We start from the raw sequence: 144,179 nt of genomic DNA, 5'->3' as shown, positions 1-144,179 counted from the left end.
AAATGTTAATCTTCTTTGTTTCCCACTGTGAAATTTCATGGAATACTCTTGTGTTTAAGCACCTTTCATTGATCATCATGCGGTGGCAAAGTGGCAGCGTGGTTGGTGCTACTGCCTTGCAGATTTAGGACTTGTGTGTTTGAATCCGGTCCAAGCAGGGTCTGTGAGGAGGTTATATATTTTACTTGTTTTTGAAGGAGAAATTTGCCAAGTAGTCCAGTTGTCCTACAACATCGCAAGTGCATACATGCTTGGTGAAGAAGTGACTTTTTAGGCTACCCGCTCAGGTTTAAACCCTGCTAACGTGGCTAGCGAGGGGCACCTTAACAATGATAAACAGAAAAATGGGCCACTTTCACTAATCCAGGTTGTGTACTGTGTAAAAACCTAACTGGACTGAAAGAGGAGTAGTCTTTATAACATTCAAAACAGTTCGGGCTAACTTGAGCCACTGATGTGAAACAGCAATGTAAGTGTTACTAAGATGACATCTCAGCACAGTAATAAATTCTATAATCTAAATAAAAGGTTTTTTTAGGTCATGTACAACCCCAGTCCTAAGAAAGTTGTGACTCTGTGTAAATTGTAAATAAAAACAGAATGCAATGATTTGCAAATCTCATAAACCCATATTTTATTCACAATAGAACATAGGAAACATATCAAATATTGAAAGCGAGACATTTTACTATTTCATAAATAAATATTAGCTCATTTTGAATTTGATGGGAGCAACACATCACAAAAAAGTAGGGATAGAGGCAACAAAAGGCTGAAAAAGTTAAGTGCTACTAACAAGAAACAGCCATATTAAGTTAATTGGCAACAGGTCAGTAACATGATCTGTATAAAGAGCATCTTAGAGAGGCAGATTCTCTCAGAAGTAAAGATGGGCAGAGGTTCACCAATCTGCAAAAAACTACAACTACTAATTGTGGATACAATTTCAGAATAATGTTCCTCAACATTAAAATTGCGAAGTGATGCACAAGATTACAAGAATCTGGAGAAATCCCTGTGCGCAAGGTACAAGGCCGAAAATCAATATTGGATGCCTTTGATCTTCGGGCACTTGGGTGGCACTGCATTAAAAAACAGACATAAATCTGTCATGCAAATCACTACATGGGCTCAGGAACACTTCCAGAAATCAATGTCTATGAAAACAAATTTGTCATGCCATCCACAAATGCAGGTTAAAGCTCGGTCGTGCAAAGAAGAAACCAAAGTAAACATGATACAAGAATGCCATCGTCTTCTCTGGGCCAAGGCTCATTTAAAGTGGACTGAGGCAAAGTGGAAAACTGTTCTGTGGATTGACAAATGGACATTTCACATTGTTTTTTAGAAAAAATGGACACCTTGTCCCCCAGAGTAAAGAAGACTTATCAACTTTTAGTTTAAAACCCTGCAGCTCTGATGGCTTGGGGATGCATTAGTGCCTATGGAACTGGCAGCTTGCACATCTGGAAAGGCACCATCAATGCTGAAAGGTATACACAGGTTTTAGAACAACATATGCTCCCATCCAGGTAACGTCTTTTTCAGCAAAAGCCTTGCATATTTCAGCAAGACAATGCTTAACTGCATACTGCATCTATTAGAACAGCATGGCTTCATAGTAGAAGAGTCCAGGTGCTGAACTGGCCTGCCTGCAGTCCAGAACTTTCACCAATTAAAAACATTTGGCGCATCATGCAACAAAAATACAACAAAGACAACCCAGGGCTGTTGGGCAGCTAGAATCCTAAATCAAACAAGAATGGGAAAATATTCATCTCCCAAAAATCCAGCAATTGGTCACCTCAGTTCCCAAACATTTATGGACTGATGTTAAAGAAGACGGGATGCTACACAGAGGTAAGCATGACCCTGTCCCAACTTTTTTGAGAAGTGTTGCTGCCGTCAAATTCAAATTATTTTCTTAAAGTGGTACATTGTCTCAGTTCAAACATTTTTTTTTCCCATGCACTATTATGAAAAAAAAATGGTTTATGAGATTTGGAAATCATTGCATCCTGCTTTTATTTACATTTTACATAGCATCCAAACCTATTTGGAATTGGGGTTGTAGTTTTGTTTCAAAATAGCCAAACAGTTACAGATGGTAGAACTTCAATAGTATTATCATATTTAGCAGATGTCTTTATCCAAGATGACTTACTGGAACACTGGCAAGTTAAGCAACTTTCTCAGAGTCACACAGCAAGACCGCTCAGTTTGAAGTCAGGTGCTAAACCACACTGCCTGCTTAAAAAACTTGCAGCAGACATCTTTGGGAAAAGTGCTGGCAAAAAAGTGCAGGAATGTAACAACCCAGAATGGTAGGGGGTGGGAACATGTCTTTCAATGACAGAAATTAAATGCTATGAATAACAATCTGAATTATTCCCAGAATTACAGTACACACATAAATAACATTCAAATTTACTTGAATAGTTCTGATAATAGATCTCTACAAAATGCAGACAACAACAGGATTAACTCATAGCTTGCATAGTCTTTTAAGTGCTACCTCTGGGTGGCTAAATGTAAGCCATCCTAAGTTCACTGCTTCATTTGATGGCTATCACACTGCTAAGCTGACTCAGGGCCATATTAAAATAAGAGTATGCAAAGAATTCAGAAAACTGAACACAAAACAGATTTTTAATGCTTCCAGTTAAAAACACACAAGCACAGTCAAAACAAATTCCAGCTTTTCTCTTACCCTGTACCCTGAAACTGCTTTTAGGTTGTCTGCAGAAACAAACCACCTTTAAAACAATTCTTTTCAATCAACATCTACTAGTCAAAACAGGAACTATATTAAATGAAATGCTAAAACGAAAAGAGGTACTGCGCTTTAAAAAGACAAACCAAACAAAACGGAAAGTTGCAAGTGGAAACACCAGGAGAGTAGAACACAATTTGATTTCACCCTTACACAGTTAAGTGCTTTACTTGGCAACACCTTACTTGTGTCTCTTATTAAGGTGTGCTGCACTAACTACATTGTAATCAGGCATTATTTACAATTATTAAATCAGGTATGGAATAACAAGGAGTGGACACTATGACGACTCAAATGCACAGTAGTCACGTTGTAACAATGCCTAACTGCACTGTAGTTACACACTAATGAGGAATTACAGTGCAAGGACATATAGAGGCAAACGATGTGTTGGATTTATTTTTGGTCAGTGAGAAGTATGGCAGTAAACCGCTGAATGATAGGCTTGTTGAAGCTGTAAAAGCTTTACACAAGATCTTGAATATTGGGTATGTGATGCTGAATGCAGAAACAGTAGTATCTGGCACTGGGAGTCAGTGAAGTACCCTTAAACCAGAGCTGGCCTGGAAGAGGACTGGGTCAAAGGCAGCCACTTTACAAAAAGCATTAAGACACAGGAGATCTTTTATATACAACCAGCAAAGGGTGCGGAAGAGTCAACGGCCCAGGAAAGAGACATAACACAGTACTATAGACCTCCGATGCTGATTTAAATGCAACAAGCCAGCAGCTTGGAAAGGAGACCGTCGAAAGCCTATGCTATTTTTTGAATATGGGGTTCAAGCAGAGTTAGTAAAGGCGACAGATGAACACACAAAGTGAACATTAGAGAACTGAACAACAACACAACAGAACAGTGACACCACAATCTCTTAAAATACACAATAGCCCAGCTGTGGATGGAATGGCGAATTTGACAGTAACAGCTCAAGACCCATGACCGAAGCTTAAAAAGATAAATGACAGAAAACAAAGGGAGAACAACAAAAACCAATAGAATTGAATCGACACAATACCAGAGTGCGCTGCAAACACAACCACTAACCATTTTAATGGAATACCAACTCCCAGCACTACAGTGTAAGCTGGTTTTCTAGTTTGTAACCACAAAGGCAGAAGACAAGTGATGCGTTAAAAACACAACAGTCATCAGAAACGAAACGGCACTGCATACAGGATTATGTTTTAAATCATTAGAATCTTAAATCTGTGCCAATTATCAACCAGACTTTCCCAAGTCTTTTGATGCTGGCACCATGACAGATGAGCCAAGTACAAGCAGCGAGTGCTACATTGCCTCAAAGCATGCTGGAGATTACAGCTGTAGGATTTTCAAATGCACAAGTATAGTTTAACCTTATCTTCAAAGGTCTGAATACAATCATCTAAAACTTCTGTGATTTACAACAATCTGATTAAAAAGCGGGGCGGCATGGTGGCGCAGTGGGTAGCACTGCTGCCTCGCAGTTGGGACACCTGGGGGACCTGGGTTCGCTTCCCGGGTCCTCCCTGTGTGGAGTTTGCATGTTCTCTCCCGTGTCTGCGTGGGTTTCCTCCGGGCGCTCCGGTTTCCTCCCACAGTCCAAAGACATGCAGGTTAGGTGGATTGGCGATTCTACATTGGCCCTAGTGTGTGCTTGGTGTGTGGGTGTGTTTGTGTGTGTCCTGCCTTGTGCCCTGTGTTGGCTGGGATTGGCTCCGGCAGACCCCCCGTGACCCTGTGTTCGGATTCAGCGGGTTGGAAAATGGATGGATGGATGATTAAAAAGCAATATACCAAAAAAGGTTCTAAATTAAACTACTTAACCTTACTCTGAAACCAAACTTTCTAGCCAAATTGTAATCAATTGCCATTAAGACAACAAGACAGCAATGCCAGGACAAGTGTTTTCCTTAGTACTTGTCAAATAAAAACACTAACATTCTGCTGCCAAAATGTTGATATACTACATTGCACATGCTCTCCCAAGAAGTTGCTTGCTCTGTGTGGAGAAGTAAAAGTACCTTCTGCACATCTCCATGCTGTTCCCAAAGAGAACCCCATTGCCTTTTCATCAACTTTCTATGCATTTTCAGTTTTCTTGATACACATTTGAAAAGCTTCTATTGTATTTTTTTTTATTTTATTTTAGCAGGGGAGGCTGGACTGGGACCACAGACTCCTTTACAAGGAGGGGAGGCCCTGCACATGGCAACAAAAAATTAAAATGACAAGAATAAACAATGAAAAGCACTTATAATCATATAACACATATCTAATCTTCAAGTCTGCCCAGTTATCACCTAACTGATGTTTAAATGATAGATGCATTAAAATACAGAATTCTGAAGCAGCAAAGGGTGTATTCGAATATAACCCTGTGACTTTGTAGAGTAAGTCAAAGATCAGAATGGAGACCTTCCAGATACAATAATACACTCCCCTTCTTAGTCAATATAAATTAACTCTGCAGCTTTCGCAAAAAACAAAAAAGCTCTTTGATTTTTCAGCCTATTTTTGTGAAACTAAGGGCCAAGCAGGACATAACAGTGATGTAGCATTCCCCTGAGACCATGCTCAGTTCCAGGCTGGGCCACTATGGGTACAGAATTTTCCAGTGTCTCTATGGTTTTCTGGCCATCCCATAGATGTGCTTGCTAGTTTAATGGGTACACAGTTTTTGCTTCTGTCATGTGATGGGCTGCCGTTTTATTCAGGCTCATTGGCTTCCCACCAATGTTAGTGACTTAAAACAACACGAATATATAGTTTCTATTTTTTTTTTTTTTTTAATATGTAAAATCTACAGAACACTAGATTAGGTGCCTACTACATTCCCTAAGGGTTAAAGCATGCTACATTCATTTGTAATAATTCATGCCACACCTTCCTGAAAAAGGTTAAAAAAATAAAAAGGAAGAACAATGTACTATAGTTGTGATTTGTTAAAACTCAATATACAAGGTTCTGACACCTTCAAAAACCCTCATTTTTATTTATTTATTTTTAATAGCAAGCTCAACAATGTTATATCCTTCCCTTTGCCAACTCCATAGCAATAAAATACAGAAATAAGATCAAACGGAGTGTGGTGGGGCATTCAGCTTATTATTTAAAGCACAGGTGAGGGGCTGGAGGCAAGTCTTTCCATAGGTTTACGCATACTTGGGAATATTTTAAAAACGTAGTAGTTTCAAGCAAGCTAAAGAAAACATTATTTGCCATTGGGAATGACACTATATAAACAAAATGTTCTATTTCTATTGGAGTGCTTTGAAAATTAGGAAATGAAATCAACCCACCATATGGAGTCACCTAATGAGAACAGGGTTACTGTACTTACAAAAGGCAAACAAACTTACAACAGCAACCCAATATTCCAACTGTAACGAGGTCTACTGAGAATGACGCTATATAAGAATGATCAGGAATAAAACTTTTAAGAAAAAGGACATTTGGGATGCATCACTCAAACGGCAGTTTTCGCTTTTTTGATACAAAACTAAATATGAACCAGCTTAACACGATCGGCAAAGACTGATGGCACAAAAGCTCCTGCTGCCAAACTTACTTTACTGCGTAAATGATTGCAAATAAATACCAAATTTTAATCCTCGTAATAGCAGTGCGATTGAAATGAATGTAAAGTAAGTATTTTTGTTCAATAATATACAGGTCTCATTCTCTAAATGTAGCGGGGTACTAACTTTTATATTCTCACTTCTTGTCCTATGACGAGAACACACATTACACTTTCCGTATCTTCGCTGCCTTACACACCCGTAAGTGTGAGTGGGACTTTGTGCCTTAAAGAGCTGAAGGCGACATTCGCCTCCACCCACAAAAACTGAACGGCCTTTCATTCACTATGAAAGAAACTAAATTTAAAAAGGCCAATTCACTCTCCTGATGTCCTCGGTAGTCGCACCTGCCTAATACAACTTCCATGCCTCCCTACGATAAATCGGGATACCGCACACACAATCATTATTTCCCTTTTTCTATCCCCCCCCAACAAGTGTTAATTGTGGAGATTCGTCTCAGCCCTTCCTGTTTCTGAGCGAACATAATCACTAAACAGTTCCTTGCTTTCTGAGCACGGCTTTCAATACTCAGTGGGTTCAACAGAATGCGTTTCAAAACCGAGTAACATACATTTTCCAGGAACACCAAGTCAAACATTATTGGGCCTTTTCTTCCTTTCAGTCTTTCTAATCGGGCCCACCTAAAAACGGCTGCAGCTGAAACCAAAATCTTTGTATTTCTAGCTATGTTATGCACACATTCGACCGCGGGTCAGTTTTATATACATATATTTTCTTTCCAGATTCCTCACCGTAAGTCCGGTTCCCAAAACGATTACATCGTACTCCTCATTCATTTTTGCTGTATTTTCCCTCCCTTCACTTGCAGGGTATGAACAGAAAATGGAGATCAGCGGAGCTGTAAGTGGAAGAAGGGCCACCTCGACGTCAAACTAGGTCGCGAGGAGGAGAGGTGGGGCCGGCGCTGCCAGCCAGCAATCAGGGGCGGGCTTTCGTCTGTGATGTCACGATATCTGAGCGCATGCGTGCTTGCTTGGTGTTTCCCTCACCACTCCCACTAATCCATAGTGCAACGCGGGAACGATTCGCGTTCTGTTTCAGTGATATCGTTTATGTTAATCGTAGTCTACTTCTTCTTTCGGCTGCTTTCGTTAGGGGTTGCCACAACGGATTATCTTCCTCCATATCTTTCTGTCCTGTGCATCTTGCTCTGTTACACCCATCACGTACATGTCCTCTCTCACCACATCCATAAATCTTTGCTTAGGCCTTCCTCTTTTCCTCTTCCCTGGCAGCTCTATCCTTAGCACCCTTCTCCCAATATACCCAGCGTCTGTCCTCTGCACATGTCCAAACCAACGCAATCTCGCCTCTCTGACTTTGTCTCCCAACCGTCCAACTTGAGCTGACCCGCTAATGTACTCATTTCTAATCCTATCCATCCTCGTCACACCCAGTGCAAATCTTAGCATCTTTAACTCTGCCACCTTCAGCTCTGTCTCCTGCTTTATGGTCAGTGCCACCGTCTCCAACCCATATAACATAGTTAGTCTCACTACCATCCTGTAGACCTTTCTTTTCACTCTTGCTGATACCCGTCTGTCACAAATTACTCCTGACACTCTTCTCCACCCATTCCACCCTGCCTGCACTCTCTTTTTCACATCTCTTCCACAATCCCCATTACTCTGTACTGTTGATCCCAAGTATTTAAACTCATCCACCTTCGCCAACTCTACTCCCTGCATCCTCACCATTCCACTGACCTCCCTCTCATTCACACACATGTATTCTGTCTTGTTCCTACTGACCTTGATTCCTTTCCTCTCTAGAGCAAATCTCCACCTCTCCAGGGTCTCCTCAACCTGCTCCCTGCTATCGCTACAGATCACAATGTCATCAGCAAACATCATAGTTCACGGGGATTCCTGTCTAATCTCCTCTGTCAACCTGTCCATCACCATTGCAAATAAGAAAGGGCTCAGAGCCGATCCCTGATGTAATCCCATCTCCAACTTGAATGCGTCCGTCACTCCTACCGCAGACCTCACCACTGTCATACTTCCCTCGTACATGTCCTGTACAACTCTTATGTATTTCTCTGCCACTCCCAACGTCCTCATACAAATACCACAGCTCCTCTCGAGGCACCCTGTCATATGCTTTCTCCAGTTCCACAAAGATGCAATACAACTCCTTCTGGCCTTCTCTAAACTTCTCCATCAACATCCTCAGAGCAAACATTGCATCTGTGGTGCTCTTTCTTGGCATGAAACCATACTGCTGCTCACTAATCATCACCTCACTTCTTAACCTAGCTTCCACTACTCTTTCCCATAACTTCATGCTGTGGCTCATCAATTTTATTCCCCTGTAGTTACTGTAGTCCTGCACATCACCCTTACTCTTAAATATTGGCACCAGTATGCTTTTTCTCCACTCCTCAGGCATCCTCTCACTTTCCAAGATTCCATTAAACAATCTGGTTAAAAACTCCACTGCCATCTCTCCTAAACACCTCCATGCTTCCATAGGTATGTCATCTGGACCAACAGCCTTTCCATTTTTCATCCTCTTCATAGCTGTCCTTACTTCTCCTAGCTAATCCATTGCAGTTCCTGATTCACTATCTCCACATTATCCAACCTTCTCTCTCTTATTCTCTTCATTCATCAGCCTCTCAAAGTACTCTTTCCATCTGCTCAACACACTCTTCTCACTTGTGAGTACGTTTCCATCTTTATCCTTTATCACCCTAACCTGCTGCACATCTTACGCAGCTCAGTCCCTCTGTCTAGCCAATCGGTACAGGTCCTTATCTCCCTCCTTAGTGTCCAACCTCTCATACAACTCATCATATGCCTTTTCTTTAGCCTTCGCCACCTCTCTCTTCACCTTGCGCCTCATCTCCTTGTACTCTTGTCTACTTTCTGCATCTCTCTGACTATCCCACTTCTTCTTTGCCATCCTCTTCCTCTGTATACTCTCCTGTATTTCCTCATTCCACCACCAGGTTTCCTTTTCCTCCTTCCTCTTTCCAGATGTCACGCCAAGCACACTTCTTGCTGTCACCCTTACCACATCTGCTGTAGTTTCCCATCTGTCTGGTAACTCTTCACTGCCACCCAGTGCCTGTCTCACCTCCTCCCTAAACTCAACCTTGCAGTCTTCCCTTTTCAAATTCCACCATTTGATCCTTGGCTCTGCCCTCACTCTCTTCCTCTTCTTGATCTTCAACGTCATCCTACAGACCACCATCTTATGCAGCTTAACTACATTTTCCCCTGCCACCACTTTGCAGTCTTCAATCTCCTTCACATCAACTATTCTGCATAGGATGTAATCTACCTGTGTGCATCTTCCTCCACTCTTGTACATAACCCTGTGTTCCTCCCTCTTCTTAAAATACGTATTCACCACAGCCATGTCCATCCTTTTGGCAAAATCCACTATCCTCTGACCTTCTTCATTCCTCTCCTTGACACCATACCTACCCATCGCCTCCTCATCTCCTCTGTTCCCTTCACCAACATGCCCATTGAAATGCGCTCCAATAACCACTTTCTGTCCCTTGGGTACACTGTTCATCACTTCATCCAACTCACTCCAAAATCTTCTTTCTCACCTATTGCACACCCAACTTGCGGTGCATATGCACAAACAACATTCATCACACCTCCAATTTCCAGCTTCATAATCATTACTCTGCCTGACACTCTTTTCACCTCCAAAACACTCTTGACATACTGTTCCTTCAGAATAACTCCTACCCCATTTCTTCACCCATCCACACCATGATAGAACAATTTGAATCTACCTCCAATCTACCTGGCCTTACTACCTTTCCCATTAGTTTCTTGTACGCACAATATATCAACCTTCCTTCTCTCCATCATATCTGCTAACTCTCTCCCCTTACCAGTCATACTGCCAACATTCAAAGTTCCTACCCTCAGTTCCACTGTATTTACTTTCCTCCTCTCCTCCTGCCTCCGGACATGTCTCCCCCCTCTTCTTCTCCTCCTTCTTCTTCTTCGGCCAACAGTAGCCCAATTTCCGGCAGCACCCTGTTGGCTAACAGTACAGGTGGCGGTCGTTGTTAACCCGGGGCTAGATCGATCCACCGATCCGGTATGGAAATTTGTATTGTTGTCCGCATATTGATTTGGCAAAATTTTACACCGGATGCCTGACGTAACCCTCCCCATTTATCCGGGCTTGGGACCGGCATGAAGAAACACACTGGTTTGTGCATTCCCTGTGGCTGGGTTGTTAGTTGTAGTCGACGAATTGGTGAAAAACTGCGTTCGAAAGGGAACTAACACTAACAACACAAATGTGGGTGCATGTTCTCAGCTTTGGAGTTTCTTGAAGTTTATTATATTTGCCAATAAATGTGGGACCACCAGGTAATGATCAGTGATAACACGCTTGAACTGAAAGTAGTGAAGCCTCCACCAAGAAGTAAGGTAATAAAGGTTTTATACTTTCAAGGTCAAATCTGTGTTTTTTTTCTTGACATGATTTTGATTAAAAAAAAATAGTTTTGCTTCATAGTACATTCACGTTTTAAACAGAGTGTCACAGGCAGCTGCAGTTTATCATGGCATCACTGGATACAAGGCAGAAACAACCCCAGGGTGGGATGAAAGTTTAGTTTAGGACTAGAATTTCCAGTTAATGTTTAAAAGAAAACCCGAGTCTTAAGAAAACCCACACTCTTGCCAGTAGTACATGTCAAGGCCACCTATACAGTGATCGGCAGAGAACTGTGAACCAAGACAGTTGACCAGTGCCAGTGCTCAAAGTTTTATATTAAACTCTGTCATAGCCCTACCACAACAAATCTAACAAACAATAGGAGACCCTTCAGTCCATCAAGCTTGTTTGTTTACCTGATTGGTAAGCTGCCCAATATCTCATCCAGATATTTCTTAAAAGTTGTCAAAATATCTGCTTCAACTACTGTACATGTCTCAATAGTTTGTTCCAGATTCCCACAACTCTTTGCATAAAGAAGTGCTTCCTGGCTTCAGTCCTAATGCAGCATTCCATTTTAACTGGGAAGTTGGAATTTTCAACTGGAACGGCCCCACAAGTTGGATTCCCTACTACAAAACATGAGTCTGGTCTGTAAAGTCCGAGTTTGTCCAACTTCAGATTATGATGTCAGTCCAAAATGGGCGATGTTACACCGCAAACATTAGTGAAAGCTGTAGTATTATACTGTCTAATAGCACTTCTGTCTATTGGTGTCTCATTAAGTCAGTCATACATGCAGTACTGTCCAACCTCTCTATCTGTGGACATGTTGCTACAGTGTTTGGATGAGCAAGATATTGTCTAAGGCATTGTTTAGTAGTTTTCTGTATTTTGAAAGATAACATTAGTTTTCCAAATGTTTTACTGAAACCTGGTCAGCTTGGGTGTGAGGTCATTTCACAGCATCGACTTCTGAGGTAAATGAAATGCAGCACGTCCTCTTAATTTCAACTGCTGTCCTTGTACATGATTCTCCTTTGAGTCGAAAAAATTCAGCTGCATCTGCTTTATCATGCCTTTGAGGATTTTGAAAACCTGGATCAGGTCAGCACACAGCCTCCTCTACAGTGACTGAGACTAAACAGGATTAATTCTGTCAGATTACAGAGACAGGTTTTAGTCTGTCAGAGTATGACATGTCCTTAAGCCTTGGAATGTATCTTGTCTTTCTTGTAGCGCGGTGGCCAGATTTCACATAGTACTCCAGATGTGGTCTCACTACTGCATTATATAGTCTGAGCATAACGTCCCCCGATTTATATTCAACAGTTTTTAGAATATATCCTAACATTTTACTTGCTTTTTTTATTGGTTCTGTGTATTGCTCAGATGAGAAAAATATTGTATCTCTCACATTTATTTTACAATATGGGTGAACATTACCAAGGACCGTGTCTGCGTGGGTTTCCTCCCACAGTCCAAAGACATGCAGGTTAGGTGGATTGGCGATTCTAAATTGGCCCTAGTGTGTGCTTGGTGTGTTTGTGTGTGTCCTGCGGTGGGTTGGCACCCTGCCCGGGATTGGTTCTCTGCTTTGTGCCCTGTGTTGGCCGGGATTAGCTCCAGCAGACCCCCGTGACCCTGTGTTCGGATTCAGCGGGTTGGAAAATGGATGGATGGATGGATTACCAAAGAGAGTATTATTTCGTGAAATTGTATAAAGAAACTAATGAGATAACAAAACAAAAATGCAATATAAAATTAATTACAGACCATAAAGCAAGGTTGAGTGAATCTGGTCTGTGGGGGATTAATCTCACACCTTAGCTCTTTGTTTAATTTAATTAGGTTAACTGCATAATATGGTGGCATGCAGTGATTATTAACCCAGTTCATTTCCACTTTGTTCTCAGTACTGCCAGATTTGGCACCAGTAACTATAACCATGAACTGGATACATGGTTTAGTGGGTGGATAAATGCTTAATTAATGTAATAAAAATCATGCACTATTTTAATTTTTCCCCAGCATTTGTGATGATATGGGTGAGTTCTGCCTCTGTAGGTTTCAGCGGATTCCTGGCTGTAACTGTCAAGGGAGCAGTCGGCAGTCTTTTTTAATGCTGAATGGCAGGTGAGTGTGATGATACAGCTCTGTCCCAGGATGAGTACTATTGCTGACATTTGTACAATTTCATTGTTATCATTTGGGTTTAGAAAGAAAACAGATGGACATGTGATTGTAGCTCTGGAATTGAAATATTAGAAAGTAGTTCTTAATGAGACTAATAGATTTCAAAAAGGCTAGATACTCTGACCAAGGAGCTGTTACATTACTGAACTAGTCCTCCTAGACGAACTGCCTCATGTAATTCACAGTCACAGTAATAGGCACAGGATTGCTTAGCACCATCAAGGGTGATATCCTAAAATTGTCTTTCTGATTGTAAAAATCTCCACTCTACATTGTATGCAAGTTTTAGATTTTACATTAAATGGTAACCTTGTCTGAACTTTTGTAGTATTTATATTGAATGCAAATTATTGTGGCACAGTGGTTATTGTGTTGTGGGTTCAAATCCTACTACTGACACTCTGTGACCATTAAGAAGTCACTTCACCTGCTTGTACTTTATTTGTCAGTCAGTCAGTCATTATCCAGCCCACTATATCCTTTTTTTTTTTTTAAATTTTATTGTAATCATTCATACAAATCGATCAATTTTTACAAAAAAAGAGGATTGAAAAACAAGTCGACCCTAACCCCTGAGAGAGAGAGCATGGCCAACGGGGTAAAACTTAAGGCTTGTAAACATACCTAAATTGATGAGGTTAATAGGCCAGTAGAGATGAATGGAGAAGAAAAAGAAATACAGAGATAATTGCTTCCTCGGTGCTTTAAGAGCTTATTCTAAAATTTTATTGATTAGATCCTGACAGGTTTTAAAAAAATTCTGCACATATCCTCTTACTGAATATTTGATTTTTTCCAATTTCAAATAGTATAAAACATCAGTTACCCACTGACTTAAAAGAGGAGAGTTAGGATTCTTCCAGTTTAGCAAAATAAGTCTGTGTGCCAATAGTGTAGTGAAGGCAATCACAGTTTGTTTGTCCTTCTCTAATTTAAACCCATCTGGAAGAACACCAAACACAGCTGTTAGTGGGCTAGGAGGGATTGTGACATGAAGACTGTCTGAAAGACATTTAAAGATTTTGGTCCAAAATGATGTTAATTTAGCGCAGGCCCAAAACATGTGACCCAGTGAGGATGGGACTTGATTGCAGCGTTCACAGGTTGGACCTTGCCCTGTAAACATTTTGGACAATTTTAAGCGAGACAGATGTGCACGATAAAAAAATTTCAGTTGAATAATTGTATGCTTTGCACATATGGAGCGTGAGTGAATTATCTGCATTGCTACCTTCCACTCCTTTTCTGATATGTTGAGTGAGAGATCTTTTTCCTATTGTCCTCTTGGATCTTTGAAAGGGAGGGACTGTAAAATAATTTTATATATTGCAGAGATGGTGTCTGAGTCCTTGAAATTGAGCAATATTTTTTCCAGCATGGAGGAGGGTGCAAGATGAGGAAAATCGGGCAGGTTCTGTTTAACAAAGTTCCTAATTTGAAGATAGTGAAAGAAATGTGTAGCTGGAAAGTTAAATTTGGAATGTAATTGTTCATAGGATGCAAAGATGTTGTCTATATAAAGATCTCTGAGCATTTTAATCCCAATTTTTTTCAAGATATTAAAAACTGCATATGTTTGCGAGGGTTGAAAGAGGTGGTTCTCTTGCAGAGGTGCCACAGATAAAAGATTCTCCATCTTAAAATGCTTTCTACATTGGTTCCATATTCTGAGTGAGTGAAGCACAATTGGGTTATTAGTATATTTTATTAGCTTTCTCTCCGTGTTCATAGTAATGATGTCTGGATTTATAAATGAGTTGTTCAGTTTCTTTAGTTGTCAAGAGGTTGAGTTCTGAATGCAGAGCCTGCCTTTTCCTATGCAGAGCCTTGCTTGGACACCCGTCATGTTCTTCATCTATTCTAGTAATTTCGCTTTTTAGTTCTGATACTTTCTTGGTTTCTGATTTATTCCTGTGGGAAAGATATGAAATAATCTGTCCTTTTAAAAAGGCCTTTAGAGTTTCCCAGAGTATTCCTGCAGAAACCTCTGAGGATGTATTTGTCTCTTGGAAGAAACTGATTTGTTTGGATATAAATTCTGTACAGTTCTCGTCTGCTAATGGAAGTGGGCTAAGACGCCATCTGCGAGGTGAGTGTGTGTGGGGCATAATGACTTTAGCTCCAAGATCAGAGGTGCATGTTCGGAAATAACAATAGCATCGTACTTGCAAGATTTAATCGTAGGCAAGAAATTATTATCTATAAAGAAATAATCTATTCTTGAGTAGCAATGATGTACTGGTGAGTAGAAAGAATATGTTCTTGAGTTTGGGTTTAGACACCTCCAGGGGTCTGATAAGTTGTGGTCAGTTACAATCTGTGTAATTGTCTTTGCAGTGTTAGATGTCGTCCCCCCTGTGACAGGAGTCCTATCTAAGAGTGGATTTAAAACACAATTAAAGTCCCTAGCCATTATAATTTTATGAGTATTCACATTGGGAATGGATGCAAATACATTTTGCATGAATTCCTTATCATCGACATTGGGTTCATAAACATTTATCAAAATCATTTTACAGTTAAATAAGTTGCCCATGACCATCACATATCTCCCTTCAGGATCAGATACTACATCTGATGCTACAAATGAGACTGTTCTGTGTATGAGAATTCCCAAACCTCTAGTTTTCCTTGTAAAGCTGGAATGGAACATTTGGCCAGTCCAGTCTTTTTGCAGCCAGAACTGATCCTTGCTTAGTAAGTGGATCTCCTGTAAAAATACTATTTTAGCGTTTAAACCTGTTAGGTGAGAGAATACTTTCTTTCTCTTTAATTCGTGATTCAGGCCTTTAACATTCCAGCTCACAGAGTTAACTGTCTCATCATGGAGACATTGATTCTGAATTTTGGATGCCATTTTATAGTCTTAACTGGAAATGAGACAGCTTTAACATTAATTTCCAATTTCTGCATGAGTTATTACCATGCAGCCTATTATTACGTTGGTAGTTATAAGGATGAAAAGGATAGATTAGATGTAGCCTGCTCTCTTTCTCTCCCCCCCCTTATCCCCCCACCCCCCATTTAGCCTCCCCACGTGAGGCTGGACCCCACTTCACAAAGTCTCGGTCCTCTGACATTCCTAGAGACAGAGCACGTCAAAAACAAAACAAGTCCCCACGCAGCGGCGTTTTAGGAAAAAGTAGAGATATCTATTACCAATAAAGTCTAAATACTATATGCCTAAAATATAATCATTAACAAACTATAAGCATGAAATATATAATATAGCCTTCAGCAAACTTAAAGTAAAAAGATAATAAACCCAGGGGATGGTGTTAGAAAGTGGTCCAGGATAAGCATAGTAAATCCTAATGTAATAATATCAATAACAATAAACCAAGGGTATGATGTTAACAGTCTCCTTTAGGGTAGTAAGAAAAAAAAGAGTTAATTTCTTCCACACACACGTCTATAACTGTAATTAGAACAGAAACAGTAAGCGTCCGAGTAATGAAAAGGATGTATAATTATGGTACCCGTATCATTACAAGTGGATCAGACAGCAGGTGATATCTCCTTGCCATACCATGACAGGATGCGACTCACTATTGTGTTTCAGAATAGTGTCGGGATCAGCTTTCTTAATTCCTTTTCTGCTTCATGCTTGCTGGAAAAGACGTAGTATTGGCCTTGCACATCCACTTTCAGTTTGGCAAGATACAAGAGGCTGTATTTGATATCGGCTTGCCGTAACCGCTGTTTAATGTTGTAGAAGGCTGCATGTTTAGCAGCTGTTGCGGGAGAGAAGTCAGGGAAAATACGAATATGGTTATTTTCAAATATAATGTCTTGCTTGCGTCTGAGGAGTGCCATCACATCTAGCTTACATAGCAACCTCTTGAAGCGGACAATAAAAAACCTAGGTCTAAAGGTATTTGATCCGCGTATGCGATAAGCTGCTATCTCGGTATCTGATTTAAAGTCCTCTCCAATTATTTTAGCTGCGAATTTCACTGGGTTTGGACCTTCATGATTCTCAGGTAGACCTTCGATTCTAATATTATTCCTTCTGCTTCCATCTTCCAGAGCAGCAAGTCTGTCTCCGAGCTTTTCCATCAGCGGTGGATGCTAGATTTTCAGCTATTTCAATTCGAGTCGTGAATGCTTGCTTAACATCCTTCAGCTGATTGGCAAATGTGCTCAGTTTAGACGCGTTTTCCTGAATGTGCTCCTCAATTTTATCCAGCATACCATTAAAGGCCGCCTCAAAGTGGATATATACGCATTTCTCTGAGTCTTTGTTATTCTGCCGCAGCGCTTGCAGCTCCCGTCGCAGCTTCTAACGTGCCTTCTTGCTTTTCTTTATATCATTCTTTATCTCTTGCTTGAGCTCAGCGATCCTCACCTTCAGTTCGGACAGATCATTTCTGCTTGCGAGCACCGTACGTGAAGCAGTGCAGCCCGCTATATCCTAACTACAGAGTCATGGGGGTCTGCTGGAGCCAATTCCAGCCAAAACAGGGCGCAAGGCAGGAACAAATCCCCAGGCAGGGCAACAGCCCACCACAGTTGCACTTTATTTGGAAAAACAAAAAGAAATGTAACCAATTGAATCTCATTGTTATAAGTCACCTTGGATAAAGGTATCAGACAAATAATAATAATAATTGTGAAAATTGCCATGTTTAGACCAAACACACCAGAACAAATTTCTGGTGTGTATGCATAATTAATGGAATAAAGTTGGTTCTAATTCCAGTTAGGCACAGAGTTCAGTCATGGTTGTGAATTAGCTACTTATTCAGAATCTGGTAGCAATTAAATTGTGCAGCCATTGTTTCTGAGTCTTTGCTAAAAGGCACATTTACAGAATGCTTCCATTTTACAGAGCTTTGACTCTTACAGAATTTGTTTTGTTTCCTATAGTCAAAACCTTTAAAGTCACATGTAGCATCTCACCCAACATTAGGTCTTACAGAGCTAGCTGAAATTAAAATCAGATATTAAATGCCAGCCAGATGAGGAAACACTCACACCACCTACTGACTGATGGGTTGCTACAGCATTACCTGTTAACATGTAGTGGCTTTAGAATATACTGAATGCTGCAGATTTTTTTAAAATGTTGTTTTTGAAAAGTCAGTTCACACGAGGTCTTGTGTTATCTACAAAAATGACTAGAAAATTAAAGCAGAATCAGAATCCAAGATTGTCTGACATTGATGTAAAATATATTGCCCCTTCCTAATATCCTCTGGTTTTCTATATTAAACACAATGAATGCAAAAAGCAGTATTAGAAAAAGGGAATCGGACTGAACATACAGTATAGTTTTTAAATTATTACTTTATTTAAGGAACAAGTTATCCAGCATCACTATCACCTACAGTATGTGAACAGGTCAGGTCAGGAAGCATGCACTGGTACAGCGTGTTGCTGTGCCTACCACACGATGAAACTGCTCAGCATCTTGGTTCACAACCTACCAGGCAGACACATGGTCCAGTCCAACCCTCCGGAAATGACTATATGCCGCAGCCAGGTGTTATGTGGCATCCCTTTGGCCTGGTCCAGCCACTCGGGTCTTCAACAATGAGGATCCTGCAAGTTGGTTCACCCTCAGGAAATCATACCACATGGCTATAGTGCTGTAACTGATGCTCCCTGACAATGCAGGTAATGTGCCTCATTCAGGACTCTATGAGCAAACGCTCATTCAACACAAAGTCAAAGCAACAGTACCCAAGGATTCTCCAAAAAGACATGGTACCAAAGGAGTCCAGTCGTTATTTTAGGTCACTAGATAGTGTCCATGTCTCACAACCATATAGCAAAACAAGAAGCACCAGAACTCTAATGACTTGAACCTTTGTCCTTTTGCAAAAATATTGGGAGCACCACACATCTCTTTCCAGATACCACATAAACCCACCCTCCATGCTCTCCCAGTTCATCTACTGACTTTATAGGATGTGTCACCAGAGACATTAATGTTGCTGCCAAGGTAAGTAAACCTCTTGACAAGGTCGACACGGTCTCCACAGATAGACACACCGTTGATGGCTATGCCCAAGAGGTCATTAAAGGCCTGGATCTTAGTTTTTATCTAGGACACTCAAACTCCTCGCTCAAGTCTCTCGAAAGCCCAAATCAGAGCCTCCTTTGACTCTGTGAACATCACAGCATCGTCTGCAAAGTTGAGATCAGTGAATCTCTCTTCACTAGCTGTTGCCACACAGATGCTGGACTCCACAACCCTGCCTAACAGCCAGTCAATGCAAGCATTAAACAGAGTAGGAGCAAGTATAAAGCCCTGACGAGTCCCAGAATGAACTGAAAAAAAAATGCAGAGGTTCTGTCTCCACTCTACACAGCACTCACAGTACCAGTGTACAAGCCGGCCATGATATCCAACAACTTTGAAGGGATCCTGCGAAGTCTCAGAAATGTCTCACGGGGCAGCTTGATTAACTGAATTGTACGTTTTCCAAAAATCTACAAAGGCTGCAAAGAAACTCTTTTGATATTCATGTTTGGGCTCCATGATAACCCTCATGACGATGCGGTTGCTGGTAGACTTCTTAAGCATAAAGCAAGACTGCTCTGGTCACTGGTAGGTGAGCAAGTGATCACATATCCTGTTGAAGATGACCCTAGGAAGGCCTTTACCTGGCACCATGAGCAGTGTTATACCCCTGTAGTTGTCTCAATTCAGCCGATCACCCTTCCCTTTCCAGATAGGAATGACAAGTACAATTTTCTAGTTAATTGGGATGATGCCCGTCTCCCAAATGGAAGCAAAGATTGCTTGCAATGTCAGAAGGAAAGCCTTACCACCAGCCTGGAGAAGTTCACCCTGGATATCACAGATCCCTGCAACCTTCCCTACCCTTTAGCTGGTTCACCATATGTGCAATCTCAATGAGATTGGGTGGTGCACAGCTAATTGGAGAGTCAGCCTCAAGAGCCAGTGACCCAGAGATATCTAACGTCCTAGCCAGAGGATCAGCTTTAAACAGCTGCTCAAAGTAGCCAGCCCAGTGGGTCACAACTGCAGTGTCAACCATGAGAACCGTTCCATCAGCCACCCGAGGAACAGAGTTGGATGTGTGTCATGCTTTGATTCCTCTGTAAGCAGGGTGTGGGTCACTAGACCATAGATGTTGTGTTACCTGTTCACAGATTCCTCTAACATATACCACCTTATCTGCCCTCAGAGCCCTTGCAGCTGTCCTTCTCAGTTCCCAGCATAGCCTGGAGTTGCCATCAAGCCGTGCGCTGCAACTCCTCTCGAAGATATCCAGGGAACACTTGTAACACCAACACATCCCTCACCAACCTTCAGCGTCTTGTCATGCAAGGTCTCCCACATTATATTTGGATCAGTAGTCGCACCCAAGTCTGTAAGTTCCTCACACAAACTATGTGCAAACTCATTAGAAACAGCCTGATCTTGGAGTCAGGCCAGGTCCATCCTCATTTTCCTAGTAGGTGGTAGCCTGCTGGACCTAAGCTGGATCTTCAGAATAGCAACAACAAGTCTGGGGTCAGAATTCACAAACTGGGCACTTCTGTTGACCCCTGCAGTTTTGTAAGAGTTAGGTACCAAAGAATTCATTATCATTAGTCGCCCCATAGTTTCAAAACTTGGTTGCAGAAATTTCAGCAGCAATAGTCATAACGAAATGTTTTCTATAATTTGATCTCTCTTTCACATTGCTTTTGAGGAATTGCAGCCCACTACTTCCACAGAATTGCTTTAATTCAGACAGATTTGGAAGTGTGAACTTCAAGTTTCAGGTCCTATCACAGCATCTCAGTCATTCATTTGCAGAGTTGTTTTTGTGTTTTGAGTCATTGTTCAGCTGCCTATTCTAATTACGCTTCAGCTATAGGCCATAAACAGTCAACCAGACATTCTCTTTAAGAATATTCTGGTAAAGTACAAAATTAATGGTTTCTTCAATAACAATTAGTGCCCTCTAAAGAGTTCTACTTTTGATTTATTGGTCTATAGACTATAATTCCAAAAGATATGGGGATCATCAAGGAGTTTCTTTGCAAATGTGATATGAACACTGATGCTACTTTTGGATTTCAGAAATCCCTGCCTTGGTACTCCAAAATTAGTCCCGAATAGTGACCTGAGCCGAGACAGTAATGCCTGCAGCTCTTTGGTTGTTCAACTCTGTGATTTCTCGAATGAGTCATTGTTGTGCCCTTGGAGTAATTTTGGGAGGATGGCCTTTCCAGGGAAGATTCACCTCTGTCCCAAAGTTTCTGTCTTTGGAGATAATGACTGTCACTATGGTACGGTGGGGTCCCAGAGGTTTAGAAATTACTTTATACCCATTTCCCCGAGAACAATTATAGCAACTTTTTTGTCCTCATTTCTTTTTGAATTACCTTTGATTGAGGCATAGTGTGAAAATGCCAGCCAAATCTAAAATCTGCATTCCAAATTGAAAATAGGCAGAAACATATTTAGTTTGCTGAAATAAATCAAAGTAAATTCCCTCAGGACCATGCCTTCCACCTCAGCCACTCATCCTCCTTGACACTATAGCAGTGCTGCTTAAATTAAGATTATGTAGCTGTGTTCTCTGACACCATACCGAATGAGAATTTCTTTGGCCCAGTGGCCTATTGGATTGCTAACTATGAAGGTCCCCTTGCACAACTGCAAACTCCCTTCATGGCAGCCCCACCCACCAAGGTTATAGTAAATTCAAGGATAAAACACAGGCTATATAGGAGTCCAAATTAATAAGAGCTCTCAGCCTTGAGACTATATACACCATAGCTGGCAGGGATTTTATCATAGTACTCCTTGTTCTTATTCAGGTGTAACTGGAGTCATGTAACCAAACAAGCTGCTCATCTATCCAACAATAGAGCTTATGAAGATCATCCAGTTGCTTTTTGCAAAAGTAATATTTGTCTCAGTAAGAAATGACATCTGGCTTGACATTGTCTCATGGATTCCATTTTTCCCCCTCCCTAAAGCTTAAATAATGAATGCTGACTTCAGCAAAAGGAAGTCTTTAAAACCCTGGAGGTTTTACTGGGATTCTTCATGACTTCTTGGATGACTAAATGATTTGCTCATCAAGCCATTTCAGCACAGAGGAGTATTTTCTACTGCCCAAAATTTCCTCCATATTTGATACTACTTTTCTTATAAATCTTTGATTTCAGAATGCGGTACAATTCCCTTTGCTAGAAAATGATCAATAATATGAAAATAAAATAAGGACTTGCAACTGTTTTGTTCAAAATGATGGGTATAGGTAAAACTGTAAATGTGCATAACTAGAATGTAAGAATTGCACTTTACATCAACTTGCTTTCAATAATTCCAATACTTTAAATTTATGGCCATTAGTATTTAGGTAAGATATATTAATACTCAAACTATACTGGAGTGCAGCTTTTGAGATCTCTACATTGTAACAGGTAAACAACTAAACAATAATACAGGAGTTAAATAAGATCAATATTGAAACTAATCTAATAGAGGTTCATTTGGACATATCCTAATTTTCTAATGGCAGATGTAGTAAGTCTCAATCTCTTCTGCATTCTTCACTCAGGGACACCATTTATTTTGTTAAAGTCTTATTTGGCTTTGCCAATTATACATGAAAAATTATACCTGGACTACAGTTCACTTTAAAAGATGTGTCAAATCTTTCTAATTTTGCAAATTTGTAACATAGTATACTTTACTGACAGTCTGCTTGTTACCACTCCCCACTGTTAATTAAAAAGCTGTATTATCAACAGCAGTCAGATGAACTTTGTCCACAAAAGCAGTTGCCACTGACACTTTTAACATCTGCAAATATGGGAAATGCAAAAGTGTAAAGAATATGTACACACACCTCCTTTCCAGTGGAAATTCATTATTTCAAGAAATTTATATTAAATATAGTAAATTATAAATCATACTCAAATGTTTTGGAAGTTAAACATACTGTCCACTCACAAAGTCAGTCCTTTTCTAACCCGCTTAACCCTGAACAGGGTCGCAGGGGGGTGCTGGTGCCTATCCCAGCTAGCATAGGGTGTAAAATAGAAGCAAACCCTGGGCAGGGTGCCAGTCCATCACAGGGCGAACACATATACCCACACACACCTCAACCATACACTAGGGGCAATTTGGTATCTCCAATCCACCTATCCACAGTTTTTGGACTGCGTGAGTCAACTCGAGTACCCTGAGGAAGACGCAGACACGGGGAGAACATGCAAATTCCATGCTGGGAAGACCTGGCATGCAAACCCTGGTCTCCTTACTGCATGGCAGCGTCACTACCACTGCATCACCATGCCACCCAACTCACAAAATGATTATTATATTATAGTCTATGCCAAGTAAAAGCTGGAAGCATAATATTATTGAATCTTGTCTTTTAAACGCAATCCATGTTTTTCTTTTGATTGCTTCAGAAAAAAAGTAACTTTAAACTGGAGAAATTTACTGATGTACTGTGTATTTATCGAAAAATGTAAGTAGTTCTTGTTTTTTAGCTAAATGTTTTGCTAGAATTCCCATATTATCTTCACAGTCTTGAAGGCCAGCCTCTAGCAGGATGTTCACACAGTCCACATGTTGCCCTGCACAAGCCATGTGTAGTGCTGTGAAAGAAAACCACAGGTAAGTTTTTGCTAGGATTTACTTTAAAACAACAATAATGCAAAAAATAATATAACTAACTGGGTAACAGTTACAATTACTAGAGATTTTTTTGGAAAAATGACATTTTTTCATCTCTGAAAGCACTCTTGAAATCTGCCTGCTCAATCAATCCCTCAGTTATGGCTCTTTTGTTATTTTTAATCAGTCTCTTTATACTTCATAAAAGATCTCTTTCAGTATTTTCCCACACCACATAAAACATAATTCCCTCTTTTATTTTCTATATCAATGGTACCTTGCAAAACTATTTTGAAGGCTACAACTCTAATATTTAGTCTTTTGCTATATCACAATAAACAAGTGAGGTGCTAGACCTTAAAGGATTTAATTGAAGTATCTGTACATTAAATCTTGACCACCATTCTTAGTATAAGCATAACAGAAAATTTCAGAATAAGGCTATTATCGTCTAACTATCTGAACAGTTTTTCTGTTAAAAACAGTAATATATTACACTGCACACTTTGTAACATTTTATAATTTTATGATCAAAAAAAGTGTTTAACACTGAGTTATAGGTAGTTGTTGACTCTGAAATTCAGGAAAACTAAACAAACACAACAGAAATGTGTTTATTCTGTATGCCTTGTGTTAACAATCTGTGAAAGTTTATCAGCAGTAAATCAGAGTAAATTTCGATATGAATACAAATTGAACAAATGTCTCACATTAACTTTATGCACCATTACCTCATTATACAGTATGTAACAAAACCAATATATAATGTAAAGAAAATGCAGACTTCTATAATTACATTGAGACATTTAATACCGTTGATTAAAAGAAATAAAATATAAGCAGTAGGATTCTCACATAAATCAGAATAAATATGTTAACTGTGTCAAACTAGGATCTAATATGCAGGCACCTAAAATGCTTACAAGTCTATGTTGCTGTGGGTCCGTTTACTTTGCTTTCTGTGTAGTGAGCACAGTTTGGCCAATTATATACTGTGCGATAGTGTGTTCCTGTTATCTTCATCACTGGAAGGCTGTGAATGTGCAAGGGACTTTCAAGCCCTGTTTTTTTTATTATTTACAAAGTAATGGGTATCAAAAATCTGTCAGAAACCTTTATTTATACAGATTCTAAAGGGGGGTACACAATTTTTATATAAGATTTGCTATATATTATAGGTCATAAATTTTATATCATCTTTATTTGTTTGAAGTTAAATTATATCATCATCTGCAAAAATCTTTTAGTCTACCATAATTAAAATATCTGAGTCCATTCTATTTACATAATCTTTACAGCACTGACACAAATTAATTTGATGCATCTCAACAATCTCCACAGTGAGACGGTGAACACATGGTACACAACACCCACATTGGTAAATCATCTGTATTTAGCACCAGGGTGATGCATTGTGAAATGAGTTCTTATGTGAAATACGGCTGTTAACCACAAATTAAGATGAGGGTGTTTCATATTTAAAATATTTATTAATCTGAATATGTTCAAAAGTGAGTGTAAAATTCTGGGGTCTAAGTTACAATTTAAGGTACTTGTCACTACAAATAGGTAACATATTGTTTTTACAGTACAGTAAATTATTTATTAAATGTTCATGAACAATCATATAAACCGGCTAAAGTATACAAAAATATGTCTTCCAAGAGATATTAGTAAATTAAACTGGAAAAACAATTCTATATACTGTACGTACATCATAACTGGGAGACTGGGGAGCCATTTTAGAATGAGCATACACTATACAAACTACAGAGAACAAATGTTTTTGCTTCTCTGCTTTCCTTATATTTGGAGATTGTATACTGGTTGTACTACTGAAACACACATAAATACATGTGCAAAGCAAAACTTTGAACCTTTTACATAAATATTCTTAAAATGATTAATAGTGCTTACCTGTTCGCCCCTTAACATCTTTCAGTTGTACATCTGCTCCCAAAGAAAGCAGTGTTTGTATTGTATCCACATGACCTTCCTGTTTAAATAAAAAAATCTTTTACTTAAATTGTTAATATTACTACCACAATACTTAAATGTGAGCATTACTGTCAGCATTACACAGTATTGTAATAGTATTTAATGTTACCCTTAGAAATTGGCTGTTACTCATTAATTGCTCGACAATGTAACTTGTTATGATGAAGATTTTAAAACAAATCTAAAAGAAAATATTGCATTAAATATATTATTTCAACAACTCATTTATATAAATAATTTAATATGAAATAAGTTAGTCTAATATAAAGAATGTCAAAAAGATAAAATAAAATGTAAAAAACACAATTAACAGGAGAGGCCAAAATGTGTTGCCACACAATACTGGCCCACTGAAAGCTCATACATTGTTGGCCAAATGCTTCTTATATAGCGGGAAGAGAAAACAAAGGAGGATAGTACACCAAGGTAATTAATGGGCATTGACACTAAAGCCGGTGATAACAACAAAACATCACTGACTTATTGTTTGATTTTGTGTTCCAGATCTGAAATAAATGTACATAAATTCTGTACATAATTTACATAAATGTCAATATTGCCCTTTTTCTTTACATAAATAACTTATTTTGTACAACTTCTAACTTATGAGAGTTTCCTGTTAAAACAAGCTCCAATGGAATAACATGGCCCATATACTGCAGTTAATCTGTCTAGCAAATTAACATAAGCCACATTACACAAGTCCGTCTTTAGCTAATAACAGAGTGACAAACAGGATTATCAAAGCTGTAAAGTAGCTAACAAAATTTGTACCAAACCTTTTCGGAAGGGAAAGATAATGTACATAAATAGTAAACTGCAAATATTACACATTTCATTATCTGCTTTTCAAAAAAGAAATATGTGATCAGATAGTCCTCCGCATCAAATCATTTTACTTCGACTTTCTTATTTTTTCTCTGAGGTCAATTATGTTTGAACTGCTTGATCAATATTATAATCTCAAATATTTATAATATATGCCACATTTTAAAGCATCATCAGGAGATGCTTTAAATGTTTAATAATACTTTTAATTAAAGATTAAAGGTTAGAGCAAACATGGATCTGTAATCTTGCAAGTAAATTTAAACATGAGATTTAAAGTCTTGTTGTGCATTCTGTCACTCACCTCTATAAATACAGTACTGTATGTTAATCACTGAGATGGTGTGTCCAGCAGGCAAGATGCCACAAGTAGTAACAGGGTTCCTAATGGAGGACCGTGAGACATTGAAGGGTTGGGTTAGGTAAGGTATGTTTGGCAGGGGCTAGGATGCTGGACACGGTATTGTGTTCACTAGTTTACATGATTATCCACAGTATTTCCTTTTTAATAATTATTAATATACAGAGCCATTTTTTGGATCTGTTGCTTACAAGATAAAATAAACTGTCTGAATTGGAGTAGAAATCCATCAAAGATTAGAATAAAATAGATTATACACTTAAAAATTGGGGATAAGTTATGGGAGTGCAATAATGCATTGTTAAGGCTACTCCACAAAAGTACTCGTGTCACAAGTAAGCTGCTCCTAAAAAGAAGATAGCTGTAGATGGCCCTTAGATGTTTCAGCATCACCTGTCTTGAGCAAGGCCGTATACAATGTCTCTTCCCCCCTCTGAATGAATTTTGATTTCATCACTTTCAATCCCTTTGAACCTCTGTGCTATTAGCACAAACTTTATTGGCTATTAAAAGCTAAACCAAAGCAAGGTAAAACCTCTACCTGCTGTTTTCATAGTGCTACTGTTTTAGATGTTGCATTACCAGTTCCTCTTTTTTTGAATAAGCTTACCAGAATTGGGTTAGTTTTCCGCTACACTGGAGTCAGCGATACTAATCTTTGCAATAAGAAATTATTAGTGCTGGGCAACGATTAACATTTTTAATAACGATTAATCTCATGATTAATCACAGACAATCACAACAGTCACATTGTTATGTGCAAAAAATCAATAATGAACTCAAAAGTAGTGTATTGCGTGGATTTGGTTTGTAAACACTTTAAACAAATAAGGTGCTTTTTAACAGCAGTATTCCCTTTACATAGTAGCAGTTAAAATATTTCTTGTAAATGTCAACTTAAACATAAATGTAATCAAATCAAATATAAAACCAAAGCTATTTGCCACTGCCAGGGCATTAACATTTTATCTAGTTTATTAAAAAAAAAACAAGTTACCCTTAAGAGTCCAGAGCCACGATCACAACATTATAGCAGGTACCTTCCGAGCAACAGCAAGTTAACATTTCTAAATCTGTTTTCTTTTTTTATCTGAACAGATACCAGCAGAAACATTTTATTTTATCAGGGAGCAGCATAAACAGTCTATGTTCAGTAGCAACTCTTTGAGGGTTAATATTTTTTTCCAAACTACTCAGTTTTCTGAAAAGCACACAAAGCAATGGTTTCACACATAAATCAACATAAAATGTCTGTTGTTGCCTGTTTTACCTGCTGTCAGTGCTAGTTTGCAGCAGCAGCAGCTCAACGGCCAGTAGGAATGCACGGTGGGCTGGCTGGCTGGCTGCCTGCATGCCTTTGGAAGACAGGTGCACACGGGTGGCAGTTGCAGTGAGATGCACTTTGGTTTGTACCTCCTGTCATCTAAAGTGTCTGTCCTCCCAGGCAAATGTTTCCATAGGTGCATCAGCTACATGAACGTGTTCAGCTGGGGAGCATTCTGCAGATCCCAGTACCTCACTTTTGTTTTCGATCTATATCTCCAGCTCACTTGCATCAAGTGTAACAAATCCGATTCAGCAATAATACGAGAAAAGTCATCCACTGATTATTTTGCTTTGAGCATTCACTTTGGTATCTCTCCACATTCCATTTTAGAAGCTGTTTGCTCTTCGCTACTCATACAAGCACAGGGAATTGAGGTCAAATCAACAAAGTTAACTTTCTAGCAAAAGCGTATCGAAAAGCACTGTAACAAGATCACTGATCTCTATCGATCGCTAGTGAGATTGAGGCTTTCAAAATAATAATAATACCGTAATAACAAAAACTCTGTTAACATGTGATAAAATAATTGTCGGTGTTAATTAATTAATTAATGCAGTAACGCGATAATAACGTGCTGACTGGCCCAGCCTTAGAAATTATAAAAGAAAATTTTGCTAGATTAGTGAACACAGTGAACATCATATCACCTGTGACTAAGATTATTTAATGGCCCCCTTCCTACTTACAGGAGCCAAGACAAACATTTTGGTAGACGTCTGGCTTTGAAAGACTGGTTGACCTTTTGATGTGCCAAACATGGTCTCAGTTTCATTTCATACAGAAATTCATTTTGGCAGAGACCATGATTTTATAGAGTTGATGGCCTACATCCAAACAAATCTGAGTCACTTGATCTGGTAATCCTAAGTATGCATTAAACAGTTTGTAATGTATGTGCAACTGAATTAATTTCATGGGTAGTGCTTGCTCTACTGTTTTGCTTGCTTTGTGTCCCTCTGCTACTTCTTTGTTTGTATTTAATACGCATTTAAACCGTTCAACAGGTCATTAGAGACTGAGCTAAAATGAAGGTTATCAGTCTTTTTAATTATTTATCACAGGTTGAAATTGTGAAGATTACAATTTTAAAAGTGAGTTTATTTTTTTTTTTAATTCTGCAATTTTATAGTCTCTCTTAACTGAGATTTTTATTGAAACATGGTAAAGAACCAGAGCATGGTGAGATGTCTGAATTGTGCCCTTTTTATAATCATTATTATATTAGCTCACCTGGCATTAATGGTTATGCAACAGTTTTCAGGGTCATCATCATCTTTTTTACAGTATGATAAAACTATTGTTTTAGGAGATTTCATCTCCATGTAAATGACACTGGAAATTCTGCTGCATCTGAACCCTTGAATCTTAGTATTTCAACCTTGTCCTGAATGTATTTGGTGTAAGTTACAGTCACAGAGAAATTTAATGTTAAAGGATTTCTTTTTTTCTGTTTCTCAGTATATTATGTTCAATTTTGGTTTATACAGTCAATTCTTTTTATTTTCAGAATACACATCACTCTTGCAACGTAACCCCACACATTACTTTAAAGTGTCTTTTTTATTCACTGTATCACATTTCAAGGAAATTGAGGGGCTATTTAGTTTCACAAGATCGTCTCATAAGTCCAATAACATATCAGCCTGTGTTAGATGCTACTGCTCCTTTTAAAAACATCCCTTTGGACTAAGTAGAACACTTATTTGCCAGATGTCTGAATAGGCCTTAAAGGCTAAAAAATCCAAGGTGCACTATGATCAATTGAGGGCTCATTAAAATATCATACAAGATGCTTAAAAATGTGAGAGCTAAATACATATGTGACTTAATAGTAACAAATGATTTTAATCCTGCTCATCACAAATAATCTTATGAATCCTGTGTCAATAATTCTTTAGATATACTGAGGAAGACTTTCAGACCATTTTAGCAAACAAACTGACAAAATTATGTCTATGATTGTTCACTGTTTGCTCTGCGAGTGAATACCATTCTCATATCTTTACCTATTATTTTGCTTTACACCATCTTCTATACAGCAACATTTAGACACTGTGTATCAAATGAAACTCATTCAGCAGCATATTATAAATTTATATTGTTATGCCGACGATACAAAGTTATATCTTACTGTCAAACCTTGTGATTTTGTAGACTTGACATGTAGTGTGACTATATTGCTGACATCAAAAATGTATATCATTTCTTTCACCTAAATGTAGACAGTTTGGCATATCCTCTTTAATAAAATCCCTGTGTGCGTCCAGGTATCCGTGTGTGTGTGTGTGTGTGTCTGTCTTCTGGTGAAGTGCGCATGCGCGGGGCACAGTGCGATGTGCGATATTACTGTCAGAGAAAGTTGCAGGCATTTTACGGAAATTTAAACCAGTATTACAGCAAGAGCAAATTAAAGGTAGACAATACAGTGACTCATATTACAGCCACATACAAGCCAGTATTACTGTCAAAGGATATTAAAGGCATATTACCGACTCGCACGCCTGTATTACCGCCAGAGAAAATGAAAGGTATATTACGGACGTACAAGACAGTATTACTGTCACAGAAAATTAAAGACACACAATACACGGCGGCAGCCCACGAAGAACGGTCAGCTCAGCAAGTAAACATCAACAAAGGAAAGGCTGAAAGAAAGAAAAATACGACCAACAAAAAGAATGAGGTCAAAGTCCCTTGCCATTTAATATAGACTGTTCCTACTAATGTTTATGCACTACTGTTCTAGCGCCCGTTATTGTAACGGGCTAAATGACTAGTAATGACATAAAAGATGTAAAGAAAAATCTAAGATGTAGGATGTGAAGCATATTGATTTCATTTTGTTGGTTTGTGTTAAATTGCTGTTGGTTTTCACATCATTTCAAATTCAATTTTAGTTAAGAAAAAGTTGTTTCAGCTTTTGTTCAAAATTGACTATAGCTGTTACAAGTTAAATTTGCCAACACTTTAACCTCCTAGATTCTGTGCCCTGCTTTGTGTAATTGATGATGAAATTATTTGACTTTGAGCTCACATCTGGGTTAGTGACTGTTCTCTAAATTTAACCACATTTTGAAAATAATGTCTGGAATATATTTTCTGGAGTATGTGCTTGTATTGAATTACAGAAGGAAGTAAAGTATATATCAAGATAATCTAGGAAGGATCTACTTTACCAAGAAAGGAGTCATTACTTTGTAACAGACAGTGAATATTATAAAACAAACATTTAGTAATACAATTTTAAAACACACAAGACAAGATTTAATGTTCAAATTATTTTAGGTTTAGATATAATTTTTCTGTTACCTTTATACATATCTTCAAGCATAAAAAGATCTAACCTTAGCTGCCAGGTGTAAAGCAGTAAGCTGGATATCAGTCACTTGCTCATTAATGTTAACTCCAAGACGCTGAACGAGGTAACATATCACACCGTCCTGTCCAGTTACTGCAGCATGTTGTACAGGTCTAGTTCCCAGATTGTCAGAAGCTGTAAAAGAGGCCTAGCATACATTTAAATAAAAGTTAAATACTGCATCTGACAGAAGAATGCTTCAATTGTATTATTCACTACACTGTAAACAATCTGCACTTTCAAAAACAAACCTGATTTTGGTGGCATTTGCAAACTCAATAGAATAACAAGAAATTCCACAACCAGCTTTGGATATCTAACTTTTCAACCTCTGAAAGGAATTTAATGAGCATCAGCAACTACCTGAAACTTAATTTAAGCTTATTCTATTGCTGTAGCCTGGTGTAGATGTGCAGATGGACATTTTCTGATACAGGTTAGTGTAAATTAAGCTTCATGTTAAACAAAGTTACTGTACCATGCAGAAAATTTATTTTGGATGTTTTTTTCATCTACTTTATATTCTCTACCTTGACTGATCATAATACACTTTAGAACGGAAGTCACACATCTCAGACCATGGAAATAACAACTGAAGGAGGCCTAATTTACATACAAGATGTGAACATTTTTTACGATTTACTACTGGTCAACAGAGTGAGAAACTAGGATGCACATTTTACAGTGCTTTACCCACCTATACTGACCTGCCTCATAATGCAGGCATCAATTCACATTTAAGTCTTGTATCAAAGGATAAACAAGTAAGACTGAAACTGAATTTTAAACTATTTTAGCTGTAGGCATAGCAGAGAAATGATTTTAATCTCCATTCTAGTGCAGAGTATACAGAAATTCAGGTCTTTACATTTCTCAATAAATTAAAAAAAAAAAAAAACGAGCATGAAGAAATATGGCTTCAGAATATAGAAATCTGTGTAGAAATAAGATGCAAGAAGATACATCTGTTTCATAACACTGAAAATGAAATCATTGTGAAAACTTTTCAAAATTGTGAACTTGTCACCAGTTTTAACCTCTACAGGACAATGTCCTAAATTTAGAATGAACTCTTATGAAAAATTACTTAATTTAAGAAAAATATACAATTGAATAAAAGTGATTGTATATGCCTACTCTCAAGCATTTTTTTTGAATGAAAGAGAAAACAAAACCAGTGGCAAGTAGTTGTTCATAATAGTTTATACTCAAAAATATCTAAAAACACATCAATTCAGCCAAGAAAGTAAGATTATGAAGTAACCTAATATAAGCAAAATATCTAAGGTCTGTTGCATAGACTGCTAAATAAAATAGGAAGCAACTACAAACAAATCTGCAACCCTCAAGAGTTTAGGACCACAGACTAAAGATAAGGCCAATTAATTAAACAAAGGTTTAAGTTATTTCATTTAATAGATACATTTTTAAAAAGCTGGTTCTGGCTTTTCATTGTAGTTTAAACATCATTCATTTACAAAGATTAGCAAATGTTTTTCAGTGCCAGTGCTGCATGCTTCTGTAAACAACAACAAAAAAAAAATACCTGGTGTTTCTTCATGAGGACTTCAGCCACACCAATGTGTCCATTTCTTAATGCATCCATCAGAGGAGTTATCCCACAGCTATCCCTATCATCTGTTTCAAAGTGACATCTACAATATAAAATTTTATATTTATATAAAAATAATAAAATAAATCTTGGAAGGAGACGAAGCGTGATTTTCTCAGAGAGACACTTTTACGTCCCACAAGACGAGTCTTTGTGCCAAGAGATTTAACCATGCTCAGGGCCGGAAATAAAACAAATAGTAGATGACAAAGTAGAACGTCGTAAGGAATTCAAAAACGTTGGCGTGGTACACATGCAAAGCAGGATAATGGAAGTAAGAAAATTTGAAAGTCTCAAAAAAAGGATAGTAAAGATCGCATTAGTGCAAACAAACAAATTATTACTCGGTGAAATAACAGAACAGCAGAAAGAGATTGAGTATATTATTCAGATTTATACTTTAATTCTGACGGATACGCCTCTTCATTGGGAAGAAACACTACTTTTTTTTTCCCCGATGCCAACATGAATTACACATTCTACAAGTCTCCGACTTAAAATTTAAATCCAAGAGAGAGCGAGTGAGCGAGAGAGAGAGAGAGAGAGAGAGGGCTGGCCACATAAGGCCGAGAAGGCAGTTAAATCCTATGGGGGAGGTTTCACTGTGTGTGTGTGTGTATATATATATATATATATACACATACATATAAATAAAGATGCAAAGGTCTGTGATACGGTTTGCATATTTGTAGGTATAAGTCCACAAAGGGAGAAGATGAGCCATGTATCATAAAATAGTTTTTTATTCCTAAGCTTTCAACCCATACCAGGAGTCATCATCAGAGGATAAATGATTAGACATACAGGGATCAAAGGCAACATATAGTAAATGAGGAAGAGGGGAGTAGGTGGGGGGTGGAATAATAAAGTAGGGTCCGGAGGGTGAGCCAGTAATGCTGGGTTCATCTCCAAGGGTGTTTTCCTTGGACATGACCCCAGCATATGCAGGCTTAAAAAGTGCCTTGAAATCTGCAAACTTGGAATCATCAATAAACCTAGTATGCAAAACATGTAAAGAAATATGCAAAGATCTGCAAATACTAATAGCAAAGAGCTGCTAGGGTTTTATATAAAATTACTGCTTCCTCTTTTAGGACTCCTTACCCTACTGTAAAGCTTGAGATATAGACTTTATAGTTATTTGTTCACCTCAACAAACAATATAATGTTGAACATTTTCCTGTATATGAAGACCCATTAATCCTTTTAAATTTATTTAGCACATTACTAGAAGTGTGTAACAGTAATTATCACATTACCATCTTAGGATATGTTAACATCTGTTACAGTAATCTCAGTGAAAAGATGTATAAGTAGGGCTGGGAATAGATTAAAAAAATTAATTGCATAAATGTATGTAATTAATCACGATTAATCGCATCTAACATTAATACATAAATCATGAAGTAAATACATGCTGAATCACGAACTTAATGTAGAATCAAAACAATGGAATTAAAAAAAAAATCAATGGCCTAGTTTAAACTTAAACAATGATTTTAAATCTAAATTTTTAACAAAATACTACTTGAGCAAATACAACCTGAATTTGAATGCCTTTGTAAAAGGCAAGTTGAAAAGAAGTCAATATGAAAATGAGGACAATTTATTAATTATCAAATTGGCATAGCATATGAGACACAGATTTGTCAAAGTAAAAATTATATGATTAAAACAACTGTTAACTTTGAATGCACTGCTGAAGTCTGATTTAATTGAACGAATAAGCATCTCTTAAGTATGTGTACATTAAAACTTGCATTGAAATTCCATAAATACTGTCCTCAACTGATCATCACCATCAAAAGCTTGATAATTATACTTTACACAAGCCTTTTTCAACAGTGCGTCATGAAAATAATAGTGTAGTGCCCCTGGGTCCTGACTTGAGAGAGACAAGCTCCTTGGTTGAGACCTGTCTGAGGAGGACAAGACTACCTGGAGAAGCCAACATACAGTAAAAGCAGCTCTGTGATCACCGTTTTGCAGACAGTTCAGCACGTGTATACATTTAATGCTTTTGTGATCGATCAAATCATGCCTTGGGATTTTTTGGATTACAAAAAATGTGCCACCACAGAAAAACAGTTGGAAAACACTGCTGTGCCTACACCTTTGCTTCTGGCATGCTAAAGATCTCCATAGCTGCTAACTTGCTTAAAAACAGACACTGTGCATTACTTGTATGGTTATATTGCATTCTTTGCATAAATTAGCAAAGATACTGCAAACTTGAACATGGGTAAGGATAATCATTACACTTCTATTTTCTAGAATTTTGACAATATATCGGGGCAATTAGCACTCTAAGATGGCTGGCAGAGTTAAATATGCAGGTACTAGAGGCTTACTTTGGTTTTAGTGCCACTCAGAGATAACTTATTTAGCACTTAAGTCATATGAATTTGATTTGATCTTCTTACAGAAACATGAAGAAAAAAAAAATCTTTGTGTTTCTGTAATGCCTAAATTTCCACTATAGGACCAATAAAGTAATAATAATAATAATATAATAATTTTATTATGTTTGTATAATGGGTTAAGACAAGAAAAGCAATGTATGTGTGTGTGTGAGTGCTTTTAAATGTTGACCCTTTTGTCAATTCTGGCTGAAATGCAATTTTTACCTTCACAACTTTTCTCTAGCATTGCACCAGGACTGCCATAAAGCCCCCTGCCCACTCCCTTTCCTCCCACTCCCCTGCACCTGTGTCAGTATGTATACATCAAGAAAATGAACACCAGTGCTACGTAATGACGTGTCATAGTGTCCATCCATCCATTTTCCAACCCGCTGAATCCGAACACAGGGCACAAGGCAGGGAACCAATCCTGGGCAGGGTGCCAACCCACCGCAGGACACACACAAACACACCCACACACCAAGCACACACTAGGGCCAATTTAGAATCGCCAATCCACCTAACCTGCATGTCTTTGGACTGTGGGAGGAAACCGGAGCGCCCGGAGGAAACCCACGCAGACACGGGGAGAACATGCAAACTCCACGCAGGGTGGACCCGGGAAGCGAACCCGGGTCTCCTAACTGCGAGGCAGCAGCGCTACCACTGCGCCACCGTGCCGCCGTCATATTGTTGTGAGCCGCATAATATGAAATGTTAAACCTTTAAATGTAAAGTAGTATATAAATACAGTACTGGATGTATACGTAATTCTTTAGGTACACACTTACCTTATTTGTATCACTGTTTTGTTAAATTAAAAAAAAAAAAAAAAAGACCATGAAAATGGTGCTCTGACCAAAACACTGCTTGAGGTATTTGCCTCGTTGCCAGTCCTGGATGCGACAATATTTTTTAACATGTTTAACAGACCACATTAATCACAAAACTTAATTTGCTAACTTTCCCAGGCCAAGTATTAAGATACATACAGTACATGTATGTAGTTTCAGATACAGCAAGGCAGCCATATCTCAAACTTTAGGAGACTTGATAAAGTTATAATTAGTCTGATGACTCACATCTCTACTACCCTAAATTTTAAATTAATTACACTGGTGCCTGTATATATATATATATATATATATATATATTATATATATATATATATATATATATATATTCCACTATTAGAATACTAATACCTAATAATGCAATTAGATGTTCTATTAATAATTTAAATGGATATTTTTGTTATTAAACATACTGTATATAAGTTATAAAAACACAGAAAATGTTCAATGACCTACAGCATTTATCTACTGGAATTATCTTTTTCAATCTAGTTTCAAATACACACTAAGTAATTCATACAGAAGGATCATGCTATTGCATAACACTATGCTTCTTCTTGACAACTTACCGATCTAACAATATATTCACCACTTCTGCACAGCCATGCATAGCTGAAAGATAAACAGAGAAACAATTTAAGTGTTTAATAATTCACAGTGAAAACTAATTGGATTAAATGATAGATTGACAGTTGGCAGACTTAACTGGCTCATAAACTACTTTGCAAAATCAAGGTAATTGACTCTGTAGAACACCAATACGTTTGACAATATTACTATTCATCCGAGTTCTTCCAAACCTGTCTGAACAGAGTGTTATAAAGAAAGTCTACCCTGGTGGCATCAGGTGTTAAGGCAAACATGGATGACACAAAGCCAAAGCAGAAAATACAGACATACCTCCTTATCAACCCTGTCTAATACATGGACAAGTCCAGTTGTCAATTAAGTACAATGTTTGACTTTGGCTGTGAAAAGAACCAAGTTAAGACAAACAATATGCAAAATTTAGAACCTGCAGACTCCACACAGCTACCCAACCAGGATTTGAACCTAATTTTCTGAAGTTGTGAGGTAGCAGCACTTAACAATGCATTATTGCACTCCCTTAACTTATCCCCAATTTAACTGTATAATCAATTTTACCCTAATCTTTCATGGATTTCTACTCCCATTCAGGCAGTTTTTATTTTGTGAGCTACAGATGCAAAAAATAGTTCTGTATATTAATAAATTATTTTAAAAATACTGTGGATAATAATGTAAACTAGTGAATACATTATCCTCTGGATTCACTTTAAGGCTAAGTCAACATACATCTATTTTAGGGAAAAAATAAGGTCTGTTTTCTGAATCTACACAAACATAATGTGCAATATTTTTTGAAACAGAAATGTGGAATGCACAAACTGCCTATGACCCAAAATGCAATGGTAAATTTAGTCTCAAGTCATTACATATGAATTTCTTTATATTCATCAGTATCATTAAGGTACACATTGAAAATCACAGCCACAAGATGAAAGCTAGATTAATGTGATTTTTGGTATCTATATTCCACTATCACATTCTACACTGGCAAATTAAATGAAGGTAACAGCCAGAAAATAAAAACAAAAAAAGTGTTAAAATAAAAGCACACAGAAGATAGCTATTAAGAAATTAAGGAATTTCTGTAACATTGGACTCTACTAAATAGCAAAACAAAAAAATCTGATAGTACTTATTGTCATTTGACCTTAAATATTCTTATTGTACTTTACATTAACAGACTTACAGTAATGACAACATAAGTCTCTCAATTATCCAATAATTAAATATATATAAACATCAATATTTTAATGTCTGTTCCAGAGAATAACGTATGTTGAAATAGTCTCCAGGATGCATAACTTTTTGCATACATTCTTGTCACTGGTTTGAATATAACAGTAAATAGCCGATTTGAAATAAAGCACCGGATGAAGGTGCATCAATATACATAAACATACTTTCAAACCCACTTAAATTTGGGATCATTAGGGGCTTTAACATAATGTGTATACAATTAATCAATTTTTGCAGTCAAAAACTCAAGATGCATTAGCTATGTTTGCTAAAGTAAAAAAGGAAGCATGTCTACAAAACTGGCAACTGATCTAAAATAAATTACAGGCTAGGACTCATGATGATTCGAAATTAAAGGGAAATTTCACACTTGCCTACATGTTTATTGCTCCAGTACACTTGCTGAGGTTGTCACACATCTGCTTATCTCCAATTTTAAATTATAAAATAATATGGACACATTTTAAGCCAGATTAATATCAGGGGTGAACATTTTAAGGATTAAATAAAATACATCCATTTTGGAACATATTTTGTCTATTGCTAGATCATTGCTATTGCAAAGGTTTGGTAGCATCAAGACAAAGACAGAGATCAACACTGTATGCCATGAGTCTACTTCAGTGTACATATGCACATTTTGCAAATTTAGAGTTGTGGTTTAAGCCAACATGCACATGTATGTTAGAATAGAATGCAGAAGAAATTAAAATATAGTGTGAAATGCACAAAAAACAATAACCAGAACAGATATGGAACCCAGGGGCTGTGAAGTGCATAATCCAACCACTGTGCAGCCAATATACAGCATACAATTTACACAAATTCATCTCCTAATATAAAGATGTTAGCAAATTAACATCTATACCTGCTGTATGCAGTGGTGTTCGAGCAGTGTTGCTCTTAGTTTTCCAAACCTCTGGACATGTATCAATTAAATAATGGACAATGGAGGGGTCACCTTCCCGACAAGCAATGTGAAAGCAGTTCCAGCCATCTTTGTTTTTCAAGGCAGGCTTAGCACCATGGTTGATTAGATTTTTAATGACATCCAGATTTCTTTTGGCACAGGCCATCATTAGGGGAGTCCTGAAACACAAAGGAATAGATACATTGGTCTTGTGGAAAAAAAAAAATTAGATGTGGTACCATATTATACTATACCATTTTTAAGCCCACTTAATCCTGAGCAGGATTACAGGGTAGGTGGCACTAAAATACAAAATCAAAATATATTGCAATGGCCATTAATGAGTGAACTGGAATTCCATCATGCAAACGAGCCTACAAAAATGGTAAGCCTGACATGTCACAAACAGTATTCCATCTAGTGCAGCAAAGGCAAGCAGTCCTTTTAAGGACAGTGAGCTACCTAAAAAACCATGGAAATACCAAAGCATCCATTCAGGTACTCGGGACTAAAAATATACATGTATTGAATGGTCTAAGAAAGTTAACTTACAAGAACTCTCTAGTTGTTCACAAAATAAAGGTGCTACATAACTGAAGCTTACGGAAGGTACATCTCTAATCTAAATACAGTATATACCAGTAACTTGGGACAGCTTAGCTATTAGATAAATTAATTGGATAGACTGGCCTCCTCTCCTTTGTTAAATTTCTTATGTTCTAACTGTATATGTCACATGAAATGTCTCCTTAAAAATGTGTTTTACTACTTAATTGCCACTGAGCTAAAATAAACTTTATTTACCAGTCCGCCTTCTTTAGGCTGTCAATCTTTGCCCCTCTAGCAGTCAAATAGCGCACGCAGTCCACATGACCCATCGAGGCTGCCTCATGCAAAGCTCTCTTGTAGTCTCTGTTCACTAGTTCTGTATCGAAACCAATCTGCTCCACGAAGAACCTCAGCATGTCTAAGTGTCCACTTCTAGATGCGTAATGCAAAAGCGTATCTCCAGATTTGCCAAAGTGAGTCTTTTTGGCCAGGCTCTGCAACTGCAGATCTCCGCTAAACTTATCTTTAACGGCGGAGAGCTGGCCTTCCTGCACAAGTCTCAGTACGCTTTGGACACAGGCTTCGTCACCCATCCCTGATGCGACTGTTTTATTTTTAACAAAATCACGATACCTTTAATAACTGGACTTTTAAACAAATAGTTTGATAATCAGTTAATGCAAGATTAAAAGTGACTCCTATGATTACACATTTGATTGTGTACCCGACTGTGGTATGCGTCGTTTCTCTCTGCTGCGGCACATCAAACCAAAATTAAAAAGGCGACTGTTCCTGAAATGACATTAGACCACTGGTTGTGTTTTGGTCTACATCACCGCTCCCAATGCCTCACTGGACTTGCCAATGTAACAAAACTGTAATAACGCGACCCTGCTGTCTTGACGCAACCCCATTTACACGTGTGCAATTAGTAAAGTGTAACTGAATAAAAAAATAAAAAAAAGATATTGCATATTTCTTTAGCCATAGGGCGTATAACAATGCTGTAATTCACTTGTTTCTTTTAAATGACTTTGTTCAACTTCAGTTATCAAAAGAGAATCCAAATGAAAATCGAAGCTTTCTAAACAGTACGGATAGAAGCCAAAGCTTCACTATACAGTAGTATACAGCCATCGCTCCCATGAAACCCTGCGCGCGGGTCTTGCTTCTTCTACTTCTTCTTCCGGTTTGCCAGACCCACCTGAGGCAACCCGAGGCCTTTGCTGCCAGCTGCTGGACGCCGTTCACAACTACATATCTAAATACGAAGCCTTTTTTTTCTTAAAAGAATAAATACTGTATGCCAAAATCCATTAATCCATCTTCAAAACCTGTTTATCCAGACAAGGACTGCGAAGACTGACTTTCCTATATACATATTCAAAAGGCTAACATGTTAGAATGGCAGGTAAGTTTATCATATAGATATACAATATTCCTAAATGATTTAAATATAATAAATGTGAAACACTAAGTATTTAAGAATCTCTTTAAATATGTAAAAATACCTCTACAGAATTTGAAAATCTCATTATATATCTAAATGATTTAAATACATCTTTCAAACATATCACTATATAAGATATACAGTATGTAATGCATTTCAGCAGATTTCAAATGATGTACTGATATCTTAAGTTGATTTGTAACTATTTTCATGATAAATCTCCATGAACACTCTATCCTTTAGTAGTAAAATTTATTGCATGATTTCACTGCCTCACAGCAAGAAGACCAGGATTCACATCCCGTCCTTCCTGTGATGAGATTACAGGTTCGCCCCATATCCGCCTGAGTTTCCTGCCCCGTCTGGGGGATTGTTCCTGCCTTGTTGGATAGGATTCAGCTTCCTCACAACCCGGTTCTGAATAAGCAAGATAGAAAATGCATTGATGGATGGATGGATGGATGGATGGATTTCACCAGGTTCTAAAGTCACCCTAACTGTATCCTATTACCATGTGTAGTGATAGACCTAAATATTTGGGGTCCTGAAACTTGAATGTTATGGGGTCCTTCACATCCAGCAATGACGTCTGGGTAACTATTGTAAATAAGCGTAATAGCCTTAGGCTAATGTAACACTATTTGACCTTTATTACGTACATTATGTTTCTAAATATAACATTTATGTTTGAGTAAGAGTAATTAAAATATTGTATCCTTTTGAATACTTTATACAGTATATTCTTGTCTAGGTCGCTATGACGAGGGCTATTAATGGTAACATTGTGATTGCCTTTTCATTGGCTCCCGTTTTTGGTTACATGTCATTTACTATTTGTACCTACCAAAGAAGATATTTTTATTACCTTTTATTTTTTTCTGTATTTTAATTATACATTGGTAACATTTACATATTTTAATAGTAATATAGTTTTAGTATATTTTAAGATTTTATAAGATTTGTGTAAATAAAAAGTTACTGAAATGTCCTTTACAATGACCACAAGCAATGAAACATGCTTTCATTTTTTTTGATTACAGGTAGCCCAAGATAAATATTTTTAAACAAAATTCTAATTTCTTTTATAAATGTTAATAGTGTTTTAAATTATTTGAAATTATTTTAAATGAAATATATTTAGAAACACCCTATATTTGAATGTTTTTTTTATTTATGGCTATCCTAAATGATACTTTAATAACCTTGTAATTTTAATTTTAACTATTATTTTGTATTGAAGTACACTATATTATGACTATTACTTTTTTATACCCAATGACCACATGAACACAGCATAGTGTAGCCGTTAAATGCTGGGTCTTGGAAGGCAAACATCATTAAAGCCTTCCCCAGATCTTACATAAGGGGTCTGTTCCAGAAAGTAGGATCAGTGTGAAATCCAGTTAAAGCAAGTCAGAATTAACGAAAAAATTGGGCTAAATTGTTCTAGAACACCTGGATTTATTCAAACCTGTGTTTCTGGAATAGATTGTGTCAGAATTGCGAGATTCGTAAGGCCAAAGAAGCAGATAACTCACTGATCCTGCTTTCTGGAACAGATTCAGATTTTGGCTGTTCCAGAAAGAAAAGTTTTGCAAAATCCATCTCAGTTACTAGGGCAACCAATGGTCTGAAAATAACCTACAAAAGAGCAAATTTAATGTGAAGGATTAATGCTCCGAGACAACAATAATTAAAGAGCAAAGCATCCAATCATAAGATCAAAGGTCATAAATGTCCTGTCAGAAATGCTGCACTACTTAAGAGGCATAAAAATCCAACCAAATGTTAAAAATGCCATGCCCCTTTTAGATTGAACAATCAACACAGAAGCAGAATTAACACAGAAGATACTACCCAGCAAAACATAGTCAGTCCTCGGTCAGACACTGTGGCCTGCCTTGAGAACTACAGGTGGTGAAAAACTCAGTTCCCCATGAAAATCGGATTATTAAACAGAGCTCTGAATGTTCTAGTACACCTGCATGCATGAACATTACCATTTTACATGCAAGGTTTTAAAATAGGACACATTCAGTGTAACACATTGATGAAAATTATAGACATTTTTTTGCGAACGGCAGCAATTTTAATAAGATTCACAATAATTGAATGCCATCATGCCAAGCATATCGGAAAATCACAATTGCTAATAAGTGTGTCAAACTTTGAAACAGTGTCTACACATGTACACTCTCACCCTGGCTGTCTTCTTAAGTCAGAAATAAATAACTACCATGAAAGATTAATTATATTAAGTTGCAGATAGGGCAACCAATTTTAAACTGTGGCATTTCTGAGCAATAATAACTGATAATAGACTCACTGATGGAATAAGCTACCCATTTTCAGCCCCTGTGTGGAGTCCTTCACCTTTTAAAGAAAAGCCTCTGAAGCCTCCTCTATAGCAGTACTGTAGTTCTGTAATGGAATAAAGCAACAATATTACTTTTACAATGCTTTGTAGTTCATTTACTGTAGCTGATGGGTTTTACTAATGAAGCGCAAGTATGTATTTGAGATACTCAGTACAAACATCAATGTGTCCTTTAATCTGTTATTAAAAGAATATGAGATGCCACACACATAATTACTGCACAAATGTTAAGGCCAATTATCCGGGGTCTCAGGTTTGAACAGGGTAACCATACAAAGAGTGTGTACTTTGAGTTTTCTCATATGTATATATACTGTATATGTATATGAATGTAATTAATCTTTGCTTTTGTTTGTCATGTAATTACATTTCAATAAAGGGTTTATTGTAAGTAACATCTAACATCCCTCGCAGTAATGTCTAGAACAACTTTGTATGCTGAACATTTAATTTCATGGATCTTAGACTGTTTGATATCATTAACATTGCAAAAATGGAATATAATGTTTACTCGGAGGTATATAATATTTGAAGTAAATATCGCCAAGGGAACATTTTGATACAATGCACAATTTTCTGCAAAAAGTTTACACAGATTTCACTGATTGTTTTATGCATTCATTCTTTCAGTGTTATTTATTCACTCCATCTACCTTTCATTTCCTTCCTGTTATTCTTCTTTCAGAGGATATACTGATAATCTAGTCTATTCAGTGCTCAACTAATAAAGTCTTGTAAATTTTGTCATGAACGCAAGTTAATTGGGATAAACCTACCCAGAACTGCATGAATTGATTGAAATCCGGTGTTCTGGAACCAGTTACATTTTACAGGTTGTGGCACAGGAACATTGTCACATACTCATGGAACAGTGGCAAGGAATAGTGGCCTTTTTCCACAGGTCAGTGGCCTTCCTTGCATTATAGGCTACCTGACATGCCTTTACACACTACACAGGACACCAGGATAAGGCGAAGTATGGGCCCTTTAATAGCCAGCAGCCATTAGTACACTAGACAGTTCCAATAACAGATGCCATTATATCACAACTTTTTTTCTCCCCATATTCAAAGACCATTACTCCACAATACATAATGTTTGCAATTAAACCATCAGACACAAAACAATCGAAAAACAGAGTAGGGTTACAGCATTGAGTGTACTGTACTGTACTATTATGTTTGTACACACTAATGGCCCAAGCACATAGATATTTAAAGAAGCTTGCTGGATTGCTTGCTGACGAGCTGAACCTGCTTTGCTTAGTTTAGGTAAAAATTAAACAAGATACAGCTTATGGCTTCACAATCCACAGGATCCTCACAAAATTCTTTTAAGTGTACAGTAGTTTTCAATATGTGAACACATTCATAAGAAGATCATTTGTATTTTTAACTTTAAATACCTTGCTATTAAATACATTAAATTTACCTATGATACACATTAAGCTTACTGGCTTGTAGTTACTTGAATCTTCCTGACTCACCCTTTTTATATAAAATGAATAATACAGGTATATGCCATTTTCCAGTCTTTAGTAATTTCCTCATTGTGGAGTAACTTTCTAAAAATATGCATCAAGAGTTTAAATACACACTCACTAACCTCCTTAAGAACTCAAGAATAAATATCTGGTAATATACATTTCAGCCTATTAAATCTAAGCAGCACTTTTTAAAAATATGGCAGGATCTAATCAATAATATTTTAGAACAGGCTTCCGTTTTGGGAAAAATACTAAATCTAGACAGACTTCCCCTGCTTTGTAGTTTAACATACTGTGTTACAAAACACTCACTGAAAACTAAAAGCTATTTCTCCTGTGCTCTGCTATTTGTAAGGATAGCTTGATTAATATTTGCGTAATTAAAGTCCCCCAAGGCTGTAATGTCCCCCTCTAAACTTTCTTTTAATATTATTAAAACGATGTGCATTGAATTTGCAGTCTGAAAGGGTGTCTATTACACACTCCTAAAGTAAGACCTCTGTCCCTAGTACTTTCTAGTCTAATCCAGACGTCTTCACTAAGATATTGCTCGTTGTACAACTGAAGAAGATATGCATTTTAAATCTTTGTTTGACATAAATGGCAACATCCTCTCCTTTTCTTTCCTATCATTTCTAAAACTGTGACCATTTAGGTTATCCCAACCTTTGTCAGTTACTAGGTTTCTGTTATTGCTGTTACATCATAATAATAGCTAACTATGACTCTAATTTACATGTTTTGTTTTTTGATACTTATAACATTCAAGCGAACTATTTACAATGTTTTACTTATTTTACTTTGGCACTTTAACTTAGGGTTAGAAATTATTTTATTTTGCATATTTGTTTTTACACTACTCTTTGTCCCTTCAAATGCAGTTCTAAAGTTCTAAACCTGGTCAGTCCTAAACTCACTGCCCCATCGTTTTTCTAGTTTAAACAATCCTCATCTCACCTAATCATACACTTCCCCCTTCTGTTCATATGTAACCCATCACTGCAAAATAGGTCCCATCTGTTCCAGGAGAAGTCCTACCCCATAAACCTATACCCTTCTAAAGAATCTTGATGTCATTTTAGATTCAAAGTTAAACTTCAAATCACACATTAAGCATATTACTATAAAGATATTGGTTTTAAATGACTCCATATTACCCTGCCAAACACTACATGACCAAATTTAAAAAGGATATTGATCCAAATTTCTCCTTTTGTAATACATGTACAGAAATTGCTTTACAGTTTATTTTGGACTTGTTCCTACACTCAAGTATTTTGTAAAGATTTGTTCTATAGGTTTGTCAAAAAAAGGTTACCCTAAATATCTCTTTATTTTTAAAAAGATATTCTATAGAGTTGTTATAAGTTTAACAGATGTAAAGAGAGTATTTTCTTCTTCCTCTTTCGGCTACTCCCATTAGGGGTTACGGCATCATCTTCTTCCAATTCTTTCTGTCCTCTGCATCTTGCTCTGTTACACCCACTACCTGCATGTTGTCTCTCACCACATCCATAAACCTCCTCTTAGAGCTTCTTCTTCCTTTTTCCTGGCAGCTTTATCCTTAACATCATTCTCTATATCATAATAAATAAAGAAATAAAACACCCATAAGAATAAAGCAATCAAACATCCATAAGTCAGTTCATTAGCAAGCTGTACTAATACTTTTGAGTGCAGGCCATTGGTCTTTACAAACTTAACAGTATAGTATACACGTAAAGCTGTTAACACCTCTCTAGTTTCGTTTTTTTCTGTTTTGCATCCGGTTTAATTGCACACATGACATATTGTGGTGTACTATACAGTACTGCTCTTTGGTTTAGGAGAAAAAAGTGATGTGTTATGACAGCAACTTAATTAGACTACTAATGGCCAACCCGCGGCCTGATCAAGCTCCATGGTGTTACTGACACGCAATTCCAAATCATTTGCATGAATCATTTTTCTTTAGGTTTAATTTTTAGCGGATGTTTAAAATGTGAAATATATGCACATGTCCGTAAATCCTCTCATAATCTGTGTCAAAACTCACTTTAGACCATTTTATAGTGCATCAAAAGCGCTTAGCAACAATTCAAAATGTGAAATGATGTGGGTACTAACAATATGAAATCGAGCGTCATTTCTAGACTGTGCAGCAGTTTCATGAATGGTTTGCAAGATGAAGTTCGTGCATCTGTGCTATTCACTTCTCGCTTATTTACTCATGTGTGTTTTAAGCGAAAATGTCCCCAAAGAAACTGGAAGTGCGAACGGTCTTCTAGTTTATCATTTGTTCGTCAGATTCCGTCTAAGTCCCCTACAGTCTTCCACATTTGGAGCAGTGGCGTGCAGTGATGTTCAAGGCTAGTAAGGCACTGACTCCTTCAGAGTCAGATTTACAAATATATGAACCCAAAAGAGTAGCTTGTTCACTATTCAACTGGCATCATGCACTTTGACTACTGGTTATGTTTCATATCTTATAAGCATACTTTACACACACATAGGTAAAGTACATATTTGGTTAAGAAAGATTGTTACATTTATAGCGGCGAGAGAGAGCGGAGAGTGCATATTTGCTGTGCACCTTCCAGGTGTTCTAAATTTGCCGTTGCAATTCCACAATTCGTACTCATTCAATACAAATGAAGGTATTGAGTGGTGTACAGAAAAAACGGACTTCAGTTTTGACCTTAATTGAAATATTTAGTTGTTTTTAAACGCTTTTTATTCTGATGTTTTAATTAATTTTAATACAGACTGTTCAACAAAAGGATAACAAGAAAAACAAAAAAATATTTTATTTAAGGTCAAAATTTAGTTTTTAAATATTGGATTTTTTTTTCTTAGTCTGATCCCATTTTTTATAAAATTGAAAACCGTTTATGGTTTTACCTTTATTTGTAAATGAAGTCCATGGGCCTATCCTTCTCCATGAAAATCTCAGTCACTTTCTTGTAAAAGTCCTTCTTATTTTCCTTTAGTTTTAAAAATCTTAATCTTCCATTTTGGGAGTCATTCAGAACAAAAAATAAAAATAAACAGACCGCTGTAGTGCACTTGACTTTCTGTCAATCATATCACTTACTCATTGGCGCCTAGAGCCCCGAACAGCAGCTCACATCCACCCCCTACGATGCAGCACGGTACTGTCTGCCTCACCTTGTGCCTTTTCACTGCGGTTTTATGTCCAATCAGCAAGACTAAATATGTCACACACATTCATTAAAGATATTTGCCAGACTGTGGAAATTCAGGTTGTATAATAAACGTGTCTGCAAACATTTTATTGGTGACATACAGAGAAACCGCAATAGGCACTCGCCAATTGCATGCATCAAACCAGTGTGTGAGGGACAAAACAGTCAGAGGTGAGGCTCCACTCCTCGCTACCGCATTTCTCCCCTGTAAGGAAATGCGCCAATTCAGCGATTTTTGACTATAAAAATGATCAAAATTATTGGAATCATACAGAAAACAAATTTATAGCACAGACCAGTGGACACATTTATTTTATGTTATCATTATTATTTTGTTTTACTTTTCATGATGACAGGTGAGGTGCCTCCCCTGACTGCAAGTCCCTGATTTGGAATGTCGAATGCAAATCATCCATAATCAGTCCACTTACTAAACTGAGTAACCACTTGTTTACTCATTTAGTGTTTATTAATTAGGAAACCAGTAAGTGGCATATGAAGTCATGTCATGGGGCACATCTTACAGTCAGTAATGTGCAGTTAGACGTTCCGTCACTCACCTGTCTCCCTACTATAAGAATCAATCTCCTCTAGACAGCATTTATTGTTTATTATAAGTTAACAGTATTATTTAGAAAGATGTTCAATTGTAGAGGGTATTTTTATTAACTAAACTAAGTGTGACTGACTACCTGTGTTTGTTCTTACTAATTAGTTTATGTTTAAGTGTTTTTAATGAAGATTCGATTTCATAAAGTATTAAATAAACTAATGTCAGTGTGTAAGACTAACATTTTAGTGTGTAAGACCAACATTTAGTGTCCTTTTCAATAAAACATATACATTTTTTATTATTCTGCTCACTTAGGTTGCTGACAAAAAGAGCTGCAGTTTTAAGTAAAAAAAAAAAAAAAAAGTTGAGAACTCTTGGTTTACAGAATGTGCTAAGGGTGGGCAATGTCGGTCCTAAAGGGCCACAGTGGCTGCAAGTTTTGTTCCAATCAAATTGCTTAATTAGAAACCAATCCTTGCCAATCTCTGACTTCATTTAATTTTATGGCTTGTTAGTCTGCAATGTTAGGTTCTTATATCATATTTTTTTTCCTTTCCAAGGATATCATCCAAAATGATTTGAAGCCTAAAACGGATAATTTTCAGTCTGTCACATTTTTCTCTTAAGTGTTTTATTAAACCAAATCATGTATGATGAATCAACACAAGTGTGAATTGAAACAAGCTAGATGGAGAACTTCTGGCTCCTTTGTCATTTTCATCTTATAGATAGATAGATAGATAGATAGATACTTTATTAATCCCAAGGGGAAATTCACATACTCCAGCAGCAGCATACTGATAAAGAAAATATTAAATTAAAGAGTGATAACAATGCAGGTATACAGACATACAATAACTTTGATAATGTTAACGTTTACCCCCCCGGGTGGAATTGAAGAGTTGCATAGTATGGGGGAGGAACGATCTCCTCAGTCTGTCAGTGGAGCAGGATAGTGACAGCAATCTGCCGCTGAAGCTGCTCCTCTGTCTGTAGTAGATGATACTGTTTAGTGGATGCAGTGGATTCTCCATGATTGACAGGCGTCTGCTCACTGCCCGTCGCTCTGCCATGGATGTCAAGCTGTCCAGCTCCGTGCCTACAATAGAGCCTGCCTTCCTCACCAGTTTGTCCAGGTGTGAGGCGTCCCTCTTCTTTATGCTGCCTCCCCAGCACACCACCGCGAAGAAGAGGGCGCTTGCCACAACCGTCTGATAGAACATCTGCAGCATCTTATTGCAGATGTTGAAGGACGCCAGCCTTCTAAGGAAGTATAGTCTGCTCTGTCCTTTCTTACACAGAGCATCAGTATTGGCAGTCCAGTCCAATTTATCATCCAGCTGCACTCCCAGGTATTTATAGATCTGCACCCTCTGCACACAGTCATCTCTGATGATCACTGGGTCCATGAGGGGCCTGGTCCTCCTAAAATCCACCACCAGCTCCTTGGTTTTGCTGGTGTTCAGGTGTAGGTGGTTTGAGTCACACCATTTAACAAAGTCCTTGATTAGGTTCCTATGCTCCTCCTCCTGCCCACACCTGATGCAGCCCAGAATAGCAGTGTTGTCAGTGAACTTTTGCACGTGGCAGGACTCCGAGTTGTATTGGAAGTCCGATGTATATAGGCTGAACAGGACCGGAGAAAGTACAGTCCCCTGCGGCGCTCCTGTGTTGCTGACCACAATGTCAGACCTGCAGTTCCCGAGACGCGCATACTGAGGTCTGTCTGTAAGATAGTCCACAATCCATTACACCAGGTATGAATCTACTCCCATCTCTGTCAGCTTGTCCCTAAGGAGCAGAGGGTGGATGGTGTTGAAGGTGCTATAAAAGTCCAGAAACATAATTCTTACAGCACCACTGCCTCTGTCCAAGTGGGAGAGGGATCGGTGTAGCATGTAGATGATGGCATCCTCCGCTCCCACCTTCTTCTGGTATGTGAACTGCAGAGGGTCGAGGGCGTGGCGGACCTATGGCCTCAGGTGGTGAAGCAGCAGCCGCTCCATGGTTTTCATCACATGCGAAGTCAGAACGACAGGTCTGAAGTCATTCAGCTCCCTAGGACGTGATACCTTTGGGACTTATTGCTAATAAGGAGCCATTAAAAACAGTGAGTGCAGCTGTTTAAGACTGAAATAAGCAATTAAGGATGGGAAACCTTAACAAGCGATTCCACTAAAATGTCACTTGAGCAATAAGTGCTTCATCAGCAATAATTGACTTCTCATTAAGAAAATGGGTTGGAACAAAAACCTGAAGCCACTGTTGCCCTCCAGGACTGACGTTGGCCACCTTTGCAGAAAAAAGTGTAGAAACATGGCCACATTACAAAATGTGTCAGATATCACAGTTTCTTAGTCTATCCTAATGGCAGTCTCAAGTGGGAGCAACACAGCTACCCAAAAGCAAGAGGCTCTCATGATGAAAATGATGATGAATGCTAGGCCCTGAGTCAGTGACAAAAACCTTGCAGCATTTCTGTAGACTGTATGGGAACCAGGTACAGAGCAAGTAGTGGTGATAAGGCAAGGTTTTTAATTTTATAAAGAAGCCATTTTTAATATTTGTCTATTTTTCTGTTTCTCGTTCTACATTCGATTCAGATTTATAGATTTTCCTGCTTTTGTACAGATAGCTAAAATGTATCATGCTTTACTTTATTCTGTTGATTTTGTGCATTTTGTACTGTGAGAACTGAATACTATTGCAGTTGACCAGGGATGAATCATTAAAAGACTGAGCTCACATTACATCATCTATAGCAGGAGTGCCTATAAAAATGGCAACTCCGCACAGTTGCATGTGCATTTTCCAACTAATTAGACAAAAGGCAAGCAGTCCTTTTAAGGATAGCAAGCCACCTCAAAGAACTAAGTAAAGAGCAGTGAATCCATCCGACTCAGAGAAATGCCAAGTGCTTTGGAGACCCACAACAAGCCTGCTTGGTTCTTTGAAGGAGGTGCTGGAGAGTCTCGAGGCTCAGATCCGTAATCTGAAGTGTTGTTTTGCAGCAGCAGTACAGGGATGAAGACAGTTAGAGACTGACACCTCTGCAGCTCTACCACTGCTTCTCAATCTACTAAGGGCCATTAGCCCGGGTTTGTGGAAATTGGTGGAGATTCAGGCTCATAGAGTGGGGGAAGGTGTGGCAGATCGAGTTACCACTGATCCCAAGTGAGCCATGATAAGCAAGGCCAGTGGTAAAAATATACAGGCAAAGGACAAGGCAGATCATAGAAGTATTGTGTAGAGCATTGGAGGAAGAGAGTCTCAAAGCTGAGATCCAGACCTGGAACATGGTTTGCAGCACCAATTCAGTAAAGGAAAACATCAGAGACTGGAACATCTGTATCTCCACAAAAGGAGGTTCATCTGCTTGCCTACAGCTGACCAGTGTTTAACACCTCTGTCACATCACATGACAACAAAGCACTTAACGTCCTGGTTTTGCCACCTGCCAGTGCAGCAGGCCCCTCACGGACTCCGTGATTATCAGACTGTGTGCAGAGGGTACAGACCTATAAATACCTGGGAGTGCAGCTGGATGATAAACTGGACTAGACTGCCAATACTGATGCTCTATGCAAGAGAGGACAGAGCCGACTATACTTCCTTAGAAGGCTGGCGTCCTTCAACATCTGCAATAAGATGCTGCAGATGTTCTATCAGATGGTTGTGGCGAGCGCCCTCTTCTACACGGTGGTGTGCTGGGGAGGCAGCATAAAGAAGAGGGACGCCTCACGCCTGGACAAACTGGTGAGGAAGGCAGGCTCTATTGTAGGCATGGAGCTGGACAGTTTGACATCTGTGGCGGAGCAACGGGCGCTGAGCAGACTCCCTTCAATCATGGAGAATCCACTGCATCCACTAAATAGTATCATCTCCAGACAGAGGACCAGCTTCACCAACAGACTACTGTCACTTTCCTGCTCCACTGACAGACTGAGGAGATTGTTCCTCCCCCACACTATGCGACTGTTCAATACCACGGGGGTTAAACGATAACATTATACAATGTTACTGACTGTTATACCTGCCTCACACTTTACACCTTGCACTTTTCAACTGGCACTGTGTTTTTATCACTCTTAAATTAATATTGGTTTTATCAGTATGCTGCTGCTGGAGTATGTGAATTTCCCCTTTGGGATTAATAAAGCATCTATCTATATAGCTAGCTAGCTAGCATGCAGTATCCCTGCTTTGCCATCACATCATCTACAGCAGGCAGGCCACTGAAAATGGCAAATCCACACAGTTGCAGGTGTTTTTTTCATCTAGTGAGACAAAAGTTAAGCAGTCCTTTTAAATCTATCCATTGTGACCCTTGGTGCCAACGCTACACTGTAATAATAATTCTTTTTTGTATTTAACGCTCCCTTTATAGGATTATATGTTGTTTACATGTTATATCCTCCTGTAGTACAAGTACATGTGACAATATTGAACCTATGAACCCTATAATTTACAAGGGCTGCACCTAGGCCTTATTTTATTTGTTTCTATTTTGGGGCAAAAAATATACCAAACAGGTTAAAGCTGCTTCAATAAAGTTTAAAAAGCTGAACACAGTAAATTTAAAGAAAGCAAACTTGTGATGTGGTTTGCCCATTTTCTAAATCTTTTGTATGTTGGAAGGAACAGCAAAATTGTGATTGACAAATCTTAATAATTATGATTGATTGAACACTTTCTATTAGCAACTTACTCATATGGGCTTTTATTTGGAATTTAAGAATGTATACATACTGCAGCATGGCCAGCTTCAGGGGGTCATTCAGCACAGCTAAGCCCACCCAATATTATTTCAAGAAACCCATTCCTAACCCCCCACTGTCAGGTATAGTGTTACTTGTAGGGTTTTTGGGACATATCACACCATTCTTCATTATTTTTTGACTGGAGCTGGGGTCAAAGGTGTCTATCTTTTGGATATTTGTTTGCCTTTAATACTGGCTTGTTAAATTATTTTTGGTATGTAGTATATTGCGTCTGGTTTGCCTCATTGTACAGTCCCAATATGATTTTTCAGTGTAGAGTGAACCCTGGACTGTACTGGATTGATACAGGATTAAGGGGGTTTTAGAATATTATGTTTTATTGTATGAGGTCGTTTAATTGACGTTAGGAAATATTTTCATATAAAGAATTAATTGATATTAGCTAAATACAACATAAAATATATAAAACAACATCCTGATAAAACAATATTGTATTAATCCAATTCAGTGTTTGTTTATTAATTATATCAGAAATGCCTTAAAACAATACGTACAAAAAAGTTTTATTTGTATTCATTATTTGCATAATCATCTGAATATATGCCGTTGCTAACCTGACCTCGTCGTGTAGTCCATAAAATGATTTACTTTTAGCTATGTTCAGGATATGTGTGCTCTACACTAACTTTGGAAGTGTTTGTTTATTAATTATATCAGAAATGCCTTAAAACAATACGTACAAAAAAGTTTTATTTATATTCATTATTTGCATAATCATCTGAATATATGCCGTTGCCAACCTGACCTCGTCGTGTAGTCCATAAAATGATTTACTTTTAGCTATGTTCAGGATATGTGTGCTCTACACTAACTTTGGACAGCAGTATCCATGCAGCCTTTCGCCCACTGCAATCGGGACGGGATTGACTCCGATTATGTGATCTCACAACCGTAATCTTTAATTGGATTAAGCGGGTTTGACAATGAAATGTTCCGTTATGTTGTGTTACATTAGTGTAAATTCAGTACCCTGAATCTATGTCACTCTCAGCACACCAACTGAATTGAATTGCCACAGATTATACATGTGTGTGTTTTTTTTGAGAGTGAAAATCATTTAGTTGTTTATTTTCTGACGCAGAAAGCATTTAACCAGGGCGGTGTTATTTACGCACAGATCCAAGTTCACTCGCCGGCATTCGTGAGTCCATCTATCCATTATCGCTTAACCTACTTCTGCAGCTTTGGGCGCAAGACAGGAATCATACCTGAACGGGATTCCGGTCCATTGCAGTGCATATTAGTTTTCACAGTGTAGAATGAAATAAAGAAAACATTCGCACACGAGGAAGAAGTGTTACTTCTGCATACTGGGCTATTAGCCAGTATTTGAACCCAGAGCTCGTGGATGCATTGCGGTAGCATTTAGGCAATAATTGTGAAAATCATCAGCTACATTTTCGATTTCTATATTGCAAAATATAGAAAATGCTGATCTTAACAATGAACATTCTGTGCGAAGGAGTCAAAAGACAATTGCGAAACTAATTAATGAAAAAACACGGGATAAAAACAGTGCATTTTAAAATGACCATGTTGACATTACTGCAACGTCACTGCGACGCGACGGAAGAGGCAGTCATATGACACAACGTTTTCCTGTAACTTTTTGTTTTGTTTTGTTAGTTTCAAGTTTATTTTCTAACATCTTCATCCGCTGCGAGGAAGTTTTGGGAACAGTTACGCCCTTGGCTACACGGAGCATGCCTATCAGTTTCTGATTTTGAGAGCATATTTTTTGGGAGATTACATTTTCTTTCAGATCAGACTAAATAAAGGTAAGGCTGCCCTGTTTTTTATTTAATTAAGTTATCTGTCTCCCAGATTAACCTCACTCACTGGCTTTGTTTGCCAATATTAGTCACTCCAAGGATTTGTTTTAAGAGATTTTTCTGTGTCATTCTCACATGTGATTTACCCTTGCGCACAATGAAATGAAAGGATAGACGCTGTTCGAAAAAAAATGCGTAGGTGGTGGTGATTTGCCAGGATGACATGGCGCGGCAGATGCTAACAGGTTTGACATCAGGAACGAAGCTCGGATCTGAGCTGTGCTTTGGTTTCCATGGTTTTAGGTTTATTGGCGGCTCTACTGAAGATTTCCCCATTGTGATCGAATGAGCTCGGAAGTGTAGCGATGTGCGGCATCACAGACGTGTTGGTTAGACGTGTTGATGTACTCTGCGTACATGAGGATCGACTTGAACTTTGCGTTTCAGGCGACCAGGCCAGAGTTGTCCTCTCTTTAAGCGCAGTGCTAACAGAGAAGTGACTGTATAATAGAAAAATATGAGTTAAGAAAGTAAAGGGATTACTAGTCCCCGTGTAATTTTTGAACATGGAGAAAACCAGAATGGGGTCAATTTTCATTTTTCATACATACTTGTGTGCAGTATGTTGATTTACTCCTTATCAGTTTTTATTTTAAGATGGCAAAAGTTTTCACTCAAAATATTTTTTGAACAGGGTACGCAATGAAATTGTGCAGTTTAAAGAACACATGTCCAGTGTTTAGCTATCCATAGAAAAGGAATGGTGTGCAGGGAAAATGTATAGTGTGTAGTTACTATAAGTTGAGGAGTTTACACAGTGCTGTGTCAGAGTCAAATGAGACCTTCAGTCAATACTTTCATGGCTGTGATGATATATTGAAAGACACTTAGAATCTATCATGACCCATGCAACATATCTTCCTTCACACTAGCACATTGTACATTTTAAACCAGTCTTTGACTAAATGAAGAGTTCCTGAATGTTAGGATGTTGCCACAATTAATTCACAGTCCAAAAGCAAGTAATTTTTGGTCTTAATAATTACAAACCAGTGGCAATGACTTCTGCAATAATCAAAACATTCAAACGACCCGGGGGGTATTTTCCGTACGTCGCTTAAATCATCCGAGATCAGATGTCTCATCTTGGATATGTTAATGCCGGTGACACTCATCCGGGTTAAGTCGGTTTTTCAAACGCAGCCGTGGATTAGATTAGTCGAGCTGGATCTAATCATCTGAGATGAATGCGCGCCCGCGCTGATTGAAACGCCCAAATATATTGAGTGTAGAAAACATGATCAGCAAGTCTTTGATAGGCTGTAACAAAATGACAAAAGAACGGGCGCATTTTTTTTTCTCACGCAAGCGGAGCAAGACCTTTTATTCGAAGGACATGAATTTCAAGATTTAATATGCACAAGGGGTAACACTGCAAAAGCAGCCCAAACCAGAAAAGACGGCTGGCAAAAAGTGGCCGGCAAATTAAACGCTAAGTAGTGTGCATTGTATTTACTGAAAGCAGCATTTCATTTCCTATGTGTCAGATTAATTATTATTTAATATGTCATAATTCCAGATCAAACGTGAGCACAAGGGGAACACGGGAACAGGTTAAAGTGAAGTACAAGAATATACTTCAAACTGGTAAATACTGGTATATAACTATTTAAAGAACTGTTGACATAAAGAATCATATATAATGTAAAGAACATTAATTTTAAAGCCAATAAGAAGGCAAACAAGCAAAAAACAGGTGGCGGTCCACGGGTCCAGACCTAATCCCTGCAGAAGAGTTGGCTCTCCAGCAAAATGCCCATTGCCCTGTTTCTGAGAGCATTCCAGGGGGAAGCTCCTCCTCAGAACCAGTGGCAGGATGCAGTGGTCACTTCATTTCAGATAAAGGATGGTCATTGCATATATTTGTCCTCAATGTGTGCCATAGGTAGGTTCCATATAGCCCTCTTTTTTTGGGTCAGTTGCAGGGAATGTCATATCCCTAGAATCTGTGTCTGACCAACGAGATATTGACAAAGGTCAAATATTTGGTGAAGACACTGTCTGATTATTCATCGGGAGGAGAGGTACATTTTCCAAATAATGTTTGATCAAACTCCACTGTGATCAGTCCCATGTGCCCCAATCACATTTGGAAATCCTGGGTAATGAGAATGTTAGGCTGATTGTGAGATCCTTTATGGAACTATGGGTGTTTTTACCTGTGTATTACCTACCTGGAATGGCATGAAAGGCCTCTTTTATTGTCTGCACACGCAGGCGTCGAGGAAACACTATGAAAACCCGAAGGAAATATTTCAGAGCCAAACAGACTTTATACGAATTGCCTGGCAAACTGCACTTTTAGATAGATTTTCCGATCGCCTACAGTATATAAAAAAAGTGCAGCTTGCAAAAAACCTCAAAGCAATGCCTACTGTCTGTGTGGTTGTGAGAGCCCGACTTTGGCGAGTTTAACTTTGAATATAAGGTCCTAATAAATTTTTGAGGTACAATGTTCCCCCTCAGCTAAAGCGGTATCTTTCGAAAAGAATTTCCTCTGGGAGCAATAAAGGATCTTGCCGATCGAGCAAACCCCTCTCTATATGAAATTCTCTTCTTATAATTTGTGTACCGATATCAATTGGTCGCTCATTCATGAATGGCGAAGTCATGACTGAATGAATTCCATGCACGGACACTGATTAAGTGTGTGAGCTAATCCTTGTTTACATAGAACAAACCTGCTCCGAGCAGGTTTGAGGATTAGGATGTGTTGCTATGACAACACTTCTAGCAAGAGTTTCGAAAAACTGACAAATCCAGGATCAGGCCAAATCGTCAATAATTACATCCAGCTAAACAAGTAATCCACGTACGAAAAATACCCCCCTTTGCAATAATCAAAACATTTAAATGACCCGGGGGGTTATTGATGGTGGTGTTGAACGAAAAACAACATTTGCAGAATTTCCTATCTGACTGTTTCCTATCCTGTGTCATTTTGAGGATTATTATTATTATTGTTGTTAGATTCTAAGTTTACAACAAGTCGACACTCATACCAGTCAACTTTGAAAATGAACCTTCAGATATTAACAGGTCTATTAAAAACACACATGCACAATATTCTCAGCCAAGTAGACCTTACTTTCACTTATGTGGTTGGTTGCCCAAAACCTACAGTGGTGTGACACTGCTTACATTTTTTGGTCTGAATACTGTGGGTTTTGATGGGTTAACCTGCTGTTAAAAAAGTCAGCCAACAGTTTGGCCTCTTATCCTGTTAAAATCTACAGGTTCTACAGTCCTTTTTTTAATGTCTGGAGATACCAATCTAAATGCAAGGTTAAGTTTTTGGGGCAGTGAAATAAAATTTCTTGTCAGTTTAGAAGAATTAAAAGTATTAGCGCTTCAGAATGTTATTGTGTATGCTGAAATCTGATCTGTAGTCTAATCGCAGTTGGGGCAGGTTATGGAGCTGTCCTTACAGATAATGCTGGAGTTGTGACCCCCTCTGCTGGCTACATTTAGCAGCTGCTTAAAGCTGTTCCTCTGGCTAGGCAGCTGGATATTTCTGGGTCCATGTTTCTTGAGGATGGTCCTCCAATTAGCTGTGAACCACCCAATTGCACTGAGATTGCACACGTGGTGAACTAGCTGAGGGCAGGGAAATCTGCAGGAATCTTTGGTATCCATGGTGAACTTCTCCTGGATGGTGGTAGTAAGACTGTCCTCCCTTGTTTGCTTCCATTTGGGAGACAGGCATCATCCCAACTGACTGAAAAATGGGACTTGTCATCCCTATCTAGAAAGGGGAGTGTGATTGCCTGGGTTGCAGCAAATACAGGGGGATAACACTGCTCTCGGTGCCAGGTAAGATCTTTGCTAGGGTCATTCTCGATAGGATCCATAATCACTTGCTCACCTACTAGCCATTGGAGCAGTCTGGTTTTATGCCTAAGAAGTCTACCATCAACCACATCCTGGTACTAAGGGTTCTCATTGAGCATAAACATGAATATCCCCAGAGTTTCTTTGCAGCCTTTTTCAATTTTTGTAAAGCGTTCAACTCAGTTGATCAATTTGCCCAAGTTGCTGAATGTCATGACTGGCCTGAGTGTGTGGCACTCCTGATACCTTTGCAAAAAGATAAAGGTCCAAATCTTTAGAGTCCTGGTGCTTCCTGTTTTGTCATATGGTTGCAAGACATGGTCACTATCAAGTGACCTGATATGAAGACTGGACTCCTTTGGCACTGTGTCTCCTCAGAGAATCTTTGGGTACCGCTGGCTTGACTTTGTGTCGAATGAGCAGTTTTTCACAGAGTCCCAAATTAGGTGCATCACCTGCATTGTGAGGGAGCGTCAGTAACAGCACTATGGCCATGTAGTGCAATTCCCCGTGGCTGATCCAACTCACAGGATCATCATTGTTGAGGACCCGAGCAGCTGGACCAGGCCAAGGGGACACCCACTCAATACCTGGCTGCGGCAGATACTGTAGATGGTCATTTCCGAAGGATGAGGCTGGACCGCATGTCTGCCTGGTAGGGTTATCAAGTGGGATACCAAGCTGTTTTGTTGTGTAGAGGGTGCAGCAAAGCACTCCAACATTATATGCATAAGAGTAAATTCAAGAGGTACTGCTCTAATGTTTTAGTTTTTCCAGTATAGCCCTGGGATTGAGCCCTGTGTAATAACTTAAAACAAAACAAAATGTTGCCCTAGATTCACCACACAATGTTCATGTATTCTATTTCAAAGTTTACATTAATGTTTCAAAGCCTAGTCTAGTTTACAGTTATTATATATTTAAGTCTTATCTTTTGCAAACTGAATACACTAGACAGTAAGTCTTGAAGGTACAGTTCTTTTAAACGCTACCCTACATCAGCCTGCTTTTTGCTGTATGTTGCTTAAAGCAAGGACCTAAAACATATTATTTAAGATAACTTAACAGTGGATTTGTAATGCTCAAACACCTAAAAAAATGTAAAAACTATTTTTCTATTGTGACCTGTTTCAAAATGGGAAAGGCTGTATTTGTACAGATTAGGGTTTTGTTATTTTTTTGTGCAAAGTTACCATCTTTCTTCCATTTTTGTAGTTTTTCACTTCAAACACATTTCCTCATACAATTTAGAATGAACAGCGTAACTTGATTAATGGTATTCTGCCTTATTGTGTCTTTACTGTTCAAACTGAAGTTTTGGTTCATTTCAAATTAACTGTCTTAAGCACACATTACAATAAAATCCCTAGTTCCTACTAAATGCTCTCTCTGTTTAAGGTTATCATATGTACTGGGGGCTCCGCCCCCTGCTCGCTTCGCTCGCCAACCCCTGCTCTTGGGTAACCCGAAATAGATTTGAAAGAGATTATTTATCTCCGTCAGTTGTGGTCTTTCGTTTTGAACCCGTGCCTGCTGTGCTTCTGCAGTTTCAGACGCGCGTTGTAGGCGCCTGCGTTCATTGATCTTATCCAGGTGGGCTTGTGTTTGTATTGTTGAGCTGTATTGTGTTTGAATTTGGTGTAAAGTGTTCAGCGGTTTGTACAATCCCAAGCAGCACATTATTCCTAACTTCACTCCGCAGTAGTGCCACTCACAATATGGTGGTGACGCCTGCGCCTTCACTCCGCAGTAGTGCCACTCACAATATGGCGGTGACGCCTGCGCCTTTCGTAGTATCTTTGTGGACCTGTGGAGCCTCCATAGCCTCTCACGTTTGACTCTGGGGTGCAGCGCTGAATCCTCTTTTTTGTGTGGTTGTGTCGTTAGTGGTAGCTATGGGTGCGTTGTTGCTTCATTTCTCATTCACGTTAGTTGAGCTCTTTCGTTCTTGGGCCGTGACTCATTCGTTCACGGTGGATTCGACTTCGCTTGTGGTTTATGAGACGCGCGCCTGCGCAGAACGTCTCATGGTCCCATCGCCGCGTCCCTGCGTCCATATCCGTTTTATTCTCGGTTAGTAATATGGATTGCAGAAAAAAGTATGTTACTGTATCAATATTAATGCCATCTCTTATTAGTCATGCCAAGAAAGAATGTAAGAAACTATGCCTCTATGGTGAGTTAGCTGGCAAAGTAAGGTTAGTTTTGCAACTAAAATACTTTGTTATATAGAAAAGTAATTTTGTATAAAAAAGGTGTTTTAGATTATTTTATAAAGTTCTTACCTGGCTACAGGTATTTTTATGGAAATAGGAGTATTGCAGTTATTTGTCTTCTTTGTTTTTACAGTTTTTTTTCTGGATTGAAAATGATATGATCATCATAGTCCTACATGGAAACAGCAGTAAGAGGTACATTTTTATAAATCTGCATGCTGCTACTGGTTATACATAACAAATTACATGTCTATCTATGGTGGGTGGTTGAACTGACAGGTTAATTTACTGTGGGAATATGCATCTAGCCAAAGAATGGTGACATTCTTAATTCACAGAGTTAATATGAGCAGAGAACGTTTAGTCGGCTTGCCTATTTAACTTTCTTTTGATTCCTAATCTCTGTTAAGACCCTCACTAATTCATCTTTTTTATGCCTGGTTATTGAGGTCACCCAACAGGAAAATAAGGTTGAAGATGTGATATGCTTCCAGTTCATATTGTCATTCACTTCTTTTGTAAATAGGCAAAATATCTTGTGCTCCCATGAGCATTTATATTGATTCCTGCCACTACAATCAAATTCTTCTTCCCTGAACTTCGCCACGTAGGGTTTGGAGAGAAAGAAGACTTTAAAAAAAAATGTGCATCTGAATAAAAAGTAAGATTCCAGTAAAGAATACCAGGGTTTTTGTTTTTTAAAAGAAGTGAACCTTGAAACTGTTTTTTTTAATTAGAAGTAAATAAACCATTATCTTCAAGTTTTCATTTGTGTTCACAATACAGCTAGACAAAGAACAATGCATTAATTTCCTTTTAATTCGTATAATGATGATGTTCCAAAATAGCACATACAGTACAAGTAGCTAACTTTTAATACGTAATCAGCCAAATATAAACCGATTGTTTTATTAAAAGTTGTAGTGGAAGGTGCAATAAACTATCTGCTCCACAAGGCATATTCTCTCCTGAACAAAGCTGGCAGCACTGTTAGGATTATGTTTTTTGATTTCTCTAGTGCCTTAAATACCATGTAGATATTCCTGTAAAGGGGTAAACTCGAGATATGTAGGTGGATGAGCCTAAGGTGTCCTGAATAATGGACGATCTGTCAGGCAGACCACGGTTTCTGAGACTCAAGGACTGTGTTTCTGATACAGATGTGAGCCACACTGGAGCACCACAAGGAACAGTCCTGTCTCCTTTTCTTTTCACTTTGTACAACTCAGACTATAAACATAACACCAGGTCATGACACTTGCAGAAATTCTCTGATGATTCTGCACTTAGAGTGTAATGATAACAGGATAAGAAAGAGTATAGGAGTCAGGTGGAGAACTTTGTTTCTTGGTACAGGAAGAACTTAATATCAACTGCAACTTAACATCAGCAAATCCAAAGAACTGGTTACTGCCTTTTGCTGTACCAAAGGATGTCCATGTCCAGTCACTACTCGGGGATTGGATGTAGAGGTGCTGTATTCCTACAAGTACTTAGGGGTCCACATTGATGACAGGTTGGATTGGTCTGGTAACACGTAGGAACTGTATAAGAAAATGCAGAGCAGGCTCTTTTTCCTTGGGAGACGGTGGGTAGTGACATCCTTCACATCTCTCTATTATAAAAGAAAATCTTGAGACAAGACAAGATTATTGCCAAGAGATTTTTCCCAGTTGGTCTCAACCATTTGTGGTTGACGGCCCACGGCCATGGTCCTATCACCTTTCATTTGTGTGAGTGCTTTTGTCAGAAAGAAACAAAAAGGAGTGTGGCATCTAAGAAAAATTAACTGCAAAAATGTTGCTTGATTAAATATTGTATCACCAAAAGATATAGAACGGTTTCATTTAAAATTGGTATGATGTGAATCAAAAGGAACAACTTTATATAAAGATGTTCTAACTATAGATGGAAGTACGTACAGTACTTTTCAAGAAGCAGCACGAGCAGCTAGATTATGTAAATCGGACAACTATATGTTAGAAATAAGGTCTGATGTCACTTCTGTAATGATGCCTGACAAATTAAGACACTTCTTCGTGTACTTAATTATGACAGGTGAAGTTGATGCTTTAAAATTATGGGAAGCATTCAAAGGACCATTATCCGAAAAGTCTAATGAACAAACGGCTCTTTCAATCATCAAAGAATTGTTAGAAACAGAGGATTTAATGATGCAACAATTTGAACTTCCAGAAGAAATAGACTAATCCGAGGTAAAGAAAGAGATAACAGCAGACGAAGATTTAACTGTGGAAGGCCATGTAAAATTATATCGGGAAATGTACTCACAATTAAACAATGATCAAAGAGCAGTTTTCAACACAATTCAAAAATGTATTCTCAGTGAAATTCGTTGGACCTGTCATCACAGGTAAAACATTTTTGTATAAGTGTTTAGTCCATTATTGCAAACATTTATGCAAAAACATTGCATCGATAGTGTGGACCGGTATAGCAGGAGTTCTTCTTCCATATGGTAAAACGGCTGACAAAACTTTTAACTTACCTTTAAATATCACAGACGAAAATGTTACATTGAAATGGAAAAAGAAGATGAGACAAGAAATGCAAAAGACTGAAATATTTATTTGGGACGAAGCGTTAGTGAACCTACAAACAGTATTAAATGTAATTGACAAAATGTTTTGGGATATTTTTGGCTCTGATCAACTGTTTGTGGGTAAAACTTTTATACTGGGAGGCAGCTTTTGTCAAGTTCTACCAGTAGTTAAGAAAGGAGGCCGAAGGCAGATTTACAATGCATGCCTAAAGAGTGGGCCTTTATGGTCTTTGTTCCAACAATTCAAATTACAAAAGATTATGCGAGCAGATCAAAATTCGGTTGATTTCGCTATCTGGCTACTAGACATTGGCAACTTTAAAATTCAACATCTCACAATAAAAGAAGACTTATTATGTCCAAATCCTATTGAAGAATTTTACAGGGTGCTGATAGTGTGGAAGATGAAAACATCAACTTACAATATCCCGTAGAATATCTACAAGAGTTCACACCGTCTGGTCTTCCACCGGGCAAATTACTGTTGAAAGAAGGATGTATCGTAATGTTATTGCATAATTTATGTATGAGTGATGGGCTATGCAATGGGACCAGATTAGCTGCATTGAAAATTGTTCGGACAATTCTAACAAGTACAATTTTAACAGGCGACAAAGGTAATGTAGTACTTATTCCTCTGATAACATTTGACACCAAGGGAGATCTTGATATGCCTTTCGTATTAAAACATTTACAGATTCCCTTTAGAATAGCTTTTGCTATAACAATTAACAGATCACAGAGACAAACATTCCAAAAAGTTGGTTTATTTATTAGAGAGAAAGAAATGATATTCACTAACAGGCAATTATACAGTACATTGCATTGTCATGATGCAAGTCCAAACACGGAATCAAAATTCAATGAGATATTGAAGAAAAGTTCATTCTAAATATTGTTTTTACTGAAGGTTTACAGTAAAAGTTTAAGTTTAAAAAGTATTTGCTTGTTAATTTCAAAGCCAAACAGAACAAAAACTTATAACTCAACGAATACCTCTAATGCAACATGAAACATAATTTTCTTTCAGTTTATTTTGTTTTACTATTATTTACTATTGTTATTTACTCACTGTAATGTGAAATAGTTCTATTATGCATATGTAACAATTCCCATGAAAATAACAATGTTTAAATTGTACATCTGCTTACCCATACATGAGCGGCAGAGCAGCAATATGCACCTGCCCTGGGGTTCGTGAGTGAAGCAAGCAGTGGGTAGAACCCCCTTGTCTTCTATAACTCTGTGATGGCCAATGTGATTTTCTAAACTGTGGTGTGCTGGGCTGGTAAATTCATTTCAAAAGAGACTCACCAAATGAACAAGCTAATAAAAAGGTCAGGCTTAGTTATGGGATGCACACTGGACACCTGAAGTAGGAAAGTATTAAGGGTGCCATTATGAACAATTCTACACATCTATTCTCTGACACACTAACACTGAGTATTTGCTGCCAATGAATTATTCAGCTGAAGTGTTTCAATAAACTCTGCTGGAGATCCTTTATAGCAATACGCCTGCATACTGTGACTACCAATTCAGAATATGTTCTTTCTGTTTTATTGTTCTTTCTTTTTAGCATTCTGGTGTGTGTTCAGATCATAGTGTACTTGAGTGTATGAATATATATATATTTACTTATTAATTGAACTTCTGTCAAAAGCCAAATTTCCCTCTGGGAACATAGTTCTGTCTGTCTATCTATCTATTTAAAAATAAGAACCATCCAATTCACATTAATTGCTAAGTTGTTTAGTGCATGTTTAGTATATAAGAGTTCATACCACATCTTGGCTAATTTCTTTATTGTTCCTAATTTTGTGTTGTGTTAGTGTGTGAGGGACATTATCCATATGTTTTTAATTTGAATTGAAGATTGTGACAAATGTTCTGATATCTAGTAGGTGTCAATGCACTATATACTGTATATGTATAGATATATGTGTGCCATAATACTAAGCAAAACAGTATAAACCCGGTTCAATATACCAGCCCCCAGTAGGATGGGTGATGATGCACTTAGTTTATTTTTCTGAAGAAAAATAATAAAGTGCCATCTAGTTTTCCCTCTGATAAATTAAAAAAAAGGGTCTGTTGAAATGAACATCTAGTCCTCTTGCAAAGGAAGCAGAACAAGTTCTGAGGCATCCAGAGTTCAGAAATTCCTTAAAAGTGAGTTAACTTTTACTCTTTCTGGAGCGACAGCATATGACTATCTTTCTATATATATATATATATATATATATATATATATATAATATTTTTTTTTTTTTTTTTTTTTTTTTTTTTTAAGCACTTCCAAATATAATGTCAAGGTTGTCTCCTAGAAAAGAGAGAGCAGGGATCCAAAGTGGCTGTGCTGTTGTGACACCATACAGGAGCACAGCCATGTTAATTCTTGGCAGTTGTTTTCTCCCATATGTGTAAAAGCATACTGAAATAGTGGTACAATTGTCTGCTCTTCTAATCTGTTTTAGAATAGACACAATTAGGCTTTTGATGTTGAATTAGCTGCAATATTTTTATAGTTTTTCCATTTGTGCCAAATCTTCTTCAGGCATTTTTTTTTTCATTTTTGTCTCTTTTTCCTTTCTTTTAGCATACACGTTAAGGGTTAATTAGTGCATACAGATGCCCATATTGATTGCACAAGCTTAGGTAGGTCAAAGAAGCTCATAGGACTATTGTAATTAACTTACACAGGTTATATCAGCAGTCTGAAAAAGTATCACAAAGAGCAGTTCACCACAATATATATCAAATACTTGAAACAATGTACATCTTCAAAATACTTTTGAAGATGAAAGGTTCAGCAGGTATATTGCAAAATATAACACATTTTATAGTTATTTCAAAACAGGAAAAAATAGACAGGAAAATAGTAAGAACTTAATGTCCAAATGTTGATGTAAGTAAAGGGCCAGAAGTAATGAAGTTCATAAAAACAGTCCAACATAAAAAGGTTTCTTCTGAAGCTTAATGTCTGGGCCTATCGTGAATTTTAAATATTGGTGTTATATACTGATACATACTGTTTTATTTGTTACCCTTAAGGTTGTTAGTGAGTTAGCAGCATGTTCTTTACATATAAAATGTTTGTGATTCATATTAACAATGATTTTTAATATGCTTCTTTTTTGGTACATGTTACAAAAATTCTGTTCATGCCAACATCTAAAGTAGATATATTACTAAAATAATCAGTCTTTTTTCCTCATAACTTTACTCCATGTGTCTTACGTTTTTTAATATGCTATTGTATAATTTCACTATGTTGGTTTTGAACAGGGAAGGCTAAAAGAATACATTTGAATTCAAGTGATTGTGAAGGCCTCCTTCAAGATAATAGGACGATATCTTCTCTCACCCAGCCTGTATATGGTTGTGACTTCAATCTGTCTCATTGTAATCTTCTCCCCAAGCCACGGACTAGGAGACAGAAAAGAGGTATTCTGAGGTTACCGATGTTAGTATAATAATGTTATTATAGAGACGTTTTATTACATTAAAATAGACTTTAACTCCAGTTAGACTTCTAGTTTTTAGTACAGAAGTAACCTTTCTTTATTCATTCTGCCTGCCTCCTGTAGCTCAGATTTTTATCTTCTGCACAAAATATATTGTTGGAGGTATTTCTATATTGTGTTTGTGCTTATATATACAGTGCCCTTCATAATGTTATAAGTAAAAGACACATTTTTTTCTTGATTTTCCCCTCTGCCCCACACTTTAAAGTTAAAAGTTAAATGGTTCAGATGTGATTAAAGTGCACACTATTGACTTTAATTTAAGGGTGTTTGCATACAGTACATTTCGGTCACACCATATAGAAATGACGTTTTTTATACATGGTCCCCCCATTATCGGGCACCATAATATTTGGTTCAGTTGGTCTCGCAAGTGTTTATGATTCCTCATTTGTGTTTCATTGCTTCATGAATTTGATGGAACCCTTTCAGTCTGGTTTCAGGGCGCGGCACAGCTGTGAAACTGCTCTGCTACAGGTAACCAATGATTTGCTTATGGCAGCAGACTCTGGACAAACCAGCATATTAATTCTGTTAGACCTCAGTGCAGCATTTGACACTGTCAGACATGACATCCTACTGTTCAGAATGGAGAACATGCTGGGTATCTCTGGCACTGCCCTCCAGTGGTTCAAGTCCTATCTGACTGATAGGCAAGAGTTTGTTAGTCTTGGCAACAGTAGATCCAGCTCAGCGCCAGTCACACAAGGAGTCCCTCAGGGCTCTGTCCTCGGTCCTCTGCTTTTCTGTATTTATATGCTTCCCCTTGGCCATATTATCCGTAGTTATGGATTGGGTTATCATTTTTATGCAGATGATACTCCGCTCTACTTCAATGTTAAAAGTGGAACTTCATCAGAGCTTTCTCAGCTCACAACCTGCCTTAGTGAAATTAAAACCTGGATGGAGCAGAACTCTTTAAAATTAAATTTCAATAAAACTGAACTCCTGCAAATTGGGACTAAAATGCAACTTAATAAAATGAGCTCCTTCCCAGTCCATCTTGGCAGTGATCTCATCAGACCTGCCTCTACTGTAAAAAAATCTTGGTGTCATTTTTGACTCCTCCCTCACTTATTCCGCCCACATAAATCACATTAAGAAACTTTCTTACTTTCACCTCCGTAACATATCCCGTGTTCGCTCCTTCCTCTCCTTCTCTAATGCTGAGAAACTTGTCCATGCTTTTATCACATCCCGCATCGATTATTGTAATTCCCTACTGGCAGGTGCCCCTTCTAATCTTATATCACAGCTCCAGCTTATTCAAAACTCAGCTGCAAGAGTCCTTACTCGAGCCAGCAGCAGCGAGCACATCACACCCATCCTGCTCCGCCTTCACTGGCTCCCTGTGTCTTACAGAATCAAATATAAAATCCTACTAATAACCTACAAAGCTTTAAATGACCTCGCACCAAACTACATCAGTGACCTTCTCCATCACTATGTGCCTGCCCGCCCACTAAGGTCCTCCGATTCTGGTAATCTTGTTGTGCCCCTCACTAATCTACACTCCATGGGTGACAGGGCCTTCAGCTGTATAGCGCCCAGACTCTGGAATGACCTACCAAAATTAATCAGGTCAGCTGACTCCATGAATTCTTTTAAAAAACAACTCAAAACTCATCTGTTCAGGAAGGCTTTTAGCTCTACTTGACTTTATTACCTTTCTCTCAGTTTACTTCTCTGTCAAGATGCTCATGTAACCTGTATGTGTGTGCGAGACCATCAATTATGTTGTCTGTTTTTTTTTTCAGAATTTACTGTCTTAATCTTCTTTGTTTATTTATCTGGTTTGTACAATGCTATATACTGTATATTCTGCCGTTCTTTATTTATTCTGTAAGTGCCTTGAGCATGGGAAAGGCGCTATATAAATAAAATGTATTATTATTATTATTATTATTATGAGTGCATGCATAAGATAACTAGGCTCGCTTCTACCCTTCGGTGTCTGTAGTTGCCAAAGAGCTGTGCCACTGAAAGTCAAATAAGCTATTCATTCTGAAGCTGAGAAACAAGAAGAAAACCATTAGAGACATCAATAAAACCTTAGGATTACTTAAATCAACTGTCTGGAATATCAACGTCCTGGTGAGCTCAGTAGTCACAAAGTGAGACTGGTATTCCAAAGAAGAGCACCACTGCTGATGACAGAAGAATCCTCACTATGGTAAAGAAAATGCCCCAAACATCTGACAGGATGGTCAAATTGCTGTTTGTCAAATAATACTAAAAAGAGCATGCAGAATTCAGAGAAAAGGTTTTGTGGAGAGATTAGACAAAGTTATCAGAGTGATGACAAGAGCAAAGTGTGGAGACAAAAATTAACTGCCCAAGAGCCAAGGTATGCAAGCTCATCTGTTAAACATGGTGGTTGGGGTGATATTACTTGGGTATGTATGGCTGCCACAGGTACTGGACCACTTGCCTTCATTGAAGATGTAAGTGCTGGTGGCTGCTGCACAGTGAATTCTGAAGTGGATAGAAACATTTGCGCAAGTCCCAGTAAATGCCTCCAAACTTGGTGGATGGCACTTCATCCTAAAACTAGATGATGATTCCAAACATACTGCAAAGACAACACAGAAGTTTTTCCAAAGCTAAAAAATGGAAAATTCTTGAATGGCCAAACCAGTCACTTGAATTAAATCCAATTGAGCATGCCTTCCATATGCCGAAGAGAAAACATAAGGGAACAAGCCCCTGAAGCAGGCAGGAGCTGAAGATGGCTGCATTAGAGGCTTGGCAGAATATTACCAGAGAACATCCTCAGCACCTGATGATGTCTATGAATCACAGACTTCAAGCAGTATTGCATGCAAGGGGATATACAGTGAAGTACAAAATAAAGTATGTCTGCTCTAATACACCTCCCATTGCTATGTCCCAAATATTATGGTGCCCTGAAATGGAGGACCCTGTATAAAAAGTGTTGTTATCTGTACTTGGTGAGAATGAAAATATCAAATACCCTTTAATTAAAGTCTACAATATACACTTTAATCACAACTGAATTGTTTAATTTGTAACTTTGAAGTGTGGAACAGAGGAGAAAATAAAGGAAAAATTTGTTTTTGTCCCAAACATTATGAAGTGCACTATATGTATTTATGTATGTATGTATGTATGTATATTGTATAGGAAAAAAGGTTAAAGGTTATTTCCACACTATGAAAGACACAACCTTTTGGCTGTATAGCCTTCATCAGGTGTGCAACTGAAAAGAAGCAAGAAGGCTTTGCAAACTTTTCTGAAAATATTTCATTATGGGCTATTGAGTATAGATTGATGGGCAAAATTGCCAAATTTATCCATTTAACATTAAATCTGTAACGCAATAAATATTTATTATACCAGTGTTGCAGAAATTAACTTTGAACAATCCTATAAATTTCTTTGTAATTCAGACATTCAATTAAAAGGTGATATAATTTTGTATGAAGTTGAAGTGATGTGCATTTTGTTTGAAAATTTTTTTTAAACTATAATTCAAATTTTTGAAATGGGAAGTACTATGTACTGTATATTTTATCAAAAATCTCTGAGTATCTGCAGTGTTTCATTTCAGTTAGATTGTTTTCATCCTAGGTTTAAATGACAGTTTCAAACAGAAGAACATTAAAGATTATTTTTCTTCTCCAATGGAGGAAGATATTACCTTGACGGGAACATCCAATACAGATTACTTGCTTGAAGAGTTGGATGACTCCTTCTGGGACTGCAGTGACAACAGCAGAGATAATTTAGATGCCAAATCTGCATCATTTTCCATGCATTTTTTAAAATGTAAAGAAGAAAATCCCCACATATCAGAGGCAGCAGGTTGCAGTTCTTGGATGAAAAAGCCACGTTTTGCTACTGATACACAGGCAATTGTTAACAAAGAATTGTTGAAGGAAGAGGAGACAGAGATGATTATTGATCCTCTCCCAAATGTTTATTATGGACTTGTGGGAGAAAGCAATTGCAAAATGGAGGGAAAAGCCTATAATGTTCAGCTTCCTGAAAAAGTTCTTATGATGATATTTAGGTACCTGCCTGCCGAAGACCTGTATCAGAATATCAGTCTTGTTTGCAAGAGCTGGAATGCCATTATTCATGATCCGCTAGTAAGAACTATAATTTTATTTTCCAAAATATAATACTGCATTTTTTTATCTACTGTACATTTGTAATTATCAAAAAGAAGTAGTGTATCAGTGATCTAATGTACTATTGTAGTGTTGTGCAATCAAAAAAATAAAAAGAATAATTAGGTAAAATTATAACAAGCATGCTTATGTAATTGGGAATGTCTTGCAGTGTTTCCCACAGAGCTGATTCATTCAACCTTAATTTTGAATTTAGAATGTATAAGAATGTAAGGGATATCTCAAGTAAAAACCACAGAAGCTTAAGATTTTTAGCCCTTTGTTGTAGTGGGTGTTAACACATCAAACACAGAATTTACAAAAATGTCTTTACTTGACTGTGTTAATTCTATATTCATGCCATTACCACAGTAAATTATTTTTGTTCTAACTTCCGTTCAAGTTTGTCCCCTGGAAGAAGCTGTTTTTTCAGTACTGCAAAGGGAAGACTGAAGCTGTTCAAGAAATTGAACAGATTCTTTTGGACAACAAAATCACAAAAGAAGAAGAACTCTGTGTGCTAAACTTTGTGAGGTAAGTGGCAAAATCCACCAAGGATTTCCAACTTGTAAAACTCAAATAATGTGGCTTTTCCAGATCAAATTTTTAATATTGTGTGTTTGTTAAAATGAACTATGCTTTTCAATCATATTATGAATCTTTACTAAAGAGAAAGCAGTATAATTTGCATGTAGTCTGGGTTTGGTGTTCACAGTAGAAAGATATATACTGCAGTGCTCATAAAAAGTATTCACCCCCTTGACTTTTTTTTTTGTATTTTATTGTTGTACAACACTGAATCACTGGTGGATTTAATTTGGCATTTTTGACACTGCTTAACAGAAACAGACTGTTTAATGTCAAAGTGAAAACAGATTTATGCAGCATTTTCTAAATTAATTATGAATATATAATATATAATAATTGCTCACATATGTTTTCATCCATCGTAGATGTATTTTTGGCAACCATGATAGCATTGGGTCTGTGTGGACAGGTTTCTGTCAGCTTTGCATATCTGGACATTGTACTTTTTCATCACTCTTCTTTACAAAACTGCTCATGGTCAGTCATATTGCATGGGTACCCTGAATGAACAGCCAGTTTCAAATCCAGCACACAAATTCTCATCTGGATTGTGATCTGAACTCTGACTCAGCCACTCTATGATATTAAGATTGTCCATTTCCGTTCTGGGGCAACTCGGCGAAAAGACAACTTGGCGACATCCTTTACCAGTTAGGTAATAGTTAGGTTCAAAGAGATTTGTTAATGATATTTAAATGACAACGTAGGGTGCCGGAAAATCCACAGAATCACCTGCTTTATGAGAGTCCCAATACGTTGAGAGAGTAAAGATAGTCCTTAAGCCGTACTTGCAGGTCACCTTTTATATTCTAAATAACATTATCATACGATTACAATCAATACAATTTATATAAAGGATTAGCAATTTTGGTTGCAGAAGATAATGTAAGATAGAGTTTGTTCCATCTGCAGAATTTATTTTCAACATTTTAAATCATGTTGTCATTTAAATGTAATTAAAAAATCTCTTTGAACCTAACTATTAACTAACTGGTAAAGGATGTCGCCAAATTGTCTTTCGCCAAGTTGTTTCCCAGACTGCTTCCAGTTTTCTTTAAGGATTTCCCTGTATATTCCAGCATTTATTTTATCCTCAAAAGCCTTTCAGGGCCAGCTGCAGAGAAGCATCCCCGCAGCATGATGCTTCCACTGCCATGTTTCACGATAGGATGGTGTATTTTTGATAGGGCCCTAGTGATAATATAAGGCACCGATACATTAAGTTGATATTTGGTCTCCACATGTGCATCAGTATTGGTTGAACCTGCATAGATATTAATGATGCTGAAACTCTTCTATGCAAAGCAAGTTTATCATGTTATTTTTCTAGTTTGATATGCACAATGATAGTAAACTAATTGACTGTTAAAAATATGCATGGTAAACAATTTCTTGTTCTTCTAAACACTAAACTTCACCCACATGCATCATCCATGGAACTGACAATAAGGCAAATTTTTAGAGGATGCATAGTCATTAATTTACTTGAAGTTCCCAGTTTTCCTGTTAAAATGCTATACAGTATTTCATGTTTTTCTAAGTTTCCCAACTGCCAAAATGCCCACTGCAAAGCCTACACCAAGTGTGCACAAGGTTTTCACCCTTTTAGTAAAGTTGTATTTGTTTCAGACGTCAGGCACCTATCCAGTAAAAAGCAGCAAACATTTTTCTTTTAGCTACAGTACACAATTGGCACTTTATCCTGCAGCAATTGCTTTATAGAGCAGTTACATTATTAGAATTTTCACATAATTATTTGCCATTATTTATGTGTCTATTTTCTTCTCAAAGCGACATGCAGGTCATTATTTGGTCTGATTTTAAATTGCCCAGTCTTATCAGGTTTTGAAAGAGCAGAGGTTTAGCTTTATGAAGGTTTAGCTTTTGTGAATTTCCCCTTGGGGATTATCTGTCTTTCAATCTTTGGCAAATTACAGCAATTGCTTAATGAGGCAATGTATTTATTAATAAATGCACAACCACCCACCTGCTGTGTTTGTCATCAGCTCAGTGTATTTTCAAACTGTATGTGCAAATCAAACTGGTGAATTGTTTAAAGCCAAAAAAATATTAAAAATAAATAAAAATGTATAAGTCCCTGGCAAGCACATCCCTGGTTGTATAATAATAATAATCTATATTACATAGTAAATATTATACTTACATATATGCTGATAAATATATTTCAACTTATTGATTTCATTAATGCACACATCTAACAAAATGTGCATGTTTGCACTGATTTATTCGTTCATTAATTCACTAAAAATTTCTTCATATAATCAACAGATTAGAGTGCATAATATAACAGCTTTGTTGTCAGTGAAGTTTACTCTTCATATTTAAGTCAACATGGACTATATTATTATCTTTTTTATAAGCATCAGTTTAACAGTTACACACTTGTGCTGACAGCACCTGCACTGAAGAGAGAATGACAAATGTCAGATGTCTCTGTGGTTCGTGTGCATTAAAAAAACACTGTATAAAAAAAAAAATTATACACTTTTTTTCTTTTCATTTTTTCTAGGAAAACGTAATCAGCCATATTTTCTGCCCATGTATCGATGTCATTATAGTTATGAAAAATTAATATTGGTCCAGGCCTAGTTTTTGATGATGTGCAGTGTTTGGCTTATACCAAAGATGTCCTAAGCTCAGTTGTTACATACAAAATTGAAATTAGAAATCTCTTTGCATCCTATTTGTGCCCTGGACTATAATGAGCTGTCTCTCAGAAGACTGCAGCATTTGCTTCATCAAGATCTTAAACGCTTTGTGCATATAGAATGGCAAAGTACTAGTAGTATTAACAAAGCATGTTGAATTGCTGTACCCAAGTATACTAACAAAGCCAGTGATAACAAAACCTAAAAACCAATTTTTTCCTAATCTGTCATGGTATCACACAGGAACATACCCTTAGAACCACTGCAACAGTGGCTGTCATTGGAGACAATAGTAAGGCACAAATATTTCATATTCAACACATGTATTTGTTCAAAAGATTTCAATCCACATCTGTGCTCATGTTTCAACTGTGTTTTTAAAAAGCAAAAAAGCTGTAAAAGTAAACTAGAATCCAAAACCTGGTGAGTAAGGCCTCCAAAAGGCTTCACTTATAGGCTTTACTGTCCAGGCCAACTCCACTAATCTACCGCAGGCCAAAAGGGATTGAAACCTTCAAAAGAAGTTCTAAAAATATATCAAAAAGTCCTACAAGTAGCACAGTCGCCAGAAACATCAGCTTGTAAAGAAAAGGGCCTCAAAAAGATCTTTATCAAAGATTTATTAACAAAAAAAAAGTAATAGAAAAATGAAAAGGAAGGCTTCACGGAGCAAAAAAAACAGTAAAAAGGAGTTGCCTAAAAAGCAATCCTAAATAAACAAAGTCCCAAAAGAACACACATTGAACAGAAGGTGACTGGAAAAGAGTATGGATTATGCTTACTTACAGACAACACTTGTATTTGGTGTGTTTTTAGTTTAGAAGACAACTGAGGACCTGTAAGGCATTTGTCTCTCATGCTACACACTCTTGATTTTCTTCTCCTCTTATGCTGTTGCCCATCTAGGCATTCCCTTCTTTTTCTGTCCTGGTTAGACCCAGTTTGCCCTCTTCACTCAAGACACATTTGTAGGCACATTTGTATGAAATTTCAATGTCTTGGCAATCTGTCACATTCAATAACCTTCATACTGCAAAAAAATAGACTGACATGTTTCTTAAAGAAAACTGTTTCATTTTGGCCATTTTGAACCAAGAAATTTAGGAATGTCAGTACTTTGTAACACAAGTAAAAAGAATAACATGTTTTAGTGGTGCTAATAGAGCTAGAAAGGTTCCTCTAATAGCCAATTAGCATTAACACATGACTAATCAAGGGTAAGCTAAGGGAGTGTACCATTAGGACACTGAAGGAACTGAGGCTGGAAATTGGGCTTTGCAGCCATATGTAAATAACACATTAAAAATCACTATTTTAACCAGCAATGGTCATTATACACACAAGGAATGCCTTGGCTATATTTTTAAATCAGTTTAATGGTATCTTGATAAAAAAGGTTGCAATTTCTATGAAAACTTGAAAATTTCTGGGTGACCCCAAACCTTTGACCAGTACTATATATTTGCTTAAATTACAAATTAAGTAGTTGCCATTTGGAGGTACCAAAAAACTGAGTTGTCTGAGTCAAATGTTTTGTGTACTGACTCTACAGCACTGTCTGTGACATTGTTCAATATTTATTGAGTATAGAAAATGAGTGAGTCGATGTATATTTTCACCTTCTGTTATTGCTTATGATATAAATAGGCTAGTGTCTACTATTATAAAAAGAGTCCTTTTCCTCTCTATTAATTTATCAATAGTTCCAGATGTAATTTACAGAGTATAACAATATAGCAATTCTGAAATTCATGAAAAGAGAGAAACTCTGCAGAGACCCAACTTTCGATGTTAAGCTTCCAAAGACATGGCTGATTTAATGAACATAAAACCTTTCCTCACCTAATTTGCACACTTTTTTTTTTTTTTTTTAAACATTTCCTTGCTAGACTTTCTGTTCTGGGTTTAGTATCCAAAGCAATGTAATATATGAAAGTGTCTCTTCCTGCTGTGCCTACTGCCTCATTTTATAAAATGGCAATATTGTATGACTTTTTTAAAAAATGTTTTTTGTTTTTTTTTGAAGATATGTATCCACGATGAAACAAAACTTTCGTGTTCAACCTGAGGCAGTATACGAGTGTTTGAAAGGTCATACACTATTTGTTCAGGCTGAAATCAGCTTGCAGAACATAATGCCAGAACTTAATAAAGACGAAAAGGTATGTACCTCTGTTGAACTGAGTTTGCTGAAGAATTCTTTAAAATACTAGAAATATCAGTGCCTGTATTTCATTTTTATAAGGGTGGGATTCATGCATGTCATAATGTATTGGAAAGGTTTATATATTCGGGGGTAATTTTAGAGTAGGTTTTATTTTAAAAAAATATGATTATTGTGGGGCGGCACAGTGGGTAGTGCTGCTGCCTCGCAGTTAGGAGACCCGGGTTCGCTTCCCGGGTCCACCCTGCGTGGTGTTTGCATGTTCTCCCCGTGTCTGCATGGGTTTCCTCCGGGTACTCCAGTTTCCTTCCAAAGTCCAAAGACATGCAGGTTAGGTGCATTGGCCATCCTAAATTGTCCCTAGTGTGTGTGGTTGTGTGTGTGTGCCCTGTGGTGGGCTGGCGCCCTGCCTGGGGGTTTGTTTCCTGCCTTGCGCCCTGTGTTGGCTGGGATTGGCTCCAGCAGACCCCTGTGACCCTGTAGTTAAGATATAGCGGGTTGGATGATGGATGGATGGATGATTATCGCGAATTACTTAACTTAATGCCATATGTGTGTACCATATTTTTAGTGACATTTTTTTTATTTTGTGACTAAAAAATAAATATTGCCTACAGTCAATGCTAAAAAAAACAAAATGCAAACATTATTATATCAGTGCACCATAAATTAGTAAATTCCAAGATTATTCAGAATACTTTAAATAGTAATATCTCATTTCCAAAAAATAATTATCTCTTCAGTTTTCTACTTCTGTTAATACATTAAATATTGTATCGTTAGACGGGTCTATTCTCATTCAGGTCTGGATGACTTTTTTAACACTGCTCCATAAATTTTATTTTGGAATAAACATATAGACTAGACTAGACTTCCTAGATAAGTTTTACTTGTTTCAAGTGTAGCTGGATTATTGTCCGTACATCTGTTTTATGTGCTTTTCCCCTGGAAGTCTGATTTCCTTCTACACCCCAGAGGAATGCAGGTTAGTTTTCTGGGAAACTTCAGACTAGCTTTGGGTGAGTAAGTGTGGATGTGCTTAAATGTGGCACCCCACCTATAGCTGGATCACAACTGTAATTGCTGAGACTTGCACTGGCACCATACAACTTTGAACTGAAGGTAGCTAGCACAATGGATGGAGGATAGACAGACAAACAGCCATGTCCATTACATTTAAAGGATGACTCTGTACCCTTGTGGGGGTTGTGTATGGGTTCTTTATTAAAAAGCGATTCATGTTGGCATCTGATTCCCTCATTCAGCCTTGACACACTACAAGATAAAATGGGTGCTACTCAAAGATCATTGGTTATGACATTGAGCCTTTAAGACTGAACAGTTTATCAGGACTTGAAATTCGGTCCAGGATTGTGGGTATCCTGCGCAAATTAAGCAATTACTTAATGTGCCAATTCAGTGCACATATTAATTAGCAATCTTTCTTGGTTGTTGCAAAAATATTCAACATCTTTTTCAAACAGCTATTTTATAATTGTGCGTAATTTATTACTTGGGAATTAATACATTTTTTCATTGTGTACATTTTGTTAATCTCCTATCCATATGCCCCACCTGGTGCAGTTGCTCTTGACTGGAGCATGGAGCTGCAGTTTGGCTGACTGCACTGGAAGAATCAAAGCTGGGGTGCGGTACCCTTTTTTTAAACTGTGCTTTAGAAGAGGTTAAAACAGATTGAAGTATATTCTTGTGCTAACATCAAAACTAAAATTTGTGAAATTGACTTGGATCGTTTCATGAATTCATATTCAGTTTCGCACCTTTTCAATTTTACAAACTAACTGCTGGCAACTTAAGGCTGTCCATTAAGATATGTGATCATCATTTCTGACTGACTTTAAACCTTAATTTGAAAAGTAAACTCAGTGACACAAATAAATAATGAAAAATGCTCAAGGACATGGGGTGCAGAGGGTGCCACAGCATCCCTTTTGGTTGGGATTAAAATTGAGTAGTATTATCTGCATGAGCTAACCTTGGCTACAGCAACAATGATCATTTGAAATGCCTGGTGAACAGCAGATCACCGAAAAACATTTCAGCTTACGTCTCCGGTATTTTCATTTTTACCAGTTAGCAGTAGTAAAATCCCTTTTGAAAATAAAACTGTTATTTGACACAGTAATAGAGAAAATTCACTAACATTGGTCATTGCTGCAGTAGGGCTAGACATGGACTGTGTATAGGTCATTTACGTAGGTCTATATGGATCATGTAAGCGTACTGTATAGCCTTTGTAGTTGGCAGCACTCCTTACCACAGCCAGCTCAAGCATTAAAAAAAATGGCAGTAGATATACAGTGGTGTGAAAAACTATTTGCCCCCTTCCTGATTTCTTATTCTTTTGCATGTTTGTCACACAAAATGTTTCTGATCATCAAACACATTTAACCATTAGTCAAATATAACACAAGTAAACACAAAATGCAGTTTTTAAATGATGGTTTTTATTATTTAGGGAGAAAAAAAATCCAAACCTACATGGCCCTGTGTGAAAAAGTAATTGCCCCCTTGTTAAAAAATAACCTAACTGTGGTGTATCACACCTGAGTTCAATTTCCGTAGCCACCCCCAGGCCTGATTACTGCCACACCTGTTTCAATCAAGAAATCACTTAAATAGGAGCTGCCTGACACAGAGAAGTAGACCAAAAGCACCTCAAAAGCTAGACATCATGCCAAGATCCAAAGAAATTCAGGAACAAATGAGAACAGAAGTAATTGAGATCTATCAGTCTGGTAAAGGTTATAAAGCCATTTCTAAAGCTTTGGGACTCCAGCGAACCACAGTGAGAGCCATTATCCACAAATGGCAAAAACATGGAACAGTGGTGAACCTTCCCAGGAGTGGCCGGCCGACCAAAATTACCCCAAGAGCGCAGAGACGACTCATCCGAGAGGTCACAAAAGACCCCAGGACAACGTCTAAAGAACTGCAGGCCTCACTTGCCTCAATTAAGGTCAGTGTTCACGACTCCACCATAAGAAAGAGACTGGGCAAAAACGGCCTGCATGGCAGATGTCCAAGACGCAAACCACTGTTAAGCAAAAAGAACATTAGGGCTCGTCTCAATTTTGCTAAGAAACATCTCAATGATTGCCAAGACTTTTGGGAAAATACCTTGTGGACTGATGAGACAAAAGTTGAACTTTTTGGAAGGCAAATGTCCCGTTACATCTGGCGTAAAAGGAACACAGCATTTCAGAAAAAGAACATCATACCAACAGTAAAATATGGTGGTGGTAGTGTGATGGTCTGGGGTTGTTTTGCTGCTTCAGGACCTGGAAGGCTTGCTGTGATAGATGGAACCATGAATTCTACTGTCTACCAAAAAATCCTGAAGGAGAATGTCCGGCCATCTGTTCGTCAACTCAAGCTGAAGCGATCTTGGGTGCTGCAACAGGACAATGACCCAAAACACACCAGCAAATCCACCTCTGAATGGCTGAAGAAAAACAAAATGAAGACTTTGGAGTGGCCTAGTCAAAGTCCTGACCTGAATCCAATTGAGATGCTATGGCATGACCTTAAAAAGGCGGTTCATGCTAGAAAACCCTCAAATAAAGCTGAATTACAACAATTTTGCAAAGATGAGTGGGCCAAAATTCCTCCAGAGTGCTGTAAAAGACTCATTGCAAGTTATCGCAAACGCTTGATTGCAGTTATTGCTGCTAAGGGTGGCCCAACCAGTTATTAGGTTCAGGGGGCAATTACTTTTTCACACAGGGCCATGTAGGTTTGGATTTTTTTTTCTCCCTAAATAATAAAAACCACCATTTACAAACTGCATTTTGTGTTTACTTGTGTTATATTTGACTAATGGTTAAATGTGTTTGATGATCAGAAACATTTTGTGTGACAAACATGCAAAAGAATAAGAAATCAGGAAGGGGGCAAATAGTTTTTCACACCACTGTACCTACAGTTAAGGCAGCCACTTAACTTAAAAAGAAGGACATTTCAGCAGAAAAGTAATGACTTTGTAGGATGCTTTCCCTTATGATAACACAATTCACCTTAATTTTATCTTATGGTCTTGTAATAGTTCATGTCAATCTCAAAGAAAATGTGTTATGTTCACTGGCAAACTAATATAGAGATTCACTAACATCTACATAGTCATTCTTAAACCCACTTACTCCAATTCAGAAGAGCAGGGAGCAAGAGCTAGTCATGGCAGCACTGGACACAATGCAGGAAAGGTGTATGGATAGGGTACCAGTTTTTCGTGGCTTCCACTCACACGCATACTCACACTTTACTGGATCAGTAAAGTACTTTACACTTTGCTGGATCAGTAAAGTGGCAGTGCTCATCACTGTACACTACAGTGCCACCTAAGCTATGGATATGTTAACTATATTTCAACTAAATATCTCAAAGTTATCAAATAAACTGCATTCACACTTTCAGGCTTATGACCGCTCAGATGTCTTAAAGCTACAGAAAATTATACTCTGACAGGAAAACCAGTATGGTATAGATGAAAACATTTTAAAAAACAACTTATTTTTCTTCGTATATTTTATTATACATTCTGTGAATTGTTTTGTATTACTCTGCTCATGCAGTTTTTTCATGGCAACTCTGGATTTTTGGCTAAATCTGAGTGGAAATCTCTATATGCAAAATAAAATAATTAATTATTTAAAGTTAGAATAGCAGAAATAACAAATTATTTAAAAGTCTGGATGCTATCTTTATCTACTCAAAATGTTATAATCTACAGTAAACATCAGAAAGAGCAAGTTATAACATGTATATTCATACTTGAGCCTTTTTTAAAGTGCTTATTAAACTGTGGGTTTTACCTCCAACCCTATTCCCCCACACAGTCTGTAATCCCCCCTAGTATTAACTTTAAAGGGGGATATTCTCCCGAATTTTGAAAATTAATTTTAAGGCTTGATTTATGTATTTAGACACCTGCATGTTTTCTATTTAGCTGTCATCAGAATCCGAAGGTGTAAGCTGTTGAAAGGTTTACATATTTCTTAACATATACATAAACATATTTTTCTCTCCTTTCCCTTTGGAAGCATATGTTTTAATTAAAGCTATATTTAAAACTTTACAGTAAGCAGAGAAAAGGCATGATGTTATATATATAATGTTACATTTAATTATCATAATATTTTCAGAAAGTATTGCTCAGCTTAGTTCAAAAATAATAGTCACCCTCTGATACAAGTGCATCCTGCTTTAATTTCCGGTGTGGTATATTTGCTCTGATTACTAAGTTACATGTATATAAGCATGTATTACTGTATTTGTGTATTTATTTTTAGTTGGAACCATTCTATTTTGTTTAACTGTAGTAGGGATTTTTGCATTTTAATCTGTATTTCATTTATGTTGTGTTTTATTAGCAGGATAATTTTGTCTAATCCATGTTTTGTTTATTCTTTTTCTTCAAGGAACAGTATGTCTGGGTTGTTTTGGTGGTTATCGTGTTACTTTCGGATGGAGTCAGAGACATCCAGAGACTGGTGGCTGTTTTGAACCAACCAAGCTCCACCCTCAGTCTAGCTGGGATTTCAGAAGTTTTGTATCACATAGCAGTTTTGCTCTTTGCAATGAGAAAAATTGGAGTCAACATCAGCAACAGGTATGGTAAACGTACTGTAAATAGTAAAGGAGTAATTTTTTTACATGTAGTTATTATTCACTGCATACTTGCTTTTTCAATGTATATTGTAATTTACAATGTATACTGTCCATATTTTCCACATGGGGTTAGAAAGTTAAATTTGTCTAATTGTTCTCTTCATTGAGAGCTTTTCTATTGCCTTTGGAATTATCCATATCACTCTGTGAATTATTTGCTATGTAGCAGTCAGTCTCAGACTGTGCAGGTACATTCTGTGACTGTTTATAGATTAACAAGCCCTTTCCAAGCATACCTACAGTATGTCAATGATAATCAATTTATTGTGTACTCTAGCCCTACTTGTAATCTGCTAATTCTTATGCAGGACTCATGAGCAGAAGACACGTGCCAACAGTCACACCCAATTATAAAAAGTATTCTTAAAAGGATTAATGAGCTTGAAATGTCCACAAATATTTAGCTCTGTGTCATTCATTTGACTGGCCTTGAAGCTGCTTTTCTCAATAATATCATTCCCATTTTGAAACACTTTCTAGATGTGAGAAGAGTGCTGGTCTAATACATTAATCTGACCAACATCATTAGTTGCTTGTTATACTTTGCCTAAACAAAAATGTGCTTGGTTAAGAATGCAAGTTTTAAAATCAATATTGCTGAGAATCATCTGTCATAATTAGTGACACTTACAAAGCAGCAATATGGTGCTTATTTCCGCATTTTTGGAGCCAGTGAAACCCCACTGAAATTAAATTTGCAGTGACCTGGCAAGGTACTGTACTCTAAAAGAAGGTACAGTGCCTGCAATCCATATGACTCAGAGGACACTGCTTGTGTTCTCTCCCTTTCTCGTCTTCCAGTTAAACTGAATTATTTGTAAAAGCTAAAATAAACTTTTTTCTCCCCATAAATAGGTAATTTGTCTTAAAAAACAGTAATTTAGACATACCTGTTTTGCCACCTTTACTATAATAACCACATAATTTTAAAATAAAAATGTTAGTTTTATTCAGTTGATTTTCATCAAATACAGTAATATACCGTCAGAGTTTGCTTTACTTGTGCATATACTTATGGGGCTTGAAACCTTCACAGTGTTTACACCCGCTTTATAATTATGCATTTTTTATCCAACAAGGTTCCATTACAATCTATATTATGTTTTGCACCTGATGGAGAATACACCATTCAGCTTTGATGTGCTTCAACAACCAACTGAAGGTTCAAATCAAGTTAAAGGAAGAGACAGAAATGGGTAAGTATAGCAATGTGTGCGAAAGAAGCACAAAATGACATAAAAAGGAGTTGGGTTCCTACACATGGATTTCTTATTTAATTGAAGGTTGTTTGTTTAGATAAAGTCCTAGGGTCTTTAGCATATAGCTGGTCGGGTTATGGAGGTGCACTCAACTTGATTGCTTCCTTGTCAAATGACAATTATTACTTGTGAGGTTCATCTTTTATTTTGTCTGGAGTGGAAGTTCAGAAGAGAGGAGATACTGGATATGACATCATGGGAACTTCTCTACTCTGACAACATGAGCGGAAATTGTGATTGTAGATGGTGCAACCCCTTCTCCAGTCACACCATTGTACCGGGAACAATGCCCCTGTGCTCACATTTGTGATATGCCATAAAATGTTATTTTCTTAGATCTGTAGCAAGCAGGTGTTATTTACTGGTAAGTTCTTAAAAGACACGTCCATTCATAAACATCAGTAGTATCATTTCAAATTTAATCATGAATTTTATATTTTTAACAACTTTTTTCATTTTTTTTTCCGCAATGAAATCTTACCATGCATCTTCAGAGTCAGACTTAAATATGAAATCAAAGAGTCAAGGAACTAAATCAGAGTATGGATTGAAAATTAAAGAGTGTTAATATAGAAAGGTTTCTATTATACTGAAAAATAGTCTTAAGGATAAGTGGGAATTGAAAGTCAACTTCACCTCATCTATGAGGAAAGTTTGGATATGGTAAATAAGTATTCAATATTTATAATAAAGCTACATGTTACTTTTTTTTTAACTTTCACATTATGATTAGTCAGAGTACTAATACTGAATGAACAGCTTTGTCAGGTTGATTTGCATTAAATTTTACTAATATGAACTATAGCCAGATGGAGTCCTTTTGGACTTCAAGTAAGATGCACTTTACTCTTAGAGATACAGTTTTCTTACCACTGCACGGAACCACACATCTGATTAATTTCCCAGCATTCAGAGAGCTGATAACAGAAATTAAACAAAAGCATATGAGTCCATATTTCTTTTAGAGCATGGTTGGTGTTATTCTCCTATTGTGAAAAATTGGCAGCCAACAACCCAGCTGTATTTTACTCCTTTCCACAAAAGACAAGAGGGTACAGCTTTTTGGATTATAGAATACTTAAATACTAACCAGCCAGAAAACATAGTCTAATCTGCTTTTTCCTGATTTATACTAATTTTAAGACCAAGATTTATAGATGCTGCACTACAGAATGTCATCTTTGTTTTTTGTCCAAGAACAGATTTGAGGTCTTCTAAGGAAAATAGAGGACCAGATTGCTGTTAAAGAGGGGACTATTCTTTGTATGTAATACAATGATATGAACTTCTCTCCAAACATTAAGGACTCACATAGCGTGGATGTAATGCCATTGTGCTATTTGGAGGCCATCTTATTGACTAATAATGGACTCCATTTGTAATGTGAGGAACCCCAAAGCTAGTGAAGCGTTTTCTTCCTTATTGGATGAATATTGTATCATGCTTTACACCTTTTATACTATAGCATAAAAGAAAACAGAAAAGGGTAAGCACATGTATCAGAGGAATAGGTCATTAAAGAAGGAAGTGAGGCTATGCTAGTCAGAGAAGACATTCTCATGTCATCTCGTGTTAATTACCCAAATGCAAGCAATTGCATCAAATATGAAGTTCATCAAATTTTAGATCCATCTTGATCCCAGATCAGAGAAACATTACATTAGATTTCACTAGAGCTGGTTTGTCTAGGTGGGCGGCACGGTGGCGCAGTGGGTAGCGCTGCTGCCTCGCAGTTGGGAGACCTGGGGACCTGGGTTCGCTTCCCGGGTCCTACCTGCGTGGAGTTTGCATGTTCTCCCCGTGTCTGCGTGGGTTTCCTCCGGGCACTCCGGTTTCCTCCCACAATCCAAAGACATGCAGGTTAGGTGGATTGGCGATTCTAAATTGGCCCTAGTGTGTGCTTGGTGTGTGGGTGTGTTTGTGTGTGTCCTGCGGTGGGTTGGCACCCTGCCCAGGATTGGTTCCTGCCTTGTGCCCTGTGTTGGCTGGGATTGGCTCCAGCGGACCCCCGTGACCCTGTGTTCGGATTCAGCGGGTTGGAAAATGGATGGATGGATGGATGGTTTGTCTAGGTGTTCTGCTTAGCCATCATAGCAAACTTCACATTGCAAAATGCTTTTTTTTATTTCAGTGTGATGCCAGTGTCTGAAATTTCATTTACCCATGAGCAGAAAAAAATCCTGAATCATGATATTTCAGATGGGCATATAGTGAAAATCATGGCATTTGCAGGTGAGTAAATTAGCACATGTTCTTGGAAAAGGGAGATAAAAGTTGCAAGTAGGTTGTAAAGCAGCAAAATAGCTGGACTTATTTTCTTTAGAAAAATTTCACAAGTACATTTTTTGAGATTTGTTTGGTAACATTTCTATAGCTAGTTATGATTTTATTTTGTACTATTTGTTTCATCGTCCTATTTTGCAACTTTTTAAAGGTCTTTTCATCCAAACAAATGCATTTTACATGCAAATGTGCTGAGGTGCCTCCAGCAAATGAAAGCTAGCTTGGCCGATTAAATGTAGTGTGGACAATCTTCCAGTCAGTTCTATAGTATACATTAAATTAAAACTGTGAAAAGGTAAGGTATGTCTATACACCTGTAGGATGATAATTAATGCTCTCATGCTTCTAATTGTGTTAAATGTATTTTTTTTTTTTTTTAGGTACTGGGAAAACTTTCACATTAATTAAATATGCCCAGCAGAGACCCCATCTTCATTTCTTATATGTTGCTTTTAACAAGTCAGTAGCAGAGCAGGCTGCTCGTACGTTTCCTCCAAATGTAGACTGCAGGACCATTCATTCCATGGCTTATCAGGCAGTAGGAAAAAAGTAAGTAAGACCATAGGAGGGGTATATGGGTGATCCTGTTCCCTCAATTAACGTGTTAAATCTTTGAATGGTTTCTTTTACACTATTATTAAAATTTTAAAATATTTATTTAGCAAGCAAGATCCACCACTAATGTAAATCATTGTCATTACAACCTCTGCAACCTGTCTGGAATAATTTTATATTTTATGTTCAAATACCTTATTTGATATATTAGAACAGTTGGTAGACTCTTTAAATCTTTTTGTTGAATTTGACTTTTTATATTACTAAATTACATGCAGAACGGTGGCAAATTCTGCATCCTCATGGATTCCTTGTCCAGGGTCTGAATCCCTCAAACAGTTGTTCTGGGTGTGGAGTTTGCACAGTTTGTCTGAGTGAGTTTTTCTCCAGGGTCTCCAGTTGTCCTCCCATATCCCCAAAGTTGTGCATGTTAATTCACAATTCCAAATTGTAAGTGAGCCTTGCAATAGAATAGCATCCTGTCCAGGGTAGTTTCTGTTATTTTGTATTAATGTAATACATAAAGGTTTCTTAAAGGTGCATTTGGGGAAACCAGAAATCTGCTTCTCCTTCAAGCATTTATTAAATCGTAATTTAATTGGCATGTTGTGTCAGGTCAGGTCAAGTTGGGGAGCATGCACTGGTACAGTGCCTCGCTGCACCAACCACATAACAAAACAGCTCGGGATCCTGGTTGGCAACCCCCCCCAGGCAGACACTCAATTAGTTTTGCAGAATGGTTACTTAAGGTGAGGTCAGAGAAAGGGAGAGGAGGCACAACACACCCTTAAGCGAATCCGTGAAGAATCTTAATGGACATTTGCCCAACAGTTTCTCAGGATAGATATAGAACTTTTTGTCACCAGAAGGAAATTTGCCTTTTTAAAGAAGGTCAAGTGAGAAGTTAAGCAAAATGACACCTTTTATTGGGTAAGTAAAGAGATTCCAATATGCAAGCTTTCGAGGCAACTCAGGCCCCTTCTTCAGGCAAGGTGGACCTCAGTTGCCTCGAAAGCTTGCATATTGTAATCTTTCTAGTTAGCCAATAAAAGGTGTAATTTTGCTTAACTTTTCACTACATCCGTAATGGCTAACACGGTGCAACACCCTAGTACTACAGAAGGTCAATAACAATTTAAATAAATAAATAATATTAGTATATTATGACAAACAACAAACCATTCTAAAATAAACACCAACATGACTGAAAAGGAATCAGATCTTCTAATTCGTGTTGCCATCTGGGAAAAGTAGTGTTACTTCCCAATGAAGAGGCGTATCCGTGAGAATTAAAAGATTTGTTGTTTGGTGAAAGTGAAATCCACATATGCGAGCGACAGAGACTGGGGGCTTTGGCGGACAAGGCCCCCAGTACGTATATATATATATATATATATATATATATTGTAGCAGATAAGCCCTTTGTCCACCTCTTGAACCCTCAGGTACCACTCCAGACACGTTGTAAAATCACAAGACTTATTTATTTTTTTGTCTTCACGTGCACAAAGCACCCTTTCCACTACACTATTCATAAACAATATTCTCTCTCAATAATAAACACAATCCTCCTCGCCCAGACACTTCGCCACCCTACCTCCCAGCTCAACTCAGTGTCTGGGCTTTCCCATAGTCCTTTTATATCCCCTGACCCGGAAATGGTTCCTGGCAAAACCCACAAGTCCGTTTCCTTCCGGGTCAGGGTAAACAGTCCTCTTCATCACCCCGGGAGTACGTTGTTTCTTCCGGTCACGTGACTGTGACGCACTCCCGGGTTATAGGGCACGCAAGAGCCCACTAGCCCCCCTACAGCGACTCCCGGTGGTCCCCAAGGTATCCAACAGGGCTGTGTATATAAACTACAAAGTCCATGAGGCCCTGCTGGAACTCGGGGCACCATCATGCTGTCCGGAGGGCTCCTCCTAGCGGCCTGGGGCTGGCGACCGGAGTCTTTAGCCGGTCGTCCATCACAATATATATATATATCTATGTTGCATAGTTTACTGTCAAATAATGCAAAGAGTACACAACATGTGTTTTGCCCTCATTTGGGCTCATCAGGCATACACACTGTACTGCTCCCCTCTCGGGGATCGAACCTTGGACGTCAGCGTCAGAGACAAAGCCCCTTTATGCTGCGCCACGGTGTGTGGTTCGTGTATTTGACAGACTGTAGGTCCGGAGTAATTACGCTCATTGCATTCGTAGTCTGAATTCCGACCTTAATTGTGTGGGTGGTTACCTACGAGGTAACGCTTGTGGTTAGTCTGCCATTCACCAAACATCTGCCACGGTGCCCTCTTCAGTTGCGAGAAGCAGATCATGGAATGTTAAGCGTTACTTGGTAGGTAACCACCCACACAATTCAGGTCGGGACTCAGACTACGAATACAATGAATATATCTATGTATATGTATATGTGTGTGTGTATATATAATATATATACACACACTAGCTGTGTAAGCCCATGCTTTAAGAAGCCCAGGCTCCTAGAAATTATTGAAATTGTTAGAAAAAAAATTGAAATCCAGAGTCGGCGGTTTCATTTTGCACATGTGCTTGCCCCCCACTTGTCTATCAGCAGCTATGTGAGTTTCTTTCTCGTTTCTCTTACCTTGTCGGTTTCATTTTGCCGACTGAGTCGCATTCTTTCAGCTTCATGCTGTAGCCTCGTACTTCTTTCTTCTTCCGACTCGTTAACTTGGGGCTGCCTTGCCGGTTCTTTGAGCTTCATGCTGTAGCCTTGCACCTGGACCGCCTCGCACTTCTGGGCCAGACATTCAGACACACACACTCCCATGCATAGATATTTATATATATATATATGTATATATATTTCAATATAATTGAACAACATTGATATGTTGGTAACTACGCCTGACTGAAGATTGCTATTATGGATTAAATACATTTTCTACAAACTGTAATGAGGCTGGGTTCTCATTAAGTTATACTACATTATAACCTTACATCCCAGTCTTTAATGGAAGTGCTTATTACCATATAAATCCTTAGTAGTACTTGACTCTATCTAACAACAAGTTATCATAAAGGTAAGTAAAGCCTTGGGTAAGTCTGTGCATTGCATGTTCTCTTTTTTTCTTTTGTGTATGATTATCTTTGTTAATTTGTTTTATTTTATGATACTAAACAGTAACAGTAAACTGCATCACATGTGGTCTGTACTAACATGTACTATATACTCAGATTTTTTAATTTACTTTTGCACATTTATTACTAGTTTATGCACTTGGTTTACTCTGTTAGCGCAATGCTTATATTTATAGTTTTTTTCAATCACTGCAACAAAACATTTAATTCCTTCAGTAAATATTGATATTACCATTTTTACTTTCAAAAATATACTTATTTTAAAATGTTTGACAGTATGTGCTTCAAGCAATAACTTAAAATAGAAGAGGACAAAGTCACAACTTTTACATATTTGCTGTATTTGATATTTGCAACAAAGAAGTATATTGAAAGTGATAAATGAAAATGAAAATTTTAACAAACACAATAAAATAGTGAGATACAGCACTACATCATATGAAGTGATTATGAGTCAGAAGTAATGAATATGTCACTGCAGAGAACTATAAAATGGGTCAACACAAAAACTGTAATGTACAGTAACATGTTTTTTTACAAAAATTGATCTCCCCGCACATCTCTTGTTAAGCATTCAGCTTGCAACAGATTTTTGTCGACCACACTTTATATTTTGTGTAGCTATGAATCATGGGCAGAACCTCCTTATATACTCTAGTATTCTACTCTATGTAAATTGTAAGTGGGAGTAACATAAAAGAAAAATGATAGGTGTGACAGGCCATATTCAAAGACGAGGTTTACTTACCTCGGCAGTGACATTCATGTCTCTGGTGACTCTTTCTATGAAGTCAGTAGATGGATTGTCCAAGTATTTAGAGTCCTGGAGCTTCGTGTCTTGCTATAAGGTTGCGAGACATGGACGCTATCCAGTGACCAGAGATGAAAACTGAACTACTTTAGTACTGTGTCTCTTCGAAGAATCTTTGGGTACCGCTGGTTTGACTTTGTGTTGAATGAGCGGTTGCTCATGGAGTCCCAAATGAGGAGCATTACCTGCATTGTGAGGAAGCGTCAGTTACGGCACTAAGGCCATGTGCAGCGATTCCCAGAGGGTGATCTGGCTCGCAGGATCCTCATTGTTGAAGACCTGAGTGGTTGAACTAGGCCAAGGGGATACCCACGTAACACCTGGCTGCAGCAGATAGATGGTCATTTCTAGAGGGTGGGACTGGACCCCTTGTCTACCAGGGGGGTTGCAAACCAGGATCCCGAGCTGTTTCGTCATGTGATGGGTGAGGCAACGCGCTGCACCAGTGCATGCTCCCTGACCTGACCTGACTTTCTATTAAGGTGAGCTATGACAAGGTTCCACGTTAGAGAAAATTCCATGAAATATTTTGTAATGAATGTGATCAATGAGGTGTTGCTTGAAATGGATATTTAGACAGCATTAATACTAAAAAGTTATAACTTCTGAGTTAAATGGATAGAATTTTATGAAAAAAAATTATTCCAACAGTAATGTGTTGTTGTTCTCCTTGCCAATGATGCTCTGTTCCCAGGTATCAACGTTTAAAGAAGCTTAATGTCTTTGGCTTAAAGGCTTTCAGTCTCAATTGGGTTCTACCTAAAGGAAGAGGTGGATTTGTAAAAGCAAAATGTGTCGCACAGACTCTTCAGAATTTCTTTGCTTCCAAAGATGACATCATAAACACAGAGCATGTCCCAGTTCGTTGCAAAAATACACAAGGAATGGTTGAAATGGTGTTACACTCAGAAAAACTAGTAAGATTTAACTTTTTTTTTTTTTAAAGTGTTTAAATAGACATCTTTCTTGAAATAGTATAATCTACTTTTATCACTTTAGAGTACTTGTTTTCAAGTTTGAGTATGATATACCTCAAATAATATAAGTCAAATAACATACATTTTATTTGTATAATGAATAAACTAAGTTAGTAGAATTGTAAGCTTTGTTATAAATTATTTTGTTTTTTGCAGAAGATTGTTGAAGATGCAAATGGTATATGGGAGAAGATGAAACAATTACAAGAAATGAGAGAGTCAGCCTTTCATATGCCTCATGATGGTAAATGTCAGTTTCAAAATCTTTATTTATATATGTGTTCAACAGCATCAACAAAAACAGTTTAAATGCCTGTTGTCTGGCTTTTTCCAGGTTGTTTAGTCACTATACAAGTTCTGTCCAGAATGTCATTTTATATTAAAGTGCCACAGATCACTTAGATTAAGCTCTTATTTCAGTGCGGGACTCTTGTATTTTGTTTTGAAGCTGCTGAACTTTTCAGATTACAAGTAGGTTACAATGAAATGGGAAGGATAAAAAAAGTTAAGACAGAAAAAATGTGCTCTATAATTTAAAGAGAATGCAATTAACAACCGTGTGGTATTTAAATCTAATTCATTTAAATGACATGAGTTTTCAAAACCTCATTATAAAGATTTAATAATTGACACATGTTGTTTTCCCTCCAGGATACCTAAAATTATGGCAACTTTCTCGACCGTGCCTACACAAATATGATGTTATTTTCATTGATGAAGCACAAGATTGCACTCCGGGTATGTTAGGTGTATGAAATAACTATTCTGTTTTAACTCATTAACTCCAATGTCATATGCCAGTGTCTTTCCTAGGTATATACATTTACTACACTGATTTTGTAATTCTGCAGGTACCACAGTATGAGAAGTACCTATAGTAATTTTGCTGCAGTCCAAAAAAAAAACAATGCTAAATTCTTAAGAATAAATGCTATAAATTGAAAAGGACTAAGATTTAATATTTAGTAGACTATATCAATTAATCATTCCAATTAGTATTCTATTTAATACCATCAGCAACATCTGCAATCACTGCAGTGGACAAACAATAAAGTAATTTATTTTATTCGTCCAAATAGAGATACAAGTAGATTATTGACAGACTCTAAGGGTTATGGGTATGTGTGCAATATGAGATCTTCCTAAAATGAACTACTTCATGTTCACATTCTTTTATGGAATGAAGCCTTGTTCAGGATCCAGGAATAAAAATATGAACAAACATTTCCCGTTCATGAATGTAAACTTTTCATTCATGTCCAAAAGGCCAAAGTAAGTTTGAATTTCCAATGTTACAAAATACCTTGTTACATGGTTATATATTCAAAGTGAAAATGGAATGTTAATGATGAAAAAGAAAACATTTGATTAGGATTGTACAGTACTATATATTAAAGAAAGTTAAAGAAGACAAATCTAGTAAATTGACTACAAACCTGATGCTGTGTGTGTGAGCAGCTTCCCTCATTGGTTTTGTATTACTCTAGTTCAGGGGTAGGCAATGTCGGTCCTGGTGAGCCGCGGTGGCTACAGGTTTTCATTCCAACCCAATTGCTTAATTAGAAACCAATCATTGCCAATCTCAGACCTTATTTAATTTTATGGCTTGTTAGTCTGTGCAATGTAAGGCTCTTATATCGTAGAATTTTTTCCTTTCCAAGGATATCATCCAAATGATTTGAAGCCTAAAACAGATCATTTTCAGTCTGTCTATTAAGTGTTTTATTAAATCAAACAGTGCATGATGAGCACACACAGATGTAATTGGAAAAAAGCTAGCTGGAGAACTGCTGGCTGCTTTGTCTTTTACATCTTATTGCTAATAAGGAGAAATTAAAACACTGAATGCAGCAGTTTAAGATTGAAATAAGCAATTAAGGGTGGAGAACCTTAACAAGCGAGACCACTAAAATGAAGCATCAAACTATCACTTAAGCAATAAGTGTTTCATCAGCAATAATTGATTGCTCATTAAGAAACTGGGTTGGAACAAAAACCTGTAACCACTGCAGCTCTCCAGGGGCCTCATGTAGAATGCCGTGCGTAGACCTCACACTATAACATGGCGTAAGCACAAAAGCGGGAATGTGCGTACGCACAGAAAAATCCAGATGCAGGAATCTGTACGTACGCAAACTTTCACGTTCTTCCACTACATAAATCCCGATCAGTGTGAAAAGTAACGTACGTGCACGCGCCTTCTGTCCCGCCCCAACTCCTCCCAGAATTACGCCTCTTTGAATATGCAAATCAATATAAATAGCCTTCTGTGAAAAGACAATGGGAAAAGCACGGGGGGAAATATAAGAATTTCAGTGAATACCAAGTGAAGGCAAAGGAAAAACGTACTATTTGTTGGTTTAAACAGTGGTATAATCAACAAAAGGAAGTTGATCGAGTGACAGAGTGTCGGAGAAACTCGAAGGCTCAAGTTCACAAAGTCGCACAGTGCCCGAAATAAAAAAGAAATCACATATCAAAGTCGCCGTGAAAAGGCGAGTCGTAGCCCACCGTCTGAGTGTCATATGAAAGCTTATTAGTGTACAGACAAAAAAAATAGGCACACAGTGGGGAAAAAAGCACGAAATTTCCACTTTAATCTTGAAATTTCCACTTTAATCACGTAGTTTATTTTGCCATTAAAGTAGAACATCATAAACTTCATCTTAAAATCGTTTAATTTACTAGTTTCTCAAATCCCATTGTAACTAAAGTGGCACATTAAATGCTTTGTTCTGTATTTGATCTTCTATGTACTCGACATGTGTGAATCACTACCTGCTTCTTAAACGGGCTTTCTCTTTCTCCGACAGGACACATAATCCATTACATTCGTGATATTACAGCTCTCTGAATAATTAAAATACTGAGATGTATATGTGATATCTTTTTCATGATGATAGGAATGAAAGCATGTTATTAAACATGGGAACACGGTGGCGCAGTGCTTGTTCAAGTCTCACGCAAGAGGCTTGCGGCGCCATGCGCGACCTTTGATAAAATAATTTATTACAGAAGTACTGTCTCTTTCAAACTTACTAACCTCCAATTCCTGTCCTTACTTTTCTTTCTCCAAAAACCCAATCGCCACACAATCAGCTATATAGACGTGAAGCCATCTGTAAGCTTAAAACGCAGATTCTTCAAAACTTTTAAGGAACATTGAAATATCTTCGTAGTACATGTTTAATTATTATATCCGTCTATCCTTCCAGTGTCGCGTCAGCACCAGCAAGAATACAACGCAATGCAGGAACAATCCCTGAACTAGCTAGCGCTGCGGCACCCGTGTCCTCACATGTTTAATTATTAACAATAAAGATTATTTAAATGAAGTTAAAGTTTTATCTGTATAATATAATCAACATATTTTGCTGCATTTCATCTTAAAAATGATATCGTCATCATATGTAAATACACGCTTCAAAAAGTGGCGCAGGTTGTGCAATATTATAACTGTAGTGCAAGTTTACATTGAGGTGATTGTACTTATAAGTACAAACAGTTCTACTAGGAGCACTTGATGGACTGATTTAGTGCCTTTAGAGTTCTTGGGATGAAACTGTTTCTAAACCGCGAAGTCCGTACAGGGACTAAAGCGTTTGCTGTGGCTCAGGCAGCGTCTGCTTCATGCTGTGTACCGATAATTCTCTTTCCGATCAGCTGCTGCTGTGATTCCCCACTCAGATACAGTGATATAAATACTCCGAGTGGTACAGTGAGAGTTATATGGAAAAAAATGATCTGCTGTGGCAACCCTTAACGGGAGCAGCTGAAAGAAGAAGAAGATGCAGTGAGAATTACAACGCTAAAGCAGTTATGGTATTTGGAATACTATGGCTATTCCGTGGACCATTATATTGCTGCAGGTTAATTACAATCAGATGCATTACACTAATAAACAATAAGCAGTTAGTTTCAGTGTATTTATAAAGCCGCGTCAGGAATGTGGAGCTAAGAAAGAAAGGGTGACCACACAGGAACAGTAGCACTGCTTTGACGCTGGGTGCCGCCAGTCTGCAAAACCGAGCGGAGAAATTGCGTACGCCAAGGTATGAGTTACCGTGGAAATGTGTGTGGCTTTATGCCAAGTTTAGGTTTTATACATCACGATTTGAGCGTGGAAACGTTCGTACGCAACATTTCTGTGTGTACGCACCATTTATACATGAGGCCCCAGGACTGACATTGCCTACCCCTGCTCTAGTTAGCTGTTGATGAAGCCTGGTAAAAAGGGTTTGAAGTATTTTCAGAAAGAGACAATTATTGAAGCAGTTATTATTTAAGCAGAGGTTTTGGGCTTCATTTTAGTTAATTTTCTTGTTAAGATTCCAAACCTTCAATTGATTTTTTTTTAGTTAAATTCCCCTGTATTAATTGTTGCTTTCCTAACTATCTGCAAATAATCAAATGCAGCTAACAAAGGAACCATCTAAACATATCCAATTTACACCTTCAGGTGTTTGTCTGTTATAACAAAATATTTAGCAAGAAATGAAAGAAAAAAAATTGAAGACTAGAATTACTAATATGCTCCTGGTCATAAATCTTTTGGGTGACATCCTCAGAAAGTTGAGATCTACAATATAAACACAACCTTATATGGCAGAATGAAAACACCAACATGCCATGAAATTAAATGAATTGTTCTACTGTATTTGCAAGGGTTGGGTTCTGTTTAAAAAATTAGGTAGGAACATAAACACTGTAGCCTTGTGGAACTGAATCTGAGGGACCCCAAACTCTACACCAAGACAATTGAGTTATAATTCTGAAGTTTTATTCTGCTTCTCTATTGTTATACATTTTCTGTTTATTTTGGTAGAAATATTGTCTATCATTTATCTTTTACAAAACACAATTGTAAACTGGACTAGGGGAACATATGCATGCATGGCCAGAGATTCGTTTTGTGTTTTATAAGTTTAATTATCCTGCCTACTGTACGGTTCTTGATGCCTTCCTTACATTTTCCTAAAAGGAGCACAACATTTTTCTCGTTAATAGGCTTGTAGCTTACAACTATTACAGGAGATTAGTAATTTGACATTTACTTAATAATTAATGTTTTAAACATCTTCCCTTACTCTTGCTGTTTTCTGTGTTCTTTTTAAGCAATCATTGACATTGTTTTGTCACAGCCGTGTGGAAAAATACTCGTAGGAGACCCTCACCAGCAAATCTATACTTTCAGAGGTGCCATAAATGCGTTATCTGAAGTTCCACATACACACATATTTTACTTAACCCAGGTAAGTAAAACCAGTTTTTACAAATATGCAGAGAATGTAGTACTTACACCATTTGATTTTCTAAGCCCAGGTACAGAGTATATATTTTCACTGTTTGCTCACACTCCATTATTAGAAATCATCTTGCTTATATTTTACAAGTCTGAAGTAGTTTGAGGGGCCCAGCTCCTGATATTTGTGTTTTCTTTGAATATGCTTCTGAATTAACAATTTTTACTGGGGCAGAACACATGATGAATTTCTAATATAGTACAGAAGCAACTTTAAGTCAATTATTTGTAGGGTTGAAACCTACATATACTTTGCATCTCAACAGAAACAAAAAATTAGGCACCACTTTTAACATGCACCTCTATCTGAAAGATTTTATAAAGTAGTTTGTTTCCATTCTCTCAGAGTTTTCGATTTGGTCCTGAAATTGCTTACATCGGAGCAACAATTCTTGATGTATGCAAAAATGTGAAGAAGACTCTGGTGGGAGGTTTTCAGGAAGGTAAGGAGTTCATTTACAGATACAAATTAACAACTGAATAAGAGTTTGCTCACATGGAATTAACAGCAGACCCTCTAAATATTTAATATACTGTACGTATTTATTAATGGACTGTCCTGGGTGTTGTAAGAAAATTGTATTGACTCTTTTAAATTGACAAACTTTCATTAGTGGAAAATGCCTTGAACAACATTCCCAAGTACAGCCATATAAAAGCACCTCAGTCTAAACTTGCTATGGAACAATGTATTATCGTGGGTTTTATAGCACTTTGCAAGTGCGTTACTAGGATGGTCTACTCTTGCACCTTAAGATTATGATACATACAGATATGTGTACACATTGGGATCCTGTAGACAAAGTCTCAGTTGAAAGCATAATTGTCAGTCACCCCTCGATATTCTACTTCGAACCCCATCACAATCACATATAGATATCCTTAAACAGACAAAGCAGAATACATCTCACAATATTTTACAGGAGTCTTTATTTACATAAATATCTTTAATTAAACAATGGAGCCGTAATATATCTGACAATATTCTGTAGGAGTCTCTACTTAAGAACTTACTCATCACCAGCACTGGCAAATATACAGGTGTCATCGCGACACAATTTAAAGCGTATTTCTTTTGGTTATGCCACTTACTAATCAAACAATATGCCCTGCTTTTACCACAGTTGTCTCTTCTTTCGAGGAGCGACCTCTTACCCTTTATAAACCCTGTGGGCAAGTAATGTGGCTACCCCCCATATAGGTGTCTTAATTTTCAATTTATTATTTCATTCACTATAGATACAAGGTATAGAAATGCACTAAATGAACAGTAATACCAAACAGAACAAGATATAATAGAAAATAAGTTCAATATTAAAATCTGAATAAATATGTGTATATATACAGATACATGTATTATGTATTACGACTTGTTAACATAGCAATTGATGTTGTTCATGAGAGGGTTTTGCTGACGATTAAATGAAATGGTAATTAGTCTGTTGCCCTCTCCTGACTCCTGTTGATGTTGTTCTGATTTATCCCTCAGAAAAGGAATATTTATTTTAAAATTCCAAATGGGATTCCATAACATGTGATGTTACACACATTTGATTGGCTGGCTATCAATATGATGGATGACCTCATTCAAACTCTTAAAAGTATATCCGTTTACCTTCCTCTCCCAAGCTGTAAACCAATTTGGCGAATCCTTGTCCTAGGTGGCGCCCATTTGTTTGCAGGTTAGTAATGGTAAATAAATAGTAAAGTAATCAATACAGCCAGTTATCCTAGCCATTTCCTGGCTTCTGTTTTGTTTACACAGATTACCAGTAATTACTGGTAAGAAAATGGGACGCTTTAATGTACTGCCTCCTTAAGTGTCCTGTTTTAATGTGATACAATTCAGGAAGATATACACTTTGATATTAACTGTCCTTGTAAAGTTCATCTTTGTTTGTGTGGGCAAAAAAAATTTAATATAAAATGTTTAATCCTTGTTGGATAATGTGATTGTAAAAGAAAAGAGGTCATTCTGGTAAAGCTGCAACATACAGTAACTGTATTATGCATCTCCTTGTGTTACTTTTACTGCAGTATACTGTACATAGTGTCTCGGTGGTTACTTCTTATGTTCAGCAGGGAGCAGTAGCTCAGTGGATGAACCAAGTTCATTGCTGGGAAGTGCACTGTGCAAAGGTAATTCCGCTTAACAGTACTGTCTCAAAGACACAATGATAGCAAAATAACAACAGCAACTAGTCATGATACAAGTAATAATTTTATGCTTGTATTAAAGAGTCTTTCAGCGTACAAGTTCACAGTCAGTCTCTGCTGGGTGACCCCCAGAAAATGTCTGAACATAGCAGTTAGCTGTACTGCAGACAGTGTTCTCGGTGTTAACTTCTCCAAATGCCTTTGGAGATGATTAAAGGGTTTAAGGTTATGAAGAGCTGTGATTCAAAATTCCGAAGTCTGAACATATCAGCATCAAGTGCAGGCTCTGGTGGTTGTGGAATGTCATTGCTAGGATGTGGTGACACTTTTTATAACTTAGAGATATTATTGTTTTGGTACATACACAGCATGGATGAATACATAAAAAATAGCTAGGTTAGCAGTGAGACAAGACTCAAAAAGATCATTAAATCTATGTGAAGAGTCTGTATAAAACAGGGAACAATGGGATTGGTAAGTATAGCCTCTTGGCGTAGTGACATGACTGTGCTGGTAAAGCATATTAGTATGTGCACATTTTTTTCATATGATTTTTTGAATAGTTGACAGAGAATGGAATTATTTGTCACAGGAAGTGTACAAGGAAGCACAAAAGGAAAGACTGCAATATTATGTCGCTGCAATTCAACGGTGTTTGACGAAGCAGTGAAAGTCACAGAGGGAACTGAGCAAGTGAAAATCCACATCATTGGAGTAAGTTTCACATAACATTAATGAAGTCTAATGTTTACATTTCAAATGAGAATGAAAACGTGAACAGAATCCCTTTATAGAAGGTGTAAAATTCTGATTTGCTAGAAATATGGATATGGTGTATTTTCATTTAACTTGATTTAAATTATTATTACACTGGATCTATTTTATCCAAACAATTATTTGTAAAACAGAGCTTGGGGGTTGTTTTTGAACATGCTGGATAGCATACTGAATACTTCTCCTTGTTGTTACAGGGTCTAAAAAATTTTGGTTTAGAAAAGATTAAAGATATCTGGGCTCTTCTTCAGTCAGTGCACTGCAAAGAAGGTAATACATTTTTATGTAGTGGTTAACAAAGAGTAATATTGTTTGTGTTGGGTTTCATTTCAGTTATTGTATTGAGGAATACCACTCTGGGGGAAACTCATTTACATTTGATTGTTTTACAGCTGGATTCAGCTAGCCATTAACCTGACACTTAACTTCTCTAATATGTGTGTGTGTATATGTATATGTATGTATATATATATGTATATGTATATATATATATATATACATATATGTATATGTATGTGTGTGTATATATATATATATATATATAAATATATTGTGACAGTTAGAGGCTTTGTCCACCTCTTGAACCCTCAGGTACCACTCTGAACACCAGGTAAAAGTATAAATATTCTTTATTTTATAAGAACACCATGCACAAAGCACTCTCCACACCACACTCATAAACATAATAATTCTCTCACTAACCAACACAATCCTCCTCGCCCAGACACTTTGCCACCCTACCTCCCAGCTCAGTGTACTGGGCTTCCCACAGTCCTTTTATAGCCCCTGACCCGGAAGTGGTTCCTGGCACAACCCACAAGTTTGTTTCCTTCCGGGTCAGGGCAAACAGTCCTCTTCTTCATCCCGGGAGCACGTCGTTTCCTCCAGTCACATGACTGTGACGCACTCCCGGGTTATAGGGCACGCAAGAGCCCACTAGCCCCCCTACAGCGACTCCTGGTGGCCCCCAAGGTATCCAGCAGGGCTGTGTGTATAAACTACAAAGTCCATGAGGCCCTGCTGGAAGTTGGGGCACCATCATGCTGTCCGGAGGGCTCCTCCTAGCGGCCTGGGGGTGGCGACCAGAGTCCATAGCCGGTCGTCCATCACAATATATATATATATATATATATATATATATATATATATATATATATATATATATATATATATATATATATATATATAAAATATGTGTGTGCATGTTACTTGTGTGTGTACCCCGCTTCGTTCTTAGTCACAAACTTGACGGGTGTGAGAATAACTTTTACCTCTTTTTATTCAGGTAGTGTGGCATAGTTATTAAGGCTTTGGACTTCAGCACCTAAGATTATGTGTTCGAGTCCTGCTACTGACACCGTGTGACCGTTAGCAAATCACTTGACCTGCCTGTGCTCCAATTGGAAAAACAAAAAAGAAATGTAGCCAATTGTATCTTAAATGTTGTAAGTCGTATTGGATAAAGGCGTTAGCCAAATAAATACATGTAAATGTAATTTATTTTTGTTTTTTTTCCCTCTTTTCTTTGCAGATACATACTGACTAAGCTGTCATTATTTTTATTATACCAACATACTACTTTGCTGCTTACTGTATTTTGTTTAGTCAAATGTGGAATTCACTTCCTCCATCTTTTTGTAGTCTTTCATTTTTGCTTCTGTAAAAGACTCAGTAACTAAGAATTGTTTAGTTTCTTCTGTTTTCTTATAGCCAGAATTTTACTTTCTGACATTATCTAGTCTTTTTTAAATGTCTTAATCCTGTGAGCTATATCTTTCTACAGCTGTTCTTGTATTTTCCAGTTTTTATGACACATTACAGCACTAGAGACTTCCTCAGAGGATAAATGCATTGCTTGACATTTTAAGCAGTGAAGAAGTGGTAGATCTTAATCAGTGCTGAAAAGCTAACAAGTACTAGCCTTAGGTGCCCAAAAGCTTTACCTACAAGCAGCATGGGGATGTTTAAATGATTTAAACTTTGAAATTGCTTTATTTAAGATAATGATCTTGCTAATGTAAGTTGCATGTATGCCTCTGCTTTATTTTAGGTTTTGATTTATATACAGTATATCTTCTTCTTCTTCTTCTTTCGGCTGCTCCCATTAGGGGTTGCCACAGCGGATCATCTTCTTCCATATCTTGATTTATATACAGTATATAATGGACAATTTAATTCTGTATGTCCTATCATCTCCCCTGTTATTTTTTACACAATACAGCTTTGCCCATTCCAAGATTTAGGAAATGATTGGCCTTGAAAGAACCTCAGATATATGCTGAGTTTCTATCTACAACAAAAAATATGCACACATTAGAATCACATTGTTTAAACAACAAGCTACCTCAGAAAAATTTTAGAGTCATTAATTACATGTATCTAAAAATGAGTAAAATTGGGCAATGCATTATTGCAGGTTGGATTATTTTTTAACTTCATGGTATATTAGAAAATACATTTCTATAATAATATATCCGAATCGCTTGTGTGTTTACAGACAGGCATGATTATCCAGGATACATACATGTTAACAATATCTGTCTGCTTTCATTCAGAATGAAAAATTTGTCAACCAGTTTTAGGTTAAATATTACTTACTCTTTACTATTAATTTTATGTAAATCCAGTATAAATGTCTGTAAACGTTTTTGTGATAAATACTAGTGGAAAATGCAGAGTTCCACAATTTTTCTAAAAAATGTTTTTGTGCACACTTCTCTCTCCTTTCTGTTTGACTGGATTTGATGTTAAGGGAAAAAGACAGAGTATGAAATTAAATAATGTACTTGTCTTGTCTTGTGTGTACATGTGTGTTTAGGGTCAATCACACCCTCCAAGACCCTTGTTCAAACAGAGAAATCTGCAGATTTGGCAATGACAACTTCATTATTTATCTAAAGAACTATTGCCAATGATTGCAAAACTCATTTTTAATCATCTTAACAATTTTATTTCCACATACACTACTGTTCAAAGTCTTCATTTTTTTGATGGAAATCGATGCAGTTTATTATCAAGAGATCATTAAATTGATTAAAATATAGCCATGGCATTACTAGTGTTTATAATGGCTGTTACTGCTTGAAATGGCTGATTTTTAAAATTTATTAATCACATATGGCCGCAAAGCCCTATTTTCAGCAATAAGGTTTTCACTCAGCATGGAACACAAAGCACATAACATGAATTTGACACGGGGAAGGGACAATCCATGACATGCCACCTAGTGGACGGAGTGATTAAGTCGTGAGTGAAGGGTGCAGTGGTGAGCAACTCATTAGCACAGTTTCTACAGACACAGCAGACCTAATGCTAGTGATAGACTGTGAAACAGCAAAAATATTCCAATCACTAGTGCTGGTTCTGGTTAATAAGCTCAGAGTATTTTTAGCTTATTCAGATTATCATCTTGGTGCACAGGTAGAAACTGACTGAGAAAACAAAACTCAAAAAGTGTGTGTCACTTTGACTGTTCCCTTCAACATACAGTACATAGCTGTATTAGACATGGCAAAGACCCGAGAATGGTTAAAAAAAAAAAAACCATCAACAATATTGTTTATAGGTCGTATGTGTTTACTCGTTTGGAATGAGCATGCTAACAGATGGTGGTTGTTTATTGTAGATGAAGCAGAAATGTGAATATAAAGCTCTTTTAGATTTCTGCCTCAGAGTTCACTTCAATTTAACCACAAATGTCTAATGTTACTTTGATTCATCTTATAGGTAAAGGTATAGGTGATTAACTTTATATGTGTTAAATTGGCATCTATAAGGAACCAAGTGAAAATAGTAACATTGGCCATTAAGCACTGTAGTAAATATAAATGAAAGTGTTATCTTTTATGTAGACAAACCTGTTCATCTATTCATTTTCTAATTGCACTAATCCAGAGCAGGGTAGCGAGGAAGCTAAACACTATTCTACTTAAGACTGGTCACAAGGCTAAAAACAATCCCTGGACAGGGTGACAGTCCATCACAGTATGGACAAAACCAATCAGTCCATTTCAACTTCATACTTGTTAGCATTTTGATATAATTACATGGATTCTGCTTCTTTTGTTTCAAAAACTATTAATGTAACTTGTGTAATGAATTATTATCCATCCATCCATCCATCCATTTTCCAACCATCCATCCATTTTCCAACCAGCTGCATCCAAACACGGGTTCACGGCGGGCTGCTGGAGCCAATCCCAGCCAACACAGGGCACAAGGCAGGAACCAATCCTGGGCAGGGTGCCAACCCACCGCAGGACACACACAAACACACCCACACACCAAGCACACACTAGGGCCAATTTAGAATCGCCAATCCACCTGACCTGCATGTCTATGGACTGTGGGAGGAAACCCACGCAGACACGGGGAGAACCCGGGAAGCGAACCCAGGTCCCCAGGTCACCCAACTGCGAGGCAGCAGCGCTACCCACTGCGCCACCGTGCTGCCCAGTAATGAATTATTATTATGATACTAATTGATTGTATTCTATTTTAGAAATTAGGGATCGATTTATTCAACATTTTGTTCATCATGGTGGCTTTAAAGGCTTGAAGAAATATGCTGTTGAAGCTGAGGATTGTGAACTTGAAGTAAAGATAGCATTGGTTGAAAAATACAACTTTCGTATTCCTGAATTAGTGAAGAGAATACACGACTGCTTTGTTGGAGATGCCTCTTTTGCAGGTACAGCATATTGTTGTTGTGTATATTGTAGAGGTGATGTAAGCTTATAGAAAGTTGTGGGGGCACTTAAAAAAACATTTTAATATTACAATGTAGATTACATAATGCAAACTTTCCATCTGTAATAAATAACCATTTTCTTTTTTGTCTTCTTAATTAAAGTGTTTATCCTGGCATGTAGATGATAAACCCCCATTCTTTGTTCCCTATGGAAACTTTTTATTTGTTCATCATAATAAAAATATTGTTGTCAGCTAAAAATGACCTTTAACTTTTGACACTAAACTGCTTCAGCTATTTTCATAATGCAACTGACAGGAATGTACTCAAGCTGTCATCCTTATTTGGCAAAGTACTTGCTAAAATTGGTACAATATCTTATCCAGCGAGCTCAGGACATGGAAGGTTTTTGAGATTTCAATAACCCTGTGTTAATCAGACTTTTCCATATTCAGTATGTGTCATAATTTTCACTGGTACATATTTGCCAGTATTTGCTGGCATAATTCTGATAACTTATTCAATGTGTTTACTATTTGGATATCATATTCTGTATATTAAAGCAGAAGAACTTGAGCTCCTCCTAGAGTGCCAAAGTTCAGCATGCACTTTAGTCTAGTGATGTACATAACTGTTCCTCTCTGTAAAGTTTCTAGTGTTTTTAATGTGTTTTTTTTTTATATTATTAATCTTAGTTGCATGCATTAAAGCTGACCAATGTTCGAACATAGCATTTCTTTATGATAAGTCATAAAGATGAAAAAAACAAATTAAAAACACTAGAAACTTTACAGTTTATGTATGTATACAGTGGAACCTCAGTTCACGACCATAATTCGTTACAAAACTCTGGTCGTAAACCGATTTGGTCGTGAACCGAAGCAATTTCCCCCATAGGATTGTATGTAAATACAATTAATCCGTTCCAGACCGTATGAACTATATGTAAATATATATTTTTTTAGTTTTTAAGCACAAATATAGTTAATTATACCATAGAATGCACAGCGTAATAGTAAACTAAATGTAAAAACATTTAATAACACTGAGAAAACCTTGAACAACAGAGAAAACTAACACTGCAATAGTTCACGCTATAGTGCTAGGAACTGCTCGCTAAAAACACATTTTTTTTAATGAGTTTTAAGCACAGGGAAAAAAATGAACATTTGAAAAAATCCGTAATTTAATAAGCCACCAAGAAAAGTAACATTGCAACAATGCACACTACGAACTGATCGCTGTAAACAGAACTGAAAACAAAAACAAGCCTTCTCTACCTTATGCGTCCAGTCCTCCCTCCCTCTCTCGCTCTCTTTTTCGTGTGTGCGTGTGTCTCTCTTGCGCGCCTGTGTGTGCGTGTGTCTCTCTTTCAGGAGCCTGGAGCACCTGTGTGTGTGTGTGTGTGTCTGTCTCTAGCACGCTCCTGTGTGTGTGCGCGCCTCTCTTGCATGCCTGTGTGTATGTGTCGTGCTCTTGCTCTCTCGCTCGCTGCACAGGAAATGCACAGGGAGAGACTGAACATGTACAAACCGAAAGGGAAACTGGCTTGTTTGTATACCGAGTGTGTGGTCGTGAACCGAGGCAAAAGTTTGGCGAACTTTTTGGTTGTAAACCGATTTGTACGTGTACCGAGACGTTCGTGAACCGAGGTTCCACTGTATATGTGGAACTCTCTCTATTATATAAAAAAGTCTTCGGTCGAGCCTTTCGAATTCCATTGCTTTCATAATCTCTAACCTGTTCTGCATGTGTATCACGCCAACATTTTTGAACATCTTTATGAAGTCTTTTATTTCTGACCCCGATTAGACCTTTGAGGTTTTCAATTCCGCTTGGTCTGGGCTTGTTATTACTTTCCTTATTTTCAGAATTTGCACATACATTATTATTGTTCTTTTTTGCATTCTTGTCTCTCCAATATAGTGTGTGTATATATATATATATATATATATATATATATATATATATATATATATATATATATATATATATATATATATATATAATATGTGTGTGTGTGTACAGTATGTATATTTGTGTGTATGTATATGTATATATGTATGTGTATATGTGTGTGTATATATATATATATATATATATGTATGTATGTAATATATACACATTTGGACAACTTTGTAATGTGCGCTTTAAATGACATGCTAGAGTCAAAGATAACTCTTAGATTGCGGGCTGATTCAGTAAAATTAATGGTGATTCCAAATGAGTTCAATGATGACAAAATATTGTGATCAGCGTCATTCCCTCCAACAATTAACATCTCTGTTTTATCGATGTTTAAAGACAAGTAGTTCTAATCCATCCACTCCTTTAATTCACTAACACAACTAATTAAAGACAACATCAGAGAAACTTCCATCCATCTGTCCATTATCCAACCCGCTATATCCTAGCTACAGGGTTACGGGGGTCTGCTGGAGCCAATCCCAGCCAACACAGGGAGCAAGGCAGGAAACAAACCCCGGGCAGGGCGCCAGCCCACCACAGGGTGCACACACACACACACACCCACACTAGGGACAATTTAGGATCGCCAATGCACCTAACCTGCATGTCTTTGGACTGTGGGAGGAAACCGGAGCGCCCGGAGGAAACCCATGCAGACACGGGGAGAACATGCAAACTCCATGCAGGGAGGACCGGGGAAGCGAACCCGGGTCTCCTAACTGCAGGGCAGCAGCGCTACCCACTGTGCCACCGTGCTGCCCTCGGAGAAACTTCATTTGATCTAAATGAAAGGTATAACTGGATGTCATCTGCATACGAGTGAAAATTAACATTATGTTTCCTAATGATAGATCCCAGAGGAAGCATGTAAAGTGAAAACAGTAAAGGTCCCAGTACTGAGTCCTGTGGGACACCATATCTCACTTCTGTGTATAATGATGGAGTACTGTCAGCACATTTCTGTACATATTGGAATCGATTTGATAAATAAAAACTGAACCAAGCGAGCACAGTGCCTGTAAGCCCAACATCATTTTCTAGCCTGTGCAGTAAAATCGAATGGTCAATGGTGTCAAATGCTGCACTTAAGTCTAACAACATAATTATAGTGGAGTTTCCTTCATCAGAGGATATCAGAATGTCATTTACAACCCGTGTTAGTGCCGTTTCTGTACTATGACCAGTGTGGAAACCAGACTGGAATTTCTCAAATAAATTGTAATGCGTAAGGTGTGACTGAAGCTGATTGGCGACTACTTTTTCTAGTATTTTAGAGGGAAAGGGTAAATTTGAAATAGGCCTATAATTATTTAGTATGTGTGGGTTTAGGTCTGACTTTTTAAGTAATGGTTTAATGACTGACACTTTTAGTGCATCAGGTACTGTGCCATGCAATAATGAACTATTGATAATGTTTAGAATAGGCGCTGCAAGAACATCCATTGCACTTTTTACTAGTTTTGTTGGCACTGGATCTAGGGAACAAGTAGTGGGTTTCATTTTAGAAATTAAAGTTAAGACTTCCTGCTCAGTTACAGGATTTAAATTAGTAAAGTGCTGAATGCAATGTGAGGCAGGGTCTGCTAAGCTAGTATGCGGTTTGTACTGTGAAGCTGAGATCTATTTTTAATTTTCTCATTGAAGAAGTTCATAAAGTCTGTACTGCAAATATCTGTTGGCATTTTGCACTGTAGATCTGAATTCCCATTTGTTAATTTAGCAACTGTTCTAAACAGTACCCGAGGATTTTTATAATTGCTATCTATTATTGTAGAATAGTATTCTGAGCGAGCTTTAAAGAGAGCTTTTTATATTTTTTAACACTCACTGTCCATGCAGTTTGAAAGACATGTAGCTTTGTTGTTCTCCATCTGCGCTCCAGTTTTCGATACTCTAATTTAAGAGCTTGAGTTTTTTCATTAAACCAGGGAGAGTTTCTATGTGCTTTGATCACTTTTGTTTTAAGGGGAGCCACTGCGTCCAGAGCATCTCTTAAGGTCACATTATAATATGATGTTAGCTGATCTAAATTGTTTTCCACGTTTACATTTGATGTTAACTGATCTAAATGGTTTTCCACAATTACACTCGACTTACTCAAAGTATCTATAAATTCTGAAGCAGAATTAAAATCTAGATGTCGCACTGTCTTTGTTTTAATCTGTGAGTACGTTGGCAAGGGCAGGACTAAATCAAATGTAATTAAGTAGTGATCAGAAATAATTTAATGGAGTAATATTTAAATTTTGAATTTCAACTTTGTAAGTTATAATTAAATCTAATGTGTGGTTGTGATTATGAATTGGACCTTTGACAATCTGACAAAATCCTACTGAATTTAACAAATAAGTAAAACATTTGCTAAAAGTGTCAGTTTCCACATCAATGTGTACATTAAAATCCCCCATCAGTACGACGTGATCATAATTTATAGGCAAATCAGATAAAAGGTTGCTAAATTCAGTCATGAACAATGAATTTAGCCCTGGTGGTCTGTAGACTAGCACTATAATTGTGTTGGAATCTGTTTTAATATTTAAAGTGAATGCCTCAAAGGATGTAAAGTCGCCTAAATTTTTAGACGTGATTTGCATTTTGTTACCATGAATTATTCCAAGGCCGCCTACTTGACCAGAATCTCTAGACTTATGAAGGAACGAGTATCCATCTGGTGACGCCTCAGCTAGGGGAACAGTGTCACATTTACTAAGCCAAGTTTCAGTGAGAAGACACAGATCAGATTTTGTACATAATATAATATAATTTATGAAAACAGTTTTACTTCCAAAAGAGTGAATGTTCAATAAGCAGCATTTAAAACTGCATGCTTCTTTCTGAACTGGTGATATATTTTTTGTTTTAATTTGAAGTAAATTTTTATTACAGATGCCCCTGGTGGAGGGTTTGGTTTTATCACTTGGTCTAATTATACACCTTATTTTTTGGTTATTAAGTAATTTAAGGTTTGCATCAAGACTAAATTTACTGGATGCCCCACAACAGGGATTATGAGTAACAGGTGGGATAAACAACAGCCTGTGATTTAAGATCACATGACTGAGGCCTGGATGGTGCTCTAATCAGTCAGCCAGGCAGTTTTGCTGCCATATTTTGGGATAATACATAAGATCCCCTCTAGTTGGGATGATTTTTGGGAAAGGCCTGGATTTTTCAAAAGAGATGGTCTTCATCCTAATTGTTCACAAACACTATGCTTTTATTTGCACACCAGGTTTCTAGCCAGCAGTGAAGGAAATGCAATCTGCTATAATTCACATCCCCTCTATATAATCTTGGTAAGGGGCAAGATACAATTAAATTCTGACATTTTCTTTTAGCTTTGGTGCATAGAGAGATGAAGTTCCTCTTTAATACCTCAGATTGCTGTAAATAAATATCATTAGTACCGACATGCAGCAATAAGGTAGATACTTCATCGTCGGTGACATGGTCCAATGCGGCCTCTATGTCAGAAATCTTGGCCCCTGCGAGGCATTTAACATTAACTGCTGGTTTAACATAGTTTGGAATTCTAACATTCCGCACTATGGAATCGCCAATTATGAGCACTTTCTTATTCTCAAGTTCCACCGGCGCGCTGCGGAGTGCTGATAATCTGTTCTGGGTCCGAATTGGTGACCTGGGTGCTGAGGGAGTAAATTTTGGCTTCTTAGATCTCCATCTTACTGTTACCCACTCGCCCTGTGGCTGAATTGGTGCTGCTGACTTTGGCCGCACACTGACTACAATGGGGCCTGGAGAGACTGAGGCCGAATCAGAAGTAGCCGAATTGTCTAAACAAACTGAGTCGATCTGATTTTCGGTTTGCCTAATTGCCATCAGATTCCTAACATGGTCCTCCAATTCACGTATTTTCCCGACCAACTCTAAATTAACTAAACACTTTTGGCAGATGAAACTGTCTACACTGTAGCCGGAAAACCTGAACTGTACATGCTGCAGGACACACAACATATAAACGTGCCCTCAACGGGCAGAGAGCAGATAGAACTTATGTTTAGCACTGATATCATCTTCTCCGTTTTTGTAGTAACTTCAGTGCTTCTGCGTTTTCTGCGTTCAGCTGAATCACTAAGAGACAGTCGGCTTTAAGTTTCCACCACCCGCTGAGTGATCGACTTTGATTTCTCACTGCCGGTTATTTCACCTGGTCAGCTGTCGGCTTTACTTCAGTTGAACTTACTTGGGTGTTTGCGAAGGGCTATGTGCCTGGGGGAGACACCGCTGCTCTGTGCTTCTGCTCACTGCTACTCTGAAGAGGTGTGGCCTGAAAGAGAGAGATGTATGTTTGAGAAAGGAAGTGTATGTGTGTATGTATATATATATATGTATGTGTGTGTGTGTGTGTATGTATATATATATATATATATATATATATATATGTATATATATATAGATATATATTCGTTGCATTCGTAGTCTGAGTCTCGACAACCTGAATTGTGTGGGTGGTTACCTACCAGGTAACGCTTGTGGTTGGTCTGCCAATTGGCAAACATCTGCCACGGTGCCCTCTTTCAGTTGCAAGAAGCAGATCATGGAATGTTGCATAGTTTTACTGTCAAATAATACAAAGAGTACGCGACATGTGTTTCGCCCTCATTTGGGCTCATCAGGTGTACACACACTACTGCTCCCCTCTCAGGATGGTTGCCATTTGGCAGACCAACCACAAGCGTTACCTGGTAGGTAACCACCTACGCAATTCAGGTCATCGAGACTCAGACTACGAATGCAATGAATGTAATTACTCCAGACCTACATGCTGTCAAATAAAAGAACCACACGCCGTGGCGCAGTGTAAAGGGGCTTTGTCTCTGACACTGACGTCCGAGGTTTGATTCCCCAAGAGGAGAGCAGTAGAGTGTGTACGCCTGATGAGCCCAAATGAGGGTGAAACACATGCCGCGTACTCTTTGCATTATTTGACAGTAAAACTATGCAATATATATATATATATATATATATATATATTATCACGAGGTGTATCCAGGCCATTCCTCAGGGAATGGGACTCCAGGTGCTCCTTCACGAACTGCGATATTTTCCACAACAGCAGGCTCCCGTCCTCCTTGGATTTTGTCCCACCGTTAGCTCCGGGATTGGCATCCTTCGGCCAGCCAAACGCCCCCGGATGGTCTCCCCCTGCGAGGTAGGCACCCGGAAAAATGCACCTCGCGCCTCCAGGCAGTCCCTCCTGGGGTCCGGTACCTACCTCTTGAAACCCTTCCTCCGGAGGTAGCTTCCACGGCCAGGCGGCTTCTTCAGGCCCGTGGCCCTTTCCTCAGCGACGGGCGCCCTCGAGTTGCCTGCTGTCTTCAGGCCATGCCTGGCCGTCTTCTTTCCCATCGGGGAGAAGCGGTGTCCTCGCGGGCCTAGGGCAAAAACACTAGTGAGAGGGACTGAGTCGCTAGCACAAAGCGCGCGAGTGTTGCGGGGCCACACATACTTCGTGCCACACCGAAACTGCGTGTGTCTCACGCTGCTGTGCTAGGCTACTTTACAAATTATTTAACGATGGGTCCCTGCCTTGGAACAGGCAGAGAGTCCCAACTGGGATGCCATGTAACAGATAGCCCGGCCACAGGCAGACACAGCACCAATGTCCAAAACACACAGGTTATTTACAAATTCTGGCTCCACCAGTTCACTCACGACTCCTCAGTCTTATCTCTCTTTCGGCCGCCTCCACTTCTCTCTCGCTAACTCCGTCTTTCTCCACCCGACTCTGGCTTCTCAAAGAGAGTGAGGCGGCCCCTTTTATCACGCCCCAAATGTGTTCCAGGTGCTCGGTGATGGTCTTCTGGCAGCATTTCCTGGTGTGGCGGAAATGCTGCCCTTGCACCCGGAAGCACTCTGGGCGAACACAGTTCCTGGAGCAGTAGCATGTCCTGGTGTGGCAGAAGTGCCTACTCCAGGGCTCAGGAACCATCCAGGCAGCCCCTTGGTTGGGCCGCAGTCCCCCACAGGGGAGCTTCCCAGCTTCGTTATTGTGGCCCTTGATGGGTAATCAGGGAGGCTGCCCTCTTGCACCCAGGGGAGACATTGTGCTTTTTCCGGTCCTTCCCTGATCCAGGCTTCCCGGTGGGGCAAGGTCCCTGGTCGTCTGCCACAATATATATATATATATATATATATATACAGTACTGTGCAAAAGTTTTAGGCAGGTGTGAAAAAACGCTGTAAACAAAGAATGCTTTCAGAAATATAAATAATGATTGTTTATTGTTATCAATTTACAAAATGCAAAGTGAGCGAACAAAAGAAAAATCTAAATCAAATCAATATTTGGTGTTACTACCTTTTGCCTTCAAACCAGCATCAATTCTTATAGGTACACTTGCACAAAGTCAGGGATTTTGTAGGATTCTAGTCAGGTGTATGATCAACCAATTATACCAAACAGGTGCTAATGATCATCAATGTCACACGTAGGTTGAAACACAGTCATTAACTGAAACAGAAACAGCTGTGTAGGAGGTTTAAAACTGGGTGAGGAACAGCCAAACTCTGCTACCAAGGTGAGGTTGTGGAAGACAGTTTCATGTCATGGCAAGATTGAGCACAGCAACAAGACACAAAGTAATTATACTGCATCAGCAAGGTCTCTCCCAGACAAAGATTTCAAAGCAGACTGGGGTTTCAAGATGTGCTGTTCAAGCTCTTTTGAAGAAGCACAAAGAAATGGGCAACGTTGAGGATCGTAGACGCAGTGGTCGGCCAAGGAAAGACACATCAAGCTTATTACCCTTCGAAATAAGAAAATGTCCAGCAGTGCCATCAGCTCAGAACTGGCAGAAACCAGTGGGACCCAGGTACACCCATCTACTGTCCGGAGAAGTCTGGCCAGAAGTGGTCTTCATGGAAGAGTTGCAGTCAAAAAGCCATACCTCCGACATGGAAACAAGGCCAAGTGACTCAAGTATGCATGAAAACATAGGAACTGGGGTGCAGAAAAATGGAAGCAGGTGCTCTGGACTGATGAGTCAAAATTTGAAATACTTGGCTGTAGCAGAAGGCAGTTTGTTCGTCGATGGGCTGGAGAGTGGTACAATAATGAGTGTCTGCAGGCAACAGTGAAGCATGGTGGAGGTTCCTTGAACGTTTGGGGCTGCATTTCTGCAAATGGAGTTGTAGATTTGGTCAGGATTAATGTGTTCTCAATGCTGAGAAATAAAGGCAGATACTTATCCATCATGCAATACCATCAGGGAGGCGTATGATTGGCCCCAAATTTATTCTGCAGCAGGACAACGACCCCAAACATACAGCCAACATCATTAAGAACTATCTTCAGCGTAAAGAAGAATAAGAAGTCCTGGAAGTGATGGTATGGCCCCCACAGAGCCCTGATCTCAACATCATTGAGTGTGTCTGGGATTACATGAAGAGACAGAAGGATGTGAGGAAGCCTACATCCACAGAAGATCTGTGGTTAGTTCTCCAAGATGTTTGGAACAACCTACCAGCCGAGTTCCTTCAAAAAATGTGTGCAAGTGTACCTAGAAGAATTGATGCTGTTTTGAAGGCAAAGGGTGGTCATACCAAATATTGATTTGATTTAGATTTCTCTTTTGTTCATTCACTGCATTTTGTTGATTGATGAAAATAAATGATTAACACTTCCATTTTTGAAAGCATTCTTTGTTTACAGCATTTTTTCACACCTGCCTGAAACTTTTGCACAGTACTGTGTAATATATATATATATATATATATATATATATATATATATATATATATATCTGTTATCTTGGCAAAGGAGGGCTGCACAAAATGTTAAATGAAGTGCCAATAATTGTGGCACACATATTTAAGTAAAAATTGTTTTATGATAAGAATTTCTTTTTTCCATTTAATTATCTTACTTCATTTGAAAGTTACTTTTTTGTTAATATTTTTAATAACAGATCAAGAGGATAAACAGTAAAACACTTTTTCACAGCCATTTTTTTTTATTCCCCTGAGCAGAACCTTCTTAAGTATTGAATAGTTCCCTATGTTATTTTCAAATTATATTTTGACTGAAATGAAAGGTAAAATACGAATATAGAAAGTATTGGTACTGACAACAGGTATTCACTTTAGGTCATAATTAAGAGCTTTGATATTCCAGCTTACAAATATCAGTGATTGATCAGTGATACATTATTTCTGTTGATTAGAGATCAATTTGTGATCTTCGGTTAAAGTTTACTTTTTTCAGATTTCAACTTTAATGCTAATGTCATATGTCTGTTGCCGGTAATTGTAGTCAGTGGACTAACATAAATATTTACACTTACAACTGCTTGAGTAAAAGAATACAGAAATAATAACTTGCTCTCTTTCCCTTTTCCACCCACAGACCCCTCTCTAATTTTGCCTCTAGACAAAGAGCAGGCATCACAGAGTCCCAGCCTTCTGACATGCAAAGCACACACAAAACATGAAAAATTTCCTGTGGCAGCAGTGATATAAAGAATAAACTATGATAATTGCAGTTAATTGCACACAAATCTTAATGATGATACAGCTAAGGTAGAAAAACCCGAGGTATTCTCTTGAACAGTCTCCTCAAAGGGGAGAAAAGGGCTGTATATAGATAGTTGAGAATGACACTTCAAAAGACATTCTTCCATCCATTTTCCAGTCCTTAAATACCTTATATAGTACGTTTATATATTATGATTGTACTCTTTTTATAGCGTTATTTAAAAAAAAAAAAAAAAAAGCTGGGATGAAAGTAGCAGATGTATACATGCATGCACATGGGTACTGTAAATGTACATGTAAACCTAAAGATACATTAATACTTACTATTAACACGTTTAAAAAATACTCTGTGTAGTATGTGAACTATAAGTACTAAATGTATTCTTGTTATTCATCATTGTACTATATGTACAATATCAGTGAACAAATAGAGAACGTAAAGGTTAAAATATTACTAATGTATTTAGATACAATGGAAAATAATAGTAAACAAAGAGAAGAGATGAGGAATAGTGGTAAATGTAGTATAATAAACCTGGTATGAACTGCAAACATAATCATATCCCACACTGCTAGCATTCTTCTTTGCATTCCACATAGACAGTTTGACCCCTGTGTTCATAATAATCATTTCATGTTTTAAATATTGTTGGAATCAATCTTTTAGCTCTTGTTCCACCTCCTGTGGAGAGGTATAGAAATAGAATTGATCACTAATCATTACTTTCTGTCTAGCCGGGCACAGAAGACTACAGTATGTGATTTCAGCTCCTCGCATGTGCTATTTGATGCTGTAGATTGCTGCCCATTTTGCAGCTGTGATAGGAGAGAAATCTAGGAATATATGGATTTGACTCTTTTCAAATATGTTCTTCTCGTTCTTTTTGAGATGGAATATTAAGTGTGCTTCATCCCATAGTGTATCAAATTTAACTACTAAATTTCTTAGGGATTTGATCCATGTAGTTGTTAAGCAGTTAAAATCTTTGTCTTAAAGTTTTCTCCTTAAATTTTAGAAAAGAATACTGGTACACATTTTATTGTATTGTGACTTTTCATCCTGATATTTTTCCTTCTGTATCTATCTATAGGCACCGCCAAGTTTATTATAAAGCACTTTGCATTCAGGTTCTAGTGCAGTTATTCTTTTATTGGTAACAGGCACAATTTTATTCTACTTTCTTGATGTTGGTTGAGCATGTGCTTTACTGGCCCCATGTCAGCCCCAATTACTTAGTAAATTTGAGAATAAAATCAAATTATCTTCTCAATGTTTTCATCCATTTTTGCTCGGTTTATTGTCAACTTAATGTTGAGATTATTGCTTGAATATACTTTTAGATCCTTCATAGTCTGGCTTATATCCTGCATTTTCTTGGTCCTGTCCTTCATGTCTTGGCTAAGTTCATCAATTCTGCTGTCTGTTCTGTCTTCCACTGTGTTCTGTCAGTGTTATAGAACAAGTTAGTGTAGAGGATTTTGAAGTACAGGAGATGGTTGTAACAGTCTTTGGTGATGCTGAGACCCCTTGAGCAGCACGTTTTTACTGCCAGACTCACTCCCACAATTAATGGATGCCGGATTAGCTGCTTCACCGGAGATCCTGGTTCATTAGGGTCTTTGTCTCTCTCCTCAACCTCCATTTGCAGTGGACTGTACAACAAGCTTGACTGTGAACTTGAGACCAGCTTAGGCTTCAGTTAATCTTTTATGCATCACTTTCTGTTTAGGTCTTTTTTTCTCCCTTTGATTTCTTCTTCATTTTTTTCATGTTTTAAGTATCCTGTGGAGTTGATCCCATCTGTTTATATGAGATGAACGCCTCAAACAGTGCTCCACTGGCAGCAGTTTTTTTAATATATGTTTAAAATATCCTTGCTAAGTTAAGCGGAACATGGATTTAAAAACAAGTACTTTTAACGAGGTGCATATTTTGCAATATATAATAGCTGTCTAGTTTTCAAAGTCAGTTTATTTAGTCAATTTCTAAACTGCTTCATCCTGTATAGGGTTGCAGGGGTCTGTTGGAGTCTATTCCAGCTAGCATAGGCAAAAGGCAGTTATAAACCCTGGACAGGGAGGGCGCCAGTCCATTACAGGCTACATACACACACACATCCACACACCCACACACACCCCAGTCCCACGCTAGGGCCAGTTTAGGATCACCATATGACCTAAACTGCATGTTTTTGGACTGTGGGAGGAAACAAGAGCACCCAGAGAAAATCCACACAGGCATGGGGAGGACATGCAAACTCCACACAGGGAGGACCCGGGACATAAACCCTGGTTTCCTTACTGTGAGGCAGCAGTGCTACCTCCGCGCCACAGTGCAGCTCCAGTTTTCAAAGTATTTCAAAGTATTTCAAAGTAAGCCTGCATGATTTAATGTTTAAAAGTTATTGCTGAAAATGTTTTATGTACTTTCTATTTACAGCGCACACATGTATTTTTTTTTTAATTTTGATTTTTTTTGTTTTTACAGATTGTATTTTGGGGACTGTCCACAAAGCCAAAGGCCTTGAGTTTGACACGGTGAAAGTGACCAATGATTTTTCCAGAGTCCCGTGTGCCAGACATAATCTTGCCAGGATACCCAGATTCAGTGTTGGTTAGTCTAAGGGTGTGGGATTTTATTTGTGGGTTGGTAGTTTATTACTTTTTTCTGTGTATTGTACACATTGATTAAAGGACACTGAAAAGGATCTTGTAGTTTAACTATTGTGTTCATAAGTCAGATGAAATCATTTCTAATATTGCAACCTTATAGTATTTAAGTAATATTTCACGTTTTTTTTTTATCCTTATGAAAAGACTGTCATTTAAATAGAGCATTAACATTAGTAAGTTGGCATTTGGGTGTTCAGCCATTAAAGTCTTCATCTAAATTTCTTTTAAACTGGGCACTTGTGTAAATCAAACTCCATATGAAAATTAACTATCAGCAATCAAAATAATAGCTGTTTTAGACCTAACAGAAATTTCAATACAAAAGAAATCTTAAAATCTGTGCAAATCTACTTCAGTTAACAAGAAAAGTGACTCTTATTTAACTGTTTCTTAGATTTTGTGACCTGCTCGACAATAACTAGCTAAGTGTCTTTCAGGTTCTAGGGTGGCATTACAGCATGTTCCATGATTGTTTCCATCCATCTTGTTGTCAAAGATCTTCTTCATCTTTTGGAAGAGAAGTGTTTGTGTGGGAAGTAACATATTTATAACAGATTGTCTTTCAGTCACTCATTAGTCACCATTCTCCGCTATCTCAATTCTTAAGTCCATTTTTGTGTGTCGAAGAGATGGCCTTCTCAGTGTCAAAGAAGCTATAGAGCAGGGGTATTCAATTAGATTTTTCATTGGGCCAAATTGTCATACGGCTTTTGCCAGTGGGCCGCACATTTCCCTGTATTTCTTGTATTGTACCATTAATACAAAGCACCACTGCATTTTCAACATTTTTATTTAAATGAGTCAAATGGCATTAGAATTAACCGCTGGCTTCTAGTGCAAATAATAAAAACTGCAAAACATAGCCAGCTTTAGTTTTAACAGAAATCTGAGTCACAAACTCACAGTGACAGTATTTGCTTTTTGCTTAAATAAAATAAAGCCTAGAAAACAATAATTACAATTTCTTTTTGTACAAATAAGAGCAAATATCACAGTCACAAACTCACATAAACAGTAATAGCAATATCATATTGTGCAAATAAGAACAAACATAACTTTGAATGAAATCACAAACTTAAACTGCTGGCTTTTAAAGCATATAAAAGGAAACAAAAGTGTGTCTAGTTTTCATACTACAGGACATTTTGATCTATCTCTAATGAGAAAAGTGGCACTTCATTGACTGGGCAAGATGAAAAAAGTTAGGTTCATATGGGGTGACAGCAATCCGCAAACAATGATGCAGATGCTCATTTGTCAACGAGATCCGATTGTCTGTCTTTATGGCATTCATGTGAGAGAAGGATGATTCACATGTATATGTTGATCCAAACATTGTTAACACACACATGGCCAATTTTTTCATGTTTGGGAACATCTCTGGGACAATGTGCTTTGTCCAAAGCTCTGTGCAGCCTTTTTCCTGAAGGACATCCTTTAATTCACATGATGCTTGCATTTCAATCATTTCAAGTTGCAGGAGACCTTCATCAATGCCATGCAACTTTAGGAACTCTGCTGCTTTGGGGGAAGTATTGGGTGTGCTGGTGAAAGGGTTCCTCACAACATGCAGCAACTCTTTGGGAATGTCAAAGTCATTGAATCTCTGTGCAAAGTTGTGTTTCAAATGGTCCAGAAAGTCCGACATGACCTTTGTGACTTTACCACTTTGTGATGACTTGATGAAGCCACTGAAGGTTGGAAAGTGCAGCAGTCTGCTACTGAGATCAGATGAAAAAATATCCAGTTTATTTTGAAAAGCAGTTAGCCTTTCAACCACATCAGCAACTGTTTTATCTCTCCCCTGAAGTCCCAGGTTAAGTACATTCAAATGATTAAGGATATCACATAAAAAACACATCTCAGACACAAATTTATCATCCAACATGTTGGTCAGAAATGTTTCAGCCTTTCTGTGCTTGCATTCACGAAGGAAAGTGATGATTTCTTTCCTCAGTTCACAGACTCATGAGTGAGTTTCCCTGACTTAACCACCTCACATTGTTATGCAAAAGTAGCTCAACATGCTCAGCTGACATATCAGCAAGAAGTTTGCGAAACAGTCTGTGTTGGAGACTAGATGTTGATCTGATAAAGTTAATTGTAGCCATAACAGAATCCATTGTGTTTTTCAACTCACCACTTAATTGTGGGCAAAGGACACTCGGATGGATGAGGCAGTGCAGCGAGTTCATTTTTGGCGCAAGTGCAGACAGCCGTGCAGACAGTCCTTTGATCTTCCCTGCCATCGAGGGCGCACCATCTGTAACAAGCAGGTTGACACGCTCAAAGTCCAGTCCGTTCTCTTGAAAAAAATCAACAATCTTCTGGAAGAGTATTTCTCCTGTTGTATTCCCTTCCAGTGGTATTAATTCCAATATGTCCTCTTTGAAACAGTGACCATCGAAAAATCGCACAAACATACAAAGTTGAGCTACATCCAAGCTGTCTGTTGATTCATCCACAGCCAGAGATATGAAATCAGCCTTCCTCAGTTGATTAAGAAGAGTGTCAAAAACATCCGTAGCTAAAACGTCCACCCTTCTCGCAGCTGTTGTATCGGACAGTGGGATTGATTTAATTGAAGATATAACTTGCTCTTTCACTTTTTCATCCATTACCACCTCCTCGACAGCAGCTTGTATGCATTCTTTTACTGTTTCAGAATCTGTAAATGGTCTTTTATTTTTAGTCAGTATCCATGCAATTCGGAGAGATGCTGTTGTAGCTTTCTGCTGCAAAGTGCAGGTTTGGGTGAAAACCACACAACTTCGCTGGTAGTTTTGAGTCAGTGTCTTTATTTTTGTCTGTCGAGTCTCTGAGCCCGGGGGATATTCATTATCAAAGTTAGTGTGAGTCGTCTTGAAGTGCCTCCGCACATTATATTCTTTATTTACCGAGCAAATGACAAGACAGACAAGGCACATGGGTTTTCCCTCAGCATTTTGTATGTGTGCATACTTATCAGTCCACTTGTTGTTAAATTTTCTATTTTTGCTGTCAACCTTATGTCTCTTCTCTTTTGAATGTGACATGTTCCCACTGTGATAAACTTTCCATCAAGAGCGTAAACAGCTGTGCGACGTCCCGTAAAATGTCGCAAAATGTTATAAACTGTCGCGCTTACAGTTAAGTTGCAGCTATTTAATAAATAATTTATTAAGAGGTATGTAGTCAGTGGGCCGGTCCAAAATGACTGATGGGCCAGTTCTGGCCTGTGGGCCGCCTATTGAATAGGGCTGCTATAGAGCCTCATATTAAAGCCTTCTACAATAGGTATTTCAAAAGTTTTGAGCATTAAAAAAGTTTTTAATGTGATGTAACATGCTGATTTTGTTGGTGGCAGAAGATAGCTCATGTGTAGTAAAATATGTCAATAGCAAGTTTCTAACATTTTTGGTTTTTAGTGCATGTTTCTTGTTTCAGAACCAAGTCAACTTGGATGCTGAAAATTGGATAATTGGTTTCATGCTGTCATTATTTCTGACACTAGAGAGCAACATGCATTTGGAGATTCAGTTTTGTTTAGTCAGTGTTGACCACAACCAATCCCCTTGATATGTCATATTCATCAGATAACCTTCAGAATTTCTTCATGGTTGCTCAAAAAAAGGCCAACATTCATTGACTGGCATAGAAGAGCTTTATAAACATAACAAAGAACTTTATAAACATTATAACGTGCATAGTTCTTGGGGATTATATTGAATATTACTCATTTTTATTTACTGGTGTTTTTCTTAATAGGTGAGGCATAAAACTTTTGGATCACCTTCATAGAAAGTAGAGCCACATTTTTACTTTGAGGCTCAGTTAAATCTTCATATGTGTTGCTGTCAGCCAGACAACATCTACTGCTTGCTTTCATTAAGAAGAGATATTCTATTTTTTTTTTTTTTTTTTTATAGAAATGACACCTGATGATGAATGGAACCTTCTGTACGTGGCAGTGACTCGAGCACGAAAATGTTTGTTGATGACAAAATCAATTGAGAACTTAATAACTTTGGCAGGGGTAAGTAGATAATCACCGATTAATCTAATTATTGTTATTGATAATTTTGGCTTTTGTTGACACTTTTATATAGTTACATTCCATTGTTTTTCATTTCACCTACATAACACTTTATATATCTCCTTTAACAAAGCAACACTATACTGTAGCATTAGTATGTTAAACATTTATAACAAAATATATAAAAACATATAACAAAAAAGTTTGTATAAAAACATTTATAACAAAATATTACCCCACCCTTTTGGCTCAGGTGGGTAAACTGGGAGTTCATATTATCAAGGAGAACGTACAAGTGGCACTCCGATTACATCTGACTCGGCTTAATGGCAATTCTGTAGGTTCAAATGAGCATGTGATACCAAAGATGTTTCTTTTCAATTTACTTTTAGTTATGTACATGATTCAGTGTAGCGAGAGTTGTGGAAAAAATCCTTAAAAATGTTTCCTTTTATAACTAGTGTTTATATAAGCACCTTGTGGATGAGAGAGGTTAGTAGAGAATGGCCAGACTGATCTGAGCTGACAGAAAAGCTAGGGTAACTCAGATAACCACTCTGTACAACTGTGGTGAGCAGAAAACCATCTCAGAAAGCACAACACATTGAATGTTGCCATGCCAGGTTTCATTCCTGTCAACCAAGAACAGAACATTATGGCTACAGTGGACACAGGTTCACCAAAACTGGACAGCTGAAGACTGGAAAAAATGCTCTGCTGAGGCACACAGATGGTACAGTCAGAAATCCATAAATCCATGGATCCCAGCCTGCCTGTGTCAACAGCCTAGGCCTATGGTGGTGGTATAATGGTGTGGACAATGTTTTCTTGGCACACTTTTAGCCCATTGATACCAGTGAATGATCGCTTGAATGCCATGGCCTATGGGTTGTTGCTGATCATGTGCACCCCTTCATGGCCACCCCTAACACTTTTACTTCCAGCATGGTAATGCATTGTGTCACAAAGCAAAAGACATCTCAAACTGGTTTCATGAACATGACAGTGAGTTCAGTCAAATAGAACATGTTTGGTATGTGGCAGAACTGGTGATTCACAGCATGAATTATAGCTGACAGATCTGCACAAATTGCTTGATGCAATCATGCCAACATGGACCAGAATCACAGAAATGTTTTCAACACCTTACAGAATCCATGCCTCAAAGATCTTAGGCTGTTTTGCAAGCAAAAGGAGGCCCTAATATAATAATAATAATTTTGCCCTGTGAGTGTGTCTGTGTCTGTCTGTGTGTGTGTATAAATATATGAAGCTGTGTGAAGAACAGTATGTTCTGTATTAGTGAGACTTGGCTTAGAAAAGCAAAACATGAAGCCCAACTGGAAAAAAAATGAAAATAATCAGATAGACGTGTAGTGTCATGGAGTGAGAGGACAAATGCTGAGTTAAAAATAAAGAGTTGACATGGAGGTGATAGGGTTTTACTGTATGTAGTATGGTTTGGTGATGTAGAATGAAGGCAGCGAGGGAGAGAACAGTGGACAGTAGTGGAAAAAAATTGGGTGGGAAGTTGCAAAGTTTTTCCAGTTTTTCTTCAAATTATTCAGTTGAAATGCAGTGAATGGCAAAAAATGGTGAAAAACAGCAATTAACAAATGAAATGAGACAGAGCATTATTACCCTTAGAAGTGTAGGCCTTTCATTTAGAGAAAACGCAAACAGAATCAAAGTGTGACTGATTATGGTGTCTAACACAATCCAAACATAATTGAAACTGGAAAAAACTTTAATAGGAAGAGATCTGACAGACCTAAAGTCGCAACCCAATCAGAAGACAGGTTTCTGAAAGTCACCAGCTTGCGTGATACGCACCTCTCAGCACAACAGCTTGAAGCACAGCTTAACAGTGGTCAGAAAAAGCAAGTCTCAGTTTGTACTGTGAAGAGAAGACTTTGTGCTGCAGGTTTGACAGAACGAGTGACAGTAAGAAAGCCATTCATTAAAGGACAATATAGGGTCTTGAAAATACCAGCTGTGGTCTACTGTAGACTGGAAAAAAAGTCTTATGGACAAAAGAATCAAAATTTGAAATCTTTAGTTCATTACACAGGGCGTTGAAAGTTGGTGAAAGGGTAGTTCCTCGTTGTGTGACACCAACTGTCATATATGGAGGAGGAAGTGTGATGGTCTGGTGTTTTGAATCCAAAGTGTTACTGCAGTTTAGCTGCTGTATCAGCAAAAGGTGGCCACAATGATGAATCAAAAATTTGAATAACGTTTTGTACACTTAATGATTCCATGACTTACTTTTTATTTGCCATTGTTTATTTGTTCTATGCCTTGATTTCATGAAACATTAAGACATAAATTGCACGCATTTCCATAAAAACTGAAAAAACTTGGTGTTCTAAAAGGTTTAACCAGTAGTGCAAATATTTAAAAAGTAAGTGTAAGACCAAAATAGGGCTTTACGCTATGAAGATCTCTAAAATGTATATGAAGTGTTTGCTTAAATGTTATTGATCTTTTTTTTTGTTCTTCAGGAATACTTTCTGAGGTCAGATCTGACAAGCTCCCTCCTTAAAGATGGAACGCTTCCTACTTGTGCTGTTACAGAATGTCCAAACATTCTGAGTGAAAAGGCAACTCTTACAATGAAGAAAGTCCCCATGAAATATGTGAGACATTTCCTGGATCTCTGTTTTCTCTCTGTTAGTCAGCAGTTATATTTTGTTTATGCCACAAATTGGCACGGTGTTTAGTGGTTCTACCTTGCAGCTCCACTAGGCAGAGTTTGAATGCCAAATACCCATGTGATCTTTGGTTTTCTTTCCATGTCTGAACAACCTCTGTTAGATGTGAGTGTGTTTATGAATTCATTATATAACTACTGTATATACTCGTGTTTAAGTTCTCCCACATATAAGTTGGGACTTGATTTTACCGTATAATTTCTGGTATTTTGGAATGTCGTTGTATAAGTCAAATGTGGAAAACTCCTGCTATTGGTCCAAGAGATTATGATATGCTAATGCCCACCTGAGAGATTAACCACGGAGCACACTGCCTTTTTTTTTTTTCTATGCATTGTGCCTACGTGACCACACGGTAATACCCAAACTATTCCAAAGCAACATTTGCACTGATTTGTGTTTTTTGTATCTCACACCCTCATACACCTTATCTACGATGGAGCATTTGATCAGAAGAAAATATGAAGCTGGTTTTAAATTAAAAGTTGTAGAAGTGGTGAAAGAAATTGGTAGCTGCGCTGCTGCAACAAAATTTGATGCGTCTGAGAAACTGGTGTGAGAATGGAGGAAGATAAAAGATAATAATGATTATCGTATTTTTGAACGGCGTATAAGTTGTGGCGTGATTTTATGATCAATTTTTTGGGTTTCAAGACCCAACTTATATGGAAGTATATATGGTAAATGTGACCTGAGATACACTGGCTTCCTGTTCAGGACTGATGCCTGCCTTGTGGCAAATCTTACCAGGATAGGCTGAGACTCCCCACAACCCTGAAAAGGATTAACCAGGTTCAGGAATGTGATGGATAGATAGAAACTAATAAATGTTTTTGAAAGTAATAATTAAGAAGGTCACTTTACAGAGAAAACAGACCATTAGGAAAATCTGCGGAAGTAAAACAACAATAAACATTACGATATTCCTCAAACAATGCTTACATAGGAGATGCCAGAGGCCCCAGCAAGCAATCAACTCTAAGCTGACTCCCTATCCCACTTGGCGCACACTTCCTTATCATCACAGGATATCAGAAGGTACAGCACTTATCCTGTCCAGATCAGATATCAAAATAGCGCACAAGCCTCCAAACACTCTGTGCACGGTCCTTTTTAATGCTAAAAACAGGAAACCAGTAGCAGAGACACAGAACGCAGTTTACAGCATACCATGTGATTCATGCCCAGCTTTATACGTGGGATAAACATCACAACGCGTATACAGGAACATCACAACACTGTCAGAAGGAAGGACCCACAGTCTCTGATTTATACAAATACAAGTTTGACCGGACACACATTGAAATGAGACTCCATGCCAGTAAAGTTCAAGGTTAATACTAAAAGTGGTTAGAAAACTGGCTATCCAATGAAAACGCCATTAACAGACATCTGGACATGAGCCCAGCATATGCAGGTTTGAAAAGAAGAACACTGAAATTATAAAAACGACTTTTTGACCAACACCCTCCGAACCCCACCTCATTACCCGCCCCCTCCTTATTTGCTATATATTGCCTTGGTTTCCTGTAATTTTCCTATGATGATGACTTCTGATAGGAGTCGAAAGCTTAGTAATAAAATAAACTATTTTAAGATGCGCGATTCATTTTCTCCCTTGTGGTTTTTCAGCTGTAAATATGCAAACCGCATCACAGATCTTCAGTTCCAATGAGTAAATTATATTAAAGCAGAATACTTTCTAATGCACTGTTAAATGCTGAAGTTAAATACAAAAAAATAAAACGCACTCCAGCAAATATAACAGAAAATAAGGTAGATAATGATACTGTTTGTTTCAACTGATTCCAGTTTTGAATGAGAGGAGAATGACTCCTGCATGGGCGAGAGATCATTCTGAATATGAGAGAAGCATCAGCTGCGTTTCTTTGCACCATTTTTGCAGTAGACATTTTAATTCATTTAAAAGTGCTTGCCTTAAAGTTAAATGCTTTCATCTTTCTGTAGTATTTGTAAGGAATCTCTGTTTCACCCAAACTATGAAGAGATCTGTACAATTTATGAACAAAGTTCAGTGATCAGTGAAAGTCTGTATTAAATAACTTTCACTTTCAGATGTGGTGATATACTATTTTTCAACAAATAACCTGAACACGCATGCTGAAATAAACCAAATAATACAATTTACTTTTGACATGAGGATAATAGAAGAGACAGAGAGATGTGTACAGTATATAGATTTATAAACGAAAGACAATAACAACACTGTTTTGTCTTGTCTCCTTTCATACTCTTTATTATGTAGACTAACAAAATACCTCCAATCCCATACACTCACCACTGTGCGGTCAGCCACTATACTACAGCACTTCCTCCCCCTTCCCTCCTTCATCTGTAACCTCCAGGCAATTAAACAAGAGAAAGAGCTACACATTTAATTAATTATGTCTAATAAGCAATACGTCCAAAATAATAAGCAAAGTAAAATGAGTGCGGCAAAAGTGCCATTACAGCCTAAGTAGCAGTGCATCTTGCATCCACAGGCGGCTTTCTGTCTTGAGTTCTGTCCAATTAGACTTGGCTACCACCCGGCCTTTGAATGGAGTATTGAAACAGACAGCATCGTAACAGCCTAACCAGCAGTGTCTAACCAGGGGCTTAGAGAAGAACAACCTTCTCAGTGTTTCTCCTAGCAGAGCCCGAGAAGTACTCTCCCTGAGATTGATCCAGCATAACTGTGCAAACAAAAAGAAAGAATGTATAATATAGACGACATAAAAATGAAAAGTAAGCAATGTAACGTAATATTAAGTATAAATAAAATATATTATGTGTATGAAAGAACATAGCATCTCTGCAACCCTGTTCTAGGGTTTGGGAAATGAATAGACAGATGAAAGAACGGTATTTCTTAAGCAGGTTACAGTATGTATACAAGTACAAACAGAAACAGACTTCAGTGATAAGACGTATTGAATATTGATTGAACTTCACTGCTGCCTACTAACATGTCTCTTTGTCCAGAGCAATGCTTTGATATGCTAAGATGTATAAATCATACCAGGTGCAGCATAAGCAGAATAGCACACTTGCATGTTTTAGGTTGTTGACTTTTGCATCAACTTTTCCATCCATCTGCATCCATCACAATTGATTTTAGGAAACAGAAAAAGAGGACACATTAATGATTATGTTAATAAAATGACTAAATCGCATATTAAGACTTACTGTATGAAAAAAAATTATACAACCAAAAATATCTTGGACACATACTTGAGTTCTACCTCTTTCTGTCTCCTACCAGTTTGGTCCAAAATTGTGCATGGTTCATTCATAAAATATTTATATAAATGAATGTATTAAATTATTACGTGGCCAGCAATCCTTAATTAGGGGCAGAAGGAAGCACCCTGTATTTTTGAAGTGGTAAGTCTCGCCCTGCTTTTAACTAGCCTGAATTTGTGCCTATTTTAGAGCAGACATACACTCACTGGCCACTTTATTAGGTACACCTGTTCAGCTGCTTGTTAATGCAAATATCTAATCAGCCAATCACATGGCAGCAACTCCGTGCATTTCGGCATGTAGACTTTGTCAGGAAGACCTGCTGAAGTTTAAACCAAACATCAGAATGGTTAAGAAAGATAATTTAAGTGACTTTGAACATGGCGTGGTTGTTGGTGTCATACGGGCTCCTCTGAAAATTTCAGAAACTACTGATCTACTGGGATTTTCACACACCACCATCTCAAGGGTTTACAGCGACTGGTCCAAAAATGGGAAAATATCCAGTGAGTGACAGTTCTCTAGGTGAAATGCCTTGTTGTTGCCAGTGGTCGGAGGAGAGTGGCCAGACTGGTTTGAGCTGATAGGAAGGCAACAGTAACTCAAATAACCACTTGTTACAGCAGAGGTATGCAGAAAAGCATCTCTGAATGCACAACACGTTAAACATTGAAGCAGATGGCCTAAAGCAGCAGGAGACCACCCTGGGTGCCACTCCTGTCAGCTAACAACAGGCAACTGAGGCTACAGTTCACACTGGCTTACCAAAATTGGACAATAGAAGATTGGAAAAACATTTCTTCCACGACATTTGGATGGTAGGGTTAGAATTTGTCATCAATAACAAGAAAGCATGGATCCATCCTACCTTGTATCAATGGCTCAGGCTGGTGGTGGTGGTGATGTAATGGTGTGGGGGGGGTATTTTCTTGGCACACTTTGGGCACCTTAGTACCAACTGAGCATCATCTATGTGTCACAGCCTACCTAAGTATTGTTGTAGGGATTGCTCCTGCTGTGAGCTTTGCACGTGTACCCTATGAAGATGCCTGCCGATGTTCTGTTCTGCTTGCCTTGTGAACTTGCAGCAGTCGGGGTTTACAGGAGGCAGGACTAGGCAGGTAAGCTGTCAGGCTGTTCTCAGAACTGGTTGTTCTTTGCTGCTTTTCCGGAAGGTTACGACTGGCTGCTGCTTTGTGGGTTGCTCCTTAGAGCACCTGTTAGGTTTCCCTGGTGAGCATTGCTATGGTAACAAACACCATGTGGCTCTGGCTCTGTCTGACCCTAAAATGATAGAAGGTGCCACTGCACAACTTGATCTTTTTTAGTCCCTGTTCACTTCCAACAAGTCTTATTAAAAGGATGTCAAGAACTAGAAAATCTGTTTTGGCTAGTTAGAAAATTTTTTTTTTGATTCACATAAGTTTTTTTTTTTTTTTAGTTTCTGACATTTTAATATGTTTGAACATATTTTCATTTATGTATTATAATTGTATTGTTTTTATTCCATTTTAATTTGTTTTCACTTCATATGTCCATCAGTTTCTGGCGGTTAATGAGTTGCTAGGCTAGCCTGGTATTTAAGGTCGCCTCCATGGCTCGCATTACAAAGACTTTGCTGCGAAGTAACAGGAGCCCGTTGGCTAGTGAATAAGTGCGGTTTGAGTCTGACACTCTGGTGTTTCATTCACAGCTTGTGTTTTTTTTCATTCTCTTGGTCTTGTCAAGTTGTTTTCCCTCATCCTTTGCCAGCAGATTATTTGGCAAGGTTGGCGGCTTCATGTTTTTACGACTGGCATAACAGCTTGATGCACCTTTGTACTTGTACGAGGAGTCAAAGGACTGACTATCAGGAGTCATCAATCACCATTCCGGCAGCTGTGAGGGTTAATTCTGACTCAGCACCGCACAGGACACCAGCCTATCACAGAGCCCAGACGGAGACATGTGTAAACGTCAACATGTTCTTAGGCGCTTTCAGTCATGATTTTTTGTTAACTCTCTCCTAATAATCTGCTTTTGTTCTTATTGCAGAGTGACCGGACAGATGAAGGTGGACCTTTCTGCTCGACTTGTGTGGAGCAACGCCTGGGACCCCTGACTTTTCTGACTTGCTCTCCACAACTTGTGAAATCAATGAGCTATACATTGGAACATATTGAGCTTTCGCCAAGAATCGAGCAGATGTTATGCCATTTTTAAGGGAGACATTTCTGAAAATTCACCAAAAAATGCTTTACAGTGCTATATATTGAAATTGGACACAAGACCATTTATGAGTTATTGATCGACTAGCACTGACTTTTCAGTAATGGATTTCATCCTGGGGGGAACCTTACAGCTGCCCTTCCTCTAGTAAAGTGCAATATTTTGAATTATTTTAGTGGATGTGAACTGCACTACCAGGCCAGGCTGCAGTGTTTATATAGGGGCTGTAGAAGGGAGGATTACAATCAAAGCCCTTATCAGCTAACTGTTTTTATTTTTGTTTGGTTTTTTTTGGGGTGTTGTTTATGGATATATAAAATATTAATGACATTTATAAATGATGTTACCAGTCCTGTTTTTGCTAAACCTTCATTTTCAGTGCCCTTAACACCCAACTGGATTATGTCATATCATCTTTGGTCATTTTTGTTGAATTTTAGTAACTGAATGAAAAAATGTTTTATATGTCTGCTTAAATTAATATATTTTGTGAAATTTCATTGTAAGCAATTGCTCCATCCAGGTATGACGTTAATCTGCACTCAGCCCTGCAAGTAGGCCCTCCAACCTGCAGGGAAAAACCTGGGGGTTGGTTGCAGAATTGGCACTCCGGCCACCATAAAAAAACCTCACACTGTTCCACTCCATCTGAACTGGTGTGGTGCTGAGGTGTCACCCGTTGTATGGCTGAACTGGGGTCCCAATCTGGATCCTAAGTTGGTTTGCCTTGTGGTGGGTGCGGCAATGCGCTGTATCAGTGCCTGGTCCTAACCTGTCTCTCTCTCTCTCTCTCTCTCTTCATTGTAAAGCTGAATTCAAAGCCAAATTTTACCAAGTACTTCCTACACCAGCCCATCCGTTACAGAGATGCACAGTGTGTGGCGTCATTTTGTTTTTGTTTTACTGTTAAGAGAATGTTGGCGGAGGGCCTTGCAGGTCTTGGCTCCTTGCTGTGTGTTACGAGTATGGTGGCCTCACATGAGTGGTTCATGATTGATGTTGTGGAGCTCAGCTATTTTTCAATATCTAACCCAGACCCTGAACTCTTGTCAGTTTATTTAGGCGTTTCAGGCACTGCGTGGTACATCCCACCACCAGGATAAACCTTTCCACAGACCACTTTGAGGGAGGATAACGCTTTATACTGTACCGCTACCCCAGAGAACGACTAAGCCCAGGGCAGCCGCATGATCAGAATACCGCTAGAGTAACAGCAGTACGTTACAGAAATCTATCAGGGTTATGTGACCAACACTTGTCCTTTTTGACCCTCTCACCACATGCCCCAGATCAGCATATGATGAAAGGCATTAAAAAAATGGAACGAAAGAAAGAAAAAAAGTATTTTTACATATTAACAGGCAAGACAGTTTAAACATAACTCCCCAAACAACGAGTACACAAGAATAAAGACAAAAATTCACAAATTAGGGTGCGAGACGCTATCGCCAGAGATAACCCGTTTCCCCCAAATCATCACAGTTTGTTTTACTGTCCTCAAAGTTCAAGAGGACGATGAAATGCCGGAAGCACAACAGAGTATGCAGGCAGCCGATGCCAATAGAATAAATGTTCTGTCCTACTGGTCCATGGGTTGGTCACTCCAGAGAAACCATAAAAACGTTCAACTTTAGAGAGGCGTCTCACTTGTAAACCTTGGTACTATAAACCTTCTTCCAGCAGGGGGTTTGCAAGTGGATTCTCGTTGCGAACATGCTGTTGCTCCTCGCTTCACTGCTTGATGTCTCTGTCTGTCTCTCTCTTCCTTTCCGGGTTGAATCATCTTCAGCCCAACTGTCCTGCCCGCGCTGTGTCTTCTCCTTAAAGGTGCAGTTCCTCAGTTTCGGGTGAACCCTCAGCAACCCATTTCCTGAGTTACACCTTAAGGAGACGCAAACTAACAAAGGAACCAATAGTACATGTGGAATCCGCTACAATACTCTTCTCTGATGTACAGGATATCATGTCAGTACAGCACTATTAAAGCACGGCATGGTGTGGCTGGTGGAAAAGCGTTCAGGTGTATAACAGCTTTGCAACTTGTCAGTTTTTGAATTAGTCATGAGGCACAGGTCTTTGCTTAAATTACTACTTAAGATTTTATTGCAGTGTTTTTTGCAAATGTAAGCAATGATGTACAGTATACAATGTTTTTAACCATATCATTGTGAAATATTAATCTCATTTATGGTTTCTGTTACAGCTGTCATTAATGTCAAACTTCTTGTATTCCATGTGCACGTTAACAGGCATTCACCATGGCCGACTGGAAAATACATTTTGAAAAGACAGAACTGGAGTGATAGCAGTTTGTCATTATTGCTTTTGTTTCTTCTGCTTTTACTCTCCATTATTTTGAGTTTGTCTGTTTAAATCTAAAATTACATTGCGAGGAGGGCACTGACTCTTTCTGCTTTAGCTTTCATGGCACGTATGGTGTGAGAAATGCATTGCCGAACGTGCTTACTTTTAATCTGTGAACTTAATGTTCTGTTCACTCTTGATATGTCACATACACTGGCAAGCATCTGGATTCAAATGCTAAGTTGGCTTTCAAGTGCAATGTTTATGTCATCTTTTCTGGGACACGGAGTGAAAGCTGCTCTGCCAGAATTCTTTGTTGGGATTATTAAACGTGATTGAATGTCCACCGACATCTTCTGTCTGCTGTGATGGACACCGCTAGTGGGCTGTAATGGAATTTGAAGGTGGCATGTTTTCCTTTAAAATGTTTCAAGCTTCAGCTTACAGAGATGAGTGTTGTACATGCCATTTCCAGATGTTACTCTTTGCCATCCACACTGCCCACATTGTCAGAAAGGGAATTCTAGTGTTGGACTTGTGCAGTTTGAAGTGCTGTGTAATCTGGCCACATTCGATGATAATGCTACACCTTAGCTGGGTGCCATAGAAGCACTCAGCGTTTCAAATGAAGTTACAGTGTGGAAAGCCCACCGGAAGGACGTCAAGCTAAAGAGGCTTACTGTGTGTCAAGAGTGGAGAGTCACAGGCCTGATCAGCCCTAAATGTGCAGTCTGTCATGAAGGTTCTGCACTGGAATCCATATCTGATGTGAATGAGCTACAGGATGACAGACACGTCTTGACACCTTTCTTAACTGTAGCAAAATGAATCGGAACTGTTGGTGGTTAGAAAAGCATTGCTCTGCAACTAAGACACTTTAGTAAAAGCTTAATGTATCCTAACTGGATAGGCTGCAGCACGCTTGGCTGTCTTGTCTTGGCAGCCGTGTAGTCCCACTTAACATGCAGAAGCGTACAACAGAGCTGCAGAAAATGGACAGGTGGCTGTGTGACGTCAGTGCTGCAGGCTGAGAGAAACAAACAAATACCTAAGGTTATGACTTTAAATTCTGGAAAACCTATTAATAGCGAACAAATGGATGTAAAATAGCAGTCAGTCCAGTAATAAATAACGTTGATGTTAAGAAACGCACAGAAGGCAACTGAACTGAACTGCCACCTGTTGTGTTGCTGTGCAGATCCGTGGTGGGAGACTGAGAGAAAGAATTTTATTTACAGCATAGCAGAGATTAATAAACATTTTTACTAAGGGGAGTAATTTTTCCATTAAGAGTCTGATAAATGGGATGGCAGTAGATCTTTTGACAAAACTAAAGTGCTGCTCAGAGCTGAAACTCAAAATGAAGCAGGGAGTTCACAATCAAATAGTATTTATTTGAAAGTCAAAAAATGAGCCCCGCATGTGCTGCCCTTTGTCTCAATAAGTGGTCTTAAGGTTTAAGTGGTCTTCTGCAACTATGTAACCCTCTTTTACAGCAGCAACATTATGACATCAGGCACTGAGAAGTGTCCGGTACGAAGAGGAAATACAAAAAAAAAAAGTGCAATTAAGCAAATGTAAATGTGACAATCTACAATCTAATAAAACACTAACGTCCCTCAACGCAACCTGATTGGTCAGTTTGGCTTTGGTAACGCAGCAAAAGAGGAGACGCACGAGGAGCAGTAGAGGCGCATGCTGAGAGAGTCGTGTACAAAGACGGGAGACGAGGAGGGCACCTCGAAAATAACGACCGAGTCTGAGAAGCCGGCTTTACGGGAATACGCTTGAGAGATGGAGCGCCGGAGAAGAAACCTTCACAGACGCGCACGCAAATACAGAGGGAAGGTGCTGACGGTACACGGAGGGCAAGAGATAGCAAATATCTGTAAATCATTCTATTACCTGTCTCTCGCGCTAGTAGATAAATAAAAACACAATGATAATGTGAGCATAACTAATGAAATGTTTCATGCTTATTTCTTTCTCTTTTATTTACTCCGCACATAATATGAAATATGCAATGAAGCGTACGCTGTCATTTTCACGTGTCAAAGTTGAGAGAGTGGGCTCCAGGGTTGACTGTGTTTTGACAGGTCAATCGTCGGTGAAGTGCATGATCTGTGGCAGACACGACTTCAAGAATGATTGTGCGAAGTGGTAACTTTACTTCAAGAAGTTATCAGCAGCAGCGGGCATCGTAAGTACCTGCTGTGAATGTGGTTTACATCTGCTGACAATTCGCCAATCACAACACAGCATATCGCTAGAGCCCACCCACTCGACTCTGACAGGTGAAGACGACAGCATTCATTTCAAGCTGAATTTCATGTTGCACTCGTCACGGAATTAAATCAACTTTACATTTAAACCTCTGGCAGTTTACTGCTTACCTCTTCTCCATTTTAGGTCATTCACTGCATTTCAACTGATTACATTTAAGGAAAAACCGAGGTGTTCGAAAACATTTGACTGGTAAGTGTGCATACACACATTTTTATGCATTTCCTAATCCATACGAGAACATATTTTTATTACCTAAAGAATTAAGTAATTCACAAAGTGTGCAAACCATGCTACAAGTTTTTAATTCCTGTCAGAAAAAAAAAAACATGTTTATTGGTCACCCATCGAAAGCTGTGGTTGTATTGAACATCCTACCAGGAAGATGTTTTATTCGTTTCCCCTTATAGATTTCTCGTGCAGCTCCTCTTGGACTGAACAGCAGATGCCGGCACTGCTGACGTTTCCTGAGCACATCACATCACACGAAGACGTCCAGACCTGAAGGCCTGCAGCTGCCAGCCGAGCGTGTGCTGCCCGTTGAGTCGAGGTGTGTTTAAAGAGACTTCTAATATGGACTGTCTTCCTAGGCTCCTTTATGCACAGTAAAGTTCATCATCTGAGTATTAAATAGTCACTTTTTACACTTAACTGTCTGAGTCTGCGCCCCCGGAGGGTGGTCTTCTCCAGGAATGCTGTGGACCGTCTGCAGCCAGCCATACCCCATATCTCATTAATAGCACACTTTACATTGACAGGACTTGTCAGTGCTAATTCAATTGAAGTGTTTCTCTGTTTTAGGGTGTATTTCACATAATTTAAAGGTGAATATTGTCATGTTTAGCCGTTGTCATTACTGTGTTATGTTACAGTGCTTGATTTTCCAGTTTGTTATGCCTTGCTTGCCTTTGTCTTTGTTCTTGTGTGTTATATAAATTCATGAGAGAGCTTTTCTTGGGCTCTGCTGGGAGAAAGGCAGAGACAGATTTTTGAATTCTACAAAAGAAGAGGCAAAACTCCTAGCTAGTCACTGATTGGTTTATTATATCAAAACCAAATCCTAATGTGTTACCAAGTTTTGAGACCCCACAGCTGCTCATCGACTCAGTGCAGCCCTCCATTACTGTCAACCTCTGCACACTCCTACAGCATCTGGAGAAGACAACAACAGGAGCACCAAGAGCACCTCGGCTGACAGCTGCATTCACCTCTGTCCGGTCTCCCGCAGTGTCAGAGCCCATGTGTGGATTTGTATGCTGAAAGATTCTTTAACACAAGCTATGTATAACATTATCGTGTGGGTCCTGACTGATTTGTACTTTTAATTTGTGGTTATTTTGTCACAGTTTGGCGTTGAGGTGTCGCTGTAAGTGGAACAATTCCACGGTGCAGTTTTCAGCACTGAACCTGGCCTAGAGTCAGGGTCCAATGTTCGAGAACTGCATCTATTAATCTACATCCGAAACACAGCCCACAAGTAAGAGTTAATAGAAACCGCAACCAGAACTGACCCACTGATTTAAGAGCCATGGACTCGAACCACACTTGCAAACATTAATGACAAGGAACGGGAAACCAGAGCCCACTGTCATACATTTGTACATTGGTATTTAGATAAGAAGCAGCAGACTCGGCAAAGGTAGCCATCGCCCTGCTGTTGTGTAACAGGCTGCCTGTTAATGGAAATCGAGCACCCCTTCTTCATTCTTCTTTGCATGTTACATGTCAAAAACTGGTATTTTAAACTGCTCAGTAATGAAGTGTTCAACAGCACTTCAGTTTGAACTAACTGACCTCTGCGCTCCTCCATGAAACCTTAATGTGGAGGCTCAGGATTCCGCTGGATAATTATCAGCTCACACAAGCATCTTACCCAAAATACCTAACTTCAGTCCTTCCACTGTGCTTCCATGACTCGACCTCTTGTGCTGTCCACCACTGGTGCATGTGAACTGTGCTATTTAACACTTTTTTTAACCTTCCCTCCCCGTTCCACTTTTATTTACAAACTAACGCTTTCCCGTTTCTTTTTTTTTTTTTTTTAGAGATTACTAAGATATTAATTGGTTACTTTCTTTTAAGAGAAATTAAAAAAAAAAAAATTAAAGGAACACTTTGAAAACACATCAGATCTCTGGATATCTATACTGATATGGACTGGGTAATGTGTTAGGAACGAAAGGATGCCACATTGTTTGAAGGAAATGAAAATTATGAACTAAGAGAGGGCTGAATTCAAAGACACTCTGAAAATCCATCCATCCATTTTTCAACCCACTGAATCCGAACACAGGGTCACGGGGGTCTGCTGGAGCCAATCCCAGCCAACACAGGGCACAAGGCAGGAAACAATCCTGGGCAGGGTGCCAACCCACCGCAGGACACACACAAACACACCCAGACACCAAGCACACACTAGGGCCAATTTAGAATCGCCAATCCACCTAACCTGCATGTCTTTGGACCGTGGGAGGAAACCCACGCAGACACGGGGAGAACATGCAAACTCCACACAGGGAGGACCCGGGAAGCAAACCCGGGTCCGCAGGTCTCCCAACTGTGAGGCAGCAGTGCTACCCACTGCGCCACCGTGCCGCCCACCCTGAAAATCAAAGTGAAAAAATAATGCAGCAGGATAGTCCATTTTGTAGCAACTCAAAATCGTACTCAGTAGTTTGTATGGCCCCTACGTGCTTGTGTGCATGCCTGACAACGTTGGGGGGGGGGGGGGGGGCATGCTCCTAATGAGACAACAGATGGTGTCCTGGGGGATTTAGGTCAGGCAAGTGTGGGGGCCAGTCAGTGGTATCAATTCCTTCATCCTCCAGGAACTGCCTGCATACTCTCGCCACATGAGGCCGGGCATTGTTGTGCACCAGGAGGAACCCAGGACCTACTGCACCAGCATAGGGTCTGTCTAGCCTGTAGAGGTCTGTGTGTCCCTCCATGGATATGCCCCCCAGACCATCTCTGACACGCCACCAAACTGGTCATGTTGAACGATGTTACAGGCTGCATAACGTTCTCCATGGCTTCTCCAGACCCTTTCACGCCTGTCACGTGCTCAGGGTGAACCTGCTCTCACCTGTGAAAAGCACAGGGAGCCAGTGGTGGACCTGCCGATCCTGGTATTCTCTGACAAATGCCAATTGAGGACGTTGGGCTTTCAGGCCACCCTTATAAAATCTGTTTCTGATTGTTTGGTCAGTGACATTGGCCTGCTGGAGGTCATTTTGTAGAGCTGTGGCTCATCCTGTTTCTCTTTGCCCAAAGGAGGAAAAACCGGTCCTGCTGATGGGTTAAGGACCTTCTACGGCCCTGTCCAGCTCTCTTGAGTAATTGCATGTCTCCTGGAATCTCCTCAATGCCCTTGAGACTGTGCTGGGAGACACAGCAAAGCTTCTGGCAATGGCATGTATTGATGTGCCACTCTGGAGAAGTTGGACTACCTCTGTAGGGTCCAGGTATCGCCTCATGCTACCAGTAGTGACACTGACTGTAGCCAAATACAAGACAAGTGAAAAACAGTCAGAAAAGATGAGGAGGGGTTCAGTGGCCTCCACCTGTTAAACCATTCCTGTTTTGGGGGTCGTCTCATTGTTGCCCCTCTAGTGCACCTGTTGTTAATTTCATGAACACCAAAGCAGCTGAAACTGATTAACAACCCACTCTGCTACTTAACTGACCAGATCAATAGCCCAGAAGTTTCATTGACTTGATCCTGTACTCTGATTAAAAAGTTTGTCTTTACTTTTTTTTGAGCAGTATAACATCAGCTTGAGGTCCTTCACTCCACCACACTAATTAATAGTTTATTTCTTGTGTCTGTGGTTCTTTTGTGTAAAATACTGTATGTGCAGAATCTGCCTTTAACAAGTTTCCAACTCTGTCTGAATGTTCTTATTGAAGGATTTATTTTAAAGTAACAGCTGGGGTCCACTGTAAAAAGTCCTGTCATAATTCTAAACACTTCAATCATGTCACCTCTCAATCTGTGTACCTATAAACTTCAGATTTAGTTCGCCTCATTTAATCTCTCCTCATAGCTCATACCTCTTAATCCTGGAATCAGTCTGGTCACTCTTTTCTGGTCTTTCTCTAGCGCCATCATGTGCTTTTGTAACATGGAGACCAAAACTGTACACAGTAGTCCAGGTGAGGCCTCACTAGTGTGTGATATATCTTCAAGCATAACCTTCTGTGACTTGTACTGCACACACTGGGATGTATAAACCAACATCCTATTAGCCTTCTTCATCACTTCTGAACACAGTCTAGATGTTGAGAGTGACAAGTTCACTATGACTCCTAAATCCTTCTCTTGAGGATTACTTTGACTTTTGGACCTTTCATTGTGTATTCAAATCTAACATTTTTACTTCCTACATGTAATACTTCACATTTACTGACATGAAATTTCCTCCACCAACAAGTCCTTCTGCAAGAATGTAGCTGATTCTGTGTTATCAGCCCTTCCATCGACTATAGTTTGGTATCATCCTCAAACCTGACCAGCTTCTTGAGTAAATTCTTGTCCACATTTTCTATGCATACTGAAAAGAGCAGCGGATTCAGCCCCTATCTTATCATATGATTTTGTTGCTTCTTCAAGGATTATTACTGAAATATGACTTTCCCACATCTAAACCCCTACTGATTATTTGCTAACACTCCTCCCCTAGACATGCGCTGCTCAATCTTTTCCTTAATAGCTCCTTCCATTAATTTACCTGTGACAAACATTAATTCTACTGGCCTATACTTACTTAAATCAACTTGACTGCGTTTTTTATACAATGGGATCAGATTTGCTAGCCTCCAGTCTTTATTAATTTCGTCAGTGTGCAGAGACTTTTGAAAAATATTCACCAAGGGTTTATATTTGTTCTCATTAACTTTCTTAAGCACTCAAGAGTAAATGTTATCTGGTCCTGGTGATGTGTTTGATTTCAGCCTATTTAATCTAAGCAGTACTTCTCCCTCTACAATCTCCAAATCACTCAGTACCTCTTTCATAGTTCCTATTACTAATGGTTAAGATGCAAGATACCTTTATTGTCACTCTACAGTACAATGAATTATCATTTGGAGCAAGTTTATAGATGCCTTAGATAAAAGTATATAAGAGTTGATAATAAACTAAGTAATCATTTAACTATGAGAAGCACGGTTACTACTAACAGTTCCAAATATACACAGAGTAGTAGTTCCTGTAATTGTGGGACATTGCTGACTTCGTTACATGTATGCAAGTTCAGAGCATTGGCTATTTCACTGTCTAGCTCCCATTTAGTGTTCCCAATACTCTTGACCTCCTTCTTGACTGTTTGTTTACTTTATAATTGTCTTTTACTTTTATTATTACTTTATATAATATTGAAAGAATCTCTTTGGGTCATCATGCCCCATTCCTGCAATATTTCTTTCCAGCTGTCTTTTAGCCTTCCTAATACCCCTTTTAACCATTGCTGTCTTGTGCACCTTTTCCATTAGAACTTCCTTATTTATCCATCTTGGAGTTTTCTTTGATTTCTTACTGCTTCTAAAATTCAGGGTGAACTTGCCCAGCACTGTATGTAAACCACTCTTCAGCCTGCCCCACATCTTCTCAGCTGTCTCTACACTCTAAACCTGATTCCAGTTTATCTTACTGAGGTCTTGCCGCATTTGCTCACTTGTGCTGCTTACCATCCCTGCTGAATAAATACAGTGCTGCACAAAAATAACAAAATATTAAATGATGCTGAATGGTTGCAATTAGACATAAATTGTTTTAAACAGTACAGAAAGAAAAGGAAACCACCCCTCAGCTGACAACACTTAAGAACTCATGGAGGGTGGCACAGGATTCCATTACCTAACAGAGAGACCAAGCTAAACAGAGAGGCTGCATCTGGAAAAACCAAAATGGACAATCACATTCTCTCTGTCGCTTGTTTTGTTGGGCTGGCAGGTTGCCATTTCTTAAATGCCGCAGACGAGTTGATTTTCATGGCTGTAAAGCGGTGACCTCCTGAGACTAAAGCCACGCAATCAGCGGGTATTTATCAGGAGGCCAGAGCCAGCTTTGCTGTGATGATTTTCTCTGTAAAGTCACACATTAGTTGTGTTTATACACCCACAATGCAGTGCCACCCTCAGTGTCATCCAGATAGCTGTTTTTGTTCTTAGACATTTTTGTTTTCTCTTTATAATATCAATTGACGGACATTAGTGCTCATGGCTCACTGGTCGATTTTTCCTCCTGAACTTCTGCTAATAAATAAGTCACAGGCTTTAGGAAGTAGATTTTTACACTTTGAGTTCTCTTTTAATTTTAAACTAAGGCTATGTTAGAAACTGAGGCCTCTGCACAGACTGCTCCTTTCATTCGGATACATCTTTGCTTTGAAATATTTCAGATGACTTCAAACATTTCTTTTTAAAGTAACTTAACTGTAGGAAACCACTTCGACAGCACTACAGAGCACAGCAATAAACTGGGAATTCAGTCCACATGTGTACAGGAGTTCAAGGTAATGTTTTTGTTAGTTAATCATGACAAACATCTCTGGATGTTTGAGAACCCTAAATACAAAGAGGACTATTTCATTTATGTTAGGTAGAATGCCCAGAGGGGACTGGGTGGTCTCGTGGCCTGGAACCCCTACAGATTTTATTTTTTTCTCCAGCCTTCTGGAGTTTTTTTTTGTTTTTTCTGTCCACCCTGGCCATCGGACCTTACTCCTTTCTATGTTAACTAATGTTGTCTTATTTTAATTTCTTATTTGTCTTTTATTCTTCTTTTCTTCATTATGTAAAGCACTTTGAGCTACTTTTTGTATGAAAATGTGCTATATAAATAAATGTTGTTGTTGTTGTTGTTGTTGGAACAAAATGACCCCAAATGTGGCAACAGATTAAATGTGTCTATTAATACTGCAGACACTAAAATGCATTTAAAAGAAAAATGTGAGTGGGCCACTCCAGTCGGGGACATCCTGCCAAAGAAATGTCACAGCTATAAAATTGCACTGTCCTTGATTCACTGTGGTAATAAACTCCTGGACTTGACTCCTTGTTCGTCTTTCTGTGTATATTGTATAAATATCACTTAGGAATTGTGTTCACTTGGTAATTGGAGAGAAGGTCTAAAGTTTAGGTGTGTGTGATGGTGCCCAGCAGTTCACTGCTGCCTGATGCTGCCAATAACAGGCTCTGAGTGACTGCAGCCCTGTAAGTGTAAAACAGTGTGTGGAGAACGTATCGAATCCCAGATGGATGTAAAACTTCCCTGGGATCTTAACATGCAATGATTGATAATTAGGGAAAATCAACAAAGTCTATTTTAATTGAGTACACATTCAGTTTTCTATTGCGTAAATTGAGAGTGCATGTACTTTATTATAATGTAAAATAAGAAAAGCATTTTAAACTTGGCATATAGTGATTTCCTACTAAAATAGATTTAACTCCACACTATGCCCATGTGATTAACGGCCATCATTTTGAAAAGAGGATTTTCAAATGTCACACACTGGAATTTTAGACAAGAGTAAAGTTTATTTTTATATCTGCAATATATTGAAGACCACGTACACAAATATCTTGTGAAGGTCTGGGCCAAGATAGGCTTTCCATTATTATTAAAGTAAAATGCACTTTCATGAGTGATTATTTCTATAAACAGGGTAAGTATTCTATACTGCTCAACAATAAACATGAAGCATTGCTAACAAAAATGTTTATACACCCGAAAAATGGCAGCAGCAAGTAGCATTAATGTAAACTTAACATGAACTTGTTGTCTCTCCCCATTCAAGTGGTACCTTGCTTTATTTCAAAGAGTCAAGACAAACAAATCCACTCGTTTGTTCATCTTTATTTTTACTTATTCCAAGTTAGTATTGTAGTAGTGGTAGTACTGTCACGTGTACGGAGCACACAAAAGTAAATCTTTACCTTCATGTCCCACCAACATGCAACTCTTCTCCACATTCTGGTGACAAGACAAACAAGAATACTTTCAAGAAAACGTTCATTTGAATGAACTGAACCAACGAGTTCGCTCACCTGATGCACTTCTTACTTCTGTCCCCAAATCAGCGGAATTAGCTGAGACAACATGGGATAGAAAAAGTTAGTTAAGGAAATTCATCAAGTCCTAGGACTTTTATACAGGTCTCATACAACAGCAAATTGAGCAGCTTAACTAAAGAAACATTTTTTTAAGATATAAATGACAACATATTTTTTCTACCTGTTAACCAAACTACACCCAGTGTTTAATGTGTGACTCATGTCGTTACAAATTTTGGTTGTCTTCCCAACTCAGTATAAGCGAGTAAATCCTGCAAATGCTCATCTGAACCCACACTGAAAAAGTGACTACATTTTAAAAGTTCACACATGTGAAGACACAGCACTGGGCTGGCTAGGTGTACATTAAATGAGAAATTTAATAATGATACGTTTTGTCGTCCTAGAGTCCTAAGTGACACTATTTTGCCCCTTTTGACACTTTATTATGTAGATGTTTTACCAGAATCCACAAATCACAGAGTTTAGCACTCATATGTTACACTACCTACTCTACCAATGGCCAGGATAGAGTACTAAAACAGGCAGGAGACAGAAAATGACATATTTTCTTTATTTTAATTATAATATGCCCAAAACATCAGGAATAGAATTGAGTGTTGATAAAATAATATTAATATGACCCAGATGATGTGCTACCAGGCAGGATGCGGTCTTATTTTGTTCAGTCTTTTCTCCAGATTAAGCACAGCCTCAGCATGGAGTGGCCGACTACAGCTCTCCTACATTGGTGATGCTTTGTGGGAATACAAAAGAGGTAAGAGACTGAGGGGCAGGGGGGCCTTGTCCTTATACTGCTCAAACATTCTTGACATGCCTCTGGATCAATGCGTGCAACTCCCTTGATTCAAACCTGTCCTCCAGTCTAGGCTTTCTCCCTCTGGGGACAAGCTTGTGTAAACGCATACAAACTTAAAGAATGTAAACTGCCCCAGGTCCACTTTGGTTAACGCACCCATCTCCACCACAGATGGATCAAAAAAATGTTATCTGATCCAGTAAGGTCATAAATGTGCTAAAGCACAACTGGTTACACATCTTTCTTGCTTTTAAACATTTAAACAAGTATAAAGCACATTTTACACATAAAGACATCCAAAATATTTATCAACCTACTGTACAGTATATAGATAGTAGATATTACTTATATAGATAGTAGACATTACATTTTTGTACTCTCCACCATAATGTTTTGACCAGGAAACATTTGTTCAAAAATGAACATAAGAGTGACTTTCAACTTACTGTTGTAGGATGAAAGGCAGTGTTGGCAGGATTTCAAAATTACAGAATAAACCACGAAGCTGTCTTGTACAGTAAGTTGGCCAGTCCAAAGACTGAAACCACTTTGTAGGAAGTCTGCAGTATTTTAAAAAAAGCCTGCATTATTGACATTTTTTCTATAACAGGTTTTAAGCTTGCCAAACAAAAAAATTAGTCACCCCTGGCTAAATCTTCTGTGAAAGCACACAACTCCTCCTTGAGACCGAAGGGCAGCTGCAATTCTGTCTGGTATGGAGACCACCATTTTGTGGATGTAGGTGACATCAATTTTCATCCAGTCTTCCAGCACCAAATCCCACAATTCGGCCAGATGTGTCGCCGGCATTTCACTTTACGTTACGATTT

The 144,179-nt window shown here is 38.2% G+C and overlaps 3 protein-coding genes and 2 long non-coding RNA genes across 7 annotated transcripts in view; 1 reads left to right on the top strand and 4 right to left on the bottom strand.

Annotated features, from left to right (window-relative positions):
- Nucleotides 1-7,254, bottom strand: part of gdi2 (GDP dissociation inhibitor 2) — a 33,420-nt gene extending 26,166 nt beyond the window's left edge. Inside the window, exon 1 of the mRNA XM_028814262.2 lies at nt 7,090-7,254. Coding sequence (XP_028670095.1) covers nt 7,090-7,134 — 45 coding nt within the window. The 5' untranslated portion in view covers nt 7,135-7,254. The remainder of the gene's footprint in view (nt 1-7,089) is intronic.
- Nucleotides 7,255-22,326: 15,072 nt separating this feature from the next.
- On the bottom strand, nt 22,327-40,741 carry ankrd16 (ankyrin repeat domain 16). The gene is made up of 7 exons (XM_028814242.2): nt 39,858-40,741; nt 39,012-39,232; nt 36,886-36,928; nt 32,995-33,103; nt 31,435-31,596; nt 25,494-25,572; nt 22,327-23,557 (listed from the first exon to the last, which is right to left on the bottom strand). Exons 1-7 carry the CDS (start codon nt 40,193-40,195, stop codon nt 23,397-23,399), a joined length of 1,113 nt encoding a protein of 370 aa, XP_028670075.1. The 5' UTR covers nt 40,196-40,741; the 3' UTR covers nt 22,327-23,396.
- Nucleotides 40,742-55,008: 14,267 nt separating this feature from the next.
- fbxo18 (F-box DNA helicase 1) lies at nt 55,009-132,178 on the top strand. Of its 2 annotated transcripts, XM_028814213.2 has the most exons (22): nt 55,009-55,212; nt 61,447-61,508; nt 67,165-67,323; nt 70,995-71,515; nt 71,940-72,070; nt 76,820-76,955; nt 82,396-82,586; nt 83,725-83,841; nt 86,036-86,136; nt 86,568-86,736; nt 91,359-91,581; nt 91,798-91,885; nt 92,293-92,379; nt 96,757-96,893; nt 97,290-97,386; nt 99,693-99,814; nt 100,072-100,144; nt 104,376-104,564; nt 117,517-117,642; nt 121,610-121,716; nt 124,221-124,355; nt 129,711-132,178. In XM_028814213.2, the coding sequence occupies exons 2-22, from the start codon at nt 61,490-61,492 to the stop codon at nt 129,876-129,878; spliced, it is 3,096 nt and encodes a 1,031-aa protein (XP_028670046.1). In that variant the 5' UTR covers nt 55,009-55,212; nt 61,447-61,489; the 3' UTR covers nt 129,879-132,178. The 2 variants fall into 2 exon arrangements, with proteins under 2 accessions (XP_028670046.1, XP_028670062.1); XM_028814229.2 differs by lacking the exons at nt 55,009-55,212; nt 61,447-61,508 and having other exon boundaries at nt 67,228-67,323; nt 70,979-71,515.
- On the bottom strand, nt 66,124-71,127 carry LOC127528977 (uncharacterized). Its single transcript, XR_007935667.1, has 2 exons — nt 71,065-71,127; nt 66,124-67,305 (listed from the first exon to the last, which is right to left on the bottom strand). It is a non-coding gene; the product is annotated as an uncharacterized LOC127528977 (long non-coding RNA).
- A 10,057-nt stretch (nt 132,179-142,235) lies between the features above and the next one.
- LOC114661114 (uncharacterized) overlaps nt 142,236-144,179 on the bottom strand; it is a 2,603-nt gene continuing 659 nt past the window's right edge. Inside the window, exons 2-3 of one of the 2 annotated variants that reach the window (XR_007935666.1) lie at nt 143,796-144,179; nt 142,236-142,565 (exon numbers count right to left, since the gene is read on the bottom strand). The exon at nt 143,796-144,179 is cut by the window's right edge and continues 157 nt beyond it. This is a non-coding gene — a long non-coding RNA (uncharacterized LOC114661114). Of the gene's footprint in view, nt 142,566-143,084 lie in introns of those variants that run through there. The other variant, XR_003717796.2, reaches the window with a different exon arrangement.

This window comes from Erpetoichthys calabaricus, chromosome 1, assembly GCF_900747795.2.
Source record: "Erpetoichthys calabaricus chromosome 1, fErpCal1.3, whole genome shotgun sequence".
NCBI lineage: Eukaryota > Metazoa > Chordata > Cladistia > Polypteriformes > Polypteridae > Erpetoichthys > Erpetoichthys calabaricus.
This window is presented reverse-complemented; position numbering and strand designations above follow the sequence as displayed.

Excerpts from the sequence above, each read along its gene's own strand:
- fbxo18 (XM_028814213.2), top strand. Across the intron at positions 91,582-91,797 it reads TGTTACACTCAGAAAAACTA|AAGATTGTTGAAGATGCAAA; the intron begins GTAAGATTTAAC and ends TGTTTTTTGCAG. Across the intron at positions 104,565-117,516 it reads TGGAGATGCCTCTTTTGCAG|ATTGTATTTTGGGGACTGTC; the intron begins GTACAGCATATT and ends TTGTTTTTACAG.
- ankrd16 (XM_028814242.2), bottom strand. The coding sequence starts at position 40,195 with ATGGGTGACGAAGCCTGTGTCCAAAGCGTACTGAGACTTGTGCAGGAA. Across the intron at positions 39,233-39,857 it reads AGCCTAAAGAAGGCGGACTG|GACTCCCCTAATGATGGCCT; the intron begins GTAAATAAAGTT and ends TTTGTGTTTCAG. Across the intron at positions 33,104-36,885 it reads GTGAATATATTGTTAGATCG|ATGTCACTTTGAAACAGATG; the intron begins GTAAGTTGTCAA and ends TTTATATTGTAG.